Genomic DNA, 105,366 nt, shown 5'->3' with positions numbered 1-105,366 from the left:
TCAGCACAGAGATGCACAGTTGACGAATCCCTCCGCCGACACACTGGCAAGTAGTCCCTAATTTATGGGATTTTGATAGATGGCAGATTAAGAGTCTATAACAGCTACTGTTTCTACGCAGCATAACCTCCCCTTCTTTCAGCTTTCATTTAAACGAGGTTAATTGTAATTATTATAGCGTGAATTTGTAAGTAGATAGTTTTAACAGCTGATTTTTTTAGTCAGTTTTTCAGTACGACATATTGGTAAACAATTACTGTAACGTCTCAAATGACATGCTCAGCTACAAAACATCCGAAAGAGGGTAGCTACACTTAATAGTTTTGCAGGACTACTTTTTGTCAATCCAAACGACTGGTTGGGAGAGGCGATCGCATCGGGGCGGATGTCCACCTCACTTTTCCCCGGGTGTTGTCCGTCTCCCCGGCACACACTCACGGCTGCTACCATCTATCTATGCAGTTCACTTCATTGTACTGACTGTGCGCATCAATTAGGCAAGAATTAAGCTGTTTTAGATGCAATAATTGTCTTTTAGCGCTTCGAAGAGGAGTATAAACCGCGGACAGAGGCGCAGATAAGTTTTGGGTGCTCAAAAGCGGGGAGGAACCGAACACAGGTACAGTGTGACTGTTATCTCGACTTCCAACTATTAACGTTACTAATGTAACGCGAGGGTACTAGCCGCAAGCTAACGAGCTAACGTTAGCATCCCAACGACCCAACTAGGTTTGACTTCAGGTTACACTTTGGTGAGTGGCGAAATGTCGCCTGACTTTTATTGTTCAGCCACCAGAAACTACTCCGAGCTGTTCAAAGTGCTGCCGTTTGCAGTTAAACATCCTGAAACCAGACCACCAACTTGAGTTTTAATCATGTAGTGAGCGAGATTTCACTCCATGCCAGCAGCAGGCAGGAGCGTTGGTAGTGGTAGTAACAGCAACGCCAGCGTGGGGAAAACAAAAGGACTTCAAAGTCTGACACACAACACACATAACTGCTAAGGAAAAACTGAAAATATTGATTTAGCTCCCAAACGTGGCTCAGTTAAAGCACCAGTGCGAGTCCACCACCTTTTGTTTTTTGAGGTTTGTTATTAAACTAATTTATTCAAATAATAAGGATTAACAGATTATCAAATAAAACTTAAAATACCACTATTCCGATATTATAGCGTTATCTCTACCAAGTACAAAAACAAACAAACAAACAAAAAAGATTTAGAAGGCCACTCTAATCTTGGTCCGGATATCCATGAACATATTATTAGTCACTGAAGCAATACTATTGTCAACCATATTTGTCAGTATGAGTCAAAGATGATGCATCGATGAGGACAGTTGACACAGCATTTCTGATTTAGAACAAATACTATTTATTTTCTATACTTAAACTTATTTAGCCATGTTTAATAGTATTTTGTATGCATTGGGTTTATGTAGCATAATACATAATCATATCAGATTTACCAATATTGGAAGTTAAGGGGCAAAAAGTTTCCTTGTTGTGGTGGTGGGTTGTAAAATCGCATTACTACGCACAAAACGGAGGGATTGGGCAACATGCATTACTACAAATAGACTCTGCCAAGTGTAGTCAGCAGTTCCGTTTATACTTTTAGCTCTTATTGCTCATAATAGTTGATTACTCTGCTAGCGACCGAGGCTACCGTAGCAGTGTCTGAGGCTACCACAACCCAAAAACTCTCCCTGAAAGTGAACCGGGGCGGGATTATACATCTCGGTCCCTTTTGTAGATGCTGTTTCAGCGATTTTTCAAACTTGAATACAGCGGCATTTAAGCAAATATGTAAAAAAAAATAAAGAGACTTATGGCTCAGCTCGGACGATGCGGGTTTCCAGTGAAGTTAGAGGGGACAGCTGTTGTAGTTGTAGGGGCCACCGGGAGCCGCGATAGACAAAGACCCCCAGAGGGCCTCAGACACTTGTATTGTCTCCCGGAGTGTGGTAGATGTGACTTAATCTCTCGGTTTGTAAAGACTGCCTGTCTCCCTCTTCAGAAGGAAAACAAGATCATTTTTAATGCGGACAATGAAGGGAATAAGTTAATGTACGTCTGTCTACTTTATTCAAGTTAGGAAACTGGAGATGAAGTTGGTGGTGAAAGAAAGCAAGCGTTTGAGAGTCGTTGGATATAACTGGTCTTTCTACTTTGACGCGTCTCGGTCTTTGTCTGTGGTCATCTGTCGTTCGTAACCGCTCCCGGTTTGTGTGTGACAAGGGAGTTTACTTTCTGCTGTGTCCTGAGCTGACCGTCTAGTCTTTTGTGCTGCTGTGAGACCCACTGGCCTGGAGATACAGAGAGAGAGAGAGAGAGGGGGGGAGAGAGAGGAGGAAAACGAGGCTTGGCCACGTAATATAGCACTGACTGTGGATGTCAGTTAAAATGAGAGCCCCCCTCGTGCCCGGGGGTGGGGGGAGTCACGCTTTTTTTTATTTTTTTTTGGTCCAACGTTGTTTTTCAGAGGCTGCCACTTGTTAGTAGCGCTGCTGTGATGGATTTTCTTGCATGTATGAAGAAGCATGTGCGTAATGATTTGTGTAAGGTGTGCTCGAGACTGTGATTTGATTTTTCGCGATGCATAGATTTTCATACTGCAGACTGGAAATGATGTCAGGCTAAAAATAGGACATCACATTTTGGATGTCTTAATAGTGACATTGAATATGCATATCTGAGGTCAGGCCAGGACAAACCAACATCACTTTTGTGTCTTTTTCACATATCCTAAAATATTTGGGGCTGCAACTAATGTTGATTTTAATTATTGATTAATCTAATGATTAGTTTCTCAGTTAACTGATTGGTCTACCATATGTCATGTTGTTATAGCTCAGTTTAACTGATACAGACAGCTTGTTTTGTGTTACCACTGGTCAGATATTCAAATACATTCAATTTACTATCGTACAAGACAAAGCAAATATTCATAAATATTGAAACTAACTTTTGTTTTTTTTACATTTTTGATTACAGAATTACTTAAATGATGAATATATTAACAAAATTGTTGCTTTCAGTCACCTAATCAATGAGTAATATTTAGTTTTCTATCTATCTGCTGGATGGATGTCAACAATGCTTGCTTACGGGCAATTTATTGACCTCACGGATCGGATGTTGGCCATAATGTGACCGATTCACATTAACTAAAGTTTATTCATCAGTGTCGCTGTAAAACACATCGTTTCTGCTGTCAGTTACATTTATTTATAGTCCATGGCAGGCGGCCAAATCAGTTCTAAGTGTCACAGCAATCCCTGACATCCTGTTAACTTGCATAATAAAACATGCAGTGAGGTATACAGATAAATTTGGGAAAATGAGCACTGATATGCAATGGGTTCAGCATATCAGCATCAGCATAGCGAGTGAAAATGTCAAAACAAAAAAATCATTGATTTTTAAACAGTGACCACTAAATATCCCTCCTTTCTGTTGTTCTGTAGACATTTTCTTAATTAGTTGAAGTGACAAAGGAAGATTTGAGTTAATCAGTTTGGATCCTGTGGCCACTGAACTCATAACAGCACAAGGTTGTTTTGAATAGAGATACCGAGTCATAAGCTGATGTTGAGGGTAGAGAGGTGGCGCTGATTGTTTCACAGACAATTGGTATTGGTGGAGTGTTGCTCAGAAAGTGGCCGATGAGGGTAGATGATAAAAGATGATGATAAAAAGCGCTCCGAATTAGATTTGTTTGTTCTTTTTGATCAGTTCGTAAAGTCTGATATTCAGTTCAACAGTTATCTGGTTTCTAGTTCCTTTTTTTCACAGGAATAGGCAGTGATATCAGCCATATAATTGGCCATCAGCTTTTTCCTGCTGCAAACTATTGTTATGTCAACTTTTGAAATAAGGTTGTGCAGGATTTCGAGTGGCCACAAGTCGCAGCAAACTTGAGGAAACTATTTTTTTTTGGGAACTTGAGTCATACTTGAGACAGAAACTGTATTTTGCTTGTGATCGTTGGTGTGCGAGTGGTGAAATTGTATTTTTAGGCTCTGTGTGTTTGTTTCAGCCATGCCCTCAGTGATGGAGCGCTCGGGGGCCGGGGTCCTGTCCAGGAGCAGAGCCAAGACCGTAACCAACGGCAACAGCCAACCACACTCTGAAGAGGAGAGCAGCGACGAAGAGCACGCTCATGGTAGACACACATGCGCAGATATTAAACTGAAATATAATTGAATTAATCTGAATTCAATTCTCTGGCTAAGTCAGAGGCTGAACGAGCTACTCAACTGTCTGGGAGCGTGTCTAAAATGTACTTTCAGTAGACACACTTTTCCGCTGTACAGAGGCATCATCCCAGCTGTTCTGGTTGCAGTCATTGCATTGCTGCAGTGCTTCTTTAGTCCCTTGCACATTGCTCTCCTCTGTCGTCTCCTCCTTCTGTCCTCCACCCCCTTCCTACACCCTTTCATCCTCGTTATCCTCTGCCCACATACATCTTTCCTTATTCCGTTCTCTGCTTCACCCACCGACTGTTGCTGTTTGATCTTTCTGTTTTTTTTACCTGTTATCCCATTAGGTAGATGGACTTACGATATATTATGAGCTCAGACTCAGCAGTTTAACTTAGCGTTCAAAATGCATGTCTCTATCCAGATTTTTCCAGTTGATTAAAGTCTGAGACTTTACATCCTTAGCTACTGTTCCTAACAATTTCAGCAATCTTATTACAACTTCCTCTGCCTGCATCCCTTTTCAGTCTTGCAGTCAGCTCTCCATTTTTTTCTTCTTTTTGCCTCCTTTCATACCACTTCTTTCCTTCCATCCAGTTTCCTTTCTTCTTTATCCCCTTCCTGCCTCTCTCCATCCACTTACTCCAGTTTCTATCATCCCTGTCTCCTCCCTTCCCGTCCTCTGTCCCTGAGGAAACAGTAATATGTCTCTTCTGCCTCCCAGTCTGCTTTCCTTCCTCTCTCATAGACCCTCTTCACTCTTAACCTTGCAAACCCTTTGCCACAGTGCTAATTGCTTAATGTCTGCTGCCAACCACTGTGACGCTTCAAACCCCCCCCTCCACCCCCCTGCCTTTGGTGATGAGAGATATACTGAAAAAGTTATCACGACTAAAATATCTTGCATAAAGATATTTATCACAATATTTCTATTTCTTACAAGAAGAGGCAAATTACATGCTGTTTAAGAATTCCCTTTTAGTCTGGGTGAACCAAAGAAAAACAGTGGCTGGCAAAAAACTCATAAATATCATAAGCAGGGCCCAATGTAAATAACTTTAAGGTAGGAGGGCTGTCGATTGTTCAACATTTAAAATGAAAAAAGGCTGCAAAGGCTTCAGCATGTCAGCTGTCTCAAATTTATGTTAATTTAAAGAGCATGTTAAGCACAGGCAAAAAATAAACTTGTCTGTAGGCTTAAAGTGTCTGTGGTAAACTTGTGTTCCATTCTGTAACACTGCTGTACAACCATAAGTGGGCATGTGTTTTTTGTAAAAAAACAGACATTCAATTGTGCTAATGTTCAACCGTGAAAGTAAAAGCAGCACTACTACTACTACTACTACTACTGATTCTGTCTATTCTGTCTGATTTCACTGAATGCACTGCAAGCCAGACCAGAGTAACACATCACTTTCATTGCCTGAAAATCAAATGTAGGTCAAGCCGAAACGAGCGAAGAGTTCAGCATCAATTGTGAGATCTCACAACCCGACTTGGTCACAGAGAGAGTGATTTGCACTTTGAGCAATCTAAGAAGCCCTGCGTGGAAATACTTTGGAGATTTGCTCAGAAAACATCCAAGATGAGGTTGTATGCAAGCTACAGTTAGCTAACAAGTAGTCTATCAAGGCTAACAAGGCTGTGGTATACCATGTCTGGTTGTACTGGTTTGCCCTTGCTCTCATGGACATAATATGCAAAAATAGGTATTTCAATGGTTTAAACTGATGTGGTTTATTTTTGAGGGTTGTTTTTTAAGGAATAATAAAATGTTATTAGCCCAGCTAGCAAATGATCAAGCTGATAAGAGTATTTTGTCACTGAAAGAAAAGAAAACAATTAACCCAGTGTATCTCCAGTTCTAAGAGCATGTGCTCCTTGATTGGCTAAACCAAAAGTAAAGCCATTTACAGGAGAGAGCATGAAAGAAATAGAAGATGATTATCATTTTCAGTTATTTACTTTCATGCTACGGATGTGTCTTCTTTGGTCTTCCCTGTTATCTGCTTTCTTATGATCCAGTGGATCCGGCTCTGCAACTTTTTGGGAAACTTACAAGTGTCCTTGTTTCCCCATCCTCTTTGTCTCTACAGCTCTGCACATATTTCTGGGAAGTAAAAACATATTCATCTTGTGTGTGTGTGTGTGTCTCTCTCTCTCTCTCTCTCTCTCTCTCTCTCTCTCTCTCTCTCCCTCCCTCCCTCCCTCCCTCCCTTTCTGTCTACAGACAGTATGATCAGAGTGGGAGGAGACTACCAAGCCCAGATCCCAGAGTTCAAACCAGGTAAGCATGGAGAGAGGAAAGCACAAGAGAAAGAGAAATGAATATCGAGGGAGGGAGGCGATCAGGGCTGGGAGGGAGACATAGGGGTGAGGAGAAATGGATGAAAGAGGGGAATGCAGATGATGAGAGAAATGAAGGTCAAATGGCCAGGGAGGACAGTCTATGCTTTTCTTTTCCCCCAGTTGTTGCTAAACCTCCTCCAGATGTTTTATCCTGCTTGTTGAAATACTAAATCGTAGTCTATCAAGTTTAGCTGTGCTCTTTATTTTATTTATCAGATCTTCTTCAGAAAACACATGGTCCTCAAGTAATTTTGTCTGATGTCAGAAGAATCTGTAGCAGATTAAAGCTAGTTTGCTAGCCTCTTTTAGAAATTTTGTTTTAATAGAATTTCATGAGGTTTAAATCGAGTGAAATCGGGCTTACTCAGTGAGAACTTGTATGAGAAGTTGTAAAGTGGCTGAAAACTTCAGATTGCAACAGAGGAGGAGAGACAAGCAGGAATACCAGCCTCTTCTGGTAACATCCCCAGAGTCCACCAGCTGACATGGCACCGTCTCCTCGTTTTTCTTGCTAATGAAGAGGACGCCAAAAATGGATTCTAGACAGGAGAAAACATGCAAAGGCGAGGGGAAGGGGGGGAAGGTAAAAGTTAGTAAAGTTCGATAAGTAGAGACACGCGGTGGAGGTAGGAGGAGAGGATAAAAGACAAAATAAAACAACAATTCAGTTATATGTATAAGCTCCAGTCATACAGATTTTAGTGCTAAATGTTTTTCTTTTGTGTTAAAAGCACAAAAAAGTTAATATCCCCTTTGTTTTCATCACCAGACAGTCCAACCCGCTACAATGAGAAAGACCAGAGGAGCATGTTGGTCTGGTGTCCCAACAGTCTGCTGTCTGATGCAATGTGTAAGCTTTACATACAAGCACACACACTTACAGTACTTACCTTGCATTCACTGGTAGAAGCTTGACAACGTGACCTTGAGTTTAATGGCCATATGCTGACTGGAGAATACCAATTAGACCTTCTATTCTCTCTGTTTTTGTTATGTGCACTGCTTTTTTTTCCTCTCTCCTCTTTTCTTTATATTTCATCATCTTTCTTTCTCTTCTTCTCATGTTTTCTCTTTCGAATCATTTTTTTTCCTTTTCCCAGTGGATGAGTACATACTGATGGCTAAAGAGAAACATGGATACAACATGGAGCAGGTAGGTTAGACGAAGATAAAATGTCTTTCCCTTTTCACTGTCCCTGGTTGCCTAACCCTGTCTTGGTCCCCTCCGTTCCTCTCAGGCACTCGGCATGTTATTATGGCACAAACACGATGTGGAGCGCTCGCTTGCCGACCTGGCGAACTTCACCCCCTTCCCAGATGAGTGGACTGTGGAGGATAAAGTGCTGTTTGAGCAGGCCTTTAGCTTCCACGGCAAGAGCTTTCACCGCATCCAGCAGATGGTGAGAGACTGAGGGGTGGAGACACACACACACACACACACTCTTTTAAGGAATATTAAGTACAGAACTGAGGGTAATCTTCAAAAACATTCTCAACATTGAATACTCAATTTATTGATTTTTGCATGTGCATGTAGCTTCCAGACAAGCTGATCTCCAGCCTGGTAAAGTACTACTACAGCTGGAAGAAAACCAGGACCAGGACCTCTGTCATGGACCGACAGGCCAGGAGGCTGGTGAACAAGAGAGAGAAAGACGACAGGTATGAGATGCCATGAAACTTTAATGATCCTCTGAGAAAACTGGGCATGTAGCAGAGAGACGGACAGAGGGAAGAATGAAGACCGGAGGAGAGGACAGAGCGGGAAGGAAACAACTCATTTGAGATGTGACATTTGCAAAACTCCTTTGGTTAAAAGACACTCGATAAGCATGTCATCCTGGGGGAAAAGAGTCTCATAAATATGAATGAGATACTTTGATAATTTTTCTTGTCATTTCCAGTCGACATTCTTGAGCGTTTTTTAAAAATAGAGACAAATGGCCGGGGACAAAGCTTAACTATGGGTCAATTGTCTTTTTTTTTCTTCTCAGTAATGATGACATGGAGGAAGGAGACCCCGGCAGTGACAGTGACTTTGAGATTGACACCAAGAAAGAGGTGAGCACCATCAAATTCAAAAGTGGTTGCTTGACTTTCCGAAATGTGTGTGCAGGCTTATATAAACACATTTGTGATTAATTAATCATGACTTGCCCGAGGAGTTCAGGCTAACCGAATCAGTTCCTTCTTTAGCTTCGTTTATGATGCATAAATGCTGCACGTCTTGAGCTGCTGTTCTTGTAGGTGTCACGTCATAAGTGTCATTCTGATACAACCGGATGTATAATGTTTGTATGATTTCTTTCTCCACGCAGGCAGTGAAACAGAACCCCAGCAGCACCAGCTCCGACAAGGCCGCCCCCAGCCGCTCTGGGCCGGTGAAGAAGGAAAATATTGGGGCTCAGTACCGCCACCACCCGCTCAGAGCCCGCCGCAGGCCACCCAAAGGCATGCACTTGGAGCAGGGAGACATCACCACCCTGTCAGCCTCTCACGATGCTGGGGTGCTGACTGTACGGCAGCTGGACACACAGTTGGTCTCACTCAAGAGACAGGTATGAACCTTTTATGTATGAGTAAGGACACTAGTGTACTTCAAGAGGTAGTTTAAAGGAAGACCAAGAGGATTTTAATGTGTCTTTAGCCAGAAATCTGTCAGCAAAGGTTAAAGTGTAACACCTGCTCCAGAGCTTTATGGTGCAGCAAGATATGAATAAATTTAACAGAAAACTGCTCAGAGAAAAGCAGACTTACAGGTCACAGAGAGTGGAAACAACAGTATTAGGAGGAAAAACAGTGCTGTGATAAATGGTTACTGTTAGAGTTACAGTGGAACAGCAACATTGGTGGCTAAATGCGCGTTTAACTGAACAAAAGCCGTTTCGTGTTTGTACTTATTTTTGGCGAACACAATGCAACAAATAAACTTAACCCTCCCCTCCCCCCCTACACTTTTCCTTTCAGGTTCAGTCAATTAAACAGAACAACAGTATTTTGAAACAGAGTTTAATTGAAGGCGTCGACACTCTCAGACCTGCTGAGGTAAGTCATACAACAATGATGTATAAATACACCAGAGCGCATGTTAGGCATTGCTGATCTGTTGTTTATTTATTTGGTTACTCTTTGGCATGTAATTGATTTGCCAAAAAGGAGACATAACTCATTGGTATTTTATTTTATTGTTTTGTTTATTTAAGTTTTTTACAGATTGTGATAACATTATGGTGAATTCTTATGGCTAATATGGGACTGAGGTATTAATGTGCTCTGTGCTCTCTTCTTTAAACCTCTCCTGTCTCTCTGTCAGCCTGCCCCTAAGATGAACTCTCGTTGGACCACAGAGGAGCAGCTCCTGGCCGTGCAGGGTGAGTAAAGTCTGCAGCAACTTCTTACTTCGCTCCCCCACAGGCACCTCATGCTGTCTTCTCTCCTCTTCCTACTTCACATTCGCAGACAGACGCCAGGCTGTTAGACGCACTCATACTTTCCACAGAAACTGCCTGTGCCGGTACTGTGGAGGCACAGGACTGACACATGCAGTGCAGGAGAAATATTAACCACATAGGCCTTTGTCGAAAAGTGTTGAATCTGTCTTATTTGAGGGTGGCAGGAAAAGATCATTTACATTTTTAAGTTCCCCCTCTGCTTAGATTGTATTGCTGTAGTAAAGATAATTATTCTAAATGGGGGGGGGGGGCTGCAAACTCAGACAAAACCAACGCAATTTGGTTTTCTTCTATAGTTATCAGATGAAGGTTAACAAAAAATGCTTGCCTCAAACCCGCTCACACATCCTGTCTCTCATCTTGTGCACATGGCAGACACATTTCTCTGACAAAGTGAAAGAAAGCAGACTGTTTGTGTTGTGCATTTTGATGGCAACAAACTGGATGTCTGCAAGGTATGCAGACACATCAACCTGATGTTGTTCTCGGTGGTTTCCCCGGCAGCTATCCGTCGCTACGGTAAAGACTTTGCGGCCATCGCTGAGGTGATCGGGACCAAGACACCAGCTCAGGTGAGCATCCTCTTTCTGAAGGACAGGGAGGGGAAAAAAGGGCAGGTGAAGTTCATCTCTCATATTCTGACCTGAGTCAAAGCCTCCATCCATCCAGCTGTTTAGTTTCTGTGAGCTGCTGAGCTTCTTGTCTCCTCTCCTTATAGGATAACTATAATCTCTATTATCCCTCTGCTCATTTGTCTTCTGACCTCCAGGCTGTGCCTTTGTGTCCTACAACTTTCTGTCCCCCTTCATTTCTTCTCTGACTCTTCATCTCCGCCTGTCTGCTCAGGTGAGCTCGTTCTTCGTGAGCTACCGGCGCAGGTTCAACCTGGATGAGGTGCTGAGGGAGTGGGCTGCTGAGCAGGTGGCCACCAGCCGAGACCAGAGGGACCCCAGGAGGAGCGGAGAGGAGATGACGGCAGCCGCAGACGGAGCTGCTGAGGAGGACGAGGTAGGCTGCAACAGGGGATACACAAGAAAATATGATAATTAACATACATGTTGAATGAAGGAAACCGATTTAATGCTACACCATGTTAGTTTATTCTTAATGAATTGAAAAGGTTCTTCTGGATAGTTCGAAGGCCCCTATTAAAGGGGTAGTTCAACATTTTGGAAAATAAATATTGCATTTTGAAATAAGACATTATCACGTGTCTGCACGTTAAGCACAGAGGTGGAGTCGGAATATGGGCAGCCTACCTTAACAACTAGCCTGGCTGCGTCGGACATATCTGAACGTTGTATCTGTTTACTTTAATTTGCACTCAAGCAGAAATGTGATTTAAAAATAAGTTATCAGATCAGAGGGACCTAATATGCTGTAAACTCTTGATAGTTATTGTGTCATCACAGTGAGAACGCAGACACGCGAACCTGTTTGTCAAGAAATTGTTACACACACAAACTGAAACCCACAAAGTTTCACCTTTTTTTTGTGTGTGTGTGTGTGTGTGTGTGTGTGTACCAGTTGAACAAGATGCATTGGGTTGATTACTGAATTTTAGATATGTTGGCAAGTGTGTTTTTGGGCCGGGCTCTGCTCAGTCTCTATGGTAAGCTAACTTAACAAATTGGAAGAGACTCCCATTGATCTTCTCATTTAACTCTTGGCTTTTAATTCAAAGTGAATGCCAGAACTACAAAATAGCTGGCTTTAGTACCTGCTTTGATTGAGTGTATTTTAAGGCCAAAAAAAAGGAGAAGAAACGCTTGGAAGACAAAATGGCGTGCATCATTAACAGGACCATCAACTTACTGCTGACTCACACAATCCATGTGTTCACTTTCTCGCAGCTTGAAATGCTTGTTGGTGCTCTCAGTGACTGAAGTGGATTTAATGTGTGACGCTCATACATCATAGCTCCCCGGTATACACAAACAGAAGGAGCAGGTGGTTGTCTCCTGTGGTTAGAGCTGAATGCGTCTCCTCTTCATCGTGGAGCTAACAAGACATCTGTCTCTCTTCACTTTTTCCTGTAACTCTTCCTGTCTCCGCCTCCATCCACTTTCTTGTTGTTCTCCAACTGTCTTCTTATTTCACTTCATCTGTCTGCTTTTCACCCCTGCTTTGCCTACTCCCTTTTCTCAGGTCAAAATGGAGGACTCTCCCTCTGATGCCGGCAGTGGCGGCGGCGGTGCCGGCAGCTCCTCTCCCCCCTCCTCCACCCAGACCCCCTCCTCCCTCTCCCAGCCCCCTCCACTGCTGCGCCCCGCACCTCCCTCTGCTCCCCCCAGCCTCCTCCGCCAGCCCCCACCTCTGCAAACGCGCCCTCTCCAGAACCGAGCACCCCACAACCACCCGCCGCCTCCTCTCATCCGGCCTGCGGTGACCACCTCGTCGTCCTCCACCGGGAGCTCCAGCCTCAGGGCTTCACCTCCCAGCTCCTCCTCTGCTGCAGGGCAGCTGCCTCCATCGCTGGTCGGGCTCAAAGTGGAGCAGTCCAACTCGCACTGATACAAAACATATAGAAACACACACACACGTACCCACACACACAAATTAGCATGCAGGCTTCATCCTGTAACTTCATCGCTCCTGGCCTTTGTTCCTGGAACCCTCACACATCATAGCTCCTTTACTGTACTAACAAACACCTACCTCCACGTGAGCGTTCTCTAGAATAAACACACACAGACACATACGCACTACAATCAATTTAGGAACTCAAAGCAAACACTACCTGCACACATCTCCCTGAAGACAACAAAAAGAGACACTGGATCAGCAAGCTGTTGAAGAAAGCCATGACCGCGGAGAGCAAAACCCACCTGCTTGTTTCCATGTCAACTGCTGAACATCTGGATTGCGGAGGAGTATGGTACATATTTATATCTGTACTGTAGGTTTTACTGGGCAGGTAGCAAGTAGAAAGAAAGAAAATGAAATGAGTAAATGAGGGAAAAAGAGAAGGAGGGGGGGTTGCTCACATCTGAGCCAAACTTTAGCAGCCCCCCCCCCCCCCCAAAAAAAAACTAACAAAAAAAAAAACAAAAAACTTGGGCCCTAAAAATGTAACCAGGCTTTCTAATTAAAGCTGTGCTATGGGTTTATCATTCTGACTTATAGTAGCTGAAGCTGTTGGTTCAAAAATGGAAAAAAAGAAGAAGAGCACCTCTCCCCTCTTCGCCATGTGTTACTAGTATTAACTGGAGTGATGTTTTCCTTTTTTTTTTCTTTCTTGACTAGACTTTTAAAGTGAGCCCTAGGTAGGCAGTTAGTTATTGTAAGTAGTTTAGATGGTGCAGACTTTGTTATTACGATGATTGCTGACTGAGCACCGAGGAGAGAAAGAACCTTTGTTTAGACACACGTGACTGGACTTGATCTCACGTTTCATGAAGACGTTCGCCACAGTTTGGTTTCACTGGCTCAGCGTTGAAGTCCCACTGCTTAGTGTCTGTTGCCTTTAAGGAACATTTTCAATAGTCAACCATGAATGTCGTGTCTAGAGGACTTTTTTTTTTTTTGTATAAACCGGTTCACGTGACAGTCGACCTTTCCTGACCTCCTGTAAACTCTACAAAAAGAAAATGTTCTGCCAAAGTCTGTTATTGCTTTAAGAGTTTGTTGTCCAGCTAAATTCACATCTCCTGTTAGCCATAAAAGCATCTAAGAAGAGTGTTCGACACTGAAGAATAGTAGGCCTGCTTCCTACGTGTTAGTCAGGAAACGTGGCAAAACGAAAGGTGTTTAAAGGAATAATTCAGCATTTTGGGAAAGAGTATTCGCCGTCTTGCTTCCTTACTCTCAGCAGCCGGCCAACTTAGCTTAGCACAAAGACTGTTAAATCTGAAAATGTGTATAAAGTGTGTTCTGTTTTGTGAGCTTTAGAGGTGGATTAGTCCAAAGATAACCTCACCAGTTACCTTTTGACTGAACCAGGTTAGCTGCTTCCTTTGCCGTCTCCGGTGTACGCTCAGCTAAGTTAGCTGGTTGTTGGCAGAAGTTAGCTTTATATGTTGAACGACTTGTTTAATTATTCTGCCCTACAGACAAATAAACACGTTGGTCAGTTCAGTATTTTTTTTTATGTCGGATTAATAACACAAGCAAATTAATAAAATGTGACAGCTGCTCTCCGAGTCCAGTAAAGGCAGCTTTCTCTGTTAGCTCAGCCCTGTGCAGTCATGGTGGCAGGTGTGAGAGGTTAAAGGGCATCTGAAAGGATTATTTTAGCCATTATAACGTCTACAAATGCTGCAACTTGTCTCTCAGTCCTGCCAGAGTGCGGTTTTCTGCCTCTGAAAAAATTCCTCGAGCAAGGATTATCAGGCAACCTCATAATGAATGACTTAATGGTATTCTGCTCTGCTTACTTTCTTGAGTATCTTTTATTGGTACCCTTCTGGATCTCTGCCCTCTTCATAGCCTGTATATCACTGCTAACACTTTTCAACAGATCTGAGCTCACATCATGTATAATTCTGTAAAAAAAAAAACTGTTCAGTGCTTCTCCATCACTTTGCTTCACATCATTTTTGTTAGCAGAGGCCTTCAGCATTTCAGTTTAACACAGCACTGAACGGGGCCATCACTAGTCTGGCTTTAAAGTGGCTTGCCTTTTGACTTTGCTTGGACTTTTTTTTTTTCCCCCCCTTCCTCCAAAAAACTGCTTGTGTGTTCTGTATGTGAGATGTTGTTTACATTGTGGAAACTCAACTGTTTGTGTTTTGAGATTTTTTTTTATTTTTATTTCAGAATAAAGAAATGACCAAATAATATATTGTCTTCCACACTAATGTTATCTGTAACTTAACAGTAGAACATGCCTCTGCAATGATCAACTTATTTACACCCACATGTGTGTGTGTAAATCAGCTGTTCCCAAAGCCAAATCTTATCAAAACTTTATCCATTGACTCCCAACAGGTTCTGCCACCTGCAGCTCCCACATGTCTGAACTGGGCTGGGTACAGAGTTACCTTTAAGGGCTTTATCTGCATACCAGTGAGTGAATTAAAAGAAATCTGTCAAACCCACACAGAACACTAGAGCTAAATTTGTGAATTTGCATCCTTTAAAAAAATAAATAAATAAATCAAGGCGGGTTCAGCATTATGAGCTAACTGCTAATGACTTAGTTTTTCACTAGACCAAACGGACTGCAAACATACACAGAAAAGCAGCACTTTCATATCTTGGAAATACAACAAGAACAGGATTTTTTTCCTTTTCACTTCACTGACTGTTGGAGTTTATAATCTGATGCAGCTGGAGTCCCACTATTACTGCTGGGGCAATACGCCCCCTGGTTAGTGAATCCAGCCATGACCAAAACCGGAACTTTATGCTGGGTTAACTATTAAACTCACAAGAACTCGACACAGGAACTCGTATCAGAATTGCGAGATTAAAAATATGAAAACACTATATACTTACATGTATAAACACAATTAGTGCAGCACTCCTCTGATCTTCAAGTAAACTTCTTGCACACTTAAAAGTGACCCAGTTGCAATGTCCACTTTCAGACGTACAGAGCCTGCACAGGAAGCAGTCTGTTAAAGGACACTCTCTCACAGCGCCCCCTTCTGTTGATGTGGAACACCGCCATTTGTGTCTCCCGATCAGATCTGAGTAAACAGCAGGTTTCTATGCTGAAATGTGAAACCCAGTTATCATTTATGCAATGAAAATATTCACAGTCTTGAATTCTGGTTGCACGTGGCACTAAAATTACAACAAATACAGGATTTGATATATATTTTTTTTTCAATTCTTAAACAACAACTCTGTTGGACATTGCAAACAAGAAAAAAAATTGTAAAGGCTGTTAAGGTGATATTTTTCCATTTGTCTCTAAAGGATTATTGCTGTAGTACAATAAAGAGTGGAATGAAATGACCCTGACTACAACTTCAAAGCAGAATGGGGGGTCTAGTAAGCAGAGAAACTGCAGCTTAAGTGTTTCTGTTACACTACAGGGCAGCTTTCAAAGTCATATTTTCAGAGCAGAAAATGCTCACAAAATGGAAATGGACAATTCTATGACAACTGTGCATAGCGTGGCATAACAGGGCTTCAGCAACGGCTGTTAAGAGGACCTTTTGGTGAGATTTTGTCAACTACAGGGCTGCTGAGAGCTTCCTGGAAGAGATTAAAGGAGAAAGGATTATTTTAATCAACTTGCTTTTCACATCATGGATTCCAGAGGCACCACTATCATTATACCATTGTTTTTATTACTATCATTTTTAATTTTCATCATTTTGTCTTTGCACAAAAAAAAACAAAACAAATAATACATTTTTTTCAGGAGTTGATCACCCCTCCCAACCCCAAACCCACCACTACAGTTACAGTTTGCTCAAAACACATTTAAAATCAATGTAAATTACAGCAATGTAAAACGAAATAATGTAAAATAAAATCAACCCTGAAAGAGATAATATAACAGCAACAGCCAGAATAATAATTAGAATCCAACACCCAGCACCTTAATACAATGATCGACTTTTAAAGAAAAATCTGACGTATTAAAAACTGAAAGAAATAATAAAACGACAGTGTGTCATCGTGATAGAAAGAAAGAAAAGTGTTAAGTTAGGTACAACCAGCTGATGGGACCTCGCATTGTCCCCCATCACCCCCAATCTTTGACCCCCAAGTGTGTGTGTGTGTGTTTTTTCTTCTGCTTCGACAAACTGGAGCGTCACCACAAAGAGGGAGATAGAAAGTGGCATCCTCTTGTTTGTGGTTTTGAACAAGAACCCATGCTCTGATCCGAGAAACCTATGGATGAGCCCCCCTCCCCCATCCATTTTCTCTCAGCTTCAAGCCATTCTGGACCGATAAGGCCTTTAAAATGATTAAAAACAAAGGGATGATATGAAATAGCCAAAGATGAATGAGCAGCAGTCGCCGCCACCACCATCAACATTAAATACACTGAAAACGCCCTGTACGTGGGAGTGGGGGTTGTTCATTCTGATACATGATGGGCCGTATGTTAAATGTGTGTGTTAAAGGTGCACCACACCAAAAAAGGCAGCAATGATATGGTCCGACATGACCCTTCACACCCTGTTCAACCCCCCCCCCCCCCCCCTAAAAAAATCCTAATCTGTACAAACCCCAATTTTTCCAACGACACAAAAATATATTATCAAATCAAAAGTAGAAGAAGAAAATAATTCACCATCTTCGTCGTCCTTGTCAATTCCTTTTGTTTTGTTTTTTTTTTTTTTCCAGTGATCTTTTAGAATACACTCACACACACATACTGTTTGTTACATACTCCAAAGACACCTTTTGTATGTATTTGCTCTTTGGGAACACATGTAGCACAAAGGGGATGGAGTAAGAAAGAAAAAAAAAAGGTGGGGGTTGGGGGGGACTAGAAATGCGTCCGTTCAGGGTTGACATTCTGGATATGAAGGCATGACGCCAACCGAGGTGATACCAACATTAACAAAAAAATACAAATAAAATCATTTGAGCATTTATGTGCTGAAGATACAACAGAGACAAACCCCAAATTTAATTCTATAAAGAAAGGCAACATAAAAATCCATCAACAAACCCATCCATGAACTGGTTTTCCCTCCCCAATTTCCCCATATGCCCATCTTTTCCAGTGCACAACTGATTTTAAAAGCCATAAAAGAAAAAGAAAAAAAAAAAAGTACGGACTTGAAGGGTTGAAGCCCAAACAATCGATGACAACATCAAGTTTAACTGGCCTCCTCACACTTGACGGCGTGAGAGAAATTAAAAATGAAGAAGAAAAAGGGAGTGAAGAGGCAAAGATGGATGTGCTTGTGCTGAGTTCAGTTTGAAATCAGAGAGAGATGGTGGCAAAGAGTGAGAGTGAGTGTGTGTGTGTGTGTGTGTGTGTGTGTGTGTGTGAGTGAGAGAGAGAGAGAGAGAGTGAGCGAGGGGAGGAGGGATGTGGTGGAAGGATGGATCAGGTAGATTTTTTTTGTTTTGTTTTGTTTTTAAGTTCATTTTGGGGGGCGGGAGGGGAGGTTTGTGTGGGCAGGTGGAGGGAGGAGAGCGTCCTTAAACCAACAACAGCAGAGTTCATCCATCCAAAGTCCATTTGTGTGTGTGTGTGTGTGTGTTTGTGTGTGTGTGTGTGTGTGGGAGACAGTGGGCTTCAGTGACCAAAGTCCTGGCTCAGTTGGAGTCCATTCAGTTTTCAAGGAGAATCAGAACAAATTCAATCAAAAACCCCTTCGAGTTTTCCAGCAACATAAGGCTCTGAACTTTCTGCAATCATCGCCACTTGTTCGAAATTCAGAGAGAAAGTAGAAAGTTCATTTTTCAGCAATACCTCGGCTCTCCTCGTCCCCCATCCAAACCCTCATTTCCACCAGGCCCTCCGCCCTTCTCAAAAAAAGACCTGGCAGCAGAACCGTGCAGAGAAACTGAATAAATAGCGGGAATAAGTGACAGGAGTGGTCAATGTGATCAAAATGTGACTTCTTAAAAACAGGGAGAGCAGATCGGACATGCAGGAGAGTGGAACGTCTAGTAGAACGTGACAAAAAAAAAAAAAAAACAACAGCAGCAAAAAAAAAAAAACAAAACAAAACAAAACAAAACAAAAAACAGCAGGGAAGAGAGAGGACGTCGGTCTATAAGTACTTCACAACTCAGAGGAAATCAACTCAGAGTTTCTAATCGGAGGACAAAATCTTCAGACAAAACTTCTAGAAAAGAAACATTTTCTAGTCTCAGAGAACCGACAGCCCTACTTCAGACCTTTGTCCAGATAACAATCATGTTATTTTTAAAGTGATCACACCCTTTAGCTTACCTCCCGACTTCCATAGCGCCCACACCCCGCTTACAGCATCATCTTCATCCTTGCTATCAACCCCTTCACCCTCCCACCTCCACCCTTTATCTCATCTCTCCTCGCTGCTCCTCCGCACTCACAGTTTGAGCTCGTTGGCAATCTTTGAGGCAATGTTCTTGAAGGCGATGGACGTGCCCGAGATCCGTTTGAAGCGCACGCCGTTGAGGGAGAGCCGCGGTAGCTTGCACACCTCCATCTCCCACTGGACAAAGTCGTCGCGGGCCGGGTTGCCTGACACGCACAGCAGCATGTAACGCTCGCGTAGCTCGTACTCGCAGCTGTTGGAGTCGAGCACCTTGCGGATCTCACGCATCATCTCCATGGGCTCCATGGACGACGTGGTCTTCATGGACCAGGTGAAGCGAAGCGAGCGCGGCTTGGCCGAGTCTTTCTGGCTGGCGATGGCCGGAGGGGTGCCGGTGCCACCTGTGGGAGGAGGAATAGAGTGGTGAGAGGGTGAAAGATGAGAGTAATAATGAGTGATGAATACCAGACACAAACGATTAAGAGATGGTTAGCATGACAAGTGAGATCAAAAAGGAAGGAAGCAAGGAAGAACGTGACAAAGGAGAGGAAATGAAAATTAAGTGAGGAAGAGAAGGCGCACGGAATGAAAAATGAGGATGAATGCAAAATGACTGCAATATTCTCCAATAAAAAAAAACATTAAGACAATTCTCTTGATGAGAATTGATTGATCCTGAGCAGAATTATAGTTGGATGAAATATAACTGAGTAAGGAAGCATTAAAGGCTCTTTAGTGACATTCAGAGTTTTCAGTTTTTATCCCAAATGCTTCAATGACAAAACAGTAATGATACAGAGAAACATTCTGACATCTTCGCATCCTTTGACCAAAATCTAAAGTCAAACAGCTACCTCACTGGAACTCATTAGGACAAATGAGTGACTGGTCTGACTGTTTTTACAGAATTGGACCGTGCTACTAAAGGCCTACATACCAGTGTTACCAGATCCTGGTGAGGAGTTGTTCTCATCGTTGTTGGATGAAGAAGAGAGGACACCACCAGATGTCTTCTCTGACTTATCCACTGTGCTGCTCAGCATGGACCTGGGTGAAGGATGGGAGGGTGGAGGAGAAGGACAGAGGCGAAGGAAGACAAAGAGGAGAAGAGAGAAAGGGGAGATAAAGAGATGAAAGATAATGTCAGGAAGAGATACAGAGAGGGACAGGAGAGGCAGGGAGAAGAGCGGAAGAAGACAGGAAAGAGAAGGATGAGATAAGAAAAGACAGAAAAAAAAAGTGTAATTTAAAAAGTAGAGACCGAAAGGAAGGAGGGAGAAATGATTGGGAGGAAGAGGGAGATAATGAGGTCATGGAAATGAATGAAGACAAAAAAGCAAAAATTTCTTTTAAGTACCCCTGTGTGTGTTTGTGTGTGTCTAAAGTCACCAAAATATATTTAGATTTATATTTGGAGGTGTGTGATGCAGCGAGAATTTCAAGTCTGTCGCCACACAAACACACATTTGGGTACTTGGATTGTGATTTCCAATCACTCACTCACACACACGCACACACACACCACCATGCAGGTCAACCTCCACACATCCTCTCACTCTCCGGGATGCTACCATTCACTGCTAATCTCCCGTCCCCTGATTGGTTATGCCGTCAACACCATCACCAACCAATCACATCCCAGCTCTGGCCCCCTCTCCCAGCCATTCACAACAAGCTCAGAGATCATCTACTGATTGGCTCCAGTCTACTGATTGACAGGCAGTTTCGGTAGAGTCTTGTGGGGGGGGGGGTTTGTAGGATTTTCGGTTGCTGTTCTGTATCTCACCTGCTCCCCTCATCCCGACCCTCTCCCTCATACGGACTCCTCGAGAAAAATCAACACAAGTTTAGTCTTTTTCAGGGCTGAGGGCAACAACTGGACTCTTAAACAGATAGTAAATGAGCTGGCTGAACACAGCCGCTCTGCTCGCCCGCCACGCCTGCCTTAATGTTCCAATCCAACCACTTCCAGCATCGATGCCAAATGTCTAATTTCTGCTCCAACAGCTCCCATTTAAGTCATGAGCCACATGAGGACTTCGCAGCCCACAATGCAAGTCCCGAAGCCAGTCCACTGCACTGTGTGACCACTTCATCACAGCTCATCTCTGACGAGGCCTCAAGGGGGGGGGGTTCAATGTGTCAATGAGTGAGAAAAGGATGGAATTGCACCAGCCATTCATAAATTCATTTACTGAGTTTATGTGAAAAACCTCTTCCTATGATCTTAGTAACTACTAGCTTCAAACAGGTTTAAGAGCTACTAATAAGCAGTCAAAGAACCATCAAAATCAAAAGAAATCCTTTGTTTGATCACTGTTGTAACATAAGTTCCAGAAAAAAGATTTAAGGGGACTAACAGTGCAAATCGTCATTTAAAATATTACCTAAACAGATTAAGATAAGAATTAGTACTTAATAGGTAGAATTATTGTGTAACAACTAACCTATAGTTTGTCTGGTGCAACCTGTTTAATTTAATGAATCATATAACTATGTTATCACTAGGGTCTGAGTTGGACCTTACAAGAAGCTGGTGGAGCTGCTGGATGGACAGGAACAACATGATGGATGGGGGTGGGGGAGGAGGTTCTGAAATATCATGGTTCACTTTAGATGATAATAAAAAGTATTTAACACAAGATGGAATGGCTTTTAATTGGCTATTCCCAACAGAAGGAAATGTTGGGAATAATCTGTAACAACATGGAGTGATGTGGATCAGGATGGAATGGTTTGGAACAGAATGGTCGGCATGATGAGGGCGAGTCGGATGGCTAAAGGAGGTTAGCAGCATTAATGATCCCAGCACTGCATTGAAACCTTTATTAGTCACATTTAGACACAGGCTGTTTAAAACACACACACACACACACACACACACACATACACACAGAGCTGTAACAGTCTGTGCAACACGTAAACAACATACACACAGAAACACACATTTTCACCCATACCAGCGGACAAGACCAAAAACACACAAAGCGAACTCAATGGAGAAGAGCAGACAAAAAAAACCAAAGAAACTCAAAGACAGACGACAATAAAACACACACTGGCAATGGAAGGAAAGTGACACACATGAAAAATTCAACAGTTTACGGTCTTAAATGAATTCTGTCGTGAGAAAGGACGGCATTCCTGTTCTGCCCCATTAAAATTAATGATAAGAAACATCATGTAAAATACCTCCCCTGCAAAAGAAACATGATTGAAAAAAAAAACACTGCACATGGGAAATTTGAAGTTGGAGCAGTGGAAACAAGTGGTACAAAGACTTCTTAAATAATAAAAGGTAAACTGATGAACAATGGAAAATTAAGTTGTGCCATTTTGCATGTCCGGTGTGATTTAGCTACATGTGAAGGGATGCAAAATGGCTCCCAGAGGAGGGGCACTGTGACATCAAGAGTCAACAAAGGACTGATAAGATGATTATTAGACCTAAACATATTTCACTTGTCTACTGCAGAGTAGTAAATACATATACCTAGAATCAATTTTTGTATATTCTCAAATATAATACCACTTCCTTCCATGTCTATACAGACATTTTTAAGGCAGATCAATAATTTCTCCCTCTCATATTTCAAAAGTTATAATTTAAGAGAATCCTTAAGCAGCCCAAAGCCACTGCTACTGGTATAAAAAACTCAAAGGTAGTTCATCTTAACACTGTGACAATAACATTGTATTACAACTTCTAACCACCAGGTGGAGCAAATGGTCCAGATTAAAAAAAAAAACCCAAAAAAAACAAAAGAAAAGCTCTACCTGCTGGTTAACAGCAGCCAACACACTCAAATGCAAGTGTGTGTGAGACAAGTGTGGTTATGAAATTTGTGTTCAGCAAATTTAAATGTAAAATGTGTCACAGTGTGTTTTAGCATCCGCATATGGAGCAGATAACTAATGAGCATAGAGAAAAGATGTGTCTCTATGTACATGTTTGGAGGTGTCGGTATGAAAATATATATTTGCATGAAATGTCATCTGTGTGTGTGTGTGTTCACAGCATAAAGGTCTTTTCCAGCCAGAGTACGTCAAAGCCATCCAGTTCTGTTGCTGCTGCTGTTGTTAGAGAGCCAGTGCCAGAGTGAGAACAGAGCGATGAAAGAAAGGAAGAGTGCAGCCTCCAGGAAAAAAAAAAGTGCAGCCTGAGAAACACTGCAGCCCCGTCCCTCCTGGGTCCTCTCCTCCTCTCTACCTCCGTCCACAACTACCAGCTACAGCCAGGGACTTTCGAATGACTTACTGCCCCTGTGGGATCACTAACTTGCACCAAAAACTGAAGACACAACTGCAGCCCTCTGTGGCAAATGAAAAACTGTTTTTTGCGACTAAAGCGATAAAAATAAAGAGGTGAGATAGGTGATGGTTTAGAGGAACTGGTAAGTGGCGATGGTTTGGATGATGGTTAACAATATTAAACATTTCTGAGACACAGCAAGACTGCTCATAATATACTAAAACCAGACACTATTTATTTATGTGCTACTTTTCTGTCATATGTGCTTATGGAAACGAGACAATAAGTGTAAATGTCACCCCGTCAGCATCGAACGACATTTTACACTTTGATCTTACTAGTATTTAAGGTGAAGCTCTCCATTAAGCTCACAAGAAAGGCAACATTACCTGCAAGCAAAGAGTTAAGAGTAGAAAGGGAATAGCTTGATCTACGTCACCATTAAGACTCAACCTAAATCTGAGACGCTACAGGGGGATATGAGCTCGTATACACTCGGCCTCTTAAATAAATGGAAAATGGGTGGGGAGGGGGTGAGTATGACGGGTAGGTGGGTGGGAGGGACGATGGAGGGACAAAGAGGAAGTGGGGTGAGGTGTTATTGTGCTTCATGATGATGGAGTGAGTGAGTTAAGTGAGTGGGTGGCTGGGTGAAGAGGAAGTTAGTAAAATAAATAAATAAATAAATGAATAAATAAAAAATGGGCCAAAACACGGCACTCAAAACCAGAAGGGTGGGGGGCAACCACAGAAAAAAAAACGAGGAGGAGAAAAGATAAGGCTCAAGGCATTAAAGGAAGATTTCAACAAAAAGCTGCACGAAACACCAAAAGGGGAGGAAAAATATATATATGTAAAATATATATGAAGAAGAGAATATACGTATATATATCAAGGGGTTATATATTTAGCGTTGGGGATGTTGCCTACCTTCTCGGAAACCTGAACGAGAGATTTCTACAAAAAACAAAAGAGGGATAAAGAAAGAAAGAGAAACAAACGTATGTATAAAAACGTATAGATTTATGACTTTCCTGTAAAAGACAAGCTGCCCTCTAAGTAGCAAACAAACAAATGTCCAACATGAACCAGGCTCATTTGGGATTGTTTGTGCAGCAAGCACAACCAACATTAAATAACCAAAAATCAAAAAAGAAAAGGGAAAAAAGAAAAGAAAAGAAAATCAGTCCTATTCATTACCCATGTGTTTAAATGTGGAAATTATCAGTGTGAATGTGTGAACAGGCATTATAAAATGCACACTGCAGCACCTTAGAGGGATTTAATGAACTCAGTGAAAAAAAAAATTTCATTAAGAGACCCCGTTTGAACAGTCAAACCCACCCTAAAACCCTCCCGACATAAAACGTAGATACAACACACACAGCAGTCCTGGGTGATCCTGAAAGGAAGAGTTTGTGAGGTGAAAAGTCCAAACATGATCCAAAATTTCAACCCCCCCCCAAAAAAAACAGACACACAAAGACATGTTCCCAATGAAAAGCACAGGTTAAGCAACAACTTAATCTTTAACGCACACTGAGAAACTTGATCTGCTTCACTCACTCTCTCACATGCGCACACACACCGATATGTTTGAAGGACAGAGAAGTACAATCCTCCACACCAAGGAGGAAACTGCAGGGGGGGGAGGGGGTGTTACATGACATGTTAATAAAACACACAGCTTGTGTGTGTGTGTGTGTTTGGTTAGATCGTACAAATGCAATACAGCAACATTTTACTTCCTACCAGCATGCCAAATTGTGTGTGTGGATGCATGCATGTGTGTCAAGGTGTCCCCACTAGCGGTATTTATAGTTGAGGGAAAAGTGATATCTCCGGTGTAACCATGGATACTGTCGCCACGGAGCTACAGTATCTCTGAGTGGGAGGCCTCAGAGTGAGTCTGTGCCTGTACATTCACCTCCCTCTCTCTTTCTCACACACACAAACTCGAGACCAACACCCACACATTCAGCCAAGACACTTGACCAATCTCAACTGCTGTCTTTTCTAAGCTATCAGCAACATTACATTCGCACATACATTCCTAACAGATTTCAGCACTTGTGTTCATAGTGTTCATAATGAACTTCCAAGGCGGGTTGGTGACACTGGGGCAATAACGAAAATCTCAACATCTCCCAGCTTTTCTTTCCTTTATTGCTTACTTGGTCCTTCTTCTCTCTACGCCACTTTTATTGCATCACTTCCTCTTCTTCATGTCTTCCAGTCTGGCGGCAGCCTTCAATTATAATACGCCGGGCAGCTTTGTTGCTCCTCCTATCGTCTCCTCTTTTACTTTTTGTTGTCTTTCTGACTCAACTGTGTACAGACTTCACCAGTGACGCGCGATTCAGATAAAACAGTGACTGAGTTTTGTGACTGATATTTTAAGTATCTGCCCATTAATTTATTTTATAATTTATTTATTTATTTATTTTCCTAAGAATCAGCCAACATGTCATCTGTAAAAAAAAAAAGACATTTTGCTGGTAGTTTAAAGGATATGCATATCCTTATTATGAAACTGAATGTTAAAAGATGAAATCAGCAAGTAGAAATGTCTGTCTTGTTGTTACAAGACACTGCAGTCAAAGAGTTGGCAGATTTAATTCCTTCCTTCTACTCTCACAACTTAAATAAAGTCTTCACCTCACTGTATTTACACAGCAGAGTTGAATCAAAGCTGGACTCTACTTCTAGAGAATAATAATAAAATATGTATATATAAATAAAACAAGTTTAGCTTTCAGTACAATCAGGTGTTCCCGAGAGCAGTTTTAGTGCTGCAACCTGCACTAGAGGACTGAGATGAAAACTGGGCCAGACATGGAACCAAAACCAAAATTACTCCTCAGTCACCACTGCTCCAAACAAAATTATAGAGAAGGCACAGCTGTTCCCTCTCCTCTCCCTTTCTTCTCTCAACAGAGTTACTGATCAGCACAACTCTAGTGATAGGGATGAGATGAAACCAGCCCCTTTAAAGAAATACTCAGTGATGACATGGACGCACAGTGTGTTGTTCCTGAGAGGAAATGAGCACATGAAATGACTCGTAATGTAAACCTAGTTATTTTCTGTTTCAGGCTGAAACCTCAATACTCAAAAAAAAGCTTTCTTCAGTACTTGTGCTGCAAAGTAGTTGGATAGCAAGTAGAACAGCTGCTACCACAATTGCTTTACAATTACTAAGCTACAAAGTTTCTTCTTATGCCACATATCCTCTCCTGTCCTTTCTGTCTCACTGCTTTCTTTCCCTTGCCCTCTAATACTGCAATCACAGAGCATCATCTGAACTATCCACACTTCCTATTTCTCCAAGCTCATGCCTCTGTTTTCACTCACCTGCGTACAAACTTGGAAGTAAACTTGCTGAAAATCCCAGTGGCACCGTGTGTCCTCCGGGCCTGGCTGTTGCCATGTGACAGTGACGGGGATGCGGGCCCTCCGGGGTAGGCAGAGCCCTGCTGGTCTCGGGCCCCCCGCTGCTGGCCTGCGTGGAATGTGCTGCGGATGCCCACCCCTCGGGAGAAGTTGGGACGGTCTGACACAGCAGCGCTGCTGATGTTGTGGGCAGATGGGGAGGCACCGGGTGCCCGCTGAGGTGGGGCGCTACAGAGGAGGGGCGGTGGAGGGAGCAGACGAGCAGGGAGGTGGATGTGGAGAAGAAGAAGGAGGTGCAAAAGGATTGGAGAAGGATAAGAGAGGTTGGGATGTGTGATGAGAGAAGAGCCAGCGAAGAGGAGGTGCAAATGAAGAAGAATTCAGGGTGGCAAGGTTGGACAGGAGACAAGAGAAAAGACAGCAGGAAATAAAGAAAGCATGAAAGAGGGAAGGAGACAAGAGGTAGATTGAACAAAGTGAGGCGTAGGAGGTGATGCAAGAGGAGATATGTAGAAAGAGAAGTGCAAGAAAAGGGGACGGGAGAGAAGAGGAAGGGTGTGGGAGAGAGACACCGAGTTAGACAAACATTAATGGAAGAAAACACTTCCCTCTGATGTGGTACTTACCTCACTGTAAGGTCATACAAGTATCTCTGTCTGATCAGTATATGCTAACCCTGAGGTTTCACATAATCCCATAAGTCAGCCAAGTCAATATTTAGAGCCACGTCAGGTCAGTGAAACACGTGTAGATTCACACTTAATCCTCATTGTCTCAGCCATGGGACAAAATATCACAAACCTCCAGCGCTCTCTCTCTCTCTCTCTCTCTCTCTCTCACACACACACACACAGACAAAGACACACATTTTAACTATTCACTGAGCTAAAAGCTTGTTTTTGCTTTGTAAGTATGTGTCCATGCATCTTCCATACCAGTGTGTGGCACTGGCACACCTGCAGCAGACGGTAAACACAACGAAACAGAAATGGCATACACACAAAAACAAACACACACAGAGTAGAAGAAACACAGTTAGTGGAATAAACAGAGCACTTAATATAAATGGACAATCCAACGCAGGAGGACGCAGTGGGACTGAGTTACCACATCACGAAATGGATATTGCAGGATATGGTTACTGTAATGTGGGAAGTATACATCATCAAGGCAGGACAAAATTTCATATTAAAATAGTAGAGACTGCGTTTACTACAGCAGCTTCACCGCCCAAAAAACTTCCTCTTGCTTTGTTGAATTCACTTCGACTCTCTTTTTGGACCAGACATTTAGTCTTAAACAGATGTTTTTTTATAGCTTATAACTGATCTGTAAAGATTTATGCTATCACTACCAATCTCTAACTGTATCTGGTTTACATCTGCTGTTATGGAAAATAATATTACCTAAGAAAGGGGGACACAATCTGTAATCCTGTAGTTCCTACTGCTTCAAGTTTAAGCTTCTTTATTGTTGCTACTAAATGCTTATTACACAAGAATGATTTTCATCCCTTACAGATGGGTAGCTGAATAACTGTAATTTTTGATGATTTTGTTAAGAACTACATGTGTTGCAGAGCGATGGGGGAAAAAAAAACAAAAACAAAAAACAGTCCCGTACTGAGCCTCTAATGCACTCGACACTCAAAAAATAAGCAGGCTTTTCAGTCATAGTTTTTCTGTGTGATGAACAGCTTTAACACATGCTTTCATTTGATGTGGATGTTTTAAAGTTGTGCACTGAGGATGAAATATACCCAAATCAAGCACACACACACACACACACACACACACACACACAGTTCTCCTATGAATACAGATGCAAGGAAAGAAAGGCTGGATCAGGCAGATATGTGGGGACCACAGATATATTATAGTTATGAAGATGACCGTTGTTTGCGAGAAATTTTTTCTTGCCGTGAGGAAAATAGCTGTAACATTTTCTAACTTGTTTCAACATATGAAAGAATTTCTGTGAAGTTTAATTAAAAGACCAGTGACAGATGGCCTGTATCTAAAGAACGCATGTTAGAAAGAGGTGTGATATGATGTGGACGCATCTTCATGTTGCAGCTGCATGATTTTTATGCTAGGCATACTTTACGCATGTACAGCAGACTACACCTCAACTTTATAAAAAGGTGCAGCTGCCTGTGTGCAGCATCACTTGCTTCATTGCTGTACATGAATGCTGATGCAGTAAAACATGTTGGTTAACCTAATGTAAATTCATGAGAACGGCATCTGACAAGTTTTTCAGAAGGGTATTTGGGGGACAGCTGGATAAGAACAGGAATAGGTGGGGCTTCGGGGCACAGACTATGTTCTGAGAAAGGTGCCTAATCCTTATTCAGGGTACAGTCTACGTGTTGGAGCGGTACCTTCTCTCCAGCGTTCCCAACCAGGTTCTGAACAGCCCAAGCTCACTGCTGAACGACGCATGCAACAGAATGAGACTTCAACATAGCGCAGACAAAACTACATACAGCCAGAGGGCCACCTTGACATTTGCTCTGCTGGAATTTTAGCCTGACATTTGCGGGGGGCTTTTTTCACTAAACAACTGTCACAAAAGGGTGGGGGTCTCTGTGCAAATGGCATATCAGCTCAGTCTCAGACAGTATTTAAGGTAGCTGAGGAACATATTCACAGACCTTCCACCCTGTACTGTGACACATGCCTGGCAGGGCAACAAGCACAAATTATCAAAGTAGCCCTCGAAACAGACACTGTAAAGCAGCTGAGCTGGACAACAAAGCAACACACACAATCCGAGCACAAAGACAGCAAACACACACATACACAGTTCACACGAATGACCAACAAGCCACATTCAGGTCATGACTTCATTTCATTCATTCAGCATCACAGTATATGGGGGTATACAGGGTTTTCCCAGGCAACTTCATAACTGAGGTGGGCTTACACAGCAGATTGAAGCTGAGAGAGAGAACACTTAATGAGCTTTGAGAACACACACACAAAAAAAACAAAGGCTGAGGGAAAACTTTCTTTTTCTTAACAAAGGACAAGCCAGGGAAAATCCTTTTGTTCACAAACACATCATGTCAGAAAACCAAATGGGGGACAATATAACACAAATACATTTTCACAGAAACATGCATCAGCACAACTATTAAAGCTGCATATTCTCCTAGAGCACCTTTTTTAAAAAAGATGTGTTTTAATGATGTAAACAAAACATTTAACCGCCTGTCTTCTTCAACCACTTGCATTCATAGCCCACCAGCACAGGTAGACTATGCAGGTGAGTGAAGCTCAGAGAGGCAACTTTATGAATCAATAGTTGTTAAAGGGACAATCTGCCTGGACAATCTGATGATGAAACTGTGGTTGATTCGAGGAACTATGTGTATGTATGTATGTATACGTGTGTGTGTGTGTGCGCATATGAGCCCAAATCAAATTTTAGATACTGAATAACGTGTTTCTTTTCCTTTAAATATATTTTTTCTTTGCATAATCTGTGAGATAGCAAGTATATCCCTTATCCTCTAATGTCAACAGAAAGTTTCTAGAAAATGCTGTCTCATTCAGCTTTTTGTTTGTTTTATTTATTTGATTTCTTTGACTAAGAAGGGAGACGTACAGCACAGTAACCATGTTTACAGTTTAAGGGTGGCCTGCACACAGTTTATCAGCCATTGAATCCTTTGCATGTGGAAACCTAATCCCAGCTCTTTCATAAATGCCTCTTCTCTGAATGTGATTCTTTTATTTTTTGTTTTTCCTGCCAGGAAACAAAAGTAGTTAAAAAAATCTCTGGTCTGGCAGAGGTTCAGTGCAAAACCTGCTCTTCTTGTTCTCAAAGCTCTAACTTTTCAGTTATGGTCCGCTGGGTAAATGTGAGGTTTGAATGATCGACCAAAGACGATATGTCAATGTGTTTGCACCGAGTTTAGCTTGCACAGCTTTCTGAGCTCCACAACCTGCTTCCGGGCTGTTGCTAAGTAACTAGTGAGTCTATAATAACTGGTGTTAGAAATGTTGGACATCTCACCATGGTGGTGTTATAGTGTTAAATATATAGGTCAATATAGGTCAATATTCAGAAAAGCACCTCTTTGAGAAACTGATATCACAAAGGCAACTCAACAAAGCATTTCTTGTCTTCAGATGATACAGTGTCACGCAGCCTCTTTGTGGCTACATTTATGCTAAATTTACTTCCTGGTTCTGTTTGCAAATGAGAGGAAAAACTGTATCAAGAGTTTTAATGCAGATTTAAATTGCTTATGTTACTCAAACTGTACGTATGCTACCCAATATTAACAAAATGATGGAATACAAGGGTAGAATTTTCACAGGTAAGACAATCTGACCACCAGTGCATATCATCCATTTTTCGTGTAGATCACGCACTGAAGGAGACGATTTTAGCTGAATTTAAGACAATTTTAAACTCAAAAAGGATAAAATATTTGAGAATAAATAAGATACAGAAACTGTTATGGTAACATTTCATCTTTGCTCCTGTGAATGTGTGTCTGAGATGGCTATTTGCAAAGCAAAGCAGTTTGTGTTAAATAATACACACTCTCTTTGGGGATGAAAATCCACCTCTTGGATCGATTTCACGATTTTTTTGTCGGGGGGAGGGAGTAATTAGGAAACTGGAAACTAGGTCACTACTGCGTGCTAGGATTTTGTCACTGTGTGATGAATAGGTAACTGAAAAGTTGCTTTTTCCCACTAAAATAAAAAAGTTGTTGTGGCCCCTTTGATCTAGTTGTGGTAGAAGGATTCAGAGCCAATAAATTGCTTTATCTCTCCTTTTCTCTTTTTGACCATTGGGTTCTTGTGGCAAGCATGATCATCTGTGGTATGAGCTGGGAGGGTCTGGGGGAGCTGTGAGAGTGTGTGCGTGTGCGTTTGTGTGTGTATGTGTGTGTGTGAGAGAGAGAGGGAGAGTGAGAGACTTGCCTGGGCCGTGGTGCGTGCAGGTCAGAGGGGCATGGATGATTGGAGGAGGACAGGGACTTGTGGTGGCGGGAACGCGAGGAGGAGGAGGAGGAGGAGAGGACGGCAGCAGCCGAGGCAGTGGAGGCGCGGGAACCCGGAGTGTTTAGGCTGGGAGGAAAGGGGAGGAGGGAGGAGTGCCCCGCCCAATGCAAACACACACACACACACACGATTGACACAAGCCAAACACACCAAAAGGTCACACAGTCAAACACACATACACAGTCACACGCACCGGGCAGGGTTTGTGTGTGGGTGGGCGGGGAGGTGAGGTGGAGCATGGTTAGACGCAGCACTCATCAAACACATGAAGGGGGAGGAAAGAGGGAGAGAAGAGCAGACAGTGCAGAAACATGGAAGAGCAGAGGAAGTAGAGACACAGAGAGACAGATAACACAGAGCAAAAGGATCTGAACAAAGGAGAAAAGCTGGTCGTTTTTGCGGCTTGTGTAGCTTCATTGTGATTTAATAGACAGAAATTTCAAACTACAAACGAACGCCGAATGTGTTCGTGTTCCTTCTACTTTTCATGTACAAGCTTCATGACACAAAAGTCAGAGCACAAAAGACCAGCTTTAAACACACACTTTTCTATTGGCTAGGAACACTGGAAAGACACTCAGGACAAATCATGTGGACAAAATCAGGCTAGTAATATCACAGAAATGTGCAAAGCAACAAAACTCAGCGAACCATTACATATTAACTGAAGACAACAAAATAATTCACTGGTCTCCTCATTTACCTCACCAGCAGCTCTACATTTAGGAAAAAAAAAGAAGTCTGAGGTGTTTGCATACAAATTAAAATGAACTCCAAACACATTTTTCTTATGAATTCTCCCTGGGTATGTAAATATCGCTCTTTAGCTCCTATTTAAACAAATATGTCTGTTGCCTTTATCTGTCTTGTCTATTTTTCATCTTTTATGAAGCACACTGCATTGTTTGCAAGAACTGTGCTTCACAATATAAAGTTGTATTCTGATTAACTGGCAACACTTAACCAATAAAACATACTGGTGTGGATTTGTTTATATTTATTGATAAAAATAGGATTTGTGAGGTTAATAAAAATACTGAGTACCTCTTTTGCTATCAAGGCAAAGAGGAAAAGGTCTCAGAAGATTTTTTATGAACAACCTGCAGACCTTTTAAGCAGACATGGCAAAAATCTACTGACTACAGCTTCTCAAATGTTAAAATCCGACTGCGAGGCTCCCATGATAGCATTTTGGTGATAGCACCTTGAGTTATGTGAAAATTCTAGAATCTAGAATTTTTTATTTATTGTCTGCCATTTAAACAAGGAAATTATCTGCAGTTTAACCAATAATTAAAAAAAAAATCATAAGTTGCAACCCTACAAGAAAAAAAGTTAAAATTTATATTATAAATAAAGAAATAACCCGACTCTCTTTTTCAGGTATAATGATGTCGTCGTTGTTAGAGGATGATAACGCTACCCCCTGGGTTTGCAGTTTTATAGATTTAAAGTTCCTTCCTTTCCTTTGCTACAATTGAAATAATGTCTGTCACAACAAGTATTTTATTGAATTACTCAAGCAAAACAACATTGGCTATTTCCTGAACCCTCTCTTAATCAGCAAGGTTGCTATGGGCTACAAAGCTCTGCACATTACAGACAGCTCTAACTTGACTTTATCCACAAACAGAAGCAAACACAGTAAGAGACAGGGGAGAGTGGTACCAGAGAGAGGCTGAGAGGGAGAGAGATGGCTGAAGAGAAAGCAGAGGAATGAGCAATGAGAGAGGAGGAGAGAGGGAGAGAGAGATGGACATTTATAGAGGTCAACCAAACAGCTGCTAATTACACAGAAAACAAACACAGAGACGAAAGAAAAACACACACGCTCTTTCTGACAGGGATTAGTACGGCTAGTGATGGAAAAATAACTGCTTTCACTGGATAACCCAGTGTGTGGCAAGAGTTTGAGCATGTGTGACATGTATGTTTAAGCTTGTGTTTGTGTAGATATTTTTGTGTATGTGTAAGCCTATTAAGGCAAGCACAGGGACCATATAGTGCTGCTAAGAGTTAATATTCCATCACAAGTCGTCCTAATCTCCTTACAGAGAGAGGGGAGAAAGAGAAGGAGAGAAAGATTAATATAAAAGACAAAAAGGAAAAAAGGGAGCTGGGACAAAAAAGAAAAGAAAGGAGGCGCCGAGAAAACTTAAGTGACTTGAGATCCAGAGGGACACAAGCTCAGACGCAGATAAAAGAACACCAAACGAAGGAAATTAGAAAAGGAAAAAAGGAGGGAAAGGCATTTTGAGGGAGGGGGTAACAAGTTTAAAAGCCCAAACTTCAAAGCACTAATGATGATCAAATAAAGTAACTTTAAAATCAAAGCAGATGACAACAACTAAGTTAGAAAAGCCTACCATGGCTAACAGACCCACAGTACTTAAAAAAACCCAAAAAAAAACAACACAAATGTCTCAAATGACCACATCGTCACCATGTAGTACCATAACAAAAGGGAAAAAGTGACACATTTCTCATAAAGTATCAGACTTGATAAAGCTGAACATGGATTCAATTTAATTTTGATTCTGTAGTATGTTGGGCACTATGTTGGGAACGAGGGGGTCATATGAGACAAGTAATAAAAGCATTAATGACAATGAACACTGCATCATAGTAGGGATTATGGTTTGGCTTAATGTTTAAGGCTTATGAAAAAGCACACAAAGCATATGGATGGTTAAGCATTAATGACGCGCGCATAGTTGTATGTGTGGACGTTTATGGGGCGTGTCCGGCACTGGAGGCTTACACTCCTGGGGTGACGAAACTAAAATCAAGTAACTCCTACATGGACAAGATGTTGTGTTGTCCATATTGGAATTGCTTGAAAGTGGTTGGGGAAGAGAGGGGAACTGGAAGGAGGAGTTACATTTAGGAAGGACGAAATGACAAAGGAAAAAAGGGAGGGGGATAACTTACTCTGCAAGATCCAATAGTGAAAAAAGGGGACCTTTACTTGTGGCCTGACCCAATGATAGACTTTGTCATTCATTTTATTTTATTTTTTCCTGCGTTTTTGCCTTTTATTACCGTCTCCACCCATCTATCTCTGGTTTAAAGAACTCGAGGTCCTCTGTGTGTCAGCATATATCAACCTGCATATATGGGAATGCGTGTCCTTGAAACCCTGCCTCTGCCCTGACTGGCAGACCTCAATAAGACCATCACGGGTAATCTGTAATCTGCTGAAGGTTTGGCCTAAATTCCCCAAAGGAGCCTGATTTCCCCAGTCCAGGATGGCTCACCCCGCCCTCGGGGAAAGCTGTGGGCCTCCCTGAGCCAACTGGCAGAGCTCTGGAGACTACCAGCCAAGGTCTGGGATCCAGTCACTGAGACAGCTGTGGGACTGCTTCATTCACAAACCATGTTGAGTGTGTTTGTATTATGCGTGTTAGTGAGGAAGCAGTGCTGCCTCTACTTGAGTTGGCAGGGACGAGATATAAAGAGTGTATACGAGAACGATAATACGTGACTGCACATTTTGAAAATCTTTCCCTTTTCACAGTATGTGTGTACCTGTCCTTGCCGTTCTGGATGCCTTGGCCCAGCGTGGCTCTCTCAGTCAGAGGAGAGTTTCGACTGCGACCAGTACCGGTGGACAGGATGCTATTCTGAAAGGAGAAGGGAAGAATTCAAGAAAAATGTTCAAAATGTTTAACACAGGGGACAGAACAAAAAACAGTGAGGCATCAGTGCAGAGGAAGAGGAAGAGAAATGTCATTAAAAGGTGACCAATTATAACTAGAATGGCTGCGAGCAAACTTCCTGATAAGCATGGCTGTGCCACTTTAACTGACAACACAAATTTAATATTCATCAATTTTTTTTAAAACAATTTCTAAATGTGTCAGATAAGCTATCTGGTAAGGTTGGGTGGAGCTATCCTGGAAATTTCACATGCTCACCTAAATCCACATTCTAACAAAAATGATAAAAGTGTAAGTGGGCCCGCCTCAACAGGATGAAGCACAATTAACAGAACAGTAAGTGGGGATGTCAATCAAAAATAGCCTGTACAAGCCCACATAGTCTTGAAAAGAGGCCATGTTGGTTAACAAATAAAAGCAGCAGTGCAGATGAACCAGGGGTGTTCTGTGACTTCACTGAGGACTACCTCAGATACATTTACTGTCATTTTCAAAAGCTGAAAGCTCATTTTTATTGTCCAAACATGTGTTAGCAGGTGTCACATAAAAAGATACAGCAAACTCTAAGATGACACATTTCCATCTGTTTTACATTGTATTGTCCCCAGCATGTTGACAGGCACTTGCTGAACAAGTTATAATACAGATTTGAGATTTCTTAATTGGTCCTAACTGAGTGAACGACTGAGCTTCACAAAACAGATGTTGAAATTTCACAGCAGGAAAAGCACCAGTGTAAATAATGAAACTAACAATGGCTGAATTCCATTTAGCTCCTCCAATGCCAGACTCCTGATATTGACAAGTGGTGTTGCATATGTTATGTAACAGGTGTAGGTGTTTTTGTCTTACAGTGGAGGGCGTGGCGCTCTTCTTGCGGTCAGAAGAGACCAGAGGGCTGGCCGGCACCTTGGTAGTGGAGCTGCCTGATGAGCCTTTCCTTCCAGAATCCTCCACTGCAGTCCGGTTGTCTGACTGACCCCCCCTCTTAGAGTAGGAGGAACCTGAAGAAAGACAGAGAGGGAGTGCATCAGAAAAGTCATTGCTTGCTTTGACGTCCGCCCTTTCCATTTGCATTATCTTCATCGTCTCATTTGTCATTTTATCTGAAGTCTTTCTTTTCATTCAATTCAAACCTCCCCTGAAAGACTCTTGCATAGTCTGCTGGTACTATGTTTCCATCCCTGAGCTACTGACAGATGACCATCTCGATCTGATGTCCAATTTGCGTTCATTTTTTTTCACCTAAACTTGCATGACACACACCAGCATCACCCCCTTCCCTTTCAACACACACCAATCTCACCCTGGTCGGTTGCCCTGCGGTTCTGAGGCTTCTGGTTGGATGACACACTGCGCTGTACCTTAGAGAGAAAGATGGACACACAGGTCAGTGTAGTATTCTTTACATCACAGAGTGTTTCCACACACAGTGGGATGCAAGCATGGTACCCGAGAAGCTGAATTTACAGCCGCTGTTAATTGAAAGCCAATGACACATGAAACCTACAACAACACTGAGTTCAACTGTATGAATGTCCATTAAAACCTATAAATTACCTCCATCGGAGCAGATCCCCAGTTTTGGTAAAAATATGAGGGCAAGTCAGTGCACTTGTATCACTGGCTTAAGTTGGGAGGCTTCATTACGTGTTAGCAGAAAACATTACGTGTACTCATTGTACCTTATGAGGCGGAGAGGGGGCGTTTATGTTGCTTACATCACTTCCTGGCCGGGGTTTGATGCAACCTTCATCCAGCTGAAGGGGGTAGAGAAACAAACAAACAAAAAAAAATCCAAAAAAACACAAAATACAAGTTGTTTTTAGCATAAACATACACGTTCAAATTCAGACACGACAGCAAACTGTATGTTCTGTTGGTTGGTATATTTTACAGTTGACTATTCAACATCAGTGTAACTGTAACTAAGTGGCATTTCACTGTATAAAATGAAGGCATGTGAGAAAGAAACAGTGTACCTCAGAGTTCCTATAGTCCAGTAGCAGATATGTAGCCATCACATCATTGTACTTCTGGTTCACCACCGAGTCCTGGATTTCCTCCTGAGAAAATCCCATCTGCAGCATGATCTCTGCAAAGACACAATCAGTTTATACTTTGAAATTTTTGTTTCCTGAAGGTCTATGACTCGCCTTATGAGAAATTACCCTCAGGCATGTGTGAAGGAAGAGAATACCTTTGATCAAGTACATCTGTGCATGGCTAAAGAAAGGAATACGTTTATCTTTTTGAGTGTGTTTCTGTGCCTACCTGTCCTCCTGGGGTCCTTATAATCTGGTTGGGGTTCAACGTAGGGTTTGAGTTCTTCCTCTTCATAACCCACATTCATCCACCGGTCCCTCATTATCTGCTGCTGGGAGAAAGCCAAACAGACAGATAGAGGGAGACATGAGATGTCAAATACAATGAAAAGACAAAAAAGCAGAGGATGGGGATGGAAAGGTCAAGCAATATGGGAGGAGAGAGTAAAGAAAATACAAGAGTCTCCTCAAGCCAGGCAGGCAATACACAGAAAAAAGCTGAATTACAATTAATTAATTCTATTTTAGTAATTTATTAACTCAACAAACCTTAACAATTAATTTGTTTTTTTCTAATGGACATAGCCAAATGGATTTCATATTCATCATGTAAATGAATCTTCCTTAAGAAGTAAACAAGGGGTATGACCTTTAAGAAACGGTCTGTGAAGGATACAAGCCTGGAGCAACCACTGCAGACCAAAAGTGACCCTAAACAATGAGTTGGCTGCTTAAGCTGATGAATCGCATACAAACTTTAAAGTAGGTGTAAATTAAACCGTAACAGGACAGAATTCTAACACCAAAGCTAGAGTCTTCCCTCTATATTTTTTACAGAGCTGCTATAACATTTAGCAAGTCAAGCGGGAACAGGATGAAGTCAAAATTGGACTAAACTTGTAAGCCAAAATGTTAGTTAGTCAGTTATTTACCTTATCTTTTTTGCAATTCTTCTCAGTAATTCCATTTAAACCAGTTTGGTCCATTTATCTTTAGTGCAGCCAAATTTAGTAACTCATAAATTACAAACTAACAAGTATTTACCGTGCCTTTAAAAGGCACCTTACACTTCAGCAACAAACTCACATACAGCTGATGAGATAGGTCCAGATATACACTACAGTACAGTATAGTACTGCATGCAACATACAACATTACATCAGCAAATAAATAATCAATGGTTAAGCCATTAGGAAATGGACAAATTTGGTTCATGTTTGTTCAGTCTGCAAGTTTTATCATAATAATATGACAGAATCTAAATATGGTTCAGATTTATTAGATTATTTATGTGTGAATGCAGTGCAGCGTACCTCAAGGCTGCCTCTTTTAGTGGGGTTCAGGATAAGGAACTTTTTGAGCAAGTTCTCGCAGTCTGTGGACATGTAGAAAGGAATCCTGTATTTACCACGCAGCACGCGCTCTCGCAGTTCCTGGTGATGGACAGGAGCACAGAGAGTCAGCAGCAGACAGAAGACAGAAGTCTTCCTTCAAACATGCACACAATCCGTTTCTCTCACATTCACAAGGTATGTCAAAGGGTAGCATTCTCGCAAATTTGTAGACTGCATCCAAGAGTATCCAAATGTCTTTAAAGATTTACTGAAATAAAAGTCTATGAAAAAGTATTTAATGATTAAGGACTTGACTCTTCAGCTCATCAATATAGTTAAGCCATGCAGCAACATTAAGCGAGGTTATGCCCCCTACCTATAGGTTTGCAAGTACTGCATTCTCTAAAGCTTTAATGAGACAAAAGAGGGTAGGGATGCATGTAGTGACAGGTTTCAACACTGCTTTCACGGAGATTATATCAACGGGCGTTGAATTTGTTAACAAATTTAACAAGCTGCAAAACTGAGTGCTAAGGGTAAAGACTAAAATAGTTGATAAATCTGCTGTAATGTATAACACCATCTTAATTGCGCATCTTACATCTTCTTTGTGGGTGTATCAGTTTGACAAATTAAAGAGAAAGAATGCGTTTTATGACAGTAAGTGAAATCAGTAAGTGGAGAGGCTCATGTCTGGCCAGTATCCTGTTGCTACAACAGTATACTGGATGAAGCTGGATGGCAGTTTACAGGCTCTTTTTTATTTTTTTAGCAGTAACATAATATTCAGTATCATATTACTCACTCAAAATGTGTCTGCACTTCTACTGTGAGTCATGTGAGTACTGATTGAATGCAGTGTGATAGCACCTCCTGACCTCTAGGTTCTCAACTAGCAACTGTAAATAACTACAGTTTAGAGGTTTTCTGTTCGTAAACAAAGCGAAACACTGGCGTTTCAGTGCCTGTTTGGTGCATCACACCACCAAACCGCATTTGAATGTGAAGTGCTTGGGTCAGCATTTAAGCACTTTTACACATTCACTCTCTCGAGTTTAGTTTTAGCTTTCTGTAAGGCAGAACTGAAACCAGCATGGCAAATACTACGAACACCCACAGAATACAGACATCTGCTTATGTAATGCACAGAAACACACACTCCTCTTCCTGACCTTGAGGTTCTGTCCATCGAAGGGCAATGAGCCGCTGACCAGTGTGTAGAGGATTACTCCCAGGCTCCAGACGTCCACCTCAGGCCCATCGTACTTCTTGCCCTGAAAGAGCTCTGGGGCAGCGTAGGGCGGGGAGCCACAGAACGTGTCCAGCTTGTTCCCCAGAGTGAACTCGTTACTGAAGCCAAAGTCTGCTATCTTGATGTTCATGTCTGCGTCCAGCAGCAGGTTCTCTGCCTGCAGACAGAGTGAGCGTGGGGGAGAGAGGAAAGGAAAACATAATTATGATGTAAAAAGCAGGAGGATGTGGAGGGAAATCAGAAAAAGATGGAGAAAAGGAAAGACCATTAATATGTTGGGATTCATTTTTCTGAGTACTACATGTGCCAAGAAATAAAACATATATTCATGTAGGTGACAAAATGTCAGAGCTATATGATGTTTTAAGAGTTTAGAGATTAACAAACAGGCTGCCATGCCATCCACAGTCAGGGTAAAAAAAGATTTTCTCTGACATTCAAATGAGTCTGAAGATAACAGAGACAGTTGCCCCCAACACTTTTCTCTGAGAAAAAAAAAAACTCTGTGAGAGAGAGGGGGTTTTCAGAGTAATGGTCTGGGGCCTACAAGAAGCACACAATGGGCAAAGTGAGCTGCCACAGTTTATTCCTGTGCATGTGTGCGTGTGTGTGTGTGTAGCCTAAAGTGAGCCAGTGAGCAAGGAGGATGGGGTTGCCTAGCAACAGGTGCGTTCTCCTTTTCACTTGCTCTGAATACTCTGCTGCTTCTGTATGTCCGTGTGTGACAGAGTGTGTGTGCACATTAAGTACAACACTGACATCATAACTAGGCTCTGACCTAAGAAATGAATGAACATCAGCTTTTAATTTTTCTTTTTTCTATTTTTTGTTTTTAGGTAATATAACTTGTTAACATAACCACTTTAAGATTTGCAAACAACAAAACAAAACAAAACTATCTGATGCTGTAAGAAAGCATAGTGGATACGGCAGTATAATCTATACATAGAACATGACCATAGCAGGTTTTTCATCTTGGGACCCAAACAGAGTGGTTATAGTCTTGCTGCGAAATGTAGACTCATCAAAATGTAGGACCTGCTAAAATGAAGCCTGTGCTGGATTTACATTACATCCCATAAACCAAGAGTGATTAGGATAATGTGCAGGATGGTAAGCATTACAGTAATGAAAACTGTGTGTCCTCAAGAAATCTCATCTTTCCCTTGCTGCTTCTTTGTATATGCCAACCAATCTACCTGCTTAAAGTACAAAAAATATGTTATGACCTTGGTCAAAGCACTGAAAATGTTTATTAAAACTGCAAAAAATAACCACGAGCGAGGAAAAACAGCTTTGAGATTAGAGGTTCCTGTATGGTTACTGTAAAAGTAATCGTGATAATGTCTTGCCTACAGGTCTGCCTGCTGGCACAATAAGAGGATTTCCAACTCTGCATAATACTATGAACTAAACTGACCTGGAAGAATTAAACCTGTGTCTGGGTTCATTTTTGGCACCAACTAATGTGAATAAAGGGTAGGAGGAAAAACAAATGAAGCAGCAGAAGGAGATAGAGACACAATAGTGCATGGACAGCATGTATGCACACGTCTGGGTATGTATGTTTAAGCCTTAGCACTTGAAGCGGAACATTATATCATCTTTGTGATTAACCTCTGGGTCGCCTGTTCACGGCAGCAGGATTTCATCTCAAAAAGTCCTGACTAGATGACTAATGTAGTCATAGAGAGAGGGGAGGGAGGGGGAGAGAGAGAGAGAGAGAGTGTTTTAACCCTCAGTGTAATTCAATAATGTGTGTTCTCACCTTGAGGTCTCTGTGTACTATACACTTCTGATGGCAATACTGCACAGCTGACACAATCTGGAGAGTGAGAGAATGAGGGAGAGAAAAAGACAGAGTGAGAGAAAAGATGATGGAGATAGAGGAGTTGTAATGGTTAGAAAATGAGGCAAAAGGCAATTAGAGCCCTTCATTAAGATTTCATTTGGAAGTAACAGAGAGGAAGAACCAGGAATCATAAAAACACTCAAAAGTCTTTTTTCATTTTATTTAAAGAATGCTTATTTGATGAGGCTTATTTGCATAAGACACCCAAAAATAAATTAGGTATTTACTGATGAATTAAACAAATATAATTTTGTTTTTAAAACTGAAATTAAATCAATACAAGCATGTCCCTCATACTGTTGCTGGTGCTCCCACTCTACCTATCATTATTCAACAAATGACAACAAACGTTTAGAAATGCACGGATGTGATACACTTAATAATCAGCGCAACATGTACTAAATAAGTTGGTCAGGAGGGCCAGCTGTGTCCCGGCCTGCCCAGTGGACTCCATAGAGGAGGTGGGTGAGAGGAGGATGTTAACCAAGCTGACATCCATCATGGACAACACCTCTCACCCTCTGCATCAGACAGTGGAGGCTCTGAGCAGCTCCTTCAGCAACAGACTACTACATCTTCAGTGTAGGAAGGAGCTACAGCAGGTCCTTCATTTCCACTGCTGTTAGACTATATAATTCTATGGTCTAGTGCTCTTTTCCTCCCTCATGAGGACTTGTATATAGCTGTATATTGTACTGTGTTTACTGTACTTGTAAATTGTTAATTTATTACCTCTATATTTTCTGTAACTGTTTTTGCATACTTTTTGCTTTTGCACTCTTTCTGTTCTTGTGAGTTGCCACGACAAGTGAATTTCCCCACTGCGGGATCGATAAAGTTCATCTTATCTCTTAATAACAGCTCATTCACAAACATCTGTCAAAATTACACACACAAATGGGCTCTTACAGACAGACACACGCACCTGTCTGAATTTGGCACGGGCTTCTTTCTCCTTCATCCTGCCATGGGCCACCAAGTAATCAAAGACCTCTCCTGAGAGACAAGAGAAAGAGGAGAACACATTTAGTGCAGGAATTTAATACTTGTGTCCTTAACCAGACTATCGGGTCAATGAGACATTGAACTAAGTAGTCATTTTAAAAAATATATATAAGCACATTGCGCTATAAATGGAATGTTTTAAAGCACTCAAGTTAAAATATTAACACGCAATGAGCTATTATTTTAATTGTCAATGTCAATTTTAATGCAATGGGTTAAAAATGGTTAATGAGCAAAATACTGAACAAATAAAAAAAAAGTTTCTGGTCACAAGTCTTATTACTCAATTACTTTGAAAATACTGCAGAGTTTGCACATTACGTGAAAAAAAGAGGAGAAGGTGAAGGTGTGCTAAGAAGGGAGGACCATTTGATTGTAACATACAGAGCCTCAGAGGAATGAATTCACAGTGACATGCACTCACCTCCACTAGCGTACTCCATTACCAGGTACAAAGTCTTCTCTGTCTCTATCACCTCAAAGAGCTTGACTGGAGGTTGACAGAGAAAGGCAAAAATGGGATTGGGGGGGAGGGCAAAAAAAGAGAGGGGAAAGGGAGGAGCAGTGGAAATAATAGTTTAGAGAGGAAAGGCCAGGTCAGCAAAAGTAAAAAACAGAAATAAAGAGAGGAGATGAGAGAGAGAGAGAGGAAAAAAATGGTTATTGTGCCTCGAATTTTGTTGTGCCACCCTTGAAACACCAATTAAATCTGGTTCTTACTGAGCGATGGCAGAGTGCAAAATCACGTTTCAGTGTGACTCACCTATGTTGGGGTGATTCAGCATCTTCATGATCCTCACCTCCCGGAAGAGCTATGAGAAACAAGCAACGGAGTGAGTCAAACATGCTATCAGATATAAGTTGCTGCCTGTCAAACTGTGCATGTGTTTATATCCTATATTATAAACACATTCTTGTGTGAATTAATATCACCTAGTGTTACACATATGTGCCTGTCAGAATTGTAATTTCTTATTTGACAAAGACTCCAGAATCAATATTAGCAGTGGGTGGAAACTTTCATTTCCTGGTTATGCGTATGTGGGTCAAATTACTAAAAGGAAAACAAAAATAAACATGGTTACTTATGACATACCAGCAGAGATTCAAGCAAAACCAGTTAAAACCCAAAGTCTGGGACAAAACAAACAACTCTTGTCACCTCTGACACAATAAGACGACATATTTCTAGTATCCCATCTGATCTCTTTCTGTGGTAATGGAGTGAAGAGATGCGTTTTGTTCACTGGGAACTGACCTTTCTTTTTCTCAGTCTGCAAAAGGTCAAACTGGACTTACTGGAAATTTATCCAAAAGATGCACTTTAGACAGACAACTTGATCCTAGCCTTGAACTATTAGTCTCTCTACAGCTTATTCTGTACTGCAAGAATCTGCTCCATTCAAAGAGGCCTGTAACCCACTTTTTCAAAACCTCAACGCAATCTTATATTTGGAACAGACATATTAAATCAGTATCTTTACATTCGTGACATGTGTACACTGTGTCTGCATTTAGACACAGTGTGTGTATTCTGTGTCTTATTTCTGCAGATGCATGGTGTGTGTGTGTGTGTGTGCCAAAAGTGCTAGCATACGTGGTTAGAGTGTGCGTGTAAGTGGACAGACCCCACCCTGCCACGATCAAAAGAAGTAATTGCAGCTTGTTTCCTGTAATTAAAACTCTCTCTGAAAACTAGACCACTTCAGAAAGACAGAGAGAAAAAGAGAAGAAGAAAAAGGAAGAGAGAGAGAGAGAGAGAGAGAGAGAGAGAGAGAGAGAGAGAGAGAGAGAGAGAGAGAGAGATATGGACAGAGTGTGTGCAAGAGGGGACAGACAGCTTGAAAATGACTTTTGAGAGAGAAGATAAGAACAACTGAGTTTGAATTCTGTGCCTGAAGGGGGGCGGGGGGCAGAGTGATATAGAAAGAGAGAGAGACCCACCTTCTGCAAACTGGAAGAGTTGAGCTGCGTCTTATCAATGATCTTTACAGCCACCTAGAAGCAAAACAAGAATATGTTAATTTATTATTACACTTTTATTCAATAATTACATTTGCTGCTGTGGGTTTGACATATCTCACTCACACAGACCTGCAGAGCTACAGCCATCACAGGCACAAAAATACTGCTATTTCTTGAGGGGGGGGACATCACACACACACACACCAACAGGACGATACAATCTCACAGCATTAAGTGATAAACACAAAATCACAGCAGGCAGTTGCATAATAGGGCAAGTATACCAACTGAGACACACACGTAAGGAGAGCTGAAGCATGATTTATAACCATGCCATAATGAGGTCTATAGTTCATAAGCCAACAGTGGACACCAGCAAGAGAGATAAAGAGCTAGAAGAAAAAACACAAAAAGGAAAAAGAGACAGAGAAACAACAACAGAGAAATAGACAGATGGGAGAGATTCAAAGTGAGAGATTCAGAAAAAAAACAGATCAAGAGGAAAAAAGGACACAAAGTGAAAGGCGAGGGAAACAACGAATCATCTCTTAACAAGGACACAGAAAAGGGAGGCCTACTTCGCTCTCCCATTTCTGTTTTTCACTGTCAACTAACTCCTTTCTTCCACTGCTCTCTAGATGTGCTTGTCTGACTCTTTCATGCCCTCTGACTCTCCCTACTTTTGTGAGTGTGAGTGTGTGTGCGTGCGTGTGTGTGTGTGTGTGCCAGCAAGTCACATGGAGTGTTATCAGGGTGTCAGGCACAGAGCTGTCACACATTGACAGAGCCCGCCCACCCCTCTCTCTCTCTCTCTCTCGAAATCACAGACTGAGAGCTGACTGAGCCTTAGACAGAGCCCGGCATGGGCTCACTGCAGACGTAGCTTTTCCTTTAAAGGGACAGACCACCATGTTACATCACATCTGGAATTCACAGTAAGCCGAAGACATTTAGCCTTCTCTATTCAAGCTGACAATGGTGATCTAATCTCCTGCAGCAGATGTACCGTCTTGAAAGTCAATCTAACATAGGATCAGACCAGACCAGAATGAGCCCTCTTCCGTCCTCAGCAACCAAAAAGGAAGATAAACATTTAGACACCAGCCAAACATTTATAGAGTTCTTCTACATTTCACCAACTTAGCTAATTAAAAACACCTCAAGCTACTTTCCTACTCTAAACTGTTTTTGGTGATAAAATATTCTGCATCCATAACATTTAAGTGGTCAGGATTGCTCACCTGCTAACAACATCATTTACAAAAGTTTAAGCAGTTTGGTTATAGATTAACTCACTTTTTAAGACAATTATTTTCTGCAAGAAGATGACTTTCTGTCTTCTAAAGTTTTCTTAGCATTGCTGTTGTTTGTTACTGAAACACTGACAAGCCCCTTTCTAATTAAAGAGTCAATAGTAAAGCATTTCTCCAGTGTGTGAAGAGCCTAAAAATAAAAGTCTGAAGTTCAGAAAGTCAGTCACTGTAAGCAACCAAAGGACAGATTAAAGCTTTCAATCAAATCCGGCATGTGCGCATGCATGCCTACCTCTTTTCCGGTGAGGACGTGTCGTGCCAGTTTGACCTTGGCGAAGTTGCCTTTGCCGATGGTTTTTAGCAACCGATAGTTACCAATGTGTGGCTGGTCATCTGATGTGGTCGTGGCGACGGAGTTCCGACATCGCGGCATGCTGGAGCGGCCGGATGACTTGGACTCCTGTGAAGAGAGAAGGCAATATGTCAGCAAAAGAGGACGTGAAGACTCGCAGACATTAAGTGGTGGAAAGTGACGGTAAAAAAGTGCTAGGGCAAAAATGAATAAAGAACATAAAATTTTAAGGTTGTATATTTCAAGCCCATTTTCTGCTTGGTGTCACTGTTAAGCCCACCTCTGCATTTCAGGGTAGACACACATTTACCTTATGGAATAGTTCAGTGACATTCATCCTTATAAATGACACAAATAATGAAAAAGACAGGAATAACGGGCACCAAATGAAAATTAAGTTGTGTAACTCTATACACACCTCTTCAACATGGCTGACTCTTAAGAGAGACAACACAAACACAAATCTCATTCAAATTTCGCTTCTAACTCAAAATGTTGTGGCAAATGAATCTTCATAGCATTCAGGTCAGTCCTACCCATGATTAAACTAAAATAAAATAAATCTTATAGTGAAAGACACTTTGACAAATGTAGGTTTAAAATGCACATCTCCCCAATAACAAAACAAGTACAATAGAACTCACAGTTGCGACAGTTTAATCATTAATTAAATTAAATTTACATTAAATTTAAGTGTAAAAGTCAACTGTATCCATGGCAGGTTTGTCCAGATCACCCTTCCCCAAATGCTAACACTTTTTTGTCAATCATTACAGTCAGTCAGCAGAGAATTGGTCTATAGAACTAAAGATGTACTTCCAATAAAGCAAGTGAGGAATTTGAAAGGGCAGCGGTTAGCACTGTCGCCTCACAGCTAAAGGGGTCCAGGCGTGAATCCTGGGCTGGGCCCTTCTGTGTGGGGTTTGCATGCTCTCCCTGTGCCTGTGTGGGTTTTCTCCGGGTTCCTCCCACAATCCCAAAAACATGCACATAAGGTTAAGTGGCTACTCTACATTGCCTCTAGGTGTGAGTGTGTGCGTGAGTGGTTGTCTGTCATTGTGCGTCAGCCCTGCGATTGCCAGGGTGTACCTCGCCCGTAGTCAGCTGGGATAGGTATTTGAAAATCTGAATTATAATTTAGCAACAGGAAATAAGATAGCAATGTGGAAACAGCCAGTACCCGACAGGATCTCCCAGGCTTGAGGAGAGACTTAAAGAAAACAGAAGTGGATTGAACTATTTTAAAGAAACAAAATGTGAAGAATATTTTATCATCGCTCAACAAGTGTGACAAAAAATAAAGCTTTTTAAAGCATTCTGAAGCTGTTCTTGGAAGCCCCATTCTCAGCTCATTTGACAGTTACACAAACCATTTTAGGCAACAAACAGATCTGCTGCTTTGTGCACAAAAAGCTGTGAATACGTGGGGAGCACACACAGAGACTACAAATAAGCAAGTACAATTTTAGCCAAACTGCATGAAAAACTCCAATTTTCTTCTCTGACTACCATTTATGCATTTCCCACTGACATTCAAATTTATGGTCTTTCTTGTCATATTTGACATAATGCTTGAGATTTGGGTATGAGCACATGGCTTTAAGAGCCACTGCCAAACACTAAAACTATGCACATGGTCTGATAATACTGGTTTTCCTTTGTATAGTCAAAGTAGATGTACTGGGACACTAAACTTAATCTGGATTGTCCAACTACTACTGTTACAGTGGTTAATGTTTCACGTTTCAACGGTCACAACACACACACACACACAAAAATGACACTTTGGTTAAGATATTTATATTCAGCTTAAGAAGAATAATAATACAATATTTTAGTACTGCTCCTTTGCCTGGATCTGTATGACTTTAATTTGAACTCACAAGGCCAGCAACATATAAAGTTATTTTAATAGTCTCTGTATATGGTACCATGAAGTAAAATTGCTTCAGTTTATCTTACAGCAGACAGTAGGTCTTTTTGAGTCATACATACACCCACAAAAAGAAAACAAAACCTTGCTGTGCTGGCAAGTTTAGCATGGTTGGCAACGGTGATCAGGTTTCAACTCCAGGAAAGGGTCACAGCAATTGTGTGTGTGTGTGTGTGTGTGTGATCTGAGCGGACAGGTGACAGGGATCAGGGTCAGAGGAGAGGACGGCTGGCTCCAGGGTGACGAGACGCAAACACACACGGGTTGGGACACAAACGCCTGCGCAGAGATACAAGAATACACACTGGTGTGAAGTACAAAGATGTGCACACGGATATACGCAGTGGCATAAATCACTCACTCACTCTCACACACACACCTCTGGGAGATTTGACACCAACGAGGGAGACGGCCCAGTGAAATTCACACTGTTGGTGCTGAGCGAAGAGTTTCGCACATATCATCTCTTTCTCTTGTTCTCTCCCCGCAATACCGACTAGTCATTTTATCCACCAAATTATCTCTTTGTAGCTTGAACAAATTAGGGGCTCGCCCTATGTCACAAATTACTCACAGGACACATATCTATCAACGCCGCCCTCCCTCTGTTACCATATCTTGGGCCATGGGAAACAAGGATTACTTCCTTGTGGTTGTGTGTTTCTTGCTCCAGATGGTATGATCTAATGTCTGCATCACCACCGCCCCCCACCCCAACACCACATCCTCATGCTGACAGTGTGAGCCTGCAAAAACTGTAATAGGCCAGATTAAGCTTTAGCACAAGAGGGGGTACTGGGATTAAAAACAAATGACAGTTACACTAAACCCAGAGGACAGAGGAAGGGCTTTATGTGGTCTTCAGCGAGGAAGAAGCAAAATGATTTTTATTTTTGGATCATGTGATGGAGTGACTCAGACATATATCACATGTGGACACTCTTTGAGACAATGAGACCCAATCTGACCCCACAAAGCTCATTTCTTGATCAGCTGGGTTGTCTTCACAGAGGTTATGTGATCTAACTCCTTCTGTCAGAGAGTTCTGTTGTCAGAAATAGCACCTCAAGGTTAAATTTTGCCCTCAACAAAACATCTGTGTTTCCTAACCACTTCTAGAAAGTAATAAGGTATCCCATTTTGGCAGAGGTCAGCGTAAGGCACTAACAGAGAACCTGAGATGTGTGCACTGTTTTTGAATCGGAGAAACGACCAGACAACGTTCAAAAACATAATATTCACACAATAATTTCTATAGCATTACACCAGTTTAATTAAAAGTTTTAAATATCTTTAAAACAAAACATAAGAGGGGGCAATTACATAAATATACTACTACTATTAAGACACAAACAGCAACAAAACAGTGGAGACGTATAGCTTTTCTACAGCACAACAGCTTCACAGTGGTACTCCCACCTTTAACACCGCTGAGCTGTTAGTGAGAGATATTATGAGATCAAAAAGCCAGTAACAGTGTAGATGCTGGCTTCCTGTAAAGTTTGTTTTCACAAGTGCTTCAGTGCCCTAATAAGTGATGAATATTAACAGGCAAGTCAACTTCTGTACGCAAACCAAGATACCAACATTATACATTCAAAGCATTTAATTTCTGAATGGCAGCTTGTAAATTTCTTTTTTTTGCCATTTTCCACAAAAAAGCATCTAGCTATGTATTTAAGGACAACTTTACTCACATTAGCCTGTATCACTCTTTCTGAATGGGGCAATGTCGGAACTAACGAGGTTAATATAGAACTGAACTTGAATTTTACTATTATGTCCCCATTTTCTGAAACTAAAAAAAATGGTTCTCAGGCTATATTTTATCAGAGAGGGCTGAAATGACACCTAAACAGATAACCATCACTGTATGTATAACACTTTCAACCTGGGTAGAAATGTACTTCAGCTCACGTAAACATAAGCTGTCAGAGAAGAACTTTTGGTCTTCTGGTTAACTACTGCTTATTTGGAAGTATATTATGTGGTCCCCTGACACTACACAAAGCACAGCAAATTAAAATTCAGCCGTGTTTCCTCTGAGTTCTTTGCCTCTTCCACAGTCCTCAACTCTTCCTTCTCTCCTATCCTCTTTCATGTCTGACTATTTTTGTCTTCTGATTCTTCCTTCATTTTTGGGCAGCTGCAGGCTGAACAACACACCGCCCCCCTCTACCCAACACACACACACACACGCACGCACACCTCTCTTCACTCCCCTCAGTTATAATTATAGATGTGTTGGAGGACAATATGTGACATCATTGTTTTGTTCTCACATTACTCTCTGATGCTACATGTGAATCATTAAATACCAACTTGAAACTACTAACATGCTGCTACATAACACAGTTTAGCTAAGAATTTACTAACTTCGGATTCCAATGTGCTCTAGCATAGGAAAACTGATTTGACACATTCACCGAAACTCAATGACGTGCACAACATATCAAGGGACCTACTGAGGAAAGCGAAGTTATGGAAGCATTAGGGGCAGTAAACTGGAAACAAAGGGCACAAAAACACAAATGTAACTGTTGCATGCATATATGTATTATATATACTGTGTATGACATTGTGACCGGTCACATTAAGGTGAAACTGAATTGGAGGCAATAAGGAAGGCAGAGCAAATAAAAAGTTCAGCTGGCCAGCATGGTTATTCCATAAACAAAGCCAAGCTGTAGGAGGAAGCAGACATGTTTTTATTTATCAAAATAAAGATTTGGCACTTTCACTGTTGATTTTCTACCTTTACAAACTGATTCCTTAATCTGATTTTAAAGTTGCAGTTTAATGAACTGACCACTTAAATACAATACAACTTGGACCATGTCTAGATTAGTTCTTTGCCTTAAAGTTATGTCTGATTTCCATTTCTAATTTCTTAACCATTTCTACTAAAACAATCATTCAAAGCACAGTAGAGCAAAGCAAAATTTACGATTTCCATCAGAGTAAATTGGATCCCTTGTCAAACCTGTCAGATGGGGGAAGGCAGTTTTTCACGTTCTTTGCTAACCGTGTGGAGAGACCATTAGTACAGTGTTTGTATCTGACCCAACAATCCAGATATCCTCCCACCACGCACACATGCACGCACGCACAAACACAGACAAGTGAAAACTCACAAGATGTTTGCAGCTGAGAGCCATTTACTGCCACACTGCAAACACAAGCATGTGCACATGACCAAAACACATCCACCCACCCACACACACACACACAAAGCAGAAACGTTAATCCAAGGCAGTGCTGGTCGTGTTTTGACTCGAGTCTCATTATCACTGACCTTTACTAATCTGAGTTCTGGGAGGAAGTCGCTCAGATACAAATGAAATTCTTACACAGTACAACTTCAAAAGAAACCCTAAAGGAGAGTGGCACATTAACCTTGATCAACACACTGCTATCAGGGACCAGGGCAACCAAAACGCAAGATAGGCAAACATAGGCAACTGTGTCAGCAACAGTAGAGAGGCAAAGTACAAGTAATAAAAGAAATCAACTTAAAAACACAACCCTTGGGGGGGACATGGAAAAACAGGCTAAGCTGAAAAGCTCAACATAATTTGTGAAAAACACAATGCTCTCTTCCGCTCTACTTGCTACATCAACAAATCATGTTGATCAATTTATCAGCTATAATCTGACCAGACTTCCAGATTATTATGGTGCCATTTTTTTCCCCCTGCTGAGTGGTCTGCCTCACCTTACACCCCATTCTGCAGTCACAATTGGAAATTGGTGTCTATCACTGTTTACTTTGTTGGCCCTTATATGAGAAGTTTTTCAATTCAATTCAGTTTATTTATATAGCGCCATTTCACAACAAAGGTTTTCTCATGACACTTTCCAATTAAAGAAGGTCTAGACCAAACTCTTTAATTAAATTGTAATATAGAGAACCCAACATTCCCCCTTTAGTAAGCACTTGGCGACAGTGGTGAGGAAAAACTGCCTTTTAGAAGGCATAAACCTCGGAGCAGACTCGGCTCAAGATGGGCGGCCATCTGCCTTGACCGGTTGGGTTGGGAGAGAGAAAGAGCGAGAGCGAGAGCGAGAGCGAGAGAGAGAGAGAAAGACAGATATGGGGGGTGTGAGAGAAGGAGCACAAAAGCAGAGATGCATAGCAGCAGTAATAATACCAAAAGTATTGGAACTGTAGATAATGATAGTGACAATGAAGTATACAGAAGGTACAGTACTATGGTGATTATGATAGCAATATTAGTAACAATAATAATGGTAGCGGTTGCAGCAGAGTAGTAACAGAATTAAAATAGATTATGACTAAACAGTAGTAATCGCAGTAAGTTTCAAGCAGGACCGCAGCAGGAGGTCCGACCACGATCCATGGGAACCTGCGAGATGAGAAAGCACAAGGACTCCAGGGAAGAAGGGGCATTTTGTTTTTTTTAGATTGAGGTACACAGACGGAAGACCTAAAAATAAATCTGATGTGTAAAATATGTCAAGTCCATTTTGTAATGTGTTTTTAAATTCTCAAATATTGTGGTATAATTACACAAACCCATTATTATTACTCCAATTAGACACAATTAAACTATGACAGCTTTTCTGACAACTTTGATTAAAAAAACAAGCCCAAAAGCAATGGCTCACTGAAAGCTATTATTACAAGTTGTTTGGGCAGATTGCTTTTTTAAATACCATACTGCAACCTGCTGTTAACAATTAAATGTAATCATACTGTACTCATTGTAAGTAAATAAATAAAATTACAAAAATCTACTCAGTGTGGTCCTATACAAAGGCAACTTCACTTAGTCACCGTAGAGTTAGGGCTGGGCGATATTAGAAAAAATGATCATACGATTTTTTTTGTTCAAAATGTTCGATAACGATATATAAAACGATATACATGAAATCACTATTTTTTCATTCTTTTTTAATTGGATTGCTGTCTGCGAGAAGTGCTTGCGGCCTGGGAGTTGATAACGAGGATCGATCACTTTCATTAGATTTTTAAACCCGGCTGTTTCGACAGTGCAAATTGGCTGCATGCCTTTTGCGATGAATTGTGTGATGGCATGTGTGATGTCTTTGTGTCGTTTCGATGTTTTTTCATACACCATGGCGCTGGAAAGAGCGGACTGTATGGTTTGTTGATCAGCCTTCCTCTTATTGCTGGTCGAGGGGGCTTTACCGACCTGGCAGCACTCTGTGTGCTCTAATGGGTGATAATGTTTTAAATGCTGAAATAAGTTGCTGGTGTTTCCTGTTTTAGTAGGGACGTGACTTCTACACATTTTACACAGGACTTTGCTCTGTTGTTTATCCGATTTCAAATAGCCAAAGTACCTCCAGACAGCCGAGCCCTTCTGACCCTTCTTCTCAACGATTTCCTCCTGGGAAGAACTGAGGCTTAAATGCTGTGCAGAACTCTGCCCAGCCGAGTTTTCGCTCATTTTTATACAGTCTTGCCTGTTTGGTTGGAGACACGCCGTAGTGGCTGCAACCACTACGCTATAGAATCTTTGCCGCAAACTTTGATGAGATGCTTCTGTTCTGTTAGCCACCACAGCGGGCCGTGTGTGTATGTTTGTACACACAACCTAATGTGAGTGACGTGGTGGCTCTCTTCAAAAACTGATGGGCTACGTGCGTCAATTTTTAGTTATGATTGGCTACTCGCGTGCCCGTGAAAACGTTGGAGATTTTTTTGTGAAGGCGTGCGCTATCGAATGTTATCGAATGTGTCTTAATTTCTAATCGTATTAATTATAAATCGCGATTAAAATCGAAATCGAAAAATCGCCCAAGCCTACGTAGAGTATAACAAAACACTGGTACAGGCAATTATAACACTGGCAAAATGCAATGATTTCCCCGAGATCTGAGGGTGATGTGTGGGGATGGAGGGGCAGAACAGGCTGATGACAACTGATCACCGGATTCATTATAAATAAATTCATAATCAGCATAATCTTAACAACACAATAAGAGTTAGAAAAACACAGTGACAAATAAAGATGATCAACAGTACAATACATAATCAAAAACAAGGTTTAGATTTTTTCTCCACAGCAGGCAAGATGATTTCAACATTTGCATGAATTACAGTTCCAAGTACTCATTTGACTGGTCCTTTTATAAGATGATCTCTTCCAGAAAATCTGAGATGTTTTGTTACACACCGCTGTTGCTTAACTTAACTTTATCCCCATAAATTCTGTGAAAGATAACAGCAGAGATGAAAAAGGTTTTGGTTGCCCATTTACGCTGACATGCAGTCCTAATTGGAACCCTAAAGATCCAAAAGGAGAATAATAAAAATAAATGAATAAAGCTGTTAGGACAGCCAAATCATGAGTTTATTAAAAGAGCTGTTGTAATATCAGCTACATCTAAGCTCACCACCAGGCCCATAGGCTGCCTTAGTATTAACTTGACATGCAGTGGGGGCGATATGTTGTCTATAACGAAGGTACTTGCTGTAATTTGCTGGAAAAAAACGAGTCTACTTAAGGAGCATGATTCTCATTGACAATACTTGCCTCAGCTGTTTATTAATTAATCCGGTCGAAATGGACTTGACTCATCTAAAAGGTTGGAAGTACTGGTAAAAAACACTTCTTAAATTTTTCTGCCTTATAAAACTGGTCTTCACAAACATCCTTGACAGCAGCACTTGCTGTAGCTCTGCAGTGTATACAAATGTATGTTTTATAACAGCATTAAAGAGCTCTCTTGTTGTGTTTTTGCACAACAGCAGCCCTATGTAGATGAAAAACTAAATTTAAAAATGGGTATTTCCCCTCCATTTATACTTACTAACCAAACGTATATGTGGAACAAACAGCAGAAACGGTATGTATGGGATATTTAACACAACCACAAACAAAAGCTGCTGCATTATACTGAAATTTGTGGGTGGGAGGACATACACACACACACCTCCCGACTCTAGGTCGTGATGGCTGTGTTGCCATGGAGATTTGTCGCTTGCTAAATCCTGCCCTCTATCTCGATGTTGGTTTGTATCTCTTTCATCCTTCCTTCATTTTCTCTTGCTTGCTCTCTCCCTCCTCCCCCACTGTTTTTTTAATCCTACCACCATTCATATGTTTATGTTTCTATTTGTATTCCTCTTTAGGGCCAAAATGGGATTCCAGAAAAATAAACAAAGAGTCATTTACACAGGAGCATATAATGCACAACATATCAGAAGATGGTTGAAAAATCCAACTTAAGACAGGAGTAACGTAAAAAGTCCTTGTTTTGATCACCACATTTTGCCTTCTATATAGTAACTTTCAGAAACATCCTTTACGGCTAGAACCACAGTCACTAACGAGAACTACTAGCTAATTATAAGGAAATCACAACAGGTAATAACTTAGAGAGTACTCGTGTGAACAGCCACTCTAATGAGAGGGAAATTAAAATGACATGAATAAAAAGTTGCCGAAATGCCTGACAGAAATGTTACTGCACCTGCTTGACAGTTCTCCTGATTCAACTCAGACTGGAAAGCCAGTTAAACAGGGCTGGGTAGTTTTGCATAAATATATTTTTGGTAAAGAAAGGAAATAAAATTAATGAATGCAGAACTTTTTATACAACATATACACATATATGGTTAGAGCCTAGATGGATGTATTGTGAATTTAAGTCAAACTTTTTTTTTTTTTAAATCTATTTCACACTACTACGTTTTGATACCATTTCCATCACATTCAGAGCACATTTTGCATACACTTTGTTTTTTATTTAACCTTCAGAGTGTCCCCTACATTTGACTACATCTGTGGCTGTCAGGGTAGTTACCAACGTACAAGTCAGAGATGCTGTAAATCTTAATATTACTGAGTTTCTGCTAACATTAGTACAGCTTATGCCTCCTTAAAATGCGAACATCAAATGACTAACATCCTTCATCCAGTAAAAAGATATAGCATTAGTTAAAAAGGCCAAGATGCAAAAAATGTCTGGTCATCTGTCCATAGTGACCAGCAATTATGGAAACTGTGTTTCACATGCACTTGTTTCACATGGACTGTTACAGGTTGGTAGAACAACTGTTCTATAAGTTTTGCCAACATATGAATGACTGGACCTATAAGGATACATGCAATGACTACCTACAATTAAAATCCAAACACATCAAAAAAAGAAAGGCACCACTATCAGTTCAACAAAGTGCAACCACATCTGCAGATAAAAGATTAAAATTTGTATAAGACTTCATCGCTCTATGAGCAAGGTCATATCTTAAACTGGAAAAACGCTAATCAAGCGTATTTAGCATTACCGAAATGTGACACCAGCCTCCATCAGAGACACTTGGCAGCATATGGAGGCTTAAATCTTAAAATACAGGATTCAGAAACATGTCAACATAGTAGTATAGTATACTGTATGTGCATACAAGCCATACAAACTCTCCACACATACACAGAAAATTTGTGAGAGGCCCCTTACTTTGGCAAGGTGGTGTCACGCTGGGTCTCAGTTTGTTCTTAATGTAGTGGTGTATGTGTGTTCTCTTGAACTGGACTACCCTAGGTCCCCAGGTATGTGTATATTTGTATTAGAGTGTGTGTGTGTGTGTGTGTGTGTGTGTGTGTGTGTGTGTGTGTGTGTGTGTGCACGCACGCACGTGTGTCAAATCAATTCAGAGCTCCTGTTTGCTCTGTTGCTGTCACAGTTGGGACACATTGCACAGCACTTCCTTGCATGCCCTTGTTCTGCTGCTATGCAACTGTGTGTGAGGGAGTGCAAACCACCAGAGTAAACAGGTCTGTGTAGTTTTCACAGGGTGGCTGATTTGAAAAGCTGATGGATGCATGTATAGACATATGGACTACAGGGTTTTTCGCAGTGTTTCGAAGCAGTGTATGGGTCACCTCACCAGAAACCAAGACCACTGTCACTAATTTCCTTTAAAAAAAAACAAAACAAACAAAAAAAACATAATAAAACAAGCTGAAAGGAAAAATTAGAGCACTGGTGTGATTTCACTGAATGCAATTTGTTGTTTGGTTGTAAACTCCATTAATCAGATAGGGAATTATTTGCCTAGGCTGGGTGCCTTACATATACTGGGTTTCTGCTACATGATTTGACCCTAACTAATCAAACATTACAATTCTGTCTGGATTTCTGAATCGATGTGACTAAGCAGAGATCAGAAAGTTTCCTCCAATGGATGCAGCTAATCCTGCAGGATCAGAGTGGTAAAAGGACTCAGATTAAAGCCCTAGAATCAAACTGGGCAACAGTTAGGACTAGTAAAAGCAAGACTGCTAAGTAGGTGAATCAAGCTGTAGTGTAAGTAACACCACAATAAACACCTCTGACACAGACCATCTTAGCCTTGGGAAATATGTTTCAAAAAACAAGCAACAGTACTACTATTTGGGTGCAGCACTGAGTGCACAATGGAGACTTGAATGTTTGCCATCAACTGTGTACCTGAAAGCACTTGTTGGAAATATGTTTTGTTCTTAAACAATGACCAATACATTTGTTAATATGCCAGATTTTCTCCCGATTATAATTGTAGAAAAGGTAACAAACTGGAAAAAATGTGACTTAGTTGGTACTTAATTTAATCATGTATGTTGTTAAAACATACATGTCGGATCGCAGGACGGCATTCAAGTACTGACGGCAGACTGACATCAGATGACTAAAGAGAAAGACCAAATTACATTGAAGCAGTGAGAGAAAACGCTACATGCCTTCACCTGAATGACATCAACGCCTTCAAATCGCAGGTCTACAGTTGGCTGCCACACCTACTGCTTAGCTCAACAGGAAAGGCCTGTTTTACCATTTCCATTAGACAATCCAATACACACACAGAGCACTGAACTTCATTGTTGGTTCAACACCCAGGTAGCACCAGCTCATCCTGTGCATCCACTGGAGCTCCAGGTATAACCTTAAACAGAACTCATGAAACCAATGAGGGACTGCTAGCATGTATTTGTGTGTGTGAGAGAGAGAGCCAGAAAAAACAAATGTGAACATGATGGAGTGAATGATCTAGTGTGTATGTATGTGTAGCAGGATCTCTGTTGCTAGGGCCCTAGCTAGCTTTGTCTTTCTGTTCATCTGCCTAGTGACTGGTCTGGTAAGGAGAGAGGCATAATTTATGGTTTCCTGGGCGTAACAGCAGCGGGTACGTGTGTGCGCTATAGATTGCCTCCAAGATGACTCATTCAAAGCATGAATGGAGATAGGCAAAACAGATGAACAGCAGAATATCATAAAAACATCTTCAACAGCATACCTTTGGTCAATGCACTCACATTAAGCATTTGTCCTTTATCTTTATTGAATTTCTGGGAGATTCTCTGTGAGGTATTCACACCGCTAAGGTGTCAGGTGCAATACATCAAAGTGTGCTCAGCTAAACTCATAGTTCCAGTACACCGTTTACTTTGTTTTCTGTTGCTGACAGCATTTTGAATCTGCAATCGTCACCATTTCAGTCATGGTGAAGGTTACAAAGGTGAAACTAGTTATATGGCATCTCTGCAAACCAATAATTCAACCTGGCATTGCAAAAATGGGGGAAAAAATGGGGAAGATACAGAAAACTAACATGGAAAATTTAATTAGAAATCAGGAGTAGCTAACACAAGTTTTTAAGTACCGTATTCTATTTAATGTCTGACCATTTATAACTTAAAAAAAATCTGGTGATAAACACTGAATGTAAACTGAATGTATATCATGGCGGTTTCAAGTTCCCGGGACATTCTTAACAATATAGAAAACACACTGAAGCGTTTAAATAACAATACTGAGGCATCTGCATTGAACCTCTTGCAGCTGTGGTCTGTGAAATTACTGTCATATGATTCTCTTTATTCCCAAATGGTCCTCCACTAACACAAAATAGTCCTCCCATCGCACAGGAATCCCACAAGATCCCATCGTTAATTTTCCCTGCTTGATAAAGCAGTGTAAAAGCAGGACAGTGTTCACTGAAGTATACGCACACCCCTCAGAAGAAATTAAAGAGTAATCATTAATTTGGTTTAAAAAAACTGCACAATGAGCCATCCTGGACTTCAGTAGTTGGCTCAAAGATGTCTTTCTTCCCAAGTTTTGGGGGCAGTTTTCCTCACCTTTAGTGAAATACTGATCTTGGTGATGCCATTTGGAATACATGAGGTAAGTGAGGAAGGCTTTTTATGCCTTCATATGGGTCATCGTGTGATTTCTGCTTCATTTCCTTGTACCTTGTTTCATTTCCACTGGGGGCAGGGGGTCTTGCCTTAATAAACCTGGGGAAAACCCACTGTAAACATTCAAATCAAGTCCTAGTTAGTTTCTTGTGACAAAAAGGACAACAATAAGGAAATGTCTTACTTGGACAAATTAATGGTTCAAAACATGCACACCTCCAAGGGGAGGATCCAGCTTGCTCAGCTAGTGTGGGACTACCCAAACAATGAAATGGAGGATGAAGCAACAATTGAAGCGGCAGACCAGTATTTCTGGCTACATTATTGTGTCTGTTCAGTAGACGTGGCTCATGAACAGAGAAGGAACATTGTATAACAGGAAATCAGACGAGAGATCATGTCTGTGGAAGTGAACAAAGAGCCTTAACCTGCAGAAAACATGTTAACAACACAAGTTATACAAACCCCAATGTGGAACAATTGACTACAATAATACTGTACACCACTCCTGAAACAAATAAAGAGGTTTGTATTTTAGTATACCTACTTTATCATCGGACCAACAATGAGTTGGTGTCGCACTGATAACGAGTGTCATATTCAAATAAGTTCCTCAAACTAACAGCCAGTACCAAACCTTGTGTAACATAGCAACATGTCAGATGAAGGCCACTCAACATATCTGCCATTTCACACCCTCTAAAGGAAAGATGTGACAAGTCACTTATCTGACAGGTTTCTTTTGATATGTGCCCAGCCATTGTTTATATTGACCAACTGGCAGTCTGTCTTGGTCAGTAATTCTTTCTTCAAAGACTTAAGTTACAGCTTAGTTTGACTGTAATGTGCAGAGCTTGAAAACTTTCCATCCATGTTCAGCAAACAGAGTGGGCTGCTGGCCTAACAGTGAAGCCTCACTTAAGTCCAGACAGTTACTTTAATGTATTAATTTTTTGTTTTTTTAACTGAATCCAAATGAAATAGCTTTCATTAACAAGCTGTAATTCTCTATACACTTACATAGAAGAACCACATTGCACCCATCTAAAACAGTGCAAATATGATAGAGAAACATACCTATTTGCACAGACAGGAGATATGTTTATTAGATGGGCTACTTCATAAAGGAAAACCCTGGTGGCAGCAACTTCACGACTGCACAGTAATCAGTAAAAAAAAAAACAACCTCTGAAAACACTGCATTTTCCATATATTCCAGAGAGACACTTATTGGTTTAATGAATGAATGCCTGAAAGAATTATCTTTATTTACATTGCTTTTTTTTTTTTTTTTTTTTACGGCAGAGCCATTTCGGACGCTTTGCAAACACACACTAAAACAGGCAATGTAAAAGTCCTCTGTCATTTGAGGAAAATGTAGGCTATGCCTCAGCCTCACACTGTAATTTTACAGTTTAAAATGTCCAAAAACACTTTTCCACTTTTGGTCATTGACCAATTATGCAAACTAATGTCAGATATGCCCCAAATCAGGTTTTGAAAATAAAATACACTATGGTGTAATGGAACTTCCTCCAGTAAGCTGGAAGACTGAAACAGTGGCAAAAGACCACCAAATTTGGGCTTTTATGGTCAAACTTTTTCTCCCTGGGGAGGCGTTAGCTGTCCCCAAACACCCCTTAGTGAAAACTCCATATCCTTGTGGAAAGCTAAACCTGAGCAAATAAAGTAAAACATTAAAATAAACAGCCTTTCCATTTCAGTTAAGCAGTCTTTTTGTAAATATACAAGGTGAGGACATTTAAAGGATATCTGCTTTTGAATGCATTGACTAACCTTATCAAAACATACTATTATGAACAGAGACTCAGAAAATTCACAGAATCTGTCCTCATGTCCGGTGCCATATCGTCCTGCATCTTGAGACCCAACACCAAAGGCTTTCTATACATGGTCTTTAAAACATTCTGTGTTTGTGAGGGAGTATCCATCTGTGACCTTTTGCCTACAAACCTAGTTAAGGACTTGCCATGACCCCAAACTTTTTTCTTCCACCCTTAAATCCTCACTTTCACATTCAGACTGACAACAGCACTACAGATAACAACATAAGAACCTGTAATGGTACAGGTACATTGATAAAGAGTACAGGTAACAAGGTATAGCAGCTCTGCTTACAGGTTATTAATCTGTTACACTCTTTCAAACCTTAGTGTGCAACTGTTAAAAGTTATCACAGCTGCAGTTGATCTCCATCAGATCATCTAACATCTTGTGGAACAATGCTGCTCACTACATACTGCAGAGTATTCTACCCAAAAGGTACACTTGCAATTATTATGACACACAGTGTATTATTAGATAATGTTGCATAGTGCCAGAGGTATGTACTACAAAGAAATATTAGAGGACAGACAAAATAACTTCAGAGTTATCAGGGGGTTTTCAGGGTTTTACTAGAGTGGTTCACTTTTTACCAAGGTACATCCACATATTTGACTTATGCTGCATGCCTAACCCGGGTTATGCCAGAGACAGATCAAGACATATAAAAGCATGGACTAACTATGACGTCAACCTTAACACTCCCGCTGATGTGGAGAGGCCGTGTGCACGTGTGCCTGCTAGAGTCAAAGACTTATATAATCAACTGTCCTGTGCTTATGACCTCTGTTGCAGGTAAGGGTGTAGCCATGTAAGAATGGGCATGTGTCACTCTGTGTGTTTACTTCTTTGTCAACAATTACCTACCTACATACATAACCAGTTCTAACTGTCAGTCTGCTTTTCTGTTAAGGGAAGCAGTGATCCATTGTGTGAGACAAGCCAGCACACACACCGATGCATGCAGTGAGATCATGGTATCAACAGACAACTTCCGTCAGCAATTTATTGGTACAAGAAGTAAAGGCAGACTAAATCTTTTAACCTTTGAGTCTACAGCACCAACAGGTGCTTGTAAGTGCAGATCTGAAGTCTGGTTGGCTGTACAGCTGCAGTTTACACATCTGGGTTGGGCTTTCCAATGTTTCAGGTAGAAAACTGTTTGGCAGAGGGTGCAGCTCTTGGGACAGACTGAAAAAAGTATTATTTAATAACACTCCCCTCATTTGTCATGTTATATTTCTTTAATAGCCACTGTCTATACAATTAGCTCATATTCAATGATGTAGTTCATGTGTGTACATTTGCTCTATTTATGTAGCCATACTCATCAAAGTTACTGACCAACTGCTAAAACAGCATCAAGCAAAATCCTTGCAGCAGCTACATTCATATAGACACTTGAGTAACACAAATATAGAACTGGGTTTAGCTTTGCATATGTGCTGACATCATCCACTGGCTGCTCTGTCAACATGTAGACACACAAATTTTTCCATCCAACGCTTGCAAGAGATTTTTCATCACATAAAGCCCGTCAACAGCCTTCCAAGTAATCCAAGCCATGGTCTGTATTGGAAACTAGAATGGTTTTCTTGTGAGCATTGTGGCTTTTTCATAATTACAATGAATCTAGAGCTAAAACTGTAGATAATATTAAGACAGATACTGTAGTCTCTGAAGCAAGAGCTTTGTTCCAGTCTTCTACGAATGATTTACAGAGAATACCCAAAGTTTTCCTTGGTCTTTTAAACACAATACCAAAGCGTTTTTCTACTCAAATAAACACAAAACACAAAATCTCCTTTGCAACTTGACACATGTATTAATGGTATTTATAGTCTGTTGAAGAGCCCTCTGACCTCTGTATAAGGGTCAGTTATTTAAGTCAAAGAGGATGTGTATTGTTTGCAAGTGCCTTCATCACTCCCTGTACTTATACTGAACCTAAAACAACAGTTCCAGCTCAAGATCTGGGAGCCAATTTTAACAATACTTCTGAATTTAATTCTACAACCATTCCCAAAGTGCTCTAGAGCTCCTTGGTGGAAAATGTATTTATCATTAATCAGTGATTAATGAACAATAACTTTTGAAGTTAGCATTTAAAAACAAAACACTGAAATTTGGGGGAATTAATGTGATGCCTTCACTTTAATAGTTGTACGTTAGTATGATTAATTAGAAACAAATTTACTTAATGTATCAATTCTCCATCAAACATATACCAACATTTTTCTTGGAAAAAGATTTCTCCAGTTCCACTTGATTGTTTTGACACTTTAAACAATGAATTATCAATGCGTCTGACGGCCAAGGGTGAAATTGGTGAAATAATAATGCAGTTGGCTCACATGTGGAAGCTGGTTTTCTGTACAGTCAGCTATAAAATTCATTTAGAATTGCCTGAGAGAGTTGTCTGCATTGCAGGTCAAAGTAATGAAAAGTCAGGCAGGAGGACATGCCCCAACACACAGACTAAACAGAAACCTAAATTTGTTGTTCTATTCTTCAAGGAGTGGGAAATCCAGTGTGAGTGCGTAGGCAAGCTGGTGAATCACTGCTGTGAGGCAAAGACAACAGAGACTGAGAAATGGCAAAGAGACAGCCAAAGACTCTGGAAGGCCAACTAGGGCCTCCTTCCACAGCAGATAGGCTTTTCCAACTACAGTAGATTTACGGATAAACAACATATACAACAACATTTTTTGGAGAAATATAGATGCACGGCTTACCTGTCCTGTCGAATTTTCAATGACTTGCACCAGTGGGATCCTTGTTGACATTTTTGAAAGACTTCAAGTTGACAAAAAAAAGGGGAAAGGAACGGTGACACAAGGAAGGTTCTTCAGTGTCTATTGTACATTTAAAACCTGTCTAGTTGAAGGTAGAGGGAAATTTCAACAGATGTCCAGTGCTAGCCAGCTAGCAGATCGACAAAAAAAGCCTGTGAATCAACAAGTTGAATCCCACATCAGCGGCTAGCCGAGTTAGCCAGCTAGCTAGAAACTAGCTAGCAGCAACCGCACGTCCCATGTTTGTCAACAAGCGCAAAACAGGAAAAAGCAAATGTCTCAATTAGCTTCTGCCTGGGTGTGAAAACATTCAGTTCCCAACTAACATTTATCAACGTCGATGGTGACCGGCGAGCTACCAACTCGATGCCGTGACGTCTTGGACAGCTAGCTACTTGGGCTAGCTTGAGAAAAAGTTGGGCAACGGTTGTATTGAACAAGACAAGGTGCAATTAGGTGGCTAGCATGCTAACCTGTAAGCTTGCTAACTAACGTTTGAGGAAGCCCCAAATGTCGCAGAAATCTAGAGTAAATGTTTATCCAGCGTCGTTTTCATAACGCCGCGTCGATGCCCGTTTTCTCTCTTCGTGGCAGAGATGTTTCCTTTCAGCTTTGAAACCAGGTCCGTGGTCTAAGTTACAAACTTTCAGGCCAAAGTTATTCCCGATGAGGTCTCGACCTTCCCAACTCACACAAAACAATTCAAAAATGTTCCCAGTGAGATATCCAGGGTAGGGTATCCGGAAAAATAAAAACCAGCACCACGTAAAATGGTCACATGGCAAGTGAGAAACACGAATTAATTTGTCGCGCTAGCTTTCTGGCTGACCAATATTAGCCCATGTAGCTAGCTAATTCAGTTTTTCTTTCGAAGCAAAGCTAGCTAGTTAGCTTATCCCTCTGCGGCCGCAGCGGCGGTGACTGCCACAGAGCGACCCACAAAACTCAAAATCCACGGAAATCACCGGCGCTCTTCCTTGTGTTGCGTGATTGGAATAAGGTCGTTCACCACTGCTGCACTGCAGTGTGGCGATATACCAGTTCGTCCTGTCGGAACACCGACTGCAATTTTTTTCCCCGTGACCAGCCGACAGAAGGAGGAATCATCAAGTTGTAAAATCCATTATCGGTAAACTGGGGCTTTCTTGTTAGACGGTGCGTGTCACGGGCGACAGGGGGAGAGAGATGAGGAGCTGCGCCCGAATGCAGTCTATGCGCACGATCCTGCCCTGATACCGGAACAAGCTCGCGGCAACATGGCTGCTTGCACCACGACTAAAGGAGGAGAATTTGGGAGGGAGGGGGTTCGTTTTACTTTCGGCTGTCCTCGGTTTTTTCCGAGCCTCGACTGGTGACCGCGTTTCCTCCAGGTTCGTAAGCGGCAGGTGCAGGGATTGTGTTTGTTCTTCACATCCTGCCAGACAAGATTCAAGCAGACTGAAGATAGAACGCCGGGGGCCCCACAAGCCCTACGTTCACTCATACTGTATGTCAGTTTCTTCAGTTACTTTCAGTTACTTCTTGTTTTTTGAGAAGTTTTACTGTTCTTAGTGGTGTTAAAGATAGTGATTATTCCAAAGGGCTCATAGAAAATTAACAAGGGAACGAACGAAGTGCTATATTCCCCCAGGCAGGCTAGAGTCCAAAACAACTCCCCTCCAAAGTAGCCCAAGTCTATTAAACTGTTGACAAACATTTGTATGCACACATATCCTCTTTCTGTATGTCTCTGGAACCTCCAGTTCTGCAGGTGATGATCACATGGTAGCTGCAGGGGCTGCCACATTATTTTGACAATAGAGCCACATCCCTATTTTGTTTCACCTGACACACACGTAGATTTCCCTTCATAGAATCCGCCCCTTTGTACATAAAAAAGAACAAAATAAATACATTTTTTTACTCAAGTTAAATTGAAATAACACATATTACACACACAAGTAATCTTGACTGCTTTAGTTTTTTCACTATAGTCCCTGATTTATTTATTTATTTTCAAATATTCACTGCTGGTTATACTTATATACTACCCCCCCCCCCCAAAAAAAAACCTTGATTTTTTGATTTTCTTCACTGATCATGTTTCAGAGCAGCAAAGCAATAAGGTAATAGTGATATAGTGCCTTGCTCAAAGGCAGGGTGGTCTTTGCAGACAGCGTGGAACCCCTGCAGAAAAGTAGTTTAACATTTTTTCCATAAAATGCCTCCTTTGTTAACTTGCATAATTTCATTGGAAAATGCCATTTACTTCCCACTGTTTTTAGACTATACTCCAGTGAGGTTGAACTACGGGTCCGCATTTCAATCACAGCTGTAAAAAGTACCATTTGTAAATATGTACCCTGTGAGATGCTGACAGCTGGCACAGACATTTCCAAGTTACTTAGCAACAGCCATGGACTGATGAAGACAACATGGCTGCCAGTGGAAGTGGTGATGTCTGAACTCTGTCAATCAGGGGGTCTGCAGAGACTAACCACAATACCAAATATTCAGCTTTTACACAATACAAGGATGTTATGGAGAAAATATAAAAGAAATCAGGAAATGAAGAGCTATGAGAGGCTTGTTAGTAATGACTGGGAGAACTTCCAACTGGCAGGATTTCCCGATGAATCAAGGGGAAAAAAAATCACATCCCTGATGATGGACACAGTGTCCTCAGAGCTATAGACACTGTTAAAGAAAGAAAAAACACCTCTGTTTTGAGAGCATACAAGTGTGTTCATATCATCACTAACCTTGTTCATGTATCAGTGGGGCTTTCTTGCAACTTATCTGTCAGTATAAACTCAAACCAATCCAAATGATTGGCAGAGTATGTCCTTTTCTTTTTCAGCGTGCTGGAGTGTGTCCAATTTGACAATGGATGACAGCGCAGCAGATGTCACATCTACCTTACCGCGTTTTGTGATCAGCACTGAAAATGTGCTGAAAAACTTCAGAAAATTCACATAAACTCGATGACTTGGCTTTTTCTTTACATGAGCAGTTTGAGTGAGAGTGTAGTTTGTTGCTGGGGAAAATATGCTGATGTGTTGCCATCTGCAGGAAGTCTGACTGTATTACAGTGCTATCTCTATCTATCCATCTATCCTTGCATTCAGCACCCCCATAGCCTATCCTGAAGCCATTTTCTCCTGTGTGTCCTGTAAATATCTGGATGAGAATGCATTTTTTTTGGCAGCCATACTCCTATTTTGCTGTGGAGAAGAAATGACACTCTGAGTGGGAGGCTGAACTGCAGACTGTTAATTGCAGCTGATTTGAGGGTATTTTAAGTCTCATTGGATGAACATTAAAAAGCATACCAGCTTTTATATCTCCAGTCTCCTATTTCAGGGTGCCAAATGTATCTGGCCAGAGTGAAGCTGTAATAACAGTCATTTTTTAATATGTAGCCAATAATGTTCTCTGTAGAAGCTGGCATCCTATACGCGCCGCCAGACTGTTATATTACAGGCAGCCCCTCAAGCTTTTTTTTTGCATTTCGGTTCATCTCGTCAAGAATCTTTGTCGGTGTTGTTTAACTCTCTAGCAATATGCAGATCTTGATTACTGTGAAATCTGAATCTCCACCACATTGTCACACACGATGATCTAAATGCACTGAAGCATGAACCACCCAACTGTTACCTGTGATTTCACTTTCAGCAGGCCGGTTATTGAACAGAGTTTGGACGTAATTAAAGCAATTGTTAAAATGTGTTTCAATGCTGAAATGAGTACAGAAATGTTCTGATTTTGGTATAACATTTTATTTTTTGGTCTTTTTGGTGTATACCTCCCAATTCCACATCAAGCTTCATCACTTTATTGCACTCTTATCATTTCAGTAAACCCAGTAAAAGCAACTCTGAATTAAACTTAACTGCTTAACTGTGGTATTTGATGATTGGGTTGTGGGCTCAAGTGCACAACAGAGGTGGTAATGAGACTCAGCTTATTTGAAAAATTTTCTATTTATGTTTAAGTGGAAAAGAAACATTACAAATTGTTGTGAGGTTGATCTGTAGTCAATAAACTGTCACCCTAACCAATGAGCTACCAGCAACCACAGACGGACTCAGATGTAACACCACCAGCTGTTTCTTAAGTCATCGGACCAAAGAGAGATCTAAAGTGATCATAAATGGTGGAAATGTCACATTATTTTTTTTCTCTTTTCAGTTGATTGTTTAGATGCTAGTAACAGAAGACCGGATATCTACAACAGGTGGTGACATATTTGTGCTGCAACCTCATGAGACAATTTGTACCGAACATTATTGATGAAGAGATAAGCAGAAGCAGATGAGTATACACACTCAAAAAAAAACAAAATAAAGAAGAGTGTACAGAGGATCATCTTTCTTGTCCCCAATTCGTGGCCTAACAGACAGAGAGGGCGCCGATCCTTCTTTAACCTGGCAATTTGGCAAGTGCTGACTCAGTGTGGGCAAAATTAGTGAAGAAGTGAGAAGCCAAAAAAAACAGACTGTGCTACATTAATGGCAGGTGCAGCACGACTTACTCATATCTCTAAAATATAAATTAATTCAGTCACATTACCTTTAATTATAATCAAAATAACAAAGACATTTTGTAGCCCATTAAGCGCGATGCATATTTTACAGCTTACGGTGAAAGAATCAAGTTGGGCATGTGTCTGCGGGTCTCACAGGGAAACGAGGAAACCGATTTGCTTTTTGATTGAAAATTTTGAGGAAGCCGGGCTTTCCTTTGCATCACCCAGAGGAAATGCCACGGAAAAGGTGAAACCAGTCTCATGCCATGTTTTTCTTCTCTGGTCCGAAAACAAGCATGAAAGTCAAAAAATTTCACGCATCGCGATCGGAAGTGTGCCCTCGGTTTGGTCTTTGAAAATATTTTCCAAGATTGTTATTTGGGTTGTCCTGCTTCTGCTTTACCTCAGAGTGGCTAAAAACCCAACATTTAAAACTTTTTAGGAAATTATCAGGTACTCACAAACTATATCACAGGGCACTCTGAATAGAAAGTGCTGCATTGCTGCTGCCCAGCAATTCAGTTTCTGAATGGGTGAATGTCGCATGTATTGTAACGCTTTGAGTCTACCTGTTACTTTTTTATATGTATTAGATAAGTTACTTATCTAATACATGTACCTGTTCTCACACTTTATGTGCGACATTTGAAGTTCCCTGAGTGGGATCAATGGAACAGACATGGAAATGCTGAATGGATTGTTTGTTTGCACATTAAATAAGTGGTCATTAACTGACTTATAAAAACAGCCTGTTTACCAAAGAGGTTTTCTGTGTAATCCAATGAAATTATTAAAAGTTCAATAACAGTCACATTCACGACACCATTATCAGCAGTTCAGCAGAAACTAAGCTAATCACCCCTTCGTGCCCCGCTAATCTTTTATTAAAACGGTTCCATTTAGCTCGGCCTCTTTGAAGATGACATCAGTGTTACTCTGCTAGTCTGACATTAGCTCATGTTTGTGCTGAGTTACCAAGACTAGAGGGATGTTATTAAAAGGGCCTCCCCGTTTAAAGTGCCAGACCTTGTTAAAACCAAGTCGGACTGACTGTGCCTGGTTTGTGTGTACCTCTGCGTTTCATGTCAGATTTAAAAGGTGGGTTTAATTATTGCCTCAGCATCTCTGCACAGGTTTGCTTTCTTTACAGAGATGCAACTGTAAAAATAAAACAACAAAAATATAAGTAAAATCAAACGTTTATTAATTAAAAAGAAAAAAGCCAAGTGTAAAACGGAACAGCATAGGAACAGGAATTGAGATTTTGGAGATGATGTCGAAAACAAATGTCACGATTTTGAGCATAACTAAATACAGTGAACGCACTGTCAACATGCTCCAAATATCAAGGCTGCCCGAAAGCCATTATTCATTAGTGAAAGAAAAATACTTAAATGATTAAAAATATATATACATTTTTTACCTGAGAAAGAACTTGAAAAGCTTTGAAAAATCTGTCCTTGATGACGTAAATAATCTCAAATGTCTGATACATCAAACCACTGCTCTTAGTCACATGGATCCACAAGGGGAGACTGAGGAATCTCGAGTCTTTAAAGTTTGCAAAAAAAATAAAAAGTAGCTTTAGAGATCTGTATTCATGAAATGCCCAAACTTCACATTTTCCCAATAGCAAAACTTTTAACCCCTTTAAAAATATATTTATAACAGAAAGAAACAAGGGCTGAAACAACCAAAAGGAAACAAAGACAAACTACAGGGACATAAATAATAAAGAGTCTGTGGGGGTGTTAGCGGCACCTCCAGTCAGGCAGTGAGGATTCACCTCTGACTCACTCTCTTTAAATAGCAGCGAGCAGTTCCTCCACGGTGACAGTCGTCAGGTCGGAGTAGAAGTTGCCCTCGTTATCTCCGCCTCCGAACACCAGCAGAGTTCTGCTGACGGAGCCTGCGCCCGCTTCTTCGTCGTCTTCCGAGAGACAGCGGCGACCGGCTGTCTCCATGGTGATGATGGAGTGTCCCGCCCTGGGGACGGAGAGCTGAGGGAGCGTCACCTCCGTCCAGCTGTTGGTGTCTGAGACAGTGAAACAAATGAAAGCGAGTAGTTCAATCAATGCAGTGACAACTAGAATAGAATATAGTAGATGCTTTATTTTTGTTGAGTCATTTCCGTAAGGAATAAAGGCCAAAATTCTCTGCTTCTCAAATGCAAATACTTTCTGATTTCCTGTGATATATCAGGGATTTTGCACTGTTTCTGACATCTTATAAACCAAATCTTCCTTCGCTTAACCGAATCCAAATGATTAACCGATTAAGTTAACTGACAGATTATTCAATAATAAAATAATTATTAGTTGCAGCCTTAGTCATAATTCACTGGTCTACATATCATATTCATTTTCTGTACTTTCTGTAAATTCCAGTTTGGCGTTATATGAAATTAGAACCTGTATGTAAATGTATGTATGTAAATACCTGTATCAAAGATGAAGGTGTCGCTGAGAGCGTTGTTTCCGTTGTATCCTCCGTGGATCAGGAACTTTGTGTCTGAGAGCACAACGCTGCCGTGCCAGCTGGTACACACGTGCACACATCCACACACACACATGCACAAATTAAACAATGTAATGTAATGTAAAAAGTGTTGCAAATGCGAGTCAATATTGTCGAAACCACTTGATGCCAATGCACACTTTAGGTACTGATACCCACAATGCTTCACTTATTTTGATGGAAACATATGTTTGTTGTAAGTAAGTAAGGGCTACATAAACACAAGAAAAAATAGAAATCAAAAATTGGCTAAATTTGGATGAAAATGAAAAACTTTGGTTGTTGACAGTTGATAATTGGGTACATTTTCGAGTACCTTCGAGGTGAGGGGGCTTTCCCAGCTGTTTTCACTACAGAAAACTCCATCAGACCTAAAACACAAAAACATTTTACTATTAATCATAGATGCTGGGATACACATTTACTCCTCACTTCAGATATACATGTGTTCCTTACTTGTGTGTGCATGGAAATTCTGATAAAAACCAGCTGGTGTGTGGCTTACCAAGGTCCAACATGTACATGTCATTGTAGCAGACGGGAGTGTCCCACCCACCAAACACGTAGATCTTCCTCTCCTGCATCACGCACGCAGAGTGACTGCAAGAGAAAGACAGAAGGAGGATAAGACCAGGAGAAAACAAAGTGATTACACGACATTTGGATCAAACCATCTTACCCTGAGCGGGGCGAGGGTGCAACGCCCGTCACAATGGGCTGGTACCAGATGGAGAGGTGTGGGTCGAAGATATACAGAGAGTCGCTGCAGCCGTCTGGCTCGGGGTTTGGACGAGGAAACACCCCTCCCAGCACGAACAGTTCACCCCGAAACATGCTGCAGCTGTGGTAGGCCAGAGGAGGAACCTTCCCTTGAGCCTGGAGGAGACGAGAGAGAAGAGGCGGCCGTGAGGGGAGAGCACAGGAGAGAAAAATGAACTTTCAACAGGCAAACATGCACACCTCCACCATGGTCCACTTCCAGCTCTGCGTGTCCAAGATGTGAACATCGTTGAACCACTTCTTGTTCTTAGAGCCTCCAAACACAAAGATGCGCCTTGAGTCCGGGTCATAAATGGCTGTGTGGCCGATCCTGGCCTCGGGTGTCGGACCTTCTGCCAGAGTCTCCGCTGCAACCCAGGACATGTCCTCTGTTGGACAGAGACAAGAACACTTGGCTCTGACACAAACCCATGGAATTAAACACAATTCTCACTGGCGTGTGAAACAAACTCCAAAATGGTGTCCATTACTGACTGACCTGTGCAGAGCTTCCACATGGGATCTTTGCAGAACTGCATCCTGGCTCCCTGCCCTCCAATCAGAATGGCTGTCTGAGCATCAATGGGACACAGAGTCTGACCCCAGCGACCTGATGGGCTGATCAGTGGGGCTACAGGAAAACCAGAGATTTGTCATTTTTATGTCTCACAAGCGTCAAATAAAGTGTAAACATTTCAGGGACAGCCAGCTCCTAGCTCACGCCAGATGCTGCAGTGAACACTACTCACTACATGAGAAACACAAACAGAAAACATCATTCTGTGACCTCAGGTCGTCACTGTGCCAGCTACAGGACCTGCAAAAGTGCTTAAACATGTAAAGTAAAGTGGAAAAAAAAGAAAAAGAAACAAACTAAAGCTGTATGTAATGTGTATGCACAAAGTTACCAGTCTGCGTAGGAGTCTTGGCCTGCCTACTCTTTGTCCTGGCTGAGCTCTGAGGAGGCGTTCTTCCCACAATCCCCTGCTCCTCTACAGCTCCATTAGCTGTAGAAAGGAGAAAGGGAAGGATATAAGAGACACACTAACCGTACACAAAGAAGTGCTTTACTCCTCCGCACTGAGCTAGGTACCAGCACCACTCTGTCTTACACACACATTTCCATCTCTCTCACCTGTACCTTTCATTTTTGTTGCATCACCTCCACTACTGAACAGCTTCTGGCCCCCTTTGGTTTGACCTCGGGCCTTTCGCACAGGCGTGGTCTTCTCCACGCTACCATTTGGACACACGTTCTCTTCCTCCCCTCTCTTCAACATCTTATTTTCCTCACTGTTTCCCTCTGACATTCGATCTCTCTTTCTCTTGCCGTTGACCTCACGGGCTGCGAGGGGAGCCACGGTGTCCTGGGACAATCAGAAATGTCTGTGTCATTTATCATGTGGCAAATTAGTCTGAATAGACTGAAAAGCAATGCTGCATTGTGGTAAATGTAGGCAACCACAAAAGTAAATAAACACTATCAAAAGTTATGCTGACAATACTGACTATTGCATGTACCTCTTGATATGGGATTTTGCTGTCCGCCGGCTAATTTCTGATACTGTTATCAGTAATACTATATCATTCCCACAAATTACCTTTGGTGTGTATTCTTTCACAGCCAGGATGAGCTCTGGTTCTGACCAATCTGCTTTTACCTGAGGAAAGAGCACAGGAATGTATTTATCATACTTAACAAGACAACAGATTGTAACAACTTAAGGCATACAAGTTACATTTTCATGCTTATATTCTTATGGCTTGGTGATTAGCTGGTAAGAACAGAATAAACTATTACTTCTCATGCCTGTTTAGTGTGGCTATCCCCAGTTCTGAATCTTAGGGTCTGTTTGAGATTTACCAGGTTTCCTCCTTCCAGAGTGATGCTCAGTGTGACACTGTCTGTCCATGTCTCCTCTTCCCACTGCTCCCATGACAGGCACCTGGAGGACACAAGATGTGATATTCAATGAAAGGTTAATCTGACATGTGATTTTTTTAATAGTGTATTCAGATTTGATGACAGTGGGATAGAGCAGATGCACAGGACAGCACCCACAACACAGTCAGCATTTCTTATATAAATAAACATCGTATCATCAAATCTTATCACGAGGACAAAACCCTGAAAGTGAACCTACTTGTTGTATGGAGTCAGTTTTCCAATAGTGATGGGTATCCGGTCAGCATCGTTGAGTTCTGCGTTGACGCAAATCCTCTCACCCCACGGTCCGCTGCTGAACAGCACCACCTGTCGGACACTTGGGGGGACTGCAACAGACGCCCTGCACGAACCTTCAGCACTGATGGAGAAACACGAGAAAATAAGTGAATATTCGTTTCTTGTCATTCGGGGAAAAGAAAGTTAGAGATGAGAAAGTATTTATTGGCATGTGTTTCACAAAAACAGAGAAGCTAACCGACGTACTCTCCTCTATAAACACGGCTACTTTAAAGAGGCGCCAATGAGGAGCAACTTTATCACTCGGGCCACCGATGCTTACAAAAATCGTTATTTAACAACACTTGAGATGTAATTCAGATACAATGTTTCGACGGGGAAAAACATGCATCGTTTATCATACCTCAGCAGCCTTTGAGGCGGACCGTTTACTCCGAAAACCGCATAAATCCCGAAATCATCCATCTTTGCGTTTTCCTCCAAAAACACTTCTATTGCCGCAACTCTTCCTGCTGTCCTACTTTATTTTGACACTATGTATATTATCAAAACAACGATTTCTTCTCTAATATGCTCTGTTCAACGTCTCCCGCCACAGATATGTGTACAATATCTAAACTCCGCGCGAGAACTTGTCAAAAGATTGTGAGCGCTTGTTTTGTTGTTAAGAATATCTATACGGGTGGAGTCGTCTCTGTTAAATATACAGCCGAACCAGGCCTCCGCCCATGCAGTTCATGCTGATGGTATATCAAACACACTGCAGGCTGCGACGCACAAGCTGTAAACCAATCAGAGGTCTGCATTCAGCGCAGCCGCAAGGCGTAATCAAAGCTGCATTCAAGAACACTTGTACCTATGTATTCATAAATTTCAGAGCTTTTTTATTTTATTATATTTTCATCAATTTCGGCCTATTTTAGGTTTGTTTTATTTTTAAAAATCTATTTCTATTTGTCTTTTTCCATAATTATTTTATATATTGTCTTAATGTCTCTTTCAAGTCATTATGTAAAGCATATTACTTTGTTGGTGGGTGCTATACAAAGAAATTTGCCAGATGTGAGTGAGAACAAAAGACAATACATCACATCATCAAATTAGCAGTATAATTGCTTTGTGCTAATGTGGCAATTTACACATAATTACGAAAGAGCTTCCAATCTCATATAAATATTAATACATTCTATGTCACTTCTGAGATCAGTCTGTTATTCCACAGTTCATGACTAAAAGAGTACTGTCTCTACTGCTTGTGGTGGAAAACAAAACAAAACAAAACAAAAATGTAATAAGAGCAGAACTTGAAGACCAAAAACACTTGTAACGAGTGTGCATCAGACTCACAGCATGCAGTCATGCTACTTGCATCTGGTTTATGTCATTTTAATGCAAATCTGTGTGACCTCTTTCATGCTAAGTGCTTGTGAAGGCAGCAGGTTGACCCTCCATACATCCAAACTGTCCAAACAAACCCAGCTGTCTTCAGAGCACCATATACTGCACGCTGAAAGGTTTGTTCTAGCTACTTTCCTGTACGTTCAAAATTTCTTGATAAATTATCACTCACCAATTCTCTACCTGCAGGCTTGTCACTGTATCTTCATTACAACAGGTTAAAAAATACTTAAATAAATGAACCTCCATTTCTCTGTCTTCCCTTGCAGTATGAACGGATCTGCTGTCAACTCTTCTTCCTCAGCTTCAGGGTATTACTGGTCAGAGTGTTATATCTATGATGATGCTAGCAATACAGAACGACCCTCAGCGGGCCTCCTCATCCTCTCCACCACCTACGTCTTTGAATTCCTCGTTGGTGCCCCGTTAAACCTCTGGCTCATCTGTCACATCCTGGCTAAAAGGTAAATATTTACATTTTACATTTTGGCATACACAGTCACATGCCAGAATGCATCGTCAATAAATGATCTAATTAAGGAAAAATTGCAATAACTTTGATGTTTATCTTTATCTTTTTTATGAATACATATTTTTTGTAAAAGTTCAGTTTACATTCTCTTTGTCCATCCAGTTCTGTCACAGCTTTATTTATCATTTCCTAAACTTAAAGGTCAAAGGCTGCTGGTGTCCTTCCTGCGGACTTCTTCCCCCTCCACCTGGCTCTCATCCAGCTGTTCTTCTACCTGGTCTTAGCCACGGTCTTTGTCAATCAGTATGTGTGGCAAAGTGACCATGTGCCGGTGCTGATGCTGTTCATGGCCTCGATGGTGTTCATTCTGAAGCCGCTGCTCCTCTGTATGGTGTGTGTGGAGAGGTACATGGCTGTGGTGCGACCCCTCTTCTATCTACGGTAAGACCACACACAGGGTTAATGTCCTGGGACACGTACGACATTACACCTATTTCTTATACTTTAGTGTAGCTTTAGGGTTGATAACGTGGCTGTCAAATAATTTCAGTTTAACTTTATTTCACACACGTAGGTCCACCCTGTGGGGCCATCCTCGTGGCCTGTAGGGGTCTAACCCAATGTCTGCAAAAGAAAGAATGGTGATCAAAAAAAATAGCTATAAAACAAGCAAGAAATGTGGATGAGATCAACGAGCGTATACAGGATACAGGTTGACTTTGATTGGCAGGATGGAAACTAGCAGCTCCAGCCAATCGCTAATGCGGCTTCAGTGCATTAGTCAGCAGCGAAGTGAAAACAATCTGATGAGCAGGTTTAATAACTAAGCGTAACTGAGATGTGGTTCCTGAGTTTTACAGAAGTGCCATAATAAACTGTTGCAGTGCTCCTTTAATGGTCATTTTCACTTTGTTTATGGTTAGAATTCAGACCTGGAATACATTTATTTTCACTTGCAATTAGCTTGTGAAAACTGGGCTGGAGATTTGAGGTGTGTAAATAAAGTCTGTGCCTTCCTCCTTCTCTTTCTTCCAGGTTCAATGCACGTCAGTACAGATGGAGATGTTTGGGTATCTCATGGTGCGTTTATGTCCTCATGGCATCACACGCTCTCTTCGAGCGCACTTACGCCTCAATGTGTGTGTTGTTCCTCCCTGTTCTACTCATAGACACCTTCTGCTGCCTGTCTATTCTCAAAACATTACGTAAAAAACCACCTGGGGATACAATGATGAAGGAGATGAAGAGGAAGAAGAAGAAAAGGGAGGAGAAAAGAGAAACTCACAAAAACAATTCAGAGGAGGGAAAACAAGAGCATAAAGAAGACAGAAAGGAGGAAAATGAGAGGAAAGTTGAGAGAAGCGAGCTGAGGGGAAAGAGGGAGCTCAATCTCATGAAGAAGAAAGCCTTCTTCAACATAGCCGTCATTCAAGCCGTCCTCACGCTCAACTACCTCCCCTTAATTATCACGTTGCCCATGGAGGGACTGGTTTCAGCTCAAACACTGAAGTGTGATTTTATGGCCTTGGCTTTCGCTGCTGCAGCCAGCTGTAGCTACCTGCAGCCTCTGCTCCACCTGCACAAACTGGGCAGGCTGCCCTGTATGAAGGCTGACAGGCTGCCCTCACAAAACACGTAGTCCACCTCCTGGACAGTAACTCCCAGACTGCAGAAGAATTACTGTCAGTGGAGTCTGCTTTGTGTCAAATGTTCAAGGATATAATTAGTCTGACATGTGACAGAAATCGATTTTATTTAAAGGTATATGTCAAAATACATTCTACTTGATGGGTTTGTGATGGTACATACAGTACGTAGATATGTCGGAAATTTGTTCTGTCTCACATATTATGTGTTTGGCCTAGCTATAATAAGTACATGACCGTGTTTGTTTCATTATTGTTCTAGTGTGTTAAATCTCTGCTGTATAAAAGGACAACAACTATAAGCTTATTAAACCAAAACAGATGGGGTTGAATGTTTTAGTGCAGCAAAAATGTGGGACTCAAATAAAAATGTGGTAGTAATGTAGAAGTGAAAACTTTTGTTGAGGTCGTTAATTGAGGTCAGAGTTAATATATAGTTTATAGTTTACAGATTTAGTTTGTTTTAAATTCTTGCATTCAAGTCATTTTAGTTTTTGTTAGTTTCCACATTGGGTTTGCTCATTCTAGATAGTATTTTTATTGGCTTAAAAAGTTCAGTTTTAGTATTATTAGTTTCAATTTTATAAGTTTGGATATATACCAATTCAAAGACAACACTTTGTGAACGTATGTGTGCATACATCCCAGTCTCAATAAACATATGATCCAGTTCCTCCTCATGCTTGCTGTGTTAACAAATTTGACCAAAACTGATAAATTGTAAAACTGAAACACTTTCCTGCATACTTTTGTTTTATTTTAGTAAGTACACGATGTTGTTTCAGTTTACGTTTCCTTTTTTTGTCTGGTCAAGATTTTATTTTGTTTTTATTTCAAATGTAGAGGAGGTAATTTGGTTTAATTTTTAGTTAACTACAATAACTTTGGGTCACTTTTTAACAGGCATTTTGAAATTAAAAGTATTTCATATGGTACGCTGAGAAGGCACTATCACATCATTTGGAAGTGAACTCATCAAATCATAACAATGATGTGGCTGAATGAAACTCATTACCTCGTCCACAGATATACACAGCACAGCTGGATAATTGTACTTTTAAGAAAATTTTCAGAGCTCTGAGTTCTGTTTTTTTTTTTTTTTCCATCTCAGTATGCAAAGTCACAGATTACACGCTCAATATTATGTGTCAGTGAGACAGTGAGACAACAGGTGTCTCTCCGGTTTGCCTAATGTAATATAACCTACTATGAATTTGTTTAACAAAGACAAAACAAATGCAACAATGTTGTTGCTGCAACAATACTTTGCGACACTTGCAGGAGCATTAAGAAGATATTTACATGCAGTAAAAGTCTGAGAACCAGTGACTGAGGAGGTTATCATGACCGAGCAGGTGGAGTCTTTTCATGCTCGTCTCCTTTATAAGAACATCTCAACAATTCACTACTTAGAGCAGTTAATGCAAGCAAGAGAGGATACGTGAGCTCTATCATACTATTGTAATAACTGAAATCCCATGAGATGTGTAACCACAATACCATGATATTCATATTTCATAACATACAGTATGATCCACTCCTTCCCTGGGGAAACAGTTAAACCAGCTACTATGTATAAGGGATTAAATGAATAGATAAGACATTATAAAAAAAATCATTTAGACAGTAAATGAATTGTATAAAATATACAAACAAACCAGATAAGTGAAAAGAAAGATTTTTAAACTGAATGTGACATTGGGGAATATATCATTGTGAAATAAAACTGACTTTTGGGAATAAAAATGTCTACGGTGTCTATGTCTGGATAGAAATTAAAGTTACTATGAAAATATGAACAAAGATATAACATTACAAAATAACCTCTATTTCTTAGTTTATGTCACAATATGTTGACACGTTTTCTACAGTTTATTCATTTGATTTTTTTATTTCGTAAGTCAAGTATGTTAATATAAGTGGTTTACACTAACACGAGATAAGCTTGCTTATAAGCAGGTTTGCGTTTTATTTCAGAAAATGTGTATAATAGAAAATTCATAGATCTGACAAAACGTTGCAGCGTGTTCTTGAACGCACCCTCAGCAGTTCTCGATTTCGAAAAGCATTGTGGGATTGGATGCCGGTGGAAAGCTTCTCGAAGGAACTGCAAAGATGATGGTGAGTGAGTTAGCATTCATACCCCAAACTCAAATGTATAATCCGCGTCCATCCTTTAGTTTGTAAGCGAGAATTTACACATGGACTACTCTCAGTGTAGATCACTCCCTTTTGGCGGCGTTGGGATGCAGTTATTTTGTAAAAATGATTTTAAAATGAATTTATTATTGGTCAGACCATGTTAGCCTACCAGGATTTACTCAGCGTTAATGGGCGTATACGATGCTAGCTAACACGTTAACGGTAGCTGTTACTGATAAAAGAAACTACGCCGAGCTGGTTATTGTTTAAAGATGTACTTTGGGGCTTTAAGTATTTGTCTGGTAGAGTAGTACGTCTGTCAGTAGCTTTGTTAGCCTATGCCTTTTCAGCTTTGACAGACAGGTTGGTATAATGTTAGCTCCTGTATGTTCAACGTCTTTGTAGGTATGAAAGCCGGCATAGCAAACATATCTAACGGTTCTGTACTGCTGAAGAGCCAACTGAGGCAAACGATTAACTTTAACGTTATTACTCGGATATTTGTTCATTAGCTTTTCTATTCGTCCAGAGATTTGGTGCCCATGCCCGAGTGAAGCGGAGTGATGCAGAGTAGCAGACAAAGACCAGGCAAAATTAAACGGCATCATTTGCCTAAACGTGTTAGCTAACAACGAGAACATTTGTAACTTGAAGTTATGATAAGGTGTTGTGATGTGCAGTCTGCTACAACCAGCAGTATTATTGACAGATTGTAAACAGACATCCGGCTTTTGACAGTGTCACGCAGCTGAATGTCTGGTGGGCAACAAAGGCATCACACCCTACAGCCACACTGCACGGGTGTCTGTGACCATTTTAGGTTATAACCTTAAATGATAAACTAATGGCTTACTGGCTGTTTGTACTAAGTCTGAGTGATATGACTTAAATCAGTTCAATAGTATGATAATATCCGTTGAATGTTGTTCATGCTGTTGCAGTATGGGAAGTCATATGATATCAACACTGATTTCACTAAAACATGAAGAACAAAAACAATAAACCCTCGCTCAGTTATGGTCTTGAACTGTTGCATTTTTTGCTATTTGTACTGCAACTCCACACATCATTGGATGCTTGATTCCATCACTTCCATTCCACTTTACCTTTTTTCATCTGTCAACCGTCATCCTTCTGATTGTCTCTCCAGCCCACACCGGTAATCCTGCTGAAGGAAGGGACGGACACGTCTCAGGGCATTCCCCAGCTCATCAGCAACATTAATGCCTGTCAGGTCAGAAAAAAAAACCTTTTCTCTGCTTGATTGTGTGTCATTTTCTTGCGTGTGGCAGGAGTGTAACTAAGTAAGCTTTGTATCTGTTTAACATGATGGGTTTTAATTTCCAGGTGATTGCTGAGGCTGTCAGGACCACCCTGGGGCCCAGGGGGATGGACAAACTGATGGTGGATAGCAGAGGTGAGGAAAGATGGTTAGACAATATTTGATTAGATTAATTACAGAATGCATTCATCTTCACCAATAATTTGTACATGATGTTGCATGTTTTCCAGGCAAGGCCACAATCTCCAACGATGGAGCCACCATCCTGAAACTGCTGGATGTTGTTCACCCTGCAGCCAAAACCCTGGTGGACATCGCTCGCTCCCAGGATGCTGAGGTGAGAAGTGTGTATTTGTGTGTGAAGGCTTGAGGCCGTTGCTGTTCCAATTAAGGGAGTAAATGTATTAAAATTCTTAACAAGATTGAAAAAATTGGGGTTGAACTGTCAGTGAAGCCAAACACAAGAGGAGGATCTCCAGTGTTAGAACGTCATTTCAGGATTTCTAGGATTTCAGTCTTTTTCTTTGTACCATCCTCAGGTCGGGGACGGCACCACCTCCGTCACTCTCCTGGCTGCTGAGTTCCTGAAGCAGCTGAAGCCGTACGTGGAGGACGGTCTCCACCCTCAGACCATCATCAGAGCGTTCCGCACCGCCACCAACCTCGCTGTCAACAAGATCAAGGAGATCTCCGTCTCTGTAAAGAAAGACGACAAGCAGTAAGTGCTCACTTTTACCACAACATCCGATGAGTATCCTAAATGCTATCAGTATTGTATCTTTAAGGTGTTTTGAGCTTTTACAAACTGGTCTACTTGTACATTTTAAAGTGTACTTGTTCCCCTCTTTGTTGTCTCAGAGAGCAGAGGCAGCTGTTGGAAAAGTGTGCAGCTACAGCCCTGAACTCCAAGCTGATTGCCGGTCAGAAGGATTTCTTCTCCAAAATGGTGGTGGATGCTGTCATGTCACTGGATGAGCTGCTGCCTCTGAAGATGATTGGCATCAAGAAGGTCCAGGGAGGAGCTCTTGAGGTTTGCTTCATTTATATCTTACGCCTGTTTAAACACAACTTGCCTCTGAAAATGCTTAATACTTGCATAAAGAAATAAATGAGGTATTTTCTATATTTAAATGTTACAGGACTCTCAATTGATATCTGGCGTTGCGTTCAAGAAGACTTTCTCTTACGCCGGGTTTGAGATGCAGCCTAAGCGTTATGAGAATCCAAAGATTGCATTGCTCAATGTGGAGCTGGAGCTGAAGGCTGAGAAGGATAATGCTGAAGTTCGCGTGAAATCTGTTGAGGTACGAAGACCACAACACGGCCATAAAGATGTGAAATAAGCGAGAGATGTCATTCTGAAATTAATCCTTCTTCTTACCTTTTTTATACAGGACTACCAGGCCATTGTGGATGCAGAGTGGAATATCCTGTATGACAAATTGGAGAAGATCTATCAGTCAGGCGCAAAAGTGGTTTTGTCCAAGTTGCCCATTGGTGATGTGGCCACCCAGTACTTTGCTGACAGAGACCTGTTCTGCGCTGGCAGGGTGCAGGAGGAGGATCTGAAGAGAACCATGATGGTAGGACACAAACAGAGACAGAAAACCTCACATCTGTGTTCGCATCTGAAGGATGACAGTGTCAGAGAAAATGCTTGCATCATGGCCACGATTTTCAGCTGTTCTTCTGTTAAAACCAGACCACAAAGTCTTACTTCTTTTGTTAAGTTTAGCCTGAATGTGACTGATTGTGTGTAATGTGACCTCCCAGGCCTGTGGCGGCTCCATCCAGACTTCAGTAGGTGCCATGACAGATGATGTCCTGGGACAGTGTGAAGTCTTCGAAGAGGTCCAAGTTGGCGGAGAGAGGTAAGGGGGACAGCTTCAAATCTTGGCCCATGGTGAGAGCAAATCATGTGTCGTGACTCTTAATGACGGCTCACACCCGACATGTTTGTCTATAGGTATAACTTCTTTAAGGGATGTCCAAAGGCGAAGACGTGCACAATCATCCTGAGGGGCGGAGCAGAACAGTTCACAGAGGAGACGGAGCGATCGCTGCACGATGCCATCATGATCGTACGCAGAGCCATCAAGGTGAGTTAACATGAGTGCAAGAAGAGCCGATATATTTAGCCACTAGGATGCACAGTGCATCATAGTTATTAACAGCACTGTGTTACTGTTCATTCCACTTCTGTGGCTTGTGTTCATAAGGATTCAGGAGTGGAAAAATCACTTACTTGAATTTTGCCACAAATTATTTAATATTTGCCACAGTTGACATTTGGGTTCCAACCTGTACTTTTCATTCAATGTTGACTCTTTATCGCTTTCTTGCTTTGGAAAAGTCAAATTCACTTCAAATTAATTTGTCAGTTTGTCTGTGCTCATGCTAACCGCAAATAAGCTGACTCTACTCAACCCATTTTCAGAACGACTCCATTGTGGCGGGCGGAGGAGCCATAGAGATGGAGCTGTCCAAGTACCTGCGTGATTACTCCAGGACCATCCCAGGAAAACAGCAGCTGCTGATTGGAGCGTACGCCAAGGCCCTGGAGGTCATCCCCAGACAGCTGTGTGACAACGCCGGCTTCGATGCGACCAACATCCTGAATAAACTGCGTGCCAAACACGCACAGGTAGGACATGACCCAAACACGCTCAGCTAATTCTATGCAACAGTTTGAGCACAGCACTTGGCAAAAAGGGCGCTTTTATGGCCTGCAGTATTAAAAACTGTCTAACTCATCTGTCATCTCACCGCAGGGTGGTATGTGGTACGGGGTGGACATCAACAACGAGGACATTGCAGACAACTTCAAGGCCTGCGTCTGGGAGCCCTCCATCGTGCGGATCAATGCTCTGACGGCGGCGTCGGAGGCGGCCTGCCTCATCCTGTCAGTTGATGAGACGATCAAGAACCCTCGCAGCTCTGTGGATGGACCTCCAGGTGGCGCTGGCAGGGGAAGAGGCCGCGGGAAACCCCATGCTCACTAAGAGGAAGCAAGAACAAAACCGCATTTTAATCTGGCATTGAAATCCAAGATGCAGATAGAATATTGCGTCTTCTGCGCCGACCGGTCACATTTAAACACAGAAGCAGACAAAGATTGTGTTGAAGGTAGCTTGGCACGCTTCGCCTGCATTTTGATTTGAATTCTTGATAAAATGAGGTCTTGTAACCAGTTACAACATTGCGAATGGCTGATGTCATGAAACAAACAAAAGGCAGGGGGGGTTCATCTAGCAATTTCAAGAGAGATTCTTTAGACTTGGTCAAATATGGTTGACTTTTCTTGTATTTCTTTGTCACCTCTAGTTTTTTTTCTTACTGAAGTTTCGACTTGGAAATGTCTGTCTAACTTTTCAGGCACTGTGTTTCTCCACGTGTAGCCATTTTACTGATAAACGATATTGAAATACAAGCAGAATGAAAGCAGTTGCCACTTCATTTTGACACAAACGCTCCTGTCCCCTCCAAGTCAGGTGTTCCTCTCCGACCTCAAGATGTTCCATAATTTCTAATCCGGTTTTGAGTTCTGAGACAAACTGATGTGTAACATGCAAAGTAAAGCACTGAGAGGATGTTGAGCAGTTCTGAACCATTCACTGGTTATGCTGTGTACAACTATTTATTGGACCATCCTTGTCAATAAATTCACAGCTGAAATATGCTGATTTCTCATACGTGTGTTATTTTAAACTTCTGGTTAGACACACAAACAGTGTGTCAGTATATCAGCGGCAGGTGTACTGTGTCAGAAGCTGTGTGTTTTCTTGTAATAGGAAACGTAAAGCATGGTGTTGCTATGGAAAATATGTATTTATTCTAATAATAATATATGGCCATGGACCAACCTGCAGAGTTAAAAAGAAATTGAAAAGGAACTCAAACAAGGTTAGGTTTACATGTTGAACAGGTTCTTCTTCATCTTTGTTACTTTAAGCAAACAAAAACATGAATACACTTTATTACAGCATACACAACGTAAGCTGGCTTTAATGTGACAGTGCGATGTCTAAAGGTGGGAAGCCAGTCGTTTTATTTTTTGGATGCATGTGGTATTTGGTGCCGACACCACCTCACTAAGTCAGCTTTTCCCAGAGTTTTGAAACTGCATTTAGCCGGTCTCTCTGACTTGATGGAGTTTAGTCAGTTCACGTGGTGATAGCTCGGCCAATATGGAACATCAATTGCATTTTAACATATATGGTTTAGTGAAGACAACCAAGGCGACTCGCCAGAGAAAGACTGGGATATGTGGTTGAAAGCAGTGGGAACAGCTGATAAGACGAACTTGATTTTTACATCAAACATGAAAGATTGGTTTCTGGTCAAATTACGAGTCTCCTGACAGATGAGGTTGGTCTGAAGTTCCAGGTTTTGTATGCATGGGAGGAATAATCTAGAAAATACACAGATAAAGCTTTTCCTGATTTGCAAAGGAAAGAAAAAATGTCCTGAACTGCTAAACACTACCGATTCTGAACTCTACACCTGAATGTGAATGAATTTGAACGAAAGAAACATGCAAATGCTGCAATAACGCTGCCAGTCCTTCCTTGTGTGTTTTGATGCATCCTGAGAGCTTTTATCTTCCAAGATGATTGTCAGCTTGTAGTTCAGTCTTTTCACCACTGGGTGAGGCACAATCACAGTCACTTCGGGGAAACAAAGCTGCAGTACAGGTAGTTGTATCGATGTTCATAAATGCATAGTAAAATAAGATTTAAATAAGGACCAGAACTTTTAAGCTATACCTATGTAATCATTTTATGAGGCAAAACACAGTCTTCATAACGAGCAATTAATACGAGTGAGTTTTACTCTAGGTAGTATAACGCGTTGTGTAGAGTCTGTCTAGGTGACGACATTGTGTGTAAAAGTTGAAATTTTCCTCTGGCAGGTTGAAGGTATTTGCTTCAACTGCATTCAGCCCCCAGCTTGCTTTAGCTTTTAAAGAGTTCACACAAGTGTTCCTCTAAATATTCTCGCAGCACATGGTGTGACAGGATGACGAATCTTCCGAAGCCATAAGGCAGACAAATTAAAGATTTTTGTTTTATTTTTTTAAAAGTATAAATGTGTGAGGGCTGAAGAGAATGTTCCTCTCAATATCTACTTTAAGGAGTAAATGTCTGAATTACATTGCCCACTCCCAAAGTACCGATTTTTCTAAAATTATCATCCCTAGAATCAGTTATTTTTCTGTTTTCCTCCAATCCCCTTCCTGCTCCCCCTCAGTTGGACAGGAAGTCTATGGAAGCCCGGACGGAGCGGTTAGACATGACGTCAACAGCTGTGACTTTGATCTCCGTGTCTCCAAACTGCATGGTTGCTCGGATCTCCCTCCTCTCCGGGCCTCCTCCTCCTCCTCCTCCTCCTCCTACTCCTCCCACTGCTCCTGGGACCGGTAACGGTTCTGGTAGGTCTAAAGTTATTGTTCCGCACTTCCTGACTCCGGGGTCAGAGATGTACGTGACGTCGTCTGTCGCGCTGCAGTAAATGTTGATGATGATCTTGCGCTGGCCCGAACGAGCCGGTGTGTAGCTCCGTCTTACGACCTCACCCAGAGCCACTGACTGGTCAACAGAGACGAAGCGGTCAAGGATGTCGGTGCACCATTCTCGGCCTTCCTTGATGAGGAGTTTGTCACGAGGGTGGCGTCCCTCCACAAACCGGTTTAAGACGCCAACGCCGTAGGTCAAGGGGCATCGACGCACTCTGACCTGTGAGAGAGAGGTCGTCAGAACATTTGGCAAGAGATACTCTAGCATGAACAAGAACTCCAGAGGACTCACCACAGTGGGATCCAGGCCGAAGAGCACGGCACCCTTCAGTATGGTCAGTCCAACGTCATGGGGGATGATGATGCGACACGTCCGCCCCAGCACTCTCTGGACCGCTTTCTGCAGCATGGGCGACTCGGCAAAACCACCAACCAGGAAGAGGAAACGCACACCTCGCACCTCCGGCTTTAACATCAGCTCCTCTGTCAGGGGAGAAATAAAGGAGGGAGAGCTTTAAAATAATTTCACTTCACTGGAGTGAATGAGAAAAGTGTTTGTTTTTGTGTTCATGTGAGAAGTTCTGGACAACAAAGAAGTGAAGAAGAGAGAGAGGGAAGCAGAAGGAATGGATAGTGATATAGTAATCTCTACTTCTTTTCCATCAGCTACACTTTACTTTAATTTGATACTTGTAAAACCCATTCTTGCATCTCAATCTTTGTCTTATGGTGACCCAACAAAAGGGTAGCGAAGCTGAAAACCAGCCCTCCCGGTTTTGAACGTACCACTGGAATGATTTAAAACTACATTTTTCTGCCTTAAATCTTTCTTGACAAGGCTAAAAAAAACAATGAAGTCTCATCTAGAATGAGGATATAAAGAAATCCATTATGCCTAAAGTTTGTTTAATTTGGTGTTTGCTGTTATTGAACATTAAGACGTGTCATGTGACACAGCAAGTAGATCATTTAATGGACAGTTATGGCAACTTGTCGTACCGTGTGGTCACAGGTTTGGACAAACCCAATTCCCATCCATGTAAGTTAGTAAAGTTTTGCCTCACTCTCTCTGCTCTCATCGACCTTGTTTCCAGCAGCAGCAGCAGATAGCTCCAAAAACTCACTGTACCCACCCAGCACCAAAAGAACCCACCAGCTTAGTGGAGCACTTAGCAGCTAAAGAGCCTATTTAATGTATTCATTTTAAGCAACTGTTTGCTAACAAGTCAGTTACATTGCCTTTTGGCCCCTCCAAGAGGCCAAAAAATCCTCTTATACCCATAAACCTTCATTCAAAGTTGTCATTTTTAGGTACGTTTGTGTACATTTTGCTAGTAGCTGCTGTATGCGTCTGTATGAATGAATGAATCTGGCAGTATGTACTACACGTCCTGTGCGTGACCTCACCGATGTGTTTAACAATATTGATGATGGTGGGCTGGAAGAGCTCGTTCATGGCTTCCTGTGTCAGCCGCAGCATCCCCTGAGAAGACCACTTCACTATGTTCATACTGGCACACACACACACACACACACACACACACACACAGGGGAGAGTTTGCATCTTCACTGTTACAGATACATCAAATCAGTCCATTGTTTAACCAAACTGCTCGCACACAAACACACACAGCTCTCCCAACATGCACTCACTTGCTCCTCCTCAGGGCGGCCTCCACACTCTGCCCCCTGTGTCTCTTGTAATAGTCGATGAAAGAGAAAGGCAGGGAGATGTTGAGGGCGTTGGCCCTGCCTGGCGCCGCCGTCCGTTTCCTCGCCTCGAAAGCGATGGTGAGGTCTACCCAGGCTGCCGGGCGCTTGGCTTTGAAGCTCTGGATGAAGTCCTCGCCAAAGATCTGGCAGAGCATAGCTTCAAAGGCCAGGTCGACTCCGACAGCACCGTGTGGACCGCCTGGAAGATAAACTACAGCTCTGGAATCTGCAGGATTCATTTGGTTGTTTTTGTGTTTTAGAAGTTTGTGAAAATTTGTACCTGAAGCCTTGTAGAGCTCTTTAAGTGTTCCCTGCGGCTGCTCGATCTGGTGGACTGTCAGGTCAACTGTTCCTCCTCCACAGTCTGCAACAATATACCTGTCACCTGAAAAAAACAAAAAAACAACAAAAAAAAAAAAGCATAAGCACTCAATTTTAATACCTGCAGTGCCGTGGAAACATGTAGTCTTTCTATGTAATCTGTTATTTTTGATAAACCAGAAAGACTTGCTTATCAGTTTGATTTCAGTGCCAGGAAATGCTTTACAGTACAATAAGAACATGATGGAGGAGGAAATTGCGGATAGATAATGTATCATCATTTCTGTTTAAACGCAACGTTCCCAGCTTGCCTGTGCGTGTGTGTATTCCCCTGCAGCTCTTCGACCAGCAGACCCTCAAACACAAACAACCTCCAGGCATCTGTGATTGCTGCGCTCCATCTGTGAGTGTGTGTGTGTGTGCGCGTTCGTGCACGCGTGTGTTTATGATATGTCGAAATGATAAGAGCCTTAGAGTTTAGCTGACCACACTCCCAAAAATGAGTACGAGTGACTGAGAAAGAGGGGGGAAAAAAAATACAAGCAAATAAAGTGAACTAAAATGAGAAATTAGGTGAAGGATGAGAGGAGAAAAATGCAAGAGGAGAACAGAACAGGGTTTCTACTCCTTTAGGTTTATTTATTTATTTATTTATTTTACAGTGCAGAGGGAGAGTCCCATGGGTTGGGTCCTTCCTGTGTGTGGACAGGAAAGGGAGCAGAAAGGGTCAGAAGTGGCGCATGGCTCCTCAGATTGTTGTCATGGCTCAATAGAAAGAAAAGGCTGGGTGTAAAACCAGAAAACCTTTGTGAGTTTGACTGTCCCTTCGAGGGATTTTATCATCCCAGGCCGAACCTGACGCTGTGGGTTGCACATTTTGTGGTAGCGAAGAGCAGTTGTGTTTGGTAGTTTAGTGCGACAGGATGGAAAATGGTTGGCTCCTTTTAAAATTTTGATTTGAAAATATTAAAACCCTGCACTTGTAAAATGAGGGTTTTTTTTTTTTTTTTTTTAGAAAAAACAAAAAAACAAACAAGTGCATGCAGAAGGAGGTCATGATATGCAGGAAGGAAAGATCCAAATCTGATGTTAAGTGGAGAGAAGGTGTGTCTGCTTCTCACAGTCAGTCTGCAGGGGTTAAAGGTCAAAATCATCAATGTCATGTCTCCAGCATGTGGGATCTATCTGTCTCTCTCTCTCTCAAACACACACACACACACACACACACACAGCCTTACCAGTCTGTAGCTCTGACCACAGCTCTCCGGTTCCACTCTCCACCAGGAAGGTCCTGCTGTGTCTGGATCGCCTCAGCTGCTCCCTCGCTGCAACAAACACACACGAAGCTAAATAAAGCTAAATACACGCAAGCAGGCAACACGCTTCACTTTTTATGTCTTTGATATTTGGATGTGATCTCTGCCGCACACGTGCATCATTAAATTAGTTCAAAAAGTATGGCTCCTTCTCTCTGTGTTCAGGTGAAATGTTACCTTACTTTAGTTTGATTGGTAAGCTGAATAATTAAGGTGTAAGCAGTGTTTTGACTTTACTTATGATCAACAAGGAGTGATGACTCTTTTTAGATTACCTGCAAACGTCTTCATTCATGTATCTTTTGAGAGTGATGGTCAAATGTCATATTTACTAAACACAATGACATTTAGAGAGAAATTTTGTACTTTAGAGATACATTTTTGGCAGTTTCCAGTTTTCATTTTACCCTGTGTTTAAATAATGCTCAGTGCAGAGTGATTTAAAAACATGAATATGCTCACTTTCAACCTAATGCAAATGAAAGTTTTTAATTTATAAAAAAAAAAGATGTGACCGAGTTTCATAACCCGTGAGGTCATGACATTTACCCAATGAGACGTATGAAGTTGTTCAATATACGCAAAACAAGAAAAACATACCAAAACCAGTCGTCGTGTTTTGTCACGACAGGGGCAATTAGCTGGAAATGAAGAACACTCTCACATTTTCTCCTAAGAGTATGGATGGCGGCCAACAAAAACACTACACACTCAAACACAGCTGACAAAAATACAAAACACCCGACAGCCTGTTTGACAGAGCAGACACACTTTTGCACCTCAATACGTGAAAGTGAACCCATGAAACGAGACCTAATGGCTTTAAGAAGGGAAATAATCACAGCTCAAAGAAGGAGGATCTTTGAAGAAGTAGTATTTTTGTCTCTAAGGGGAAACTGAGGTCCTGATGTAAACCTGTGTGTCATAATTCACAAATTTGACTGTCTGAAGTGAAGAGTTTGCATAATTCAGGTCGTAGTGGTTTTGACAAGGCTCCCTCAAAGCCCATGAATACTACACACCACAATTAGAATACGAAGAGGGTAAACTAGATTTGTGGTGATGATAAGAAAAAGGAAAGAAAGAACTGAAAAGAAAAGAGTGATTGCCTATACTTATTGAAAAACAATGACTACACTGTCTTGAAAGTGAGTGCAGTTGTTTTAAGGCCCTGGATGATGCAGGAGGTAACATGCGTGCGTCTATGTGCGTGTGTCTTTGTATGGGGGTGACGAATGAAATGCAAGTCTGGAAACCATTTGTAACTATTTGAACCAGCAGAAAAGAAAATGTGAGTGTGTTTTGTGTGTGTGTGTGTGTGTGTGTGAGTGTGTGTGCACACATATGTGTAAGTTAATGACTCCCTGGTGCTATCTTTGGAGATGAAATGAGGTGGAAGAAAAAGCTAAAGATAGCAAAAACCACGGCTGCAATGCCAAGCATGAGCGTGTAAATACTGTATGTGTGTTTGTGTTGTGGTTCGCGTCTGCAGAGTTCTCACAAAGAGTGTGACTCGACAAAAGAAATTCCACAAGGGAGTAAATGCTAAAGAGATAGAGGAAACAGAAAGAAAAATGAATGTGAGTAAAGGAGAGGGAGAATGACAGGCCAGGAGGGGGTGAGATCATAGTCTTACTGCACCTTGTTCCAATTACAATATCCTGTGCTGAGTGTGTGTCTTTGTGTGTGTGAATGTGTGTGTGTCACTGACTGGATATGTATGAGTGGGCCTGTGCAGGGGATTTTGGACTGCATGTTTGTTCGCTGAATTATGCATCAGTCTCCCTTTTCCCAGCCTCAAAATCGCCCTCTCCCCGCAATTTAGCAGCGTGGCTCAGGAAGTATTTTTCCCCCCTTTGAAAATGTTATTCTCAGGCTCCACTAGTCCATATTTTTACATTAACAATGGGTCAAATGTGCAATGTGAAAGGAGTTGCATGAAATCCAAACACCACAGAGAGTTATGCAGTTCCCCTCAGCTCTGTGGAGTGTCGATAAACCCACTGCACACAAGCAGCCCGCCACCAAATGACAGATACAGAGTGGAGCATTCAGCATCTAATGAGCCACATATTTCCTTCATGGGTGGAGACCAAAACAGAGCCACAAGGTGAATGAGTATTGAACTGGATTATCTGGATATCCAGAAACTCACCTTTAAATGAATACCAATATCTCTCCGTATCTTCTAGATGTGTAAATAGGCAACTTTATACGTTCATCAAACTTTATAGTGTGATAATACGTCAGTGTTTACAGTTTGCTGTGTTGCCTCCAAGCGCTATAAAGTAAAGCGAAGTAAAAGCCAGGCTCAAATTAGAGCTGTAGCAAATTAAAAATGCTTCCTCAATGCAATGGTAAACAGAAGTATGTGCCATAGTTGATCTAGTCATCCAAATTGTTTTAGCCTGAAAGTGAAATGATTTGAAGTACTCACCTTTAGTACCACACATGACACACTTTTAAGCACATTTCCCTGTTGGGGTCATAGTTAGCTTAAGTTTAATCAAAACAACTGGATATTCTGTAACACAGCTTCTCATCTTTTGTACTGATGATTGGACCACAGGAGTTTCCATACTATTTTGCCAGTTATATAATATTGTCTATACAGAAAATCAACCCTGGATGCCTGTAATAACACAGTATGCAATATCCCCCACATGCACACACACACACACACACACGCATACATACTCACACACATACCAAGTTGTCCAAAGTTATGAGGCACAACCACAAGCAGTAATCTGAAGTAATCAGTAATCAGTGTCCTCAGTGTTGTCTCTTTCACTCACTCACTCACACACACACACACACACACAAACAAACGCAGTTCTTTGCAAAACCCACAATCCCCAAGTGAAGTGAAACAGCAACGTTTCCAGGAACACAGTGTGGTTTCACGCTAATGACAATGTCTACAACAAGACACTCACAGAGAAAGAAGTATACACACACACCACAAACACACATACATATACACACACACACCCACACACACTCTCCACTACCTTGTCTGAAGCTGGAGTCGAAGGGCCCAGACCCATCCAGATCAAGGCCATTTGTGATTGGCTGCAAGCTCAGGTCGATCACCTGGTGGAGGCGGAGCTTCCGACAGTATATAGACGCAGCTTCAGGTTCCAGAGCGATGAGGAGCTGCTCAGGACTGTCGGGAGACACTAGACCAGCCTGGAGGAGAAAAGAAGTGAAAGATTTAAGAGCAGAATGTTATGGTTCTGCAGTGTTCTTGGCTTACTGAGACACTAAAGGGACAGAGGAAGTTAGACATATTCAAAGAAAAAGCAGTTCTCAAAAATTCATCATCCTTTTAGACATGCATGGAGATGTCCCCTGAACCAATTACTTCTAAATAAATGATATAATCAAAGTCTTATGTTTAATACAATCTGACTCCACTTTTAAAATAATTCCCACAGAAGACAACACTTGTTGAAGCTGCTGTTTAAGCCGCCCCCCCCCCCACCATGTATCCTGCTCAGTGGACTGAAACTTTGCAGAGCAGTCATGCGTCACGCCCACGTCCCCTTTGAAGACGAGCACTGTGAATATGCTGGCACCATGCCTCAGAGCTGCTATGTCTTCTGCACATCAAACAACAACAACAACAAAAAAATGATTTACTTCACCAAAGAATGAGGGACAGCAAAAAAGAAGACGAGCTTCTAATAATGAACCTTGTAAACATCATAAAGTAATGCAGGAAGTGATGATAAAACCAACCTGTTTTCTAATTTCCTTGGCTCGTAAAAAGTTACATAATAACCACAACTGACCATCAAAGTGGAGACGGTGGTTTCTCTTTGCCACAGCGATGTAATTAGTTTACAGTTAGGTCATATTGGACAAACTACCAAAACAACAAAGTGTCTTAATGTTAGAAAAGGCATCAGAAACACATTGCCTGGAAATTCAATTGGGTAATTGTATGTATATGCTGGGTAGAGTAAAAGGACACACATCAACCTCTGGGTCTTTAAGTCTGTTTATTCTTTGTAATGACACTCGCTGATAGGCCTCAAAGACTTTGGTGCATGTAGGCCTACCTATGATAAGGTCCATTAGGAGAGGATAAGAGAGTTGGTGCATAAGCATTGGTGGGGTGGCTGGAAAGATGTGTGTGTGTGTGTGTGTGTGCATGTGTAGGGCGGTGGTCTGGACACCACTTCCTGTGTTTGTACACCGGTCTCCCTCATTGTTCAATTCTGGTGACATCATCACCAGCAGGAAACACACACACCCTGACAGCCTCAAGCTGAGAGCCAGCGCAAGGGTGTGTGTATGTGTATATATCAATGTGCACGTGAAAGTGTGTATGCTTTAGACTATTTATGTACAGACCTGCATGAGTGAAGGGCAGATGAGAGATAACGGTTAACAAATTGGTGTGAGCGCGTGTGCACGTGTGTGTGTGTGTGAAAAATGAGAACACTGAGTATGGGAATGAGGAAAGCATGACATTAAAAGTATAAGGTATTACAGTTATGTAATGCACAAGTACACACTCACTCTCTCTCAAACACACACACACACACACATCCATTCTCATTGGTGTGCTCTGTGATTGGACCTCCTGTATTCCTGTCCATGTACGCTCACTTCCTACAAGTCATTGTGACACGAGCTGGAGTGTGTGTGTTGGTGGGAAGACATACAACGGGAATAGAGGCAAAAGTGCAGCGTTGTAAGTGTGTGTGAGCATGTGTGTGTGTGTGTGTGTGAGCAGCAAATGATCCTCTGTGGGAACACGAATCAAGACAGCCTTTATCTCATGTTTTATATGGTGCTATTCTTTCCATCTCCCTACTTGTATCTCTGTCTCACACACACAGACACACACGGTCTGCTGTCATTCTCAGTTTATTTACAATTGTATGTTTGAAGCATACAGCATGGAACTGTTATAGCTACAGTAATATACTTGCAGCCAGTGATTTATAAACTTTTATTGTTTAATCAAAACCATGAACCTCCATAAGCCTCAACTTTTCATGCAAGAAAAACACCCTTGACTTAAGCCTTTTGAAAATGTATTTTTATTAATGTATTTAGTTATTTTAAATTGGGGAACTTATGTTACAGCAGCAGAAAAATGCAGGAATTTTATCAACCCTTAAAGCAACAAACCTATAACGGTTCATGTACATTATACGTATATGTGCATGGGTGGATGAATGGTCTCTTTTTTAGTTGCAGGATAGTTTCTGTGTGTGTGTGTGTGTGTGTGTGTGTGGCTGCGTATTCCTGTAGTTGTGGGGAAAAAAATCTATTTACAAAGTCACATTGTGAGGATGCACATTATTTATGGGGACAAAATGCAAGCGCCCATAATGTAAATCATTAAATATTAGGGTGGAGACTTGCTTTAAGGTTAGGTTGAGATAAGAGTTAGGTGTAATGTTTATTGTTATGGTTAGGTGGTGGTTAAGCTTCCTGGAAATTAAAGTAAGTCTATGTAATGTCCCCAAAAGTGATGGAAACACAACTGTGTGTGTGTGTGTGTGTGTGTGTGTGTGTGTGTGTGTGTGTGTGTTTGCGTGTTCCTACCAGGTATGCAGCCTCTCTCATGAACTGTTTGGCAGGTTGTCTCCACACAGCGGGGACAGTGATTACCCATCTGATCTCCTCTCCCTCCAGTACAGATGATGACTGGTCCTTCACTTCCTAAAACAAAAATCAACGCACTCAAAACAGAACTTGAGACATGAGCCTCTGTCACGCACAAGACTTGTGTGTGGCAAAGCTCTTTTTGAGCTACAGTAGAGAGAAACACCTCGGCTTGCAAAGCAAATGTTTTTTCATATAAGATGTTTCTCAAAAAAAACCCACACGTTAAATTGATGCATAAACTGTACTGTGATCACAAAGTGCGGGAGCTTGAAAGCGCACCTTTAGAGCATGTTCCCTGAAGAAGCGAAGGGCATGGGCAAACACCTCGATGGCCCTGACCCTCCGACCGTTGACCGCTTCCAGCTCTGTCTCCATGGTCAGGTCCTGCAGTAAACACAGCCGCACATGATGAAACCCTGCTACAGGAACAAGTCATCTTTCTCATGCTTAAAGCCTTAAGTGGGTACTGAGTTTTAGTTACAATTCCCACCAGGCAACTCACTAGTGTTTCTTCTTTAGACAGCCATGTCTCTTGAAGTCAACATCATCAATTAATAGTAGATTTTCTGTTAAATTTTGAATCTCAAGTCTACATCATCAGGGTTCTTGCTTCAGACCTGACAAAGGGTTACAGAATATGTAACACTGCTGTTCTTACCGGTTGAGTCGTCCCTCTCATGACCAACAAACATAAATGATGATGCTTAAAACTGTAAATGTCTTTTGGTCACCACCAGTCATCTATTTCTTCACATCACTTACACTTGTGCTGTGGATCTTCATCTTGAACTTATCGAAGTAGAGCCAGTGGCGGGCCTCCTCTGGGTCCAGGTCATGGTAGAAGTCCCGGGCAGCAAACCCAAAACTGTGGAACCGCAAATCAGGAGTCAACAGCAGACACGTTGGGCTCTTCTGATTGGCCACCCCGGGGTCGCCGCCCTCCCAGCGCCTGCGTGGATTTTAGGAAAAATATGTCATGAATAGAAAATAACAGAACTTCAGACAAGACAAGACAGCCCAGACTCTTACTTCATCATGTGTATGGCTTCTGAGTCCTGTGTGAAGCTGAATGCGTAGCCACTGGAGGTTGTCCCAAAGTCTATCGCCACAACCACCGAGAATGGGCAGGCCATCCTAGGTCTGACCTCCACCCTCTGAGAGAGAGAAAGAAAGCCCAAGGGAGAAGGGGATTTGTGTGCATTGAAGCTGATGCTGACAGAAAAACAACTCTTCATAATAACTTATGTGCCCTTGTGGTGTGGCCCACAAGATGAAGCCAAGCAACTTTGCCAAATCTTTGACGTCTGCTCTCATGCTGCCATGAAGTTTATATTTTGTTTTTAGTGAAATATTTCAACAGCTATTGAATAGATTGCTATGAAATTTGGTACAGACATTCATGTCCCCCTCAAGATGACTTGTAAAAACCTTAGCTTTTCTATCTATCTCCAACATTAGGTTAAAATTTTAATATTCCCAATACTTCATGACTAAATTTCTTTCAGAACTGATATTCCCATTCCCTCCTTCAGCATCACTGTCACAATGCGAATGGGCTAACGTGGAAAAGAAGCACAAGTGGAATTTAAATCAATGCCTTTTTTCATTCCCAATGCTCTTGTTTTCTTCACTCTTCCTTTAGCAGTACTTGTAAGAGTTGGAGCCAAGTTACTACCACAGATTGTAGTCTTTATTTGGGTACTTGTTTTAATTCTACTCTCCTCACTTTAAACTGTGAGTGTAAGTGTTATTACAAACCACTAACAACAGTGAGACATGGATGTGGGTTTACAGGTTGTGTTGAAGGGCTCTATATAAAGAAAATAAGTAGAAAGAGGAAAGGGTGTGTAGGAATGTCTGTGGTGAATGTGTGCGTAGTTACTTACCGGTGAGGGTGAGGGTGTGAGGGGTGTGATGCTGCAGTCATTTCTAACAGTGCCTGGCGACGAAGGGGCTGATAAATTATCACCTGGGAATTAATGGAGAAGAGAAGGAGTACTGTAACAATATACAGTGGTGGCTGACAGTTAAAATCTCATTATGTTTCAGCACTGGAAAATGAACAGATTACCCCAAAAAAAATCGGTGTGTTTGAGGTGATATGGAACCGTGGGAAAAATGCCTGTCATCAACTGCTGATACTAATAAACATGTGCACATGCAGAAAAGACCTTATTTTTCACTGTGGAGATGATAAGGCGTAAAGACACCTGACCTGAAACTCCAAAGATATGAGATTGAATATTTCTATTGAAATGGAATGGCTAGAATGTCACTGGAATCTAATATAAGTAATTTTCCCAAGTGGGAGAAGGACATGGAAAGGTCAACATGTTCATGCTCCAAAAGATAAAGAGACAGAAGTGAGTCATTCTGACCACGTTGCCATAGTAATGAAGCATGTGTTATGAACTGTGTGCCTGTCTCACCGGGTATTTGCAGGCTGTTCGGGTCTGGCTGCACCACGTCAGCCATCTTTACAGGAGCCAGGATCTGCAGAGAAAAAGCACTCATATAATGAGACAAGAATAATTAATGAAAAGTGTTAGAATTCAGTTGGACAGATAACTGTTTCTTGCAATACAATAGGTACATAATCAAATGTTACACGTATAGAAGTATTATAAAGTAAAATACTTAAAATAATAAAGTAGTTTTGACATGTCTAAATATTTTTATTAATTAATTATATTATATTATATTATATATATTATATTTTATTATAATTTTTGCTACCTGCAACAAGCTTTAAACACAACACTGACATAGCATTAGCAAATCCTTTGTTGACATCCAGCAGAAATGAAACAATATTAGCAATTATTTGGTGATGAAATTCGCCACAAATATTCATTCTCTTTTAGCTCCCTTTTTGGTCTCCACCCACTCCTGAGGGAACTATCAAGCTCTTTGGCAGTTAATTGCTTCACAATGTTCATTCGCTAATGGCTAACTTGCTAACTGCTGTTTGAGGCTGGACAGGAAGTGTACAGCAGGTTCAACAGGTTAAAAACAGCCACCTGCTGGGGCTGGAGACAAGGTTGGTGAGAGTGGACCAAAACAGTTCAGTTGTGGATTATAAACCAGAAAAATCTGTTAAAAGACACTAAACGCTCAATAGAGTTGAGGAGATCTGCAAAGTCCAGTGATACTTTTCTGCACATAAAAATATGAATTTTTGCAACTTGAAGTACTTAATTCTAGTGAGTGGACTTTACAGTTGGATGCCATTGTCAGTCATCTTATGTAGTGTATATATAAGCTCAATAAAATGGCAAAAGTGATAGTTCAGTTATGCTGTGCCATGTTGTATTGAAAAATCATTCACTATTCCCTTCAAATTAAAAAATAAACAATAAACTGAGCAGAAAATGAAAAATGAAGACATGAATTCTGTTCCATCAGTACCAGGTATAGAGCACATTTTAAACTAGATTAGATAATAGGGAGTAATTCTGGACACATTTAAGATATTCATCATCCAAGCAGGGGAAGTGAAAAGGACACACCCAACCATCTTTCACAGAAACTGTCATACACTTGAACTTTTAGCTGCAAGCTACTATAACTGTTCAGAGCACAATGAGCAGTTGCATTGGGCTGGAGAAGCTTTTAAATGTATGAATCCCTGCCAAATACCATTTATGTAAATGCCATATGTCTTTGATGTGAGCCAACTGTTTGTCTGTGTTAAACAAATAAATTAATATGTGCACTTCAAAAGTGACACATGACACAAACTGACACATTTTTATGATCACAGTCACAAATGTGACAGATGTGAAAAACTAACTACAGAAGACAAGAGAATGAAAAACATGTGTGCATGAAATATGAGAGAAAGTCATGAAGTAAATCTATGTATATATCTATGTATATATCTATCTCTATATGTAAGTGAGTATTTCATTTGTTTTATTCATGTAATCCCAGTTTGTCCTTATGTTGATTATATGTCCTCCTGCATGCGCATCTGTTTTATGTGTGTGTATGTGTGTGTTGTGTTCATTGATTTGCGCGTGTTTATCTGTATTGTATTGCAGCACGGGGATTCATTGGATCAGTCTGTGAGCCAAGAGCAAACTAAACAGATGAGTGCAATGAGACAAAGATGTGTTTGTTTAAATCTCTTTTTGTGAGTGTGTGTGTGTGTGTGCGCCTGCGTGCTCACGTGTGTGTGAAGGAGAAAGTGAGAGTTAAAGAGACCATCCGTTTGTTTGACACCCTGTCTTTGCATGAAAGCATGCAACATCTGTGTACAAGTCTAAAACACAATGTGCATGTGTGTTCATGTGTCTATCATTGGCGTTCTCTCTCAGCGTCTGTCCTTGCTATTTGATGATAAAACCAGAGAGAGGATGAAACGCCACATCTCTGCCAAGCTTAATCACTCTTGCGCTTACTACTTTCTTTCCTTCATTCTGTTTTTTCCCTCTCATCTCACCATCTCTTCAAGCTCAATGTGCAGTGGACAATTTTCACCCTCTCTGCCCCTCCTTTGTTTTCGTCTCCCTCTCTTTTGAAGACGCACAACTTAAACCTCACAGGGGCTTAGCAGAACAAGCAACTCCAACTCCCCTGAGATGTGTTACATTAGGTGCAGATTGTGCAACATGCTCCGCTTTTATGCACCATTAAAAAATGAGCACTTACTTCAGAAATATATGGAGAAGTTTTGTAAACATTACTAAGTAGTAGTACTTACTGGCAAGACAAGCTAGTAGTGTAGTCTAGTGGTAGCACTGTCTTTGACAGTCAATAACAATTAATGCAAAATAGTGCATCCATGCATAGTTTCTGTAGGACAACTCAAAGGACAATGCAGACAGTGGAAGTTTTAAGTTTCACAAGCTCATATAAAGTGCATTCAAGTATTTTTTTTTCTTTGAATGTTAACTCACCTCTTTGTACGCTTTAGCAACACTACGCCTTTGTCTCTCCTTGCCTCCCCTAAAGTACTTCCAAACTCTGGAAAAATCGGCTGTCCAAAGTTTGCAATCTGCCTCCAGGGAGAGAGATGGAGAGGAGAAGAATAGGAGGGAGATTGTGACTGGATACGAGAGGATGCTTTTCGAGTAATCCCTTGTTCAAAATGTGACACCTCCCAGCTGACTTGTAGCCAGATTCCCCAAAATTGGAATCCCCTAATCAGAAGAGTTCACAATGGGGTGAGATAAATGGAGAAACAAGCTGCAACCTGTTCTTCTTCTTCTTCTTCTTCTGAGAAAATCCCAGCTGTTCCTAATGAGGTTTTGAGTTGGATTTGTAATTCTGTCTCTCTGCAGCCGAACTCACCGCCTCTCTGCTCTGCACAGGAATGTCAGAGAAAAGTGGTGACACACACACACACACACATACTCTCTCTCATACACACACACAAGTTGCAGGAGTGGGAGGGCTATGACAGCACGTAGTGGGGGGAAGGCTGGGGGGATTTACCTCACAGTTTGTGTATGGATGAGCGTTGGAGACTGAGGGTGGAGTATTCCTGAGTTGGCGGAGTATCTCAGATAAGTCATCTTGCCCTCTCTTTCCCCTCCCATTCTTCCATATGTATCCTTCCTCTGTTTAATTATCTCTTCCTGTCTTCCTCTTTTCATCTGATCCTTTCTTCACTTCTCTTCACAGGCTGCTGCTTTTTCTATTCCTTCTTCTTTCTTTGTCTCCTTCCCCTTCTTTGTCTTTACTATGTTTTCCTTTCCTTGTTTCTGTAGCTGCTCCCTTAACCTTTTCATAACATTTATGTATAACTAAAACATCCAGATGTGTTCAGTAAACCTAAAACAAACAATGTACTTCATTCCACTGCCCTAATTTGACTACACTAATTTAGTGTAGTGAAACTGTACATAAGTGCATTTCCCAATATCTGTTTTCTTATGCTGTGTGTGTTTGTGTGTGTGTGTGTGTGTCTGTGGATTTGTAGGCTTTGTGTAAATCTTGAGGTCCACATCGATGCTATGGGGATCTGATTTCTTCCCACTGGAGCTGTGATTGAAAGCATACATTAACCCCCAGCGCTTGCAAACACACACACACACACACACTGAGCCAGCCCCACTCCCAATGGGCAGAGGAAGTGAGACCTCTTGAGTATGTGAAAGAAAAGGCCTCTGGTATATACACACACATCCACATACACTCAGTCTCCTTGTCAGATTTCTAAATCAAATTAGGTTGTATAAGTGTGTGTGTGTGTGTGTGTGTGTGTGTGTGTGTGTGTGTGCGTGTGTGTGTATGTCTGGAAGCCATTACCTGGCATCTCTCCTATTGCTGCCCAAAATCCAAGAGGCCCCATATGGCACAAATAATCCTACTTTCTTTCATTCACTTTATTAACTTTCTTACTGTACTTCTACAATATCTGTCCCTTCTCAGCTTTACATGCAATTTTTCTTCTTTTCTTTCTTTGTCACTTGCTCCAATTAATTTTCTAATGACTAACATTAGCATTCGGGTGGAAGCATTTCAACAGCTTGGCTGATAATTTGGATGTTTGGCAATCAGCTTTGTTCTGATCCTTCATTAGATGTACTATAACACACCAGGGGGCCCTAAGTCAACCTCCATCATCACCCCGAGATGCAAAATTATGAAACGGGACCCGAGTCGGGGTCTAGCTGCGGCCTCACCCTTCTCCTTGGAGGTCCAGACGCAGGAAGCCCAACACAGGAAGTGATGGAGTCAGGTGACAGGAAGGAACCCCTGTGCGGCATTCCTCTCATGAATTCCACATTATTTCTAGGACCCTGGAAGTCCTCGAGCAACGGAAACACACCCATAACATACACATTCAGTCGCGCATGCGAACACACACAGTTCTTCCTCTGGCTCCTCTAAATAGACCACAATGTCAACCACTGTCAGAATGAGAACCTGTTAACTTTCCTCCAGAAAGCATCAAATGCTGCACTGCTGATGCAGAGTCGCATGACAACAGTTTGAGGGATTTATTTACCATATTTGTCAACCGCTGTCTATTAGGCCAAGAATGAACTGTTAAGCTCAAGTTGTGTGATCTTTTGGTCTTTTCAAACATCAGTAATCAATTTTTTGCATAGCCATTGGAAAAAATGTTATTTCTTCCTTTTCTTTTGTCAAGCAGCAGTATTGTAGCTTATAAAGTGGTACTAGTTATACAAGCACACACCCAAATAAATCTCCTTGCACAAGTACTGCATGGCTTTTTGCACAACTTGTCAAGAAAACACATGAGGGCCCCACAGTCTGAGCATGCGAATATAAAACACACAGGGGAAACTTTAGACGTGGAGCAGAAATATCTGTTTGACTCTTGATTTTCTTTAAGGTTTCTGGAACAAATACATAGCAGTAATATATTTAGGTGTTCGCCAAAGTCCTTGCTGAAATCAAACATACTGTGGGCCCGTTGCTTACTGGAGTGTTAACTGCACCCCAGTGGTTAGTGTTAACAGGACCATAACTATAAGGCCTTATGCAAGGCTGGAATATTGAGTTTGTGCAGACAATAATGAAGACAATATTGTACCTCTGAGTGCGTGCTAACGTGCCACTTCCTGTTCATGTGCATGTGAGGGTGTGTTGTGTGTTTTCAGTGTGTGTGTGCAAGAGTACATGTGTCTGTGTAAGTGGCATTGGACAAACTCACCAGTGAAGCCTGGGGTGGGGACGCAGGGCCACAGGAAAGGCTGGAGTAGAAGAAACACACACACACACATTTTAAACATGACTGCCCTGTGACATCAAGTCTGGGCTATTGTGTAATAAAAAAAACGAGAGAGGGAAGGCAAGAGAGAGAGCAACATACAGGAAGGGAGTTTATGATTTATGATTCAATAGCAAAGACAGATGGGTAAAATTTAGTGGATGCTGGAGGAGAGAGGGGGATGTCATGTAACAGCAGTGGGCAGAAGAAAGTAGGGGGAGGCTTTAAAATGGAGTACCTCGTACTTTGTTTGTCAGTAAATAGTGAGTGTGAGAATAGTCAGTATATGTGCTTGTGTGACACAAGTGTGACACTCCTATGAAAATATATACGGTCCAGGGCTGTGTATTCAATCTACAATATGAAGCAACTCAAATCCAACTATCACAAAGTCGTCACTAACTGCTTTTGTCATGTGTGAACAGAGCAGTAACCGCAGTTAAATCCCAGGGTCGTCGAAACATTTGACTAATTTTGGTCTCTGCTTGGTTGCGGCCTCTATGTTGTGTGTGCTGTGGGATCACAAGGAAACTCACCATTCCTGCAGTCCTTTATGAGTTACCCAAGGAGGGTGTCACAGGTCAGTGTGGATAAATCAACTGCAGCTCCCCTCTCGTGCACACAGAGACACACACATACACACACACACACACACAGAGGTTTGAGTTGACAGTCTCAGGACCATCTGGTGTTTTTGAGCACTGATTTAATGTCCCCGTTTCCTTCTCAATCCATATGCACCACGATTCATCTTGCATCCAGCTGAGACAATGCAGAAATAATGTAGCAAGCTGGAAATCCGTTACAGTGACGATTTACGGTGATGTGGAGCTTCTCTGACTGTCTCTCTGACAGAGAGCCCAAACGGTGGTGCAGTGCAAGATATACAGAAGAACATAGGAAGTGATGGTGTCGTTTGTTTCAAAGGCCATTTAATATGAACTTAAACATAAAACAGACATTAATTTGGTGATCTTTGGTGTTACCAAGATCAAATAATATTATTCTCCTGTTCTATGAAATAAAAAAAACTTCCTTCCTGCTTTGTCGCAGTGTTGGTGTGAGTTTAGTGAACTTTTACGGAGAAAAGCATTTAAACATAATAAAACTTCAACTTAAATTTGGATGTACTCATGTATTACTGACAAAAGCAGTTGGTGCAGAAAAGACCATAAAGCCAAAAGATGGCCTGCAGAAAAGCATTAAAGGTAGGTCAACATGAAAATAATGTTTCTGCCAGTGGACACACCACACTGTCCAAGAACCTCATTGTGTGTCACAGTCGCCCTCCACTGTGATTTTCTGGTAATGCAGTGCATCCTCTCGCAGCTCATTTTCACGAGTGAATGAAATAATTGCGTTCGAGAGGATGGCTGGGTTGATCCAAGAGAAAGTTGTAATCACATAGAAGTAATTTCACCTCAGTCACCATAAGGTGTGCAGGACAGGGACTTTTGAAAATGTAACACATGAGGAATGGGTTGCAAAGCTAATGCAGTTCATGGCCTCAGTTATCAGGTGCTGCCAATAAATTAATGGAAATTTGAGAATGCAGCCTTGTAGAAATGGCTAGAAATTTAAAGATCCAATTAACTACTATTTTCACTAAACTAAAATTTCAGCAGAGGGTGTAAAATGTCTACGGTGAGTCTGAACCATTCAGCCCATTTCACTGGCATCATGTCATTCATGCCAAACAATGTTTCTGAGTTGTGTCTCTAAACCTGCGTGATGGAAGGTCAGCTGTGATTTTGGCCTTGATCAAATAGTCATTGAGGCTAAAATAGGCTCTGATACAAGTGAGTTGCAGCTCTGATTTGATAAGTGGATATAACTTTCAGTTTGTTTTATTTATTTATTTATTTTGCTGTCTATTGCATAGTGACACAGCCTGTCTAACAAATGTCCATACTTGGGTCAATTACACTGTCTCATTGTCTCTCATCATGTTGTTTAGTTTTGGCTATGGTTTGCCTTTGCCTTTAGGTTTAAGCTGTATTCTTTAACCAATGGGAGAGCACATCAAGATCAAGATAAACTTCACTTTCCCACATGTGAGAAATTTGCTGGCTCCTCACCAGCACATACAGCCGTATAAATCCATATCATACAAATTATGACAACAAGACAGCAAGCAACCCACAATGACCCTGATACAATAATTCATAACATGGCACCACACGGGTTTTATGTAATCATTTTGTAATGCGTACACAAGTAATAATAAGTCAATAATAAGTCATCAGCA

General features: G+C 41.4%; 6 protein-coding genes and 1 long non-coding RNA gene across 23 annotated transcripts; 4 read left to right on the top strand and 3 right to left on the bottom strand.

Moving 5' to 3' along the window:
* The first annotated feature begins 384 nt into the window (after positions 1 to 384).
* rcor2 (REST corepressor 2) lies at positions 385 to 14,787 on the top strand. Of its 2 annotated transcripts, none has more exons than XM_046380875.1 (14): positions 385 to 619; positions 4,043 to 4,168; positions 6,436 to 6,492; positions 7,324 to 7,404; positions 7,655 to 7,707; positions 7,793 to 7,954; positions 8,092 to 8,216; positions 8,549 to 8,615; positions 8,873 to 9,112; positions 9,522 to 9,599; positions 9,868 to 9,925; positions 10,511 to 10,578; positions 10,853 to 11,014; positions 12,155 to 14,787. In XM_046380875.1, exons 2-14 carry the CDS (start codon positions 4,045 to 4,047, stop codon positions 12,518 to 12,520), a joined length of 1,641 nt encoding a protein of 546 aa, XP_046236831.1. In that variant the 5' UTR covers positions 385 to 619; positions 4,043 to 4,044; the 3' UTR covers positions 12,521 to 14,787. The 2 variants fall into 2 exon arrangements, with proteins under 2 accessions (XP_046236831.1, XP_046236832.1); XM_046380876.1 differs by lacking the exon at positions 385 to 619 and adding an exon at positions 648 to 752.
* Positions 14,788 to 16,226: 1,439 nt separating this feature from the next.
* On the bottom strand, positions 16,227 to 65,276 carry mark2b (MAP/microtubule affinity-regulating kinase 2b). Of its 12 annotated transcripts, XM_046380863.1 has the most exons (22): positions 64,501 to 65,276; positions 63,968 to 64,028; positions 46,224 to 46,391; positions 44,658 to 44,711; positions 43,477 to 43,525; positions 43,138 to 43,203; positions 42,634 to 42,704; positions 41,625 to 41,681; positions 39,777 to 40,013; positions 38,584 to 38,703; positions 37,500 to 37,602; positions 37,208 to 37,320; positions 36,911 to 36,985; positions 36,532 to 36,589; positions 36,078 to 36,229; positions 35,095 to 35,189; positions 31,486 to 31,632; positions 26,501 to 26,767; positions 24,077 to 24,103; positions 20,681 to 20,719; positions 19,832 to 19,941; positions 16,227 to 19,295 (listed from the first exon to the last, which is right to left on the bottom strand). In XM_046380863.1, the coding sequence occupies exons 2-22, from the start codon at positions 64,016 to 64,018 to the stop codon at positions 18,946 to 18,948; spliced, it is 2,409 nt and encodes an 802-aa protein (XP_046236819.1). In that variant the 5' UTR covers positions 64,019 to 64,028; positions 64,501 to 65,276; the 3' UTR covers positions 16,227 to 18,945. The 12 variants fall into 12 exon arrangements, with proteins under 12 accessions (XP_046236819.1, XP_046236818.1, XP_046236821.1 ...); XM_046380862.1 differs by having other exon boundaries at positions 63,968 to 65,276; XM_046380865.1 differs by having other exon boundaries at positions 20,681 to 20,716; positions 63,968 to 65,276.
* Positions 65,263 to 67,894, top strand: LOC124054630. The gene is made up of 2 exons (XR_006842427.1): positions 65,263 to 65,397; positions 66,867 to 67,894. It is a non-coding gene; the product is annotated as an uncharacterized LOC124054630 (long non-coding RNA).
* A 1,823-nt stretch (positions 67,895 to 69,717) lies between these two features.
* Positions 69,718 to 74,670, bottom strand: LOC124054955 (kelch repeat-containing protein). Of its 2 annotated transcripts, none has more exons than XM_046381513.1 (13): positions 74,399 to 74,670; positions 73,955 to 74,116; positions 73,675 to 73,756; positions 73,412 to 73,471; positions 72,946 to 73,177; positions 72,719 to 72,817; positions 72,310 to 72,441; positions 72,012 to 72,199; positions 71,731 to 71,927; positions 71,557 to 71,651; positions 71,368 to 71,422; positions 70,974 to 71,071; positions 69,718 to 70,569 (listed from the first exon to the last, which is right to left on the bottom strand). In XM_046381513.1, the coding sequence occupies exons 1-13, from the start codon at positions 74,458 to 74,460 to the stop codon at positions 70,337 to 70,339; spliced, it is 1,695 nt and encodes a 564-aa protein (XP_046237469.1). In that variant the 5' UTR covers positions 74,461 to 74,670; the 3' UTR covers positions 69,718 to 70,336. The 2 variants fall into 2 exon arrangements, with proteins under 2 accessions (XP_046237469.1, XP_046237470.1); XM_046381514.1 differs by having other exon boundaries at positions 72,952 to 73,177; positions 74,399 to 74,666.
* A 778-nt stretch (positions 74,671 to 75,448) lies between these two features.
* Positions 75,449 to 77,504, top strand: LOC124055033. Its single transcript, XM_046381628.1, has 4 exons — positions 75,449 to 75,509; positions 75,663 to 75,857; positions 76,067 to 76,306; positions 76,901 to 77,504. The coding sequence occupies exons 2-4, from the start codon at positions 75,664 to 75,666 to the stop codon at positions 77,502 to 77,504; spliced, it is 1,038 nt and encodes a 345-aa protein (XP_046237584.1). The 5' UTR covers positions 75,449 to 75,509; position 75,663.
* A 2,007-nt stretch (positions 77,505 to 79,511) lies between these two features.
* cct7 (chaperonin containing TCP1, subunit 7 (eta)) lies at positions 79,512 to 84,614 on the top strand. The gene is made up of 12 exons (XM_046380569.1): positions 79,512 to 79,632; positions 80,804 to 80,887; positions 81,001 to 81,070; positions 81,166 to 81,272; positions 81,475 to 81,653; positions 81,794 to 81,965; positions 82,075 to 82,239; positions 82,330 to 82,518; positions 82,709 to 82,806; positions 82,902 to 83,034; positions 83,373 to 83,579; positions 83,707 to 84,614. Exons 1-12 carry the CDS (start codon positions 79,627 to 79,629, stop codon positions 83,935 to 83,937), a joined length of 1,641 nt encoding a protein of 546 aa, XP_046236525.1. The 5' UTR covers positions 79,512 to 79,626; the 3' UTR covers positions 83,938 to 84,614.
* A 230-nt stretch (positions 84,615 to 84,844) lies between these two features.
* Positions 84,845 to 104,327, bottom strand: hspa12b (heat shock protein 12B). Of its 4 annotated transcripts, XM_046380565.1 has the most exons (16): positions 103,655 to 104,327; positions 103,062 to 103,101; positions 100,333 to 100,430; positions 97,861 to 97,924; positions 97,318 to 97,400; positions 96,461 to 96,585; positions 96,194 to 96,380; positions 95,711 to 95,815; positions 95,369 to 95,485; positions 92,815 to 92,992; positions 89,723 to 89,809; positions 88,444 to 88,548; positions 88,104 to 88,362; positions 87,858 to 87,961; positions 86,743 to 86,933; positions 84,845 to 86,670 (listed from the first exon to the last, which is right to left on the bottom strand). In XM_046380565.1, the coding sequence occupies exons 1-16, from the start codon at positions 103,655 to 103,657 to the stop codon at positions 86,182 to 86,184; spliced, it is 2,235 nt and encodes a 744-aa protein (XP_046236521.1). In that variant the 5' UTR covers positions 103,658 to 104,327; the 3' UTR covers positions 84,845 to 86,181. The 4 variants fall into 4 exon arrangements, with proteins under 4 accessions (XP_046236521.1, XP_046236524.1, XP_046236523.1 ...); XM_046380568.1 differs by lacking the exon at positions 100,333 to 100,430; XM_046380567.1 differs by lacking the exons at positions 103,062 to 103,101; positions 103,655 to 104,327 and adding an exon at positions 100,629 to 101,288.
* Between the last annotated feature and the right edge of the window lie 1,039 nt (positions 104,328 to 105,366).

Source organism: Scatophagus argus, chromosome 23 (assembly GCF_020382885.2).
Source record: "Scatophagus argus isolate fScaArg1 chromosome 23, fScaArg1.pri, whole genome shotgun sequence".
Classification (NCBI taxonomy): domain Eukaryota; kingdom Metazoa; phylum Chordata; class Actinopteri; family Scatophagidae; genus Scatophagus; species Scatophagus argus.
This window is presented reverse-complemented; position numbering and strand designations above follow the sequence as displayed.

Bases quoted from the DNA above. Each gene is read 5' to 3' on its own strand.
- rcor2 (XM_046380875.1), top strand. From the start codon at position 4,045: ATGCCCTCAGTGATGGAGCGCTCGGGGGCCGGGGTCCTGTCCAGGAGC. The intron at 7,708-7,792 runs GTAGGTTAGACG...CGTTCCTCTCAG, and splicing joins ATGGATACAACATGGAGCAG to GCACTCGGCATGTTATTATG. The intron at 9,113-9,521 runs GTATGAACCTTT...TTTTCCTTTCAG, and splicing joins TGGTCTCACTCAAGAGACAG to GTTCAGTCAATTAAACAGAA.
- mark2b (XM_046380862.1), bottom strand. From the start codon at position 64,018: ATGTCAACAAGGATCCCACTGGTGCAAGTCATTGAAAATTCGACAGGA. The intron at 36,986-37,207 runs GTACACTGTTTC...TACCCCCTTCAG, and splicing joins TGGACTATAGGAACTCTGAG to CTGGATGAAGGTTGCATCAA. The intron at 19,942-20,680 runs GTGAGATACAGA...TCCTTCACCCAG, and splicing joins GGTCGGGATGAGGGGAGCAG to GTCCATGCTGAGCAGCACAG.
- LOC124054955 (XM_046381513.1), bottom strand. From the start codon at position 74,460: ATGGATGATTTCGGGATTTATGCGGTTTTCGGAGTAAACGGTCCGCCT. The intron at 72,442-72,718 runs GTAACTTTGTGC...GTTTTCCTGTAG, and splicing joins CAAGACTCCTACGCAGACTG to CCCCACTGATCAGCCCATCA. The intron at 72,200-72,309 runs GTCAGTCAGTAA...TCTGTCCAACAG, and splicing joins CATGTGGAAGCTCTGCACAG to AGGACATGTCCTGGGTTGCA.
- LOC124055033 (XM_046381628.1), top strand. From the start codon at position 75,664: ATGAACGGATCTGCTGTCAACTCTTCTTCCTCAGCTTCAGGGTATTAC. The intron at 75,858-76,066 runs GTAAATATTTAC...CTAAACTTAAAG, and splicing joins TGTCACATCCTGGCTAAAAG to GTCAAAGGCTGCTGGTGTCC. The intron at 76,307-76,900 runs GTAAGACCACAC...TCTTTCTTCCAG, and splicing joins CGACCCCTCTTCTATCTACG to GTTCAATGCACGTCAGTACA.
- cct7 (XM_046380569.1), top strand. The intron at 81,966-82,074 runs GTTTGCTTCATT...TAAATGTTACAG, and splicing joins TCCAGGGAGGAGCTCTTGAG to GACTCTCAATTGATATCTGG. The intron at 82,807-82,901 runs GTAAGGGGGACA...GTTTGTCTATAG, and splicing joins GTCCAAGTTGGCGGAGAGAG to GTATAACTTCTTTAAGGGAT.
- hspa12b (XM_046380565.1), bottom strand. The intron at 96,586-97,317 runs GTAAGTAACTAC...TCTCTCTCTCAG, and splicing joins TCACACCCTCACCCTCACCG to AGGGTGGAGGTCAGACCTAG. The intron at 87,962-88,103 runs GTGAGTGCATGT...TGTGTGTGCCAG, and splicing joins GCCGCCCTGAGGAGGAGCAA to TATGAACATAGTGAAGTGGT.